General features: G+C 35.0%; 3 protein-coding genes across 4 annotated transcripts; 1 reads left to right on the plus strand and 2 right to left on the minus strand.

Moving 5' to 3' along the window:
* The first annotated feature begins 29396 nt into the window (after positions 1-29396).
* Positions 29397-109090, plus strand: LOC115442700 (MOXD1 homolog 1). The gene is made up of 13 exons (XM_030167834.2): positions 29397-29585; positions 68108-68577; positions 99111-99260; positions 100070-100228; positions 101026-101338; positions 101587-101688; positions 102081-102244; positions 102836-102952; positions 103479-103625; positions 104061-104215; positions 105346-105458; positions 105875-106041; positions 106702-109090. Exons 2-13 carry the CDS (start codon positions 68143-68145, stop codon positions 106888-106890), a joined length of 2211 nt encoding a protein of 736 aa, XP_030023694.1. The 5' UTR covers positions 29397-29585; positions 68108-68142; the 3' UTR covers positions 106891-109090.
* Positions 108725-116054, minus strand: LOC115442701 (DNA topoisomerase 1). 2 transcript variants are annotated; one of them, XM_037437119.1, is made up of 4 exons: positions 115914-116054; positions 114964-115094; positions 109596-110066; positions 108725-109553 (listed from the first exon to the last, which is right to left on the minus strand). In XM_037437119.1, exons 1-4 carry the CDS (start codon positions 115914-115916, stop codon positions 109349-109351), a joined length of 810 nt encoding a protein of 269 aa, XP_037293016.1. In that variant the 5' UTR covers positions 115917-116054; the 3' UTR covers positions 108725-109348. The 2 variants fall into 2 exon arrangements, with proteins under 2 accessions (XP_037293016.1, XP_037293015.1); XM_037437118.1 differs by having other exon boundaries at positions 108725-110066.
* Positions 116055-122796: 6742 nt separating this feature from the next.
* On the minus strand, positions 122797-125411 carry LOC115452919 (acetylcholinesterase). The gene is made up of 3 exons (XM_037437117.1): positions 125393-125411; positions 124958-125064; positions 122797-124263 (listed from the first exon to the last, which is right to left on the minus strand). The coding sequence occupies exon 3, from the start codon at positions 124012-124014 to the stop codon at positions 122932-122934; it is 1083 nt and encodes a 360-aa protein (XP_037293014.1). The 5' UTR covers positions 124015-124263; positions 124958-125064; positions 125393-125411; the 3' UTR covers positions 122797-122931.
* Between the last annotated feature and the right edge of the window lie 18768 nt (positions 125412-144179).

Raw genomic sequence — 144179 nt, forward strand, 5'->3', positions numbered from 1 at the left:
TAGCTAACACCCCACCAAACCATCACTGAAGTCGGATAATGTCCACGTTGCACTCTGTCGACTAATTGGGAAGCTTCCTTAGAGCTTTGAGCATAAATACGGTCATTTTGTTTGTTAAAATGTTGCTCAATTGTAAAAATTTTCTCATCCGTAAACAAAATTTTTCTGTGACCTCCCTTTGCGTACCGCTTCAGTAGTTGTTTCGATTTTACCACCCTATTCTTCTTTAAATTATCAGTTAAGAAATGGCCAGTGCGTCTCTTATAGGCTGCAAGTCCTAAGTCATCTTTTAAAATACGCGACATGGTTCTAGGTGCTATCTTCATTTCCCGAGATAAAATCTTTTGCTTTCGGACAGGATTTCTTCGAATTCTTTCCCTTACTGCTTTGACCACCTTTTTCGTACGAACACTACGTGGACGGCCAGATCTTTTTCTGTCACAAACAGAGGAGGTCTCATTGTACCTATTAATAGCCCGGTACACAAACATTTTACTAATACCAAGTGTATGGAGAGTTTTAAAAATTGCATTTGGCTCCATACCTACTTTGTGTAATGCTATCACAGCGATTCGGTTCTCTTTATCACCCCACACCATTTTAATATCGCAAAATATTTTACAATGTATTGGCGCCAAAATGAGAAAACACAATGAACAATCGTATAAAAATGACAGATTCGAAATTCAAATGTAATATTTTTTTATAATTAAGTGTAACAGTATTTATGGCCAGACTAAGTATAATAAAACTGCAATCGTAAAACAAAAACAAATATACACATACATATATTTGATTACTTCAAATCAAATAAACCGCGAAACTCCAGGCGTTTCTTAATGAGACCCCGATTCAATTCTACGAGATGTAGTTCAAATGTATGCTACGCGACGTGTGCTACGTGACGTAGCAAGTCTGAAGCAGGAGATTACTACGTGTAGACTCTACCGTAGAGCATAATTTGTCAACCTACAACCAACAAGGTTTCTGTAGTTTACAACATTTGAAATGTATAGAATTATCAGCCATGAAGATTGTTTAATGAAAATTTTATTTATATTTGTCTATATTTAATTATAATTTTCAATTATTTTTAATATGCCCAATAAGTAAAATAATGCTATGTGATCGTTAAAGTTGGTAATATGTAGCTTCGATAAAGAATAGCCGTATAAATATGTTGTCTACTCGAAAACATTATCACAACAAACAACAAAGTAACATGAGCTAGGAGATGACATTCAACAAAAATATATCGTCGGGGATAGTACAATACTGCGTTACTAGTATTGGTAAATAACTCGAAAAATAACAACTTTTTTCAGGCAAGAGTTAAAACATGGTCTGCCCATTACTTCTATATTATGTACTTTATGAATTAAACCGGCTGGAATGCATGAAGTTTGATAGTGGAGGAAGCGAGAGCAGTATGCCAGAATCATGCAATGTAGCAATCTATAGTATCTGTCTACCCGTATGAGATAGAGGCGTGATACTATGTATGTATGAATCAATCTCAATTAGGCTTTTTATTTACCAGTGCTAGTTACGCAGTTTAATGCTAACACTATCCCCGAAGATATCGTTTCTAAGATCAATCAATATTTAAAGTCTACACTATAGGTTTTTTTATATACATAACGTATATTTATATATACGTATATTTTTATATACGTAACATCGATCTTTACTCTTCATAAAATAAATAGACATACCGTGACGATACATTTTGGTATTAGAACGTCAAATTAATTGGCACAAACCAGAATCCTTCACAATTCGCGGTTACACAACATCGAAATGAGGGTATAAGAAAATAAATTACGAATAAGAACGTATTGTAATTTCTATGGCAATAAATATAAAAGATATCTTGGCTTGATGAATCTTGAAATATATTATACTGCGAAATGGAAATGATGTCTGTACCACGAGCGTCTCATGCTGGGGCCACACTAGTGTCTTGTTTCATTATTTATTGCACCAATAATGAAGAATAATTTAGAATTTTATAATGATTTACAGTGTTACTTATAAAAACTTCGCAAAGCTATGATTAATTAAAACACAATTTTCTCAATCAGCTGTAAGTCAAAACGCGCCATCTTACCTCTTAATAAGGTTTAAATTAGAAACCGGTGATGTTTTTGACATCTATTTAAGCAATTCTTAACTGACTCTTAACGCTTAAACAACTTTATAAGTAAGACTAAATAATATGTTAAAGTATTATTAATGATTTCTTACGTATACGTGAATTGTATACGAAATAAAATTATTTTTCGGATTTATCGCGGTGTTTTAAATGTTGATTTTCTCTTAAGCTTTGATCACGTGAGGGATTGAGGTGTAGGTGGTCCGAAAAATCAACTTAACAATATCTAAACGTTTTAAGCCATATTATAAAAAGAATTGACGGCTGAATTGACGGTATCTCTACGCCTATTTATTGCGATGTTAAGCGATAACATTAACATAAGTGTGGCCCCGGCATCAGAAGTAATCTCGGTAAGTACGGACGGGATTTTTAGCCGCTGTCACTATGAGACGCCATTATCCTTTAATAATGTACATGTTTGATAATTGAGTATTTTCCAAAATATATCTTCGGAACGAAATAGTTTTTACGTTTCTTTTTTCTCATTTACCATTTTTATTTGTCATAATTATATCGATCTAGCACATGATATATAGAATGATTTTTTTAAACAAACAAAAAGGGACGGAAAATATTGCATAGATTTACTTTGAAAATACGGAATTGTCTTTTTTGTCTTGTAAAACGTGTCTTAAACTAACTCTAAAAAGGTGTAAATATTTTTTTTGTAATCCAATGTTAATTGGTCATATTGTACATGACATACACAACACAGAAGGACATCAAACATTATATGCCACCTTTAAGTCTGTATCAAAAACTCAATAAGATGTTAAAATAGTATTTATAGTGGCTCACGTAAGTATCGCGTTCCGGGATCAACCTGTGTATATCCGATTTCAACAGGCCGGCATAATTGTACCGACTGCCCAGGGTAATATCGCTCGTTAGTCGACATTCTATTGGACCCCACTCCATTTATTTATTTTATTAGCACTTCATATACAAATGTATACAGGACTTAATGCCATAGGTATTCTCTACCAGCCAACCTTAGGGTGGTGCCGAGATAATTATTTACCATCAGCTGCAAGTATAAGAAAAAAAAACAAAAATGCCTAAAAAATCTCCAAAACATTTACATAAATACAACGCGATAAGTACAAATGAACACAAACAACTAATACTTAATAAAACTTGCAAAACAAAACTTGTATTATTATTAACAAATACGAGGCCCTGCATCGGGAAAATATAGTCCAAGGAACTCTTATTTCCCTTCCTATTTCGAAATCAGGAGTTCACGGGAAGTTAACGAAACTTTTAACGCTATAAATGTTGAAGTTTGTGTGTTTGTTATTAAATCAGTAAACACTTAGAGGAAAGGAGAGGAAAATGCTGCGTGTAAAGGCTTTGGTGGCAGTTACCACATCGGAAACTTAGGGTTGTTTAACTCAGTTACGAGTGGTAAGATTCATGATATATTATGACTGGGTACGCTATAGACGTATACATAGGATTGATTTTTCATACACACTTACTTTTATCCCCGGAGCGGGTAGACAGAGGCCCAACTGGTGCACCCACTTTTCAATAAATGTATTCCGTCCCATGATGTGATAAGAGACGAGCCTAGCACCATATAAAGCACAGAGTAGAGACTTCGGGCTGATACTGCGTAGAAAAACTCAAAGTCCCTTTGCCCAACTCGGGGATCGAACCCAAGACGTCAGCACTGAAGTCGTACCGTACAACTACACCCTCAAGTCTGGTTTTTCAATCCTCAGGTAAAAAATATTCATATGAAACTTAATAACAAAAATAAATTTCATTTACTTAAAAATGTCAACTCTTAATACAAAATCATATTTAAGATAACCTCTATATAATTGTTAGTTATATTTACATAGGTCTCTTACTAATGGGTCTCCTCATAAATTCCATTACTTAATGCAGTCATATTTCAGATAACCTCTATATAGTTCTTACTTATATTTGCATAAGTCTTTCTAAAGGTTTCAATAAAAACGCAACAATTAACTTGAAACTACTAAATTGAGTATTCATTGACCAGATTTAAAACACGACGTCGCCAACCGCACTTAGTTAGTTCAATTAACAGTTTTATCGATGCAAATTCTGTAAAAGGAGCGTTTAGTGTAAAGGTTTATTTAAAACCACCTTTTAATTTAATGCCTTCAGAGAATTAGAATAAGGTTAAAAGTCAAGTGTTTAATTTACAGTTAAATAAACGATCCCAATCTCAATCTTTAATCCGATTCCGAGAATGAACTAATCAAAATATATTACGTATTTGATCGCGTTTTTTATATTATAATTTTCTCGCAACGTTTCGAAGACTTTGCAGCCTTCGTGGTCACGGGGCGGACTTATTTTAAACAAGTCATACAGAATTGTGTTTTGATTGGTCAGTTTTTGAGATAGATCGAAAAAGCGATTGGGATCGTTTATTGAAAATGCCGGTCAAGCGTTAATTTTGTTATCTTATAATAGGTGTTGCTCGTGGCTACGCCCACTTAAAACCTTTCCTACAAAATTCCTAAATCAGTCGTGGTCCGTGGCGCCAGCTGTGCAACTCTAGCGCCATCTATTTAAGACTGATTAAATGAATTATTCCATTATTTCCTACGGAAGCCAATTATCCGGAAGATAAATAGTCTATGCGTTAAGCCAGGATATGGTCTATATGTGTGCCAAACTCAAACATCTTGCTATAGCTGGTTATGGGCAGTCGTATCTCTTACTATCAGACGAGCAACATGATCGATTCGTCTTCCAATAAACAAAATTCTATCAAAATTATATTGTTTTTGCTTTAATAAAATCAACAACTAAAACAATCAAATGCAACCATAACCACTTAATTAGAAACGACAATGATCCGATAGTGTGATGGTACAGCAAAATGAAAACCTCTAAATACACACACTGAGCAAACCGCGGACACCGCAAATGGCGCCCAACCAAACGCAATTACATAATGCGCAAAAGTTTAGAATAGACAGCTTTTGCTGCGTCTTCACCCGCTAAAAAAACGGCATAACCCTACCGCTTAGCACTATAGCACTCAGCAATAATGTAGCTTCTTATAAGTAAAAGAATTTACAAAATCGGTTCATTAGTTCCAAAGATTAGGCCCTACAAATAAACAAATTCACCGACTTTCCTCTTTATAATATTAGTATACATTTCTAACTTTAGATATGTTTTATTTGTAAAAAAAAATCAAATACGCAGATGTTCTTACCACTCTAAGTAACATTCGAAATCAGCACCTGAACGTATTTCGACAGAACAATAGATAAAAGACCTAAAAATATATATTTCGTCATGAAGATACGTAATACAAATATGAATACCTCATTGTTTAGGGACGCTATTCCAAATATCAAATTCGTATCGCTACCTTCGCCGCAGGCGTGAATCTATATTCTATAGAGGAACTACGATTGTGTATCTCACTATTAATACAGACGTAGAAAAGAATATCTTATCGCTTAATGTAAAGATCAATAAAGCCAACTACGTATTATTCAAACTCCCAGCCCGATAATTATATAAATTAATTATAATTATCTGTCGGATATTTGAATAATTAAATCTTAAATCATTATGAACATTTCGCTTTTAAAATAAGAACCAAAAAATATTGTCTTTTTATGTTTAAGCGAATGTTAGGGATTAAATAAAACTATTTTATGGATTTTATCTTCGAACGTGGGGAAAAAATTATAATATAAAAAAAGGGATAAAGTCCCTAAAATAGTTTTATTTTAAAACCATAACTCATTCTGAACATCATGCCATTAAGTACAGTCTTTTGATTATTGCAGCTACATTGCGTGCATTCTATTTTCATTCACTACATAGATGTTCGGTATAACCTTCCAGGTATATGCTGATTCAATACAAGCACTTGGAATGTGTAGAATAACTAGTATACATACATAACTATGCCGTAGTATAATTTCCGTGGTCACGGACCGTCGGAAACGCCAATCACGCCTCAGAATAACATGCTTGCACATTGTTCTGGGATGTTCAGGATGTTCGTCTATGTGATAAGCTTCTGAATTAATATGTTGGTTTCTTTTTCTGTAATAATAAATATAATAGACAGAGAGAGTACTCGCAAGGTGTATAAACCCCAACTAGAGTAATGTATCTTAAAGGGGCCTCTAAGTGTTGGATCCATGTCCCCACGCAAGGCTTCCAAAAGGACCGGCCTTTATGCCGTGATTTCCCGCAGGAAAGATACAATATAATAATATCAGCCCTGTATTATATACTTGCCCACTGCTGAGCACTGGCCTCCTCTACTACTGAGAGGGATTAGGCCTTAGTCCACCACACTGGCCTAGTGCGGATTGGTAGACTTCACACATCTTCGAAATTCCTATAGAATATTCTTTTTTTTTATTTATAAATATAAACCTGCGGACATTCGTATTCGTCTTGGCAGTCCATTCCACACCCAACTAGGCTATCGACGCTTTTTTTTCTATATTTAGTGTTTATCTTTAAAACAGTTTACTCTTGACTACATCGACTAGAGACTTTCAAATTTATACACTAAAATACAATTCCAAAAACAACGAACTAAAACATTAATTATAGGCTATCAAATACAAATTTCCCTATAGGTATAGGTATAGGTATCAATAAAACAAAATCACATAGCACCCAAGTATACATTTAAGACGATTTACTAACAACTCTGGCTCCTTGCATTTCAGATTTATATACCAACCCAAACTTAAGGTCCCCTTATGTAATACGAATAAATACACAATAAATGATTAATGAATGCCTCGGTGGCGTAGTTGTATTGCATGCCCGGTACAATAGCGCTCTGAGGTCCTGGGTTCGAATCCCGGGTCGGGCAAAGTGATCAGCCCGGAGTCTGGAATTTGTGCCCGATATGGCGATAGGCTCGCCCCCTATCACATCATGGGACGGAACATACTTGGCGAAAAGTGGGTGCCCTAGTTGCGCCTCTGCATACCCCTTCGGGGATAAATGCGTGATGTTATGTAAATGATTAAAAGATGCAAAGGAAAAACTTACATATTAAAAAAACATTAAAATAAAATATTTTTCGGTTTATATCGCGGTTTATATATTTTAATTTTCTCCTGACGATTCTAAGACTATTTTTTTTTACAAAAATACATAAGCTCGTAATGTAACGAAATCAATTAATTATAGAAAAACATGCTGAAAGAACGCTGCAACTAACAACGTCTTTACGATACGTATCGAAAGCTACGAAACATTGGCTCACAGAAAACCTAACCCAAAACAAATATTATTTTCAGAGAACAAACATTTTGCTAAGACGACGGGATCCTTCGTCCTTTTTTATTACCGTCTACCACAATATGCCAATATTATGGTATAAATTAACAGCATTGCCACGGGATTCGGATTTTTATATATCAATGTACAACGAGACGAGTGAGGCCTTGCTTGATCGCCCTACTACCCATTAATAGCAACAACAGCAAATTTTTTGTGCATTCCTCACCCTGAGACATTAGATGTTAAGTCTCTTAATGCTCAGTAATTACACTGACAATAATTATAATAAACAAGCAGGAATATTTTTATTTATATTTATCATACTTTATTGTATACGTACATCAAAAAAATATATATTCACATAGAAATAAGGTACAATTGTCGGCTTTACCACTCGAGGAAATTTCTTACAGACAACCATAGCATAAAGACAGGAAAAGTATAAACAAGAGCAACTGAGGTTTACACTGTACGAGGCAGATACACTAACACAATAGATACATATATAAGAATGTAAAGTAATATTGTCATGATTAAATAATATAACCAAAACAAATAAATTATATATAAATCCATGGAAATATTGAAGCTTCTTATAAGACTTTTCAGAATCCAATCATTATAGAGATTAACTCAAAATACTTCACCCCTTTATATAACCCTTAATCTCATAATTTTATTATTAACTAGTTGACCCGACAGACGTTGTCCTGTCTTAACTATGAATTTGCAGCGCGCATTCTGTCAATCGCTGACAATTATTTCAAACAATTCACAGTTACATAAAATTAATATTTTCGTTAAGTTTTCTTAAATTTTCTAATTTTCCGCGCAATTATTTGATTTTTTTCTTTCATAAGAACCGTCCCCTGACAAAAACAAACACAACAAAAAAAAAATAGTGAAATCGATCCAGCCGTTCACGCGTGATGGCGTGACCAAGGGAAATAGGGATTCATTTTTATATATATAAAATATAGATGGTATATCAGTTGCAGGCACTATAGTAAGGCATACAATAGGATATTGTTACCATAATCGACTATTTCCATATATACAATGAACCAAACCATTTCAATCGTCTCGTTTGCGCAGTGGTAGAGTTTATTGTGGGATCGATAAGTTCAAACACCAGGTTAAGCATTCTGGATTTCCAGTTCCAAAACCTTGTAGTTTATTTGACGACTGTCCTACCTGATAATTGTATGGAAAGAAGACGAAATGATGGTACAAAAAAGTAATTCTGTTTACTGACATTTCGATTCGATTCGATTCGATATTTGTATGGAAGAAAAATGAAATGAGGATGTCGAAAAAACAATTCTGCTTATCCCTTTAGACATGAGAGTGTAAACAAAAAACACGTATTTTAAGCACATTACTTATATAAAGCGATCACAGCTCTGTTCTCCCCGAATTATATAGAATTTAGGTCATATTTCACTAACAACCCAATTAGGGCAATTTCAAATTGCTTTCATTAATTTAGGATTTCCAGTGAAACACTCATTAATAGATATAAAGGCGTAGGTTTATAAATATTAATACTTCTTTGAATGCCCTTTATTTGACTCCTTTGTACTTTATGTTGTATGTAGATAAAAGCTTTTAGTTTTATCTTAGCGTAGTACCATTACTGTTGATGGGTATTCGTCTTCGTCCTACATCCAAGGTCTTCGGTTTTGTTTTATTTAGCTGACTAACTTTGTATTACGTATGACATAAACATGAGAGTACGTATGAAAGACATTGTGATACGTCAGACACTAGCCAGATTTGGTCATTGTTCAATATCAGTGGAACAAAACACTACACACAACCCATCAACCGTGAACGCTTCAAAAAGGCACACAAATTCCATCAATATGATAATATTTCACATTTCCACGGCGCGCTGTCAACGCCGCCGCCGTCCAACCGAATGTGACCCCTAAGGAAGTGTATTTTGTGCTTGAAATTCCTGAAAAGCTTACCTGATCTCAATTCGAAAGGCATGATCAAGCGTGAAAACCGCCCCTCCCGTGCAGCCGTCACAGCGCCCCACCGCCCCGCGACATTGCACGCCACCTAATGCATTGCACACACTCACACACACTGGGCACAGAATAACAGGACAAACAACACTGGTTCCGTACGGCTGTCACTGTGGTCTCGTCAGCGATTATATCATGACGTGCTGCGATGTTGTTACGTCAAAAAAACGTGTTATTAGGACGGTTTGGGGCGACGCAGCGGCCGCGGCGATGGCGGGGAGCCTTCTGCCGTTAGGATGCGGCGCGCGCCGCTAGCGCCACCCGTCGCCATGGCGACCGTCCGGGCGATTTCTGCTCGGCCTCTCTTTCGTACAAAAACAAAAATAGCAAATTAATTGCGTAATCGTGTGCCGTGAAATTTTTGTTAAGGTTATTAAGTACATCAAAGGGGTCCTGAAGAATGGTCGGCCATGGGGTGAGTTACGGGTTTATTTTTGTTTTTTACGCATTACGTTTTATTTTTGCCAGTCAATTCTAGGCTATACTCCTTGTGGCTGTTAGGTAAGTTTGAACACGAACAATGTGGAATAACAAAAGTTGTGACAGGTACACTGAAAGCTAATTTTCAGTATCTTCCCACACAAATTCTCTAGCGAATTGTCATTCATAAATTCGCCCACGTGATGTGTTGGTGGGTAGCTCGATAATTCGTGCCAAGTGTCTTGCTTGCTCTCTCGTGAGGAGATTAATGAAATTTTAAGTAACGTCCTTATGTGACTGTTTTCACACTTGATGATTTAAGTAGAGAAGTAGAAGCGCAGTAGTATTTACTGCACCATATAGCTGAATGGGGGCCTATTGTTGGTACAATAATTAGAAACAAGTTTTATTTATTTTTTTGTTTTTAGTCATTATTGTTATTCTTTAGTTAAAATTGTTATTATTGATCCCAACAATAAACATCTTTCTTTCTTTCTTTTTGTTTTCTAAGTAATTAGAATGTATTACGAATGGAATGATACTTTTTCTCACACTTTTTATTAATATTATAAGGTAAATGCGGAAGTTTGTGAACATATGTGTTAGAAGTAAACAGAGAAACAGCCGAACGGATTTGAATGAAATATAGATATCGATAAACCATGTCCTGTATTAAGACATAGGCTACTTTTATCCCGGTACTTGCTTCAATGGAGAATAATGGGATATTTATATAGATGGACCTGGTGTGGTGCAGGTGGCTGTATAAATCGCTAAAATGTGTTTTAGACTTTTGTAGCAGGAAAAGCGCGTAACGCGAGCAAAGCCGCGAGCACAAATTAGTTATTGATATTTTTAAACAATTAAATTACTGTTTTCTTCCTACTGTGGCTTGTGAACATTACGCTTGGGCTAAATAAATACCGCATGGCTATTATGGGTCAAATTAGATTCTTTGAATTAAATTTTGTAAAAATTCTTGCACCTAAAGTATATTTACCAATTTTGATTAAGAAATTCTAAGAAAACCATAGTTATACCAATTTCATTATGTTGTGATTTACATATTTCGGTTATATTATTTAGGAGGCACTGGCCTTATAATAAGACACATTGTTAATATGCCACTAATATTCATCATCAGCCATATGAAGTCCACTGCTGAACATAAGTCTCCACTAAAGATTTCCAGACGGACTTATTGACAAGTACAAGTCCGTCTGGAAATATTTAGGGGAGAAAATAGTAGCCTGTATTCAACGTGATCCTGCAACCTTTATAAGTCATCTGTCCACCTTCGAGGAGAACGTCCAACACTGCACTTATCGGTATGTGGTCTCTTCCGAGAATATTTCTTAAACTATTTGTCAGTTCTACGAGCAATTTTCCCTGCCCACTGCCACTGGTAATGACAAATTAGTTTTCCCTGAGACTCGCCGAGCTTCACTGCTTGGTGTCATAAAATGCGTGCCACTGCTGATCCTGGTTTACGGGAGTTGTAGTGGTGGATGTGAGGGCGGGAAAGTCTCTGCCACTTCAGCTTGTTAATCGACTGGGCTATGTCTGTGATTTTTCTTCTACGAATCTCCTTACCTAATATTATCAAGTCTTATTAGAATTTCTAACCTCTTCAACCTTTGTACAGTGACATCTACCGACAAAATCTGGAACTACATTCTACTTTAACTATAAGCTAAATTAACACGTTACGTAACAAAAAGGTTGAATTATTCAATACAGAATCCTTGCGTGAATTCGTACAATTTGCATACAAATAAATTTACGAAATCATATTACGTGCGCTTGCTTTCATCGCAATCAAGTTTATGAAAATGAACGTTTGTGAAAACAAGGGCGTTCGAAAGTTGGTGGCTTTACCCAAGTCGTTTGTTTAAGTTCATAATTACTTTATAACTATAAGATATTAATTAGTATGTTTATAGTTTTCACCTTCGATAATTTTATGCTTTTCTGCGGCGTCTTTGATAATGTAAGACTTTCAACACGAAAATATATTTTTATTTTAATGACACTTTTTGAATATATTATAACACCCATATTTTGATGATTTCAAAGTAAAAAGAGTTATCTGTAAAATAGCTTGCTTCTACGAGAGCGCATAGAGAAAAAAAAGATTTTTTAATATATAAAAATATGACAACTTGACTAATATTTAGTGAAATGATGTATGTTATAGAAGATAATCCTGTAAAGCAAATATAATATAAATAAAATAAAGATAGCATTTTATACGTTGTACTTTTATGCGGCGAAGTGCGTCTCAACGGACATATAACCGTTTGTGTTGAGCAGAAGATACCCGCGCTCCCGCATCAATGCGATCGACGTTACTTGGTCGTACGTCGTGTAACTTGTACAAACATGTAAAGTTAACTTTATTTTCGTAAATTAAAGGTAATCCTTCTCAGTAGTAGAGGAATCCCGTATCCACCAGTCGGAGAGTATATAATATAATTATTTTGTTGATTATTGAAAAAAATAGAAATAAGGCGAATTTAGCCAAAAAGAAATGGTATACTGTAGAGCCTTGGCTAATTAATACGATAATACAATAAAAGGAAATTCATGAAATTGTAAATGATTTTATTTACTTTGCACCCGTCGATTTGTTCTTTGTCACGTTTTTCCTCAAGAATCTAAATATCTTACGCGAAAATATAAAAACCAGACACTGCACGTTATCATTCTTGTTCTATATCATAAACTCCACTAAGCTTTGCCAGTACAATTTTATTACACGGTTGCAGCACGTATATCGCTTCGAAGTATATTTTAAGATATAGAAAGTTATCTTTACCAGTAAAATTATATGCGAATTTGAAATAAAGACGTCGCTTAGCTAAGTTATTCGCAAGTTATCAAAAACTAAAGGTAACGTTATTTAACTACTGCATAATATATTTACAATCATCATTATCAGCCCTGTATTATATACTTACCGTCCCACTGCTGGGCACGGGCCTCCTCTACTACTGAGAGGGATTAGGCCTTAGTCCACGACGCTGGCCTAGTGCGGATTGGTAGACTTCACACACCCTAAAAATTCCTATAGAGAACTTCTCAAGTATGCAGGTTTCCTCACGATGTTTTCCTTCACCGTTAAAGCAAGCGATAATTCACAAAAAAAAACACACAGTTTTCTTTAGAAAAATCAGAGGTTTATACCCTTGGATTTTGATTCTGCGGACATCCGTCTCGAAGGTCCGCTCCACACCCATCTAGGCTATCGACGCTTTTCTTTTACAATACTTAAAATAAATTCAGCATAATATAATCAGGTACATAAGAATACAGCAGTGGACAGGCACAGTCTGTTAGATTGATAGGGAGATAAATAAATAGATAGATGAGAGTTCAGGTGTCAGTATAAAGTCACGATGAACTATAAAACCGAGTGCAGTTTTCCACAGTTTATAGGCTTTTAAAACTCGGGCTGCATCGCAACTAGGTTGAGTCCCGAATTGTGGAAAAATAAAATGAAACTCTCGGCGATGACCATCGGTCATCCGCGATCGAAATCAGTCAGTTTTACGTCTGTCCCAAAATTGTAAATACTTTTTGGTTTCAGTATGTTACGAAGGGAAGTTGGAAGCATAAATCTGGAAGAAATATCACGATTATGTTATGTATGTTTTTTAGTATTTATATAATAGAAGAATAACCTTTATAGTTATTGGGTTTAGCGTTGAAATTTGTATCTACTAAATTCATTCAGAACAAAGATTTTGGTATAATAATGTGAACTGCATGCTTTTTTTATGCATTTTCTTACGTTTTTTCTATGTGTGCGTAGTAAGATAAATGGCTGCAATGGTTTTTAATGAAGTAACAAAATAACCGCTGAGTAATTAATCGAGAAAATGAATATATATCTGAATATAAATATTGTTCTTAAACCATCGTCCTTCGACATAACGTCCAAAACAATTCGTAACATTTTTAAAATCAGTGATGCACCTTCATCCACATTTTGTCTACTTTCCCTTTTGTCTACTAACTACAAAAAATAATATTTTTAAGGTCAACAACTAACACACGCCTAAAATGACTAGTCGAGGAGATGTTCTAGAGATCTGAGAGAACATTCCATAATGGAGCGGATAAAATAATATTATTAAAGGAACAGCACATGTCTACTTAGATAAACTAGTTCGTATTTCTAATTATATCACAAGTTGGTTTTGACGGCCTCGGTGGCGCAGTTATATAACGTGCGCGGTGCGACACTGCTCTGAGATCCTAGGTTCGAATTCCGGGTAAGGCAAAGTGATATTTTGTTTTTTTGCTCCATAACAGTCCGGAATCTGGATTTTGTGCCCGAGGTTATAGGCTCCTTTTTATGACATCATGGGAAGGAACACACTTGGCGAAAAGTGGGTGCCCTGGTTACACCTCTGGATGATAACGGTATTGCGTCTATTTGCTTGGTTTATTTTGATTTTAAATTTTATTATAGTTTATATTTATTACGTAAAAATATAAAAAAATAAACAATGTCTATAGGTTTAGAAAAAAAAATGTAAAACAATATTTTGTACTATTCGATGCAAAAAACGATCGTTTTTACGTCGAACGTTGGTACGCCATACCTATAATAATATTATGTATATTTAGAAGACCATCGAAAATTTTAATGTTAAATTTAAAATGCAGCACAAAAGCTTCAAAAACCGGCAAATCTAGCAATGAAGTAATTGCCCATCATACCATTCCACTATGACCATTACTAACGTCACAGTAGCAACAAATTGTTGCTAAAACTTGCAGCGGAACCGCAGCGTGGCCGGTCAGTTACATTCAGGACAAACGGCTAATGTGCACTCTCAATTTTCGGCACACATACAATTTAGATCTGGTAAACATTTATTAGTAAACTGTCTCTACATAATAGGAGAGATATAGTTAACAAAATGTTTATTTTCTTTTGCTTTGAATGATGACGAGCTTGCCGTTTGCCTGGTGGTAAGGGATACGACCGCCCATAAACAGTAGAAACACAAACACAGCCATGCCAACGTGGTGGACTAAGGCCTCATTCCTCTTAGTAGTAGAGGAGACCCGTGTCCAGCAGTGGGACAGTATAACTGGCTGATATAAGGAAAATCATAGCATAAAGGCCGGTCCATTTGGAAGCCTTGCGTGGGGACATGGATCCAACACGTAGAGGCCCTAGATATGTTACTCCATTTTACGTTGGGGTTTATACACATTGCAAGTACTCTTTCTGTATTTTTGGAGGAAATACATAAGGCGGATATTATTATTATTAATTGACTAGCTGACCCGACAGACGTTGTCCCATCTTAACTATGAATTTGCAACGCGCATCCTGTCAATCGCTGACAGTTATTTCAAACCATTGACAGTTATATAAAATTAATATTTTCGTTAAGTTTTCTTAAATTTTCAAATTTTCCGCGCAATTATTTTTATTTTTTCTATCATAAGAACCTTTTCCTGACAATAACAAACACAACAAAAAAAATAGTGAAATCGGCCCAGCCGTTCACGCGTGATGGCGTGACCAAGGGAAATAGGGATTCATTTTCATATATAGAGATAGATTAAAAAATCAAGTCTCCCAAACAATCATTAAATCACTATTAAACCCTATAATATAGAAACACGTATCGCATCACTCACCTACTGAATACACCGCCTAACCCAACAAAATTACTATTCCGACATGAACATGACACGTTCGCGTTGTACTTCCTGTGAACTTCTTTATTTGATTTAGTTCCGAAAAGGGTACATCGCAAGGGTTGGGCGCAATATTGATTTGACTGTCCGTTTCTATTCACCGTGCGTTTGTATAACTAAACTGGAGGTAAATACAAAATAGATTTATGGAATGTCTAAGACGACTGGTTTAATTTTGATTTATTTAGGTTTTATACTGAAATGTGATGGTTATAAATGGACTTAATTAAATGCGTACTGGAGAAGTCCTCTACAGAAATTTTGAGGCTATGTGAAATCTGCCAATCCGCTCTTGGCCAGTGTGTATATAATATAGGACTGATATTGTGATATGTTATGTACACAAAAGTTTAATAATACTAATTGGCTACTGTTTCTTAGTTTTCCCAGTTAGTTAGTAATGTAACTAACATTTTAACGTATGAGTCTCAATGACTCTTCATTAATCCCAATAAAGAAATACTGAAACGAATTAGGCTTGTTTTAGTGATAATTTTCGTACAGTATCCATTGTACACTTCATGTATTGATAGATATATTTTATCTAAACTGCGGGCGCAGTCCCCTGCAAGATCTAGTGGAGACCGCAATTACTCTTGAATTCTTTAACTAAATGCCTGGCATAAAAAATTATAATGGTAAAAGCAAAGCCGTGTACCCCGCTTGTTCAATTAGAATGCACATTTCTTTTGAATTACTCAGAGCGCCTGTGCTCTAATTCTGAGCAATTATAATTTATGTAAGAAAATTCACCACAAAGTAATATTGCTTTCGGCGTTATAAGAAATTTGTTCTTAACAAAAATTGTATTCACTCTGTAAAATACACTTACTATTGATTCCAGTATATTTACTTCTCGGATTGATTTTAAAAGCTGTTGTATTAGGTAATAAGAAATAATAACGACAGCCAAACAATAATTAATTAATTTAAAACGAAACAAAATTAAGGAGCTTGCACAATGACTTACTTAATTTGTTTAGCTTCAAATACATTTAAAACCTCGTGTTGTCTCTGTCATCCATAAGGGGTTGACAAAGACGGCAATAGGATTAAAATATAAACAGCGTTAATCATATTCCGTGAGTCATTGGACAAGTCAGCCTAATGGCGATATTAATAACCCAATGTCACTTTTGAGGAGGATATTAAGTCAACATTTGTGGTAGTAAGCTATTTATTAAATAATACTTAAGCTGTAAATTGAGCGTTTGTGTTTGACTGTATCATAAACAAAACTCATCTGTCAAAGTGTCATGTTCTGTGACTTAAGATATAGTTTATAGAGATGTTTTTGTTCTATATGGACACGTCAAAGCGGCCCTACTGCACCTGATGGTGAGTGAAGTGCTGTCCAATACAATGACGAATGACGAGATATAACCTCTCGATAGTTGACACAATAGGGGACCGGCCTATGCTTGATTTTCTACATTATTCTATATGTAATGGTTAATAATTCGAAAAAGAAGCACTCCTGCGAAAACTGCATAAATATTGGCTAAAAAATGAGCGAGTAATTCATATTTCAAATATTGTAATGTGCAGAAGTGGGCGTGATGTGGGCATATCGCTTCATCTCTTTCTTTTGCTCGCGTCGTAATTCCCGATGACGTCACATGTGGGTATTTCGTCTCTTTTCTGTTTCTTCTTAATTACCTTTTCCACCGAAATTCAAATACTTATAACTTGTTGATTTTTTACCGAATTTCAATAATTCTTTCTGTGTTATAATTTATATTATGTAAATATTTGATAATAGTAAAGAGTAAAAATTAGTCCGGTACCCTATTACACCGGCCTGTTCGAACATTTTCGTAAACATCCTCCTCGTTGCGTCGTTCTCCTCAGTTCTGAGGGTCGTGACCACCTCTCACCAGCTTCTGCCGTATAATATCATGCCATCGATCCCGACTGTTGGCCATCTGTATTGCGTCGCACAGATAAATCAAGTGTGGTGCGGATCTGATGGGACCTTCGTACTGGGTTGCGTCCACGTGCTCTTTTGCCCTCTACTTTGCCGGTGACCATCAGTTTCTCCAAGTTGTCGCTCTTCTTTCTGGCAATGTCCAAAGTACTCAAGCACTCGTTTGAGGCAGATGGTAGAGAGTCTATTAGTGATTCTGAGTTGCCTAAGTATAGAGACATTAGTTCGTCGAGCCGTCCAGCTTATTCGCAGCATCTTTCTCCAACACCACATCTCAAAAAAATACATTAGAAAACAGTAAACATAAGAAATCATTATTAATTCACAGTTCTCCCTCGTACCCTTACAATGCCCCAGTGTACAATTGCTATTTTAAAATTAACAGTTATAAATGTGAAGATAAAGAACCCAATGTGTTGTTCCGTAAGTCTCCTCGAAATGGACTATAAATTCATTCGTAAATATATTAAATAAAGAATAGTTGTAACGTGCTCTTTTATATGGCAAATTCAAAGGAAAATCCTGACCTATTTAAGTTCTTAATATGTGTTTTGACGATCTCTAAGTTAGAATGCTTTATTATTTAAAACAAAAATACAAACCACGAATTTATCCCCGAAGGAATATGCAGAGGCGCTACCAGGGTACCCATTTTTCGCCAAGTGTGTTCCGTCCCATGATGTGATAGGGGGCGAACTTATCGCCATATCGGGCACAAGTTCCAGACCCCAGGCTGATACTGAACAGAAAAATCAAAATAAATTATTTAAGATGTAAATATCTTTTTAATTAATTATAATTAATTTTAAAACTGTGCGTTTGCTCTATGTGCTCTAAATGAAACAATGATTCTTACAGTTAAATAAAACCTCAAAGAAATACATTAAATAAAGTATACTATGTTTTGAAACTGAGATCTCTCGACCGTCGCGCAGCACAAAGCTGAATTACATTCTTGAGCTAAATTATCCAGGTAGCAAAAATGTCAACCTTTTTTATAATTTTGTAATATGAAATGGAAGGTAATTTAAAAGAAACTAGAAATGTTAATTAAAACTGTTTTTCTGATTTAAATGATTGTATCACGCTATATTTAGGAAGTGCCGAATTTATTATATTCTTAAGTATATGGCACACATAATATGCCGCCTCACATATGAATCGTGCGGGTGACTATTTTGCTGAAGTAAAAAAAAAACAAAAATATGTCCCCGAATGCAACTATGCCTAGGGGTTGTGGTATATACAGTCTATTGAGAATTTCGGCACTGCGTTTAAGGTTTAAATTTGATGTTGCAACAAATACACGTTATGATTCTTGAAGGCTAGCTCTAAGATGTCTGGTATTCGAAATAGTATAGTGGGGAATTAGAAATAGTGGTCTATGCGGCTATACTAGGTGATAATATACGAGAGATATAAATGTGAATTCAATACCAACGAATTAAAAAGGAAAGCTGTGTGTATGAAGTCAATTTGCCTCTCAGACGGCTGAAAAAATGGCACTCATTACCCAATTTCAAAAAACAATCACATTCGTATTCTCGATCTATCACGAAAAAAGACCGAACAGTTTTTTTTACATGCTTACAATCGAGTTATTTTGGTTGGCTCTTTCTCTGAATCGGATTGAAATTTGGGATTAGGATCGTTTATTAAAAACGGCTGTTAATCAATAAATACCACTGCCATTCGAAATCCAAACTGCCAATCGAACTGTGCGTATTTTTAAGGAATTTGGAGTTGTGGAATCTTGATATAAGAAACTACCACAAAAGATAACACTTGAACGTTGTTGAGAAAAACAGTAAATTCGTCACGGCATTATTAGACCTGGAACAATAGCTTTCGGAACTACACTTAACAGGATACCGGGGTTGGGTGTCTCTCGCTTTGTTCAAATTGTTACAATAGTCGCACTTTCCTTTTATACGACCTGCCTTCTTGATATTCATTTATTTTCTATACCATTATTTATTTATTTTGAGTGTCTGTATTCAGGTTTATTTTTGTCCAAAGTGCAGTTCAAATCACTTCTTCAAAAGACTAATGCGAATCGATGATATCTTCGAAATTCTAGTACAAAATTCATTTACGAAAACTTAGAATATATTTAAGTTCATAAAAGGGTCATTTTGAGCATATAATACATAAATAATCATTTGAATCGGACGTGGTAAAGAATGATTGCTATTCAAACGTAAAAATACTAATTGAGTTACCTCCTTCTTTGTAGTCGGCTAAAAACACATATACATTACCGTTCTATAGCTCGTATGTAGACGTATCTGGTAGAAAATATTTTTCCAATATTCAAATTTAAATTCCACCGCTCGTGACACATGTCGTAAGTTTTAACAACGCTTTGACGCCCAACTTTTCAACTATAAAGAAATGCCATATACGAATAGCAACTTCACTTCGCAATTTATAAATGCGTCAAGAAGCGGGCTGGGTTATTTACTATATTGTCAACTTTATATCTCACTAGCTTCCGCCCGCAGCTTCGCCCGCGTGGATTTCGGGTTTCAAAAATGGAGAAGGTGCTCAATTTGTCGGGATGTTTCTTTTAATTTATGGTGGTATGCAGGTGGTCCGATTGTCCGGTCAGGGTCTGATGATGGGATCCTGGTGAAATCGAAGGAACTTTTAACCATTAAGGTTGCACACGAAATGACGGAAGCTTAAAAAATGGAGTAACTTCTCCCGTTTTCCCAACATTTTCCATCACTGATATGCTCCTATTAATTGTAGCGTGATGAAAAGTATACTATAACCAGCTCAGGAGTATGAAAAATAATTGTACCAAGTTAAGTTAAAATCCGTCGAGTAGTTTTTGTTTCTATAACGGTTATACAGACAGACAGACAAAAATTTTACTAATTGCATTTTTGGCATCAGTATCGATCCCTAATCACCCCCAGTTATTTTGGAAATATATTTCATGTACAGAATTGACCTCTCTACAGATTTATTATAAGTATAGATATGCAAAAGTAGCTCAAAAATTGTCCATAACGAAAACATGCATTTTAAAGTAAAACAAAAGAAATAATATCGTGAAGCCAACCAAATAACTAACGATATATTAAATTTTGTCACTGTTCAATTTAGTCGGGTCCGCGATATCACTTTTGTTGAGTTTCAGAACGCGACATTACATTATTATATTCTGTGCTCCAACGCACACTGCTTTGATGTTAGGAATACACCTACATTGCTTAGACAACAGTGAACTTTATACAATAGCAATAAAGCTCAAATTGACTCTACGTATTAGTTAGAAAACGTTTGTATGGGAAATAGAAAAATGCTGTTTTGAGGATTTTCCCGGCAATTATTCGAATTTTTCTCACCTTTTAAACCTTCCCTAGACCTCCACGAATAATTCAAGACCAAGATAAGATAAATCCGTTCCGCCGTTCTCGAGTTTTAGCGAGACTAACGAACAGCAATTCATTTTTATATATATAGACTAGCTTCCGCCCGCAGCTTCGCCCGCGTGGATTTCGGGTTTCAAAAATGGAGAAGGTGCTCAATTTGTCGGGATGTTTTTTTAATTTATGGTGGTATGCAGTTGGTCCGATTGTCCGGTCAGGGTCTGATGATGGGATCCTGGTGAAATAAGAGGAACTTTTAACCATTAAGGTTGCACACGAAATGACGGAAGCTTAAAAAATGGAGTAACTTCTCCCGTTTTCCCAACATTTTCCATCACTGCTATGCTCCTATTAATTGTAGCGTGATGAAAAGTATACTATAACCAGCTCAGGAGTATGAAAAATAATTGTACCAAGTTAAGTTAAAATCCGTCGAGTAGTTTTTGTTTCTATAACGGTTATACAGACAGACACAAAAATTTTACTAATTGTATTTTTGGCATCAGTATCGATCCCTAATCACCCCCAGTTATTTTGGAAATATATTTCATGTACAGAATTGACCTCTCTACAGATTTATTATAAGTATAGATATGCAAAAGTAGCTCAAAAATTGTCCATAACGAAAACATGCATTTTAAAGTAAAACAAAAGAAATAATATCGTGAAGCCAACCAAATAACTAATGATATATTAAATTTTGTGACTGTTCAATTTAGTCGGGTCCGCGATATCACTTTTGTTGAGTTTCAGAACGCGACATTGCATTATTATATTCTGTGCTCCAACGCACACTGCTTTGATGTTAGGAACACACCTACATTGCTTAGACAACAGTGAACTTTATACAATAGCAATAAAGCTCAAATTGACTCTACGTATTAGTTAGAAAACGTTTGTATGGGAAATAGAAAAATGCTGTTTTGAGGATTTTCCCGGCAATTATTCGAATTTTTCTCACCTTTTAAACCTTCCCTAGACCTCCACGAATAATTCAAGACCAAGATAAGATAAATCCGTTCCGCCGTTCTCGAGTTTTAGCGAGACTAACGAACAGCAATTCATTTTTATATATATAGACTAGCTTCCGCCCGCAGCTTCGCCCGCGTGGATTTCGGGTTTCAAAAATGGAGAAGGTGCTCAATTTGTCGGGATGTTTTTTAATTTATGGTGGTATGCAGTTGGTCCGATTGTCCGGTCAGGGTCTGATGATGGGATCCTGGTGAAATAAGAGGAACTTTTAACCATTAAGGTTGCACACGAAATGACGGAAGCTTAAAAATGGAGTAACTTCTCCCGTTTTCCCAACATTTTCCATCACTGCTATGCTCCTATTAATTGTAGCGTGATGAAAAGTATACTATAACCAGCTCAGGAGTATGAAAAATAATTGTACCAAGTTAAGTTAAAATCCGTCGAGTAGTTTTTGTTTCTATAACGGTTATACAGACAGACACAAAAATTTTACTAATTGTATTTTTGGCATCAGTATCGATCCCTAATCACCCCCAGTTATTTTGGAAATATATTTCATGTACAGAATTGACCTCTCTACAGATTTATTATAAGTATAGATATGCAAAAGTAGCTCAAAAATTGTCCATAATGAAAACATGCATTTTAAAGTAAAACAAAAGAAATAATATCGTGAAGCCAACCAAATAACTAATGATATATTAAATTTTGTGACTGTTCAATTTAGTCGGGTCCGCGATATCACTTTTGTTGAGTTTCAGAACGCGACATTGCATTATTATATTCTGTGCTCCAACGCACACTGCTTTGATGTTAGGAACACACCTACATTGCTTAGACAACAGTGAACTTTATACAATAGCAATAAAGCTCAAATTGACTCTACGTATTAGTTAGAAAACGTTTGTATGGGAAATAGAAAAATGCTGTTTTGAGGATTTTCCCGGCAATTATTCGAATTTTTCTCACCTTTTAAACCTTCCCTAGACCTCCACGAATAATTCAAGACCAAGATAAGATAAATCCGTTCAGCCGTTCTCGAGTTTTAGCGAGACTAACGAACAGCAATTCATTTTTATATATATACATAGCATAAGGTTGGAAAGGTCAAGAGCAGAATTAGAGTAATGTTACTTTTATGACTACCACCAGCCATGAAGAGCCGCAATGCCTGAATCGTTAGGCTGTCTAACTTTACATAAAATAAGGACTTCAGAATTGTTGAGCCTTTGGAAACTTCCAACCAGCATGTCCTCGAAAATCAATACGTAGTCCATTGCTCCGGAGGCCTCCGTTAGTTAAGTCCCTCAGGCTTTTTTCTAGTCCCCCTTTGTTACGCCATTGTAAAAATATTTACCTTAAAGCCCATAATATTATGAACATTAAACAGCAAACGCAGTGCCTGGCAGTAACTATTCTACTTTTGAATGTTTTAAGTGACATTGCTATTGTTTACGGACAGGCGCATCGCCTTCAATCATGCCGATGACTTGTACATTGCCTAAAGGTAAAACATTTATAGGGTTTGGTAATATAAAAGTCGTCTAGACAGTTAAATCATGCTGAGCTGTGAAGGGTGAGATAGGTGGCTGTTGCGAAGAATGGAATTTTTAAAAAGGCAGCGAAAAATTTAATGTAAATTTTTATATTAAATACCTTGTTTGCCTTACCGTTAGAATTTATACCCGCGATGGCGATAGGCTCGCTAGCTATCACGAAAGCAATAGGAAGTAGTTGCAGGATATATAAAAGTCATAGGGGCAGTATAAGCAATTATGGAAAAACACATTTTATATTACTTAATGGCAATATTTCAATACATCTTTAAACACATGCGAATTGCCTCAAGTTCTGAAATATTCAAAATTTGGTAGTCGTAATTGTAAATATTGCTTACGGAAGTAAATTTCTGCAAGTTTAATAATCTCACTTAAAACATAATGATATTGATACACTTTGTTAGTACATTGCAATAAATCAAACATGAAACTCCAGTAAAACAATAAAATATAGCATCTACAATTGAATTATGTAGTTGAAGTGGGATCATAAATTGTTTTAACTTGCGCGCTTGACGCTTTGAACAGTCTTTCATTGTTGTGTTTGAGTGCATAGCCAGGAAGTGGGAAAAAGTAGACGTGGGTTGTCTATGGCTTTGTTCTTTTGTGGTTAACAAATATTTTTTTAAGTATTTAGATACTTTATTACATTCAAAATAATTGAAAAATTGGAATGCATTGGTGTTTTACATATAAATTAATTAAACAAATAGAAAGATAGGGTGAGAATTTGAAAACAATATTCAACTTCCCCAAACAAAACCAACTAATACATAATGATACTACGGAAAAACGCTAAATGGTATTTTGAAACCTTCACGTATGTATTTTTATTAAATACAAAAACACATACATCACGCATTTATCCCCGAAGAGTTAGGCAGATGGAACTGGGGCACCTACTTGACGCCATGGGTGCTCTGTGATCCGTCGCATGATGTTATGGGAGGCAGAGCTATCTATGTTTTTCGTTTTTGCTCTTTCGTGGGCATTTTGTGTACCATTTGTGCTTACTTACTATATTATAATATATATAATGTAGTTCAGTGTAATATGGATCTGCCTAAATAATACAATTATAATCAGAAAAATATGTACATGGAATATTAGTTAAGCCTAAAAGAATGTTACCTATTTATGGAGACAATAAATCTTCATTCTAATGACGAAAAAATATCGGCAAATCGTCTAATCAAATCGTACACAGTAAAGTAAACCAAACATTGTCCTTTGCTTAAACAGATAATTTAATCTATAATATAAGGGACATGACTTCACAGATTGAAAAATATAATATAAAAGTATTATATAAAAAATATATTACCTATTACATGTATTGTATAAACGTAATCTAAATAACCGTCTCACCAACCCAATTTACAATAGAAAACAAAATGATGGCGCTGTTAAATTAAGATTAAACTGGATAAGAAATTTCATTAGGTAGCTGCACGGGTATCAGTATCCATTTCTATCTCGCCGTATACAAAACGCAAATACCTCTTTTCATACAATCCTGTTATCCCGTCTGTCACAACACATCCTTATCAGAATACATTTTCGGCTCGTGAATAGTTTACGCGAGCTTAGAGCACTTTACAAATGTTGGTACCGACTCGGTTTGCCAATCTACAGTTTAATTCAAATCTTACGAAGTCGCTGTATCGCATTAGAACTGTTTAATATTAAATTGAACCAGCCTTTGATGGCCATTCAGTTGTAAATTTAAAGCTTGTGATGATACATTTGCTCTTTTGATTTCGATTTATCTTATGGGTCTGACACTTACTTTGTATTTTAATTAATTTAATGTTGGTTAAGTATTAACTACTGATTGGAGGTAATCTCAGTTTTATGTGTGTTAGTAATTTTATTTATTTTGTATCTTTCAGAATCTACGCCTCATTGCGAATTGCTTTAAGCATTTAACATTTGATTTCCCTAAGGTCTTAGTAGTAATAACATTCTAAATACTTACTAGAATGATGCCAACAACAATAGTAGCTATCGTATTATCTGTTATTGTTTGATGCGAACTTACATGTTAATTTGTTGATAACATAAATTGCACCCACATGCAATTTGCACTTGGATAACGTTAGGTGTAATTTGCGGTGCCGATTGCTCAATAGTTGTATCATATACAAATAATTTATCCGATACTCTCAACAGGCCGCACCCGAGGCGTTTAGTCATTAGTCATGAGGTAATCTTAGCGTTCCCCATCCAATATTATCTAGGTTATGAACTTTCATCCGATAAGTTCCCAGGCAGTAAACAGCAGGTTAGTTATGTTTCATTGATGAGCAGAACGAAAAAATTGCGATTATGCAAGTAGGTACCCACTTACTAGGCATACCATTAGTACTTTACGGCATATAGTTTTTTTATTAATGGAATATTTATATTGTTTTTTTTTATTCGTTTGAATAACGAGACGACCTTGCCGTTTGCCTGATGGTAAGCGATACGACTGCCCATAAACAGTTGAAACACCATCCAACACCTTGAATTACAAAGTATTGTTTTTTTATTCCACTTCGCTCGCCATCCTGAGACATGAGACGTTAAGTTTATTATGTCCAGTAGTTACATTGGCTACAATTTCCTTCAAACCGGAACAGTGGCTTCACACTGTTGCTTGACGGCAGAAATAGACATTGCGGTGGTACCTATCCAGGCGGACTCTCACATACGATTATTATTGGTTTCTACCTTCTTTATAAACTATCATGAGCTCTATATAAAACTTAATTGTTTTCTATAATAATATCAAACAGATGTCTAAAATTAAGATTTAAGTATTTCCATTAAATGATGGTGCCTACTATTTTTTCCACGAGAATAAATTTACATCGTCAATATCTGATTCCTAACGCGCACCCGGCACGATCATACATCAAGTCACAAAACATCCCGAACACAATTATGCCGAATCTCTGAGGAATTCCCGCCTGACCTCCCCCGTTCACAAAGGTATTTAGTGAATGGAGGGTGCCAAGACAAGATGGCGGATCAGGTAAAAATATCGCCCGATAATGTAGATCCTTTAAAAAAATATCATTGCTTTGTGAAATTACAAAATGGTTATGCGTATGGGATTCATTCTAGGAAATATTTGGCAATTTTTAAGTTTGGCTATTATTTAAAATCGAATGTATTTTTTTTTCATTCGATATTTGTGATAATGCTGCATACGAAATCTCGCTTTTATGCCTACTGTAAAGCTTAATTGTTTGCGTCATTGTAAAGTACACCAACATGCTCTGATATTGTTCCCACACATGCCGGACTATTTTAATTTACATAATTTACGACTACAAAGCGGTTGATTCGGCTAACCTTGACAAGTTCATTTACTTATATCACTGGCTAAATGACAGCCGTAATGAGATAATCTGCCTATTTGTTGCTGAAAATAATTAGAGAAATAAAAAATTACCTACCTATTTTATTAAAAATAGGTAACAGGACAGAATAAAACAAATGTTACATTGGAGATTAATTAAAAATAAATATTCACTTGAAGTACTATTTTATTACTTGTGCATCCTTATGCCGTGATGTTAAACAAACACTCCACGTTCTAGTTTTTTGGAAGAAAAATTAATTACAAACAAACCTTTTATTTCATTCACTTATACACTAATTAATTAAGAATTTATAATAACATCAAAACGCTTAGGCAATCTTGTCAGTTCGTTAAATCAACATGAAACGGCTTAAAAAAAATAAACATCCCTAAACCCATTGTGGAAGTAATAATTGCGTTTCAAATAGACAATCCCAAAGGTTTTTTTTTTCAGTGACTGGTTCGAGTGGGTGCAGAAATTCTTTGTTTACATTCTGTAGAAAAAAAGGCCGTTTCTCATTGAGGCTTGTGCGGTTTCAAGTGGGATTGTCTGAGTTGATTCGTCGTTTAGCAAATTGCATTGGACACTTCACTAAATATATATTTGTATTTTAACTGGCTGGGATTCTTGTGAAGTTATAGTCTAAAAGTTAGACAAAATGCTAAGTTCATTGTGTTTTTAGCTAAGTGAATTATTCGATCTAGTAACGTACAATTTTTTTTTAAGTGATAATGCAACGACACCCATATTTGTCTCCGAATAGCAAGGTGAAATGACAGTTACCTATAATTGTCCATAGATTAAAGACCTAAATAAATCCTGCAATAAGGTTGCTTATGCCTATGAGCGTCCGTATTCTACATAATATTCCGTAATATCACGGTATCTCTAATATCAAGTGATGTGATTGCTAAGGTAAGTATAAAAAAACAATAACAAACTGTATAAAATTGTCTTAAATTATTACACTCTCAATACAATAATAGACTGTATAAAAATTGTCTTAAATTTTTGTACTGTCAATACAATAATAAAATGTATAAAAATTGTCTTGAATAATTGCAGAGTCAATACGAAACGTTTTTTGATACCTTGCCTTAATACAGTGTTTTATTAGAAAAATTCCGAAATAATAAAGTATCATTAGTTTATACTAAACATGCACAAAATTTTAACTAATCCACTCTCAAAGTGCTCCTTTGTAGATTAGAATCCAATGTTCCTTCACAGCTGAGCTTCGTTCAACCCCACTTGTTTGACTACACGTGCTACTGGTTTTTTTATAGAGCAGTCACTCTTTAATGAACCGTATGCTCGGAAACGGCCGCCGGTGCGCCCTGCAGGATATCCTGTTTAAAAAATAAAAGAGCTACCCTAACACCTTTGGTATGAAACAAATTTATTTATTTTGATAGGTGTTCCTTCGGAATAGAGTTCACTTTTCTTTGTAGATTGCGGAACGTTTACTGCAGGCTCCCAATATAATTATATCTGATCAACCGCTTCCAAAAGCAACATAAGCATGCGTTTTAGTGCAACCCCTAGTTCGGCTTCAACGATATATCTGATTGTTGGGTAGATTTCGCTTAGGAGGGGACAATTTGTGCAATATGAATGCCAGAATTACAGAGGGTTATTCAGACGTAATGACGAAAACAAGGTTGCTTACTTATAAATACTATAAGTAGGTACCTACTTAGTTGCGGAACTTTGGCTTTATCGAAGGGGAAAAGAATGTAGAACGTATAAACCTTGTATAAACAAAGGAACTATACAGTACGCCTATATAATACTAATATATCTATATGCTACGATATAGGCCATGCGTTTTTAAAATTGTAAATTTAGGTATCTGACTTCCGAGCCTACTAATAATACCTACATTACGTTCTTATCATTTTAATGGCAAAGTGAGAGGGGCTCATTACACACCCCTGACTGTTCTTAGGTTCTTTAATGATTATAACCATAAAGTTCATAATGTGATACTATTATGATAACATATGACTCCCTGGTAAAAATTAATATCTAATGATTTTTTTTTTTAATCTATAAGGCAAGCAATTTTATTTATTTATAAGGCAAGTAATGAATATTCAGCGGAAGTTCGCTGAGAAGTGACTTTTCATCTAAAAAGTATTTGGTATATTATTACCGTCATAAAAAAATTAAGGACTAATATCACTTTAAACATAACTGTTTATTCACTTTAATTGTTTAAACCAACCCAATTATAAATCAATCACTCACTTTTGAATCAATATGATTGGTAATAAATTATCCGTACCCCGATGATTAATCAGTCTGTGATTCATTCTAAAAGTCGACCACACAGATTGTTTAAATGACCTATTACACGAAAATCAATTAAATAATAAATTATTAACTAAATTAATCCATTTTACTCCTTGCAAAATTTATAAAAGGCAATAATATCTATAAACCATACCGTAGGTATCTTATCCATAAATTTCTTTCGGTTTCGTGTCTCGCCTGGTACGTCGTGTCATCTCTGTTTATCTCATGATGAAACGTATTTGTCCATTTCTTTCTATTTTTATAGAAGCGCGTTCCCCGTTCATTTTTCTTCGGCTCAATCAGTCAGTTTGCACCGGCAGTTGAAGCAGGAAGTGTACTGCGCATGTGCCGTCCGACAGATTGTCAAACGAGCGAACGTAAATAAACAAGTGAATATTTTGTGCCAAATAAAGTATTTTATTTCTACGTATTTTGTATACTTTTTATTGGGATTGTGACTGATATTTTCGGGTGATATAGTGCAACGAATTTGCGAGTAAGTAACCTTATAAATTATTCTTTTGCATGTCTTTTTGTCCGGCCGCGATTGATTCGATTTAATCCCGACTCCACCGGGAATACCTACTTGTATAGAATTCTTCAAATATATTTACTTACATGTTGTTTAAATCTCACTCTTATAATAATAGGTGATAATGCATTTTCTTTTGCATCAAGATGTCATGTAAGTTATAGTTTACCTTCAACGTATTTATTTAAAAAAAAACCAGTAAACTGCTTTTGCAGTTTTAAACTGCAAAAAAGATTCGGTTTTGTATCTATAACACTTTAAATCAGAACAATGTAGTGATTATGTTGTGGATTTAAATTGCTTACCGTTTAAATGCACGTGGATTAAATTGTACTGTAAGCTCTACACTAAGAAAGGTCATGGTGAGGCAAAGTGGATAGAATGTTTGTTTACATTGGAATTACTAATGAGAAACCTATTTATCATATTTTATTCATTATATAATATGTTTTATATTGGAATATTTAAGTTGCAAGTGATGTCAGGAACATTATTCCATACAGCTTGTTTCGATTATTTTTAATCGTCGAATGTCATTTAAAAATTCCTACGTTTTTCTCATAGTCCAATAATTTTTCCTTATAATTCTTCACACCCCTTCAAAATGAATAGGTCGCTATGTATAAATTTCTTTAATTTCTTATGAGAAGATAATCACGCGGAAATAGTAAACGGATTGGTAGTAAACTTATAGATACCTAGTTTTTGCGTATGTACTAAAGTAGTCGCGTATTCTCTATGTTTTTTTGAATTTTTTTATTACATATCCACAAGTGTATAAAAAAGAAAAGCAGTGAAGGAAACGCAGACAATATAAGTAATATAATAGGGCAGCTATATTTGACTCGTTATACATAATTACGCGTACATTCTTGTATGTATGTATATAGTTATACATATTGTACAAAAAGTATGTCCCTATGGTATTTTAATTTTTATGTAATGAAATACGACTATTATATTTAAATACACTTGCCAATTTTATAATATTGTAAACATAAATAATTAAGTATTAAATTGCCATAATGTTGGCATAGTTAAATGTATTGCATATAAAATCAATAGTTCCATACTGGGGTCGCAGAAATTATTTTACGAATGTAGATTCCAATTCTAGACAGGCTCTAAAATATATTTATTTATTTTACACTTTATATAAATAATGTATATAAAGGCAGACTTAATTCCAAACATTCTTTACCAGTCAACTTTTGGTTGATGCAGAGATTTCATTTTATTTTTACAATTTTAGGAAAGCTTACAGAATAATTATAAAAAACGAATATAGGTAGAGATAAAAAGAATATAGGTTGATGTAAAAAAAATTAGTCACATAAGGCAAAAAGAGTCCTGCTGTAAGTACCAATTTTCTAAAATTATCGCCTGTCTTCATGGACCAGGACAAAGAACCTTGAGTTCAGTTGGCTAGCAATGGAGAGAGTAGAAATGGTAAGATCAACAAGCCAACAGTCTGATAAAATTGAGACTGAAAGTAATAAAAACTGTTCCAAAATGTCAAAATGGAGTTGGCTAGAAATAGTTTTCACACTATTAATTACCACTGTTCCAGTAAGTAACTATTTAACTACAAAGAAATTGTGTATTTGGATGGATGGAATCATTTTATTAATTCAAAACTTAAATTTTTGGCATGAGATTCACCAATAAACCGTAACAATTCAGAAATCTGGATGATCTATCATTGATTAAAATCTTTAGCATATTGTTTAGCTTTTTAAGTAAATTTTTATCTCTTCTACCAATCAAGCAAGAAACCAAATGATCAAACCTTTGCATGATCAGTTTCTAGCATTTGAAATGAGATTTACCGGCAATAATCACTGAATTGTGTATAGTACATTTTTAAGTTTACTATCATGTCTAAACTATGAAAAGGGATGTTTTTTTAATTTCCGACTTTAAAATCTAGACAAGACTAAGTAAATTTCTATTTATTCTTTCTGGGCTCATTACTAAAATCATATAATATATGTTCATTCAACTCGTGCCAAAAATAGTTTCAGCTGATCAGCTTGCCGCCTATTAACATTGTGTGGGCAGGTATTAGGTATGGTTAATGGTTGCCAGTTGCCAGTTGCCAGTGTTTAGTTTTATGTTTATAGTTAATAGTCTGGAGGTAACAAAGGGTTTCCAGTTTTATTTTAGCTGGAAACAGATTTGGCAAATTCAACTCTATTGGTAATATTTAATGGTGTTTTTCGCTAATCAATATGGTTTGGCTACCATGGATCTAAATTGGTTATTTTTTGAACTATAAAATCTTGATAATTAATGTGGTTTTACAGAAAATTCAGATTTATTTCTGTATAATTTTAGTGACCATAAATTTGGCATAATAAAAAAAATAATTAAATATAAAAAACATTAAAATAAACTTAATGTAACTTATTCTTTTGGTCTATATTGTAATGTAGGTTAATACTCTATAGATTACCTCATGAAGCTATTTAATCTAAATTGAGGTAAATATACTCTAACCAACCTGTGACCTGATTTCTTGAAGAAAAGCTTTCTTATCCTGTCATTAATCTTGTGAAACTATTTCTTTAGCTTAAATGTACTTTTTCTTACAAAATGTAGCTATTTTCAGTCTATTTGATAGTTTCAATGGCCATTGACAATTATGAGATGTTTTATAATGATAAAATAATGCCAAGAAATCCTAAAATTGCATGACTGGTTTAGAAAGCCAATAATTAAAAACATATATATTTATATCAGAAAATAGTCTTTATGTGCTTTAATTAGTATGGTATTATAAAAAAAAAACAGTAATCGTTAAAATTTCTAACACTTACCTATAATCATTATGTATTGTTTTTTTAAGAATCATATTATTTATTTGAATTTAGATACAATCCCATAACCCGACTTCAAAGTCCAGACAAATTGTTTATCTTCGCCGGAACACATCCTCATTTCTCGTCGACGATCCAATAAGACAACGTAGTCCGTCACGGTTGAGCCGTCCGACCTTTCCAAAGGTGTATAATTAAAGGTTTGCCAGAACAAAACTGTTAAACCAGGTAAACACACTTCAGATACTCGTCGCGCCATCCAGATAAGCTAAACAGAGACTTCCTGTAACGTAGGTCGACCATGATGGTCGAGTTTGAGTCACAGAATAGGAATATTCATATACAGTCTTATAAACTTGTTTTAGCGTTAAGAGGTGGTTAAGAATTGCTTAAATAGCTGTCAAAAACAACGGTTTCCTAGTTTAAACCGTATTAAGAGGCAATATAGCGCGTTTGGACTTAGAGCTGATCGAGTAAATTTGTGTTCTAAGCATAGCTTTGCGAATTTTTTATATGTAAGACTGATTAATGTTCAGTGGTTTGAGTTTAAAGCATTTGTACAGGCCGGCATAATTTTGTTGACTGGCGAGGAATAAGCTTTCGTTAGTCAATACCATCGCCACTACATTTACCAAGCGGCAGAGAGGTGTCGTTCTCATATAAAAAAAAAAATGTTTTTAAAATAAATATTCTATAATTCACTTGAAATTTGCAATGTTTACTTTGAGTAGTCTCTTTGGATTAGTCATTAGAGTGAAATCACGCGCCTAGTTCGTATTGTGCTAGCGCATAGATTGCGGCCCAATAAGTTCTACGTTCAATTCACGGGTTGGGATACATTTGGGTTTTTCTAACACGGTATGGATCGCCTTGATATAAAATAGATGGCCGTTCAAAAGTAAACCAAATCGTTTTTGTAATACAGGTGAAAATATTTATTCCCAATTAAAATTGAAGTAGGATACTTGAAAAAGTCATTCGAGTTATTTATCTGTTAAAACATGGTTCTTAAGGTATCAAAGGCATGGATGATCTCGTCTTCTCTTATTCGTTTTTGCAACCTATTTACCAGTGCTCCAGCATTACATCGCCGTTTATTAAACCACTCGTCAGTACTTCACAAAACACGCTCCATGTTTTTCATGTCTGTTTTACTCCTATTTATTCTCTGAAGTAATAATTCCCCGGAAATACGAGTAATCTTCCAGAGCTCCGACGGTTCTGTTTCCTTACTTAATTAGATGTGAAGATAACAACCTTACACATAACTAAATTATAATCAAAGATTAAGTATTTCAAGGTAATTTGCTGCTTTATTGGTTTTCGTAATTCGTTCTTTACTTAAAATTGGGCATTTTGGATAAATTACTATCAACTGCACATACTAATACAGTTAGGCACTAACTTAATTACTATGTCCCAAAAAGTTACATTAAAAAGTAATCCAAACTTTTTACTACCTGACTCATAATTAAGATTATCCTATTTAAAATTTAAATGATGCCCGCCGTAGCATAGTGGCGTTGACTCCGCGAGTCCGCATGCCTCGGCCTCGACCCCCGCGAGACTATAACGCTGTATTTTTAGTACCTAAATACGTACGCATGACTCACACGGTTAAATAGATGGGAAATAGGCACTTACGTGTACTTTATTATCAAGGGAAAAACGTACCGGCCTCTGCTAATTCCGTGATCCGTAAATTAGGCCGCATTCCATTGAACTTTATTGAGTGTGACGAGTCTTTGAGTATATGAGACGATCTTTATAGAGATGAACGAATAGAGTATAAGGAATGATTACTGGCGGTATATTATACAGTTTAGTCCAGACTTCAGTCCAAAAAGGGTCTGTTTTTTGTGACCTGGCGAGCATTTACGTTCCTAAAGCGATACGGACGTTCCACTGCTCGTATTTCGACTAAATACAGATAAAAATCAACACTTCCACCCGCGTTATGGTTCGGAGGTGCGAAATGTCGTGGTATTTTTGACCTGAGTTACTTTTTATACTCGTTCAGTATGATAATAAAATATGAAGTCGCGTTTATGCCCAAAGTTGACGAAAACTGGAGATAAGTACTCGTTTCGTGTAATGTTGCGGCAAATGTTTTTTTTTTTGTAAAGTATTTGTGTCGTGTTTGGGTCAAGCATTTCTAGAATACTAGCTTTTGCTCGCGGCTGTGCCCGCCTGAAATTTGCCCGGGATAAAAGTCCCGCTAATTTTTTTCCGGGATAAGGTAGCCTATGTTATTCCAGACAATATTTTTCTTTGCCATACATCCAGATCAGTTCAGCCGTTCTGGGGTGGAGTACAATCCAAACTATCGCGTTTATAATAGTATAGTTCGATTTATAATGGTGTGACTTGGTTTGAGATTTCTTAATAATCATTCAATAATTGTTCATTTGTATATTTCTACCAACTTCATTATATTCCTGGGAAGTGAACAATACAAAATTCTGCCAGGAAAGAATAAGAAAGCCCGATATATTGTATATGTTTCTATATTTTATCGAGTAGTGCCCTCGTTACCACAAAGTGAAAATTCCGCTGTTTTCGCTCGCTTCGACGACTCGCGGGGTATTAATCGGTGTATATTGTAAATGCAGCAAGAAACTGCACCGCGCCGGCAAAATTTTCGCTACATTGTAAAAAGCGACGTCTTTTGTCGGTCTAATAGACAGCATTACACTTACCACCAAGCGTATTGTAGCCAGTTTCCTGTGCCATGATCATAAAAAAATTACATTCAACAATTCTAGAGGAATGTCCATTTACAAATTATAACCAAGTTTTATTACCAAACTAATTAGACCGTTTAGTCAAAACTACGAGACAATTGTGCATCCGGTTCCGAGGACCAAAAGTTAAGTTGACGAAATGAACGTTGTTCCATGATAATTGAACGCATAAGCTCATGCCTTTACCCCTGAAGAGGTAAGCAGAGAGGCAGGTAGTTCACAACTCCAAGGTTCAGCTTTGGCAACATTCTTGTTTTGTTATTGACTGATCGAGTCTATCGCTATATCGAGCACAAATCAAGCAACGAAAGGTATTCTTTTTTAAAATAGATATTTGTACAAAGTCGTATTCGCTCTGTTAATCTAAATAGAACCTGCTAAATCAAAGAATCAATCTAATAAGTTTCTCTCAGTAACCCGGAAAACCTGTACGATTTGTATCAACATGTTACAAGTAAATAGAGAATGATGTCATCGCGGCCGCCAAGTGCATTGTCGTTTTAGCAAATATCTCGTTCGCAGAATGTGATGCACGTGTAAAATATTTAATGAATTAAGTAGAGTTGTCTCTGATCGCGCGTTTCCGTTGCACAAAACCGTTGAACTAAAACAAAACAATATAATGACCTTTGATGCAACTGATGCGTTGCTTAGAATAGTTTTTGTTCTATTCTAATTGTTAATGCGTTTTATGTTAGTTGAATATAGTGACAAACTTTAGGTAAAATATATTAAAAAAAGAAATGCTTATTTAAATAAAGCAAACGGTACATAATCATAACGTAAACTTTTGCGTTAACGTAGACTTATAAATTGTTAATATTCAAACATTAAAATTAAATAAATTCAAAAACGGAATTCTTATTATAATTGGAAATTTAAATTTCCTTTCTTTTACATAATCCTTGAATAGTAAAAAATGTTCTAAAAAGTATTTACCTGCATCACTCGGCATTCTGGGCCATGTTGTTTTTAAAACAACACCGAGGCAAAGGAACTTTAACATACGTCCTTATTTATATCTTGTTATAATAAAATGGTTTCCATGCTCGCCCAAACCATGTAAATACGTAAGAGATCAAACAGCGCGTTTCCCATACTGTGTTTGGTAACGTTCCGTGGGAGTGCTTGAGGTGCTAATGATAACAAGGATGATGTTACGGTGTTCGAGTTTTGTGAATGAACCAGTATTGCTATACCAAAAAAAATATGAATGAACCAGCATATTTATATTAAAGAATTTAATATAGGTTACGACGGTTACATAAATTTAACGAAAATTTGTCAGTTTTATCCTAGATTTAGTATCGTTCTTAATGCCAGATGGGGTGTTAATTACAGTGTTATTTTAATTTGCGACAAAAGCGCAAAATTATAGCAATAAGTTCTAGCTAGTGGTAGTTATCATAGTGTAGAAATTAAAAAGATAAATAAGCGTTTTTAATGATAATAAATAAATCAAAAGAAATTTTATATGCGATCAGTTTGGTAAGTTAATTAGTCGAAGCAAAAAAATATATTTTTTAGTTTAAGTGCTAAAATATTAATTGTTTGAAATTTATTTGTTCTCATGTCTTAATAGTTTCTGAGTTTCGAATCTGTGTAATCGTCGGATATAAAATGAAAATAAATTATGAGGCATATCGATTAATATAAAATTTTAAATAGTACTTACTGCTGGTCTTAGTAATGTGTAAAAACAGTTATAGAACAGAATCTAAGTTTCTTTTTTTATGAATAAAAACTGGGTTCTACCTTAAGTTGTTGCACATATTACGTTTTCACTTTTTATAGAGATGACTTTTACGTACATCGCATGCGTGGAAAGCAACGGAAATGCTCCAACGTTTATGCTTTCTGCAGTCTCGTTCAACGTTTATTAACCCACTTGAAGCCGTCTTATAGTTAGAGTGTTAGAATTACTGTCATGTAGAGAAATAAGTATTGGTTCTTATTTGATAACGTATGAATTCGGGACGTATATTTAGCTGTTTGAAATTCCTAAATATATGTGTTACATATTGTCAAAGACATTTGAATTTCGAAGTATTTTCTATTTTGCTGAAATATACCTCTTTTGAAGCCTGTGCGCCTAGTACTTTATCATCTGAAGTACTAGGTATCCAGCACTTGCGAGCTACTCTGATATTCCATGACCACGTTAACTGGTGAAACAACAACTGCAATCAAACTTTTTACAACATACAATAATCGTAAAAACCCTTTGCAGTAACCTTTGTTACTTCCACACATTAACTGCCACGTTACAATGTTGCGTGGCCCGTGAGGTGGAATTGCAATGGCGACCTCTATTTTCGTCCTAAATTGAGAGCTCAGCAAAAAATCTCACCACTAATGCTCGGGATGAAGGTTCTGATGCCTTCTGTAACAACGTTCATTAGACACTGATGTACGATATAGTCCAGTAAGTATATATCTTTGTTAAGGATTTGATTAGAATATACTATTTAACTAGCTTTTGCTCGCAGCTTCGCCTACGTGAAGGAGTTTTTGAAATAAAAGTCCCGCTATATTTATAACCTTTCCAGGGTCTTAAACTATCTCCATTCCATATTTCTTAAAAATCCTTTCAGAAGAATTTGAGAAATTCTATAACATACCGACAGACAGAAAAGGGGACTTAGTTTTATAATATGTATAGACTGTGTAATTTCATATTTACTCTTATTGTTATTGCAAATTATGATATTTTTCTTAGAAGTAGCACTCTTCAGCGTAGTGTACCTATGTCTTTTCCTAAGTTCGTTTTGTTTGCATATAATAGATGTCTATCTAGACAGAAGTATTGACTAAACTTAAGCTCGCCTTATTTATTTTCGTTCTGTTTTCAATAATTATGGGTCTAATATAATCATACCATCAATGCTTGTAGAGAAAATACCTCATTTTCGCCATACCAGATTCCGGCAACACCTTTCACGCAAACCCTCTTACATTTCACCGACAAAGATATTTACTCCCATGCTAATGAAACTTGCCAAAGCTGATTTGAATTCTTTAGTGTATTAAGCTTGAGTTAATTCTACGTAGAAATTCAGTGGCTCCTAAATAACGCGAGTTTTGTATAACGCCTTTGCTAATGGTTTCAAATACATGACTTACATTGTGAGAACATAAATTAAGGAGTAATGAACATTACTGTTGATGAGAGCGGACTCAAAGAAGCACGTAGGGGACGCGTTCCCACGTCAATAGGTTTTTTTGATGACTATATTACGAAGGCATTGCTGTTGTGCCAACTTTTTATACAGAAATTAACATTGCAAAAAACGTAATAAAGAAATTTGTGACTGAATCGAATGATATTAATTGGTAAGTCATGTCAATTTCGAAACCCCAATATTCCGTTCGGCATGATAAAAGTTTATTTTTTATACTGTGATTGCTAAAAAAATTGCGTTGTAGGTTGATTGTCGCCGGTTTTGATCTTCTGAATATTTTTTTTATATGCAATGAATGGTGGGATTAAATAACGTACTGATAATAATTTGGTTAACAGTTGCTAAGATTACTTCATGCTATTTCATTTCAGTGGTAGAATTTGTACTGAGCCAATTATTTTTTATTGACAGAACTACCTTATAAGACAGAGCTATTTAAAAGGAAAAATACTTTGTAGATAGACACATGTTGTGTGTGTGTTGTGTTTGTGTGTTTTTACCCCCTACAATTTCCTTATTTATTGTCAAACCAAACTTATAAAGTACATTTCAAAAAGATTAAAAATGCCCCCTATCCCGATCCCTGGATACGTCTACGTCATTAAATGAGTCACATGTTTATTTCATAACATCTGACGTCTGGAGACGTGTCGTGACCGGTTTGTTCGTGTCGCGAACTTGACTGATGCTCCCCATTTGTTAGTCGGATGTGCTCTAATAAAACTGTATGGATTGTAGTAATTTGTTTAATTACACGTTGACATATGATTGCGCCAGAGGAAGTAATGTGTATGAAATTGTGTTCATCGTTCTATTTGGTTGATTGTCGTGTGATGTTCGTTGCGAATGGTTTGAATTTTTTCGCGTTGACTCGGATATGGTTTTAGGTTATTTCTATTACAAATTGTTGTTATCCCTTATTTGTACCTAAATTTATAATTTGATCATTGTATTTATTTGTCTTTTCAATTAAATTTGGTTAAACAAATTATTCCCTATCATTCAATTTTAGTATCAACATTATCGACATTTCCGAATATGCTTTTAAAATTTTGATGACATTTATCGGGTTTACCGAAAACAAAACAAACGTTCGTCTCGTTAATAAACTTTGAACCAATTACCTCACGTAGTCTTAATCTTTCTACAAAGGAAGTGGATGATTAACAGGTTTCTTTATCTTTATGAGTGGTCAGCCCTGATACATGCCGCGTCATTGTAAGTGGCACTAATTTGATGCTGTTTACAAAGTTTGTGTCTGGTGTTTGTCGTTCAATTGGGTGAGATTTGGCCTGGGTTTAAGAGTTAATTTAAGTTGCTGGCAGGACAAAGTTCAAGATTGTACCTTTTGAACTAAATTCATGATACATGATTCACTGTATGCGAATTGTAAAATACTTTCTCGCGAGTTACCATTGTTGTTTTCAGAATGGTATCCATTTATATTGAACCTAAAGTAATTTTGCTAATTTAAACATAATTATAGTATAATAAATACGTAGGAGTCTAGCATTGAATTGAAATATACGGCCTAATGTCGACGAACATCTTGTGCATGATGCAGATTATTGTACAAAATCTTTTGGACTTTATAGTTACTTTTTCAAATCACAAAAATATAGGATTGCTGCTATATCCGTAAGTAATAATTTTATATTAAAAGGTTTAATGCAATACATTTTCAGTATTCATTTATAGCAAGACGCCTGTCAATAAAGATAAAAATATCATAAATGAAGATAATTTTATTATCATGTTTAAATCCCATTGACAGGGATTTGGAACATTAAAGTAAATGTAATATACATATATAAAAAGGTAATATAATGGTGGTTACTGATAACATTAAGGATATTGCTCTTCAGAGGTCTTGGACCTTAGGATAGGAATGCAGAGGACCCTAAAATAATAAAATTACACATAATTTTGGTTTAGAAACGCGATGAGATATTGTTAATGGGATTTTGAACCTATGTTTTCGTTTTGCATTTAAGTGAAGATTAAACATAGTCTTTGGGTCTCAATGTAACCTTTATTATGAGGTTTATTTTATATATTTTTTTTCAAGATTATTGCAAAAACGGACTCTACAGACATAAAATTTAAAGAGCTTATAGTGTCTTGAAATTAAATTTGAAAATAGTTTAATTTTAATGTCTAACATTCGCGTAAACATAAGAAATCATTGTGAATTCTTGACTTGAATGCAAAGAATAACGGCTGTTGGTTGTGTGCATAATATTACCAATCTATATATATAAAATATATTTTTAACATAATCATACTATTATTTTATTCCATGACACACCGTTAACGCCTAGAACATCCGCAATAATGAAAACAACATTAATAAATTAATCGAACTTGTCAGTTTTTGCACGATAAATATACCGTTCGTACAGCCCACTTCCTACGATAATTTCAAGATCAACCGCTTTTATGAACGCGAATAAGAGAGAAAAAAAATGTGGAGAACACCCCGTACTTAATGACCCCTTGCTTCGACGGATTTCCTCTACATATGTTTTGAGGAAACAGAAAGGCCGCTTTTTATACTTAGCTACCGTTTTTTACTTAGCCTTGCGTGCGGATGATCATCGAAATGGTAATGCAAAGACTCGAGAGGCACGCAATTTCCATAATTATATACTTAAAAATTATGCAAATTCGTGTTAGTTGCCTTTTACTCAGCGTGTGCAGAGTTGGATTTTGCAATTTGAAGCGGTAAATTGGTTTGGGCACGTGGAAATAAGTAGTGCGGTGAAATGTGGATCTAAGGAGTCAAGTTTTGTTTTTCTTTACTGAACAATCGTTAAAAAATTCGAACGAATAGAATATTGCCCAAAGTCGTCGGTAGTGGCAATTGGTAAACTAGTTTTGAAGAAATGGCTGATTGAAGATTCCAAATTTATTTAATAAAATATACAGTTAAGCTAACAGCACTAAATAAAAAAACATTCACATGCATCGAGTTAAAATTAGAAAGATGTTCAGAAAACAGAAATAATTATATAGTGACCTTGATCTTGTATAATCTGTTATTTTTACTCAGCTGTCTTCAATTATGTGATGAATTTGGGCATTGTAGACAAAGTTTTGTGAATGACACCCATGAAGATAAGTTTAGGAAAACATTTAGAAATTTTTGAAACTTTGCAGACATTCTTTGATATTGAACCATAAAAAAGCGTTGTGATCCAGCTGAAAATAACTGAAGTAAAACCACAAATAAAACTTACTTTTTTTTGAGGGTAGAATGGTTTATTGCAAAGTCGAATAAATTGCGAATGAAATACAATTAAATTTACACCAGTAAATAAAATTTACCGATTTGGTGGTAGGTCTCTCATATGTGAGAGTCCGTCTGGGTAGGTATCACCGCAATGTCAATTTCTACCGCGGTGTGTAATCTCTGTTGTGTTCCGGTTTGAAGGACATTGTAGCCAGTATAATTACTGGAGATAATAAGACTAAACATTCCATGACTCAGGATGGCGAGCGCAGTGGAATACCAAACAATACTTTGTAATTCAAGATGTTGAATGGTGTTTCTACTGTTTATGAGCTTTATATCGCTAACCATCTGGCGAACGGCAAGCTCGACTCGTCATTAAAAGCAATAAAAGAATATGTTAAATCAGACGTAACATTACTGTATCACATACTAGTCAACTATCAATCTTCAAACTAGATATTAATGCTATCAAACCCGCTGTAATAAACATAATCCCACACAATTAAGTAAAATCAATTCCGATCCTCGCATCAAACATCCCAATTTGAGCAGCGTGTTTTTTATCCAAATAATTACCTACCGCTGATGCTTCGCTTCTGGCGGGTTAACCGTCCGGTCAAATAACTTATGATGATGAATGATTACTGAGATTTCGTTTAATGACGCACTCCGACGGCTTCCAACTGACAAGATAAAAAGATCGCTACGAGTGTCTGAGGTTTTGGAGATGTGTTTAAAAATCAAAACAGTAATAATTTGGGTTCAGGATACATCATGCGATGTTTGGATAAACTAAACTGGAAAAAATATTTATTTATTATATATTACGATGATCTTGAAGTTTGTAGGTCCCTTAGTTTTATTTCGATAGGAGTTGCAAAGAACAATCTATGTTCATTTTGAACAGGTTTATCAATTCCTAGTATTTTTATTTACTTGTATTGTAATGTCGTCTTTGCAATAATTTATATGCAAAGAGCGAATCTATAAAATTCTTTAAAAGAAATACTGATCGGTTGTTTAGAAAATTCAGACACAATAAAGTTGAAGGTACGGAACCCTAAGCCTGTTCGAAAGTAGATATTACGCGGGTTTTTTCCTACTTACACTGGTACAGGCGTAATGTAATGTGTAATTTTCTATTGATGTAATGATGGATCGTTCTATTACCTGAGTTAGAGCGTTGGCTATGATTTTGGTAGTATTCGTATGAATTATGGATGTGAAGTTGTTTTCTGAAATGTTTCATGTTTACTCTGACGAGGGACTCTATTTGTGACAAGTTTGAGATTAGTCTTGTATTTGGCAAATACATATTTATGCCGTTATGTTGGCAATATATAAACTGTTTCATTAATAAGGTCTAGAATATGTAGATTATTAAAATACTAAACGTTAGCTAACAAAAATCTTTTACACATATTTCATACTAACATATGCAACTGATTATTTAAAGATAATCTTGATGAAACTTTTGCAAAGAATAAAAATAAGCTTGAAATATCTAACGCATAACAAACTTTACAACTAAAACGACTGACAGCTGTACTCATCAGCAAACTGAAGTGAACAAAGTTAAAACTACTTTGAGAAGTTGGGCACTTAGCGTGTGCGGTGCGTTTAAGTTGTTAATGAAATCAAATAATTTAATATGAAACTTATAGTTTTACGCTTATTGTAGATTATTTACTAATGACGGCATTAGGACACTGAGAATAAACATGGAAATCCCATGGATCGCTACACTTGACCACTCCGCTGCAGAATGTATAGATCTTTAGGAACGTGAACAGAGGACCAGTACGAAAGAACCATTGAAATAGAGAAAAGCAACAAAGGCACACCAGTTTTAGCTGAATGCAAACCCACTACGGCAAGACATGCTATTTCAAATTCAAATGTGTCGAGATCCCCATCATGCGGTCCGCGTCTGCAGGCTCCAGATCTCGCGAGATACGTTTTGCATCTCGACCTGCCATGTAATCCGAATCTCTTATGCATATCTGATTGTAGCTTCGCATCCTTGAGTGTTTTGGGAAAATAAAACGGAATTGATTATTTCGTGGATCTGCAAACATCGGTGGAGTGTTGAAGTAATGATTTTCTTTACTTTTGTGTTATGGCTTTAAATTTCATGATAAGTTCAGGTAATGATGAAAATTAAACAATTTACAGTTAGAATTAAGTATGCCATAGAAATAATAGGACGATTTAAATTCCGAAATGCAAATCTTCTCTCACGAAGCCGAGGACTGTGATGAGTCTTTTATTTGTGTGATGGTTACTGCCCAAACTGTTTGGAACAATTGTACACCCAGATTTTGTGGTTATAGTTGTTTCAAATATGCAATCATTTATCGTATCAGTGCTAAAGTCGCTGTCGTTTACAAAGATCAAAAGAATAGTTTGTATGTTATTAAATTACTTCTAAAAATCTGTTTTAGTTATCTGTGGCATGTTGGTTGTCACGTTTCAAACAATAAAGATCAACAACTTTGATCATCTATCACGACCTTTATTTATACGACCAATCAAACCAGTTATAAAGTTTGTGCGTTTTGGCCGTCCTCGCAATGTATTTAATCAAAATTCGCTACGTCGTACACAAAGTCAGACAATAACGTCCAGGCAGGGATTTCAAGAGTCCCAAAATAAATTAAAACCAATTTAATATACGCTCGTTGTTGTCAAATGAATTTAAAACATGAACCCAAGCGGTTAAACCCTGTTTTCGGTTGACCGCCTACTTTGACCGTTGCAACATATTGTAAGGAAAACGATCCATTCATTGTTTCTCTTGGTACGCCTTTTAGTGTGTCATGCATGGCAATATGGCACTTGGAACGTGAACAGTAAAGCTCTGTTTGCAATAATGTTTTGTGCAGCGTTTAAGGTGTTGTAAAATTGTAGTTCGTACGGGAACGGACGTTAAAAAAAGGGTCACGACGGGAACGCACCTGTCAGTAGTGTTGCCAGTTTTTGATCGGAGCGAATGAATGGCGGCCGGGTACAATGGCTTGTTTAAATTTTGAATTTGGAAAACGCTTTTTTGAAAGAGCGATTCTTGTTATCGTCCATTCAATTCTTTTCGCTTTTGCTGATTTTGACACATCAATTTTGCGATCTCAGCTGTATTATTTTAGTTAATATTGAGTCTAAAATAATTGAGAATTAAAAGTAGTTTGAAACGGAACGTGTTTTAAGCTATCAATAGCGTCTAGTGGCATCACATCTGTTATGACAACTTGTTTAAGGTTGTAATAGTGACGATAAACATTCTTTGCGGAACTTAATTGCATTTTTTGAATAAAAATTTAAGTCGGCTTCTTACAAGCAGATTCCAGAATGGAACAAAAGTTGACACGGTTGTAAATTTTAATCTCGGAACATTGGTGGCATTCTTATGACTACTTTATGTTGATTGATTGTAATTTTTTTTAGTTTATAGTTATATTAAAGTATTTACTTATTTAAAAAAAAAAATAAAGTCAAAACAAATATGGCCAATGACAGACACGTGTGACGTCACTAGGCATGTAGATCCGTTTTCGCACGAAATTTTAAACTGTCAATTTGAAACAGAAATGTTTGGCTATAAATAATAGTACATTATGAGTATTTAATTATTTTAGTATACTCATGATTAACATGATATTGTACATGACATTAATTCAAATGAAAGCAAAAATAAAACTATGTATTATAAGCGAAATAAATAATAATAATAAATAATATCAGCCCTGTATTATATACTTGCCCACTGCTGAGCACGGACCTCCTCTACTACTGAGAGGGATTAGGCCTTAGTCCACCACGCTGGCCTAGTGCGGATTGGTAGACTTCACACACCTTCGAAATTCCTATAGAGAACTTCTCAGATGTGCAGGTTTCCTCACGATGTTTTCCTTCACCGTTAAAGCGAACGATAAATTCACAAAGCATACACACATGATTTTTTAGAAAAGTCAGAGGTGTGTGCCCTTGGGATTTGAACCTGCGGACATTCGTCTCGACAGTCCGTTCCACACCCAACTAGGCTATCGCCGCTTAAGCGAAATAAAACTTCTAGTAATTTTTCTTTAATATTTTGTTAATTTTATTAACTGTTAACAGTACTCACCACTCAGTACCGAAAGAAACTAGATACCTTAAACTTGCAATTTTTCTGAACTTCCGAAAAACATGAGATTCTGAAATCGAATCTTATTTTCGAGAGATCATTTTCGTCCCACCTGGCCTTTTGCCCTTGCTCCTTTCAAAATGTATTAAATTTGACATGTTTAACTGCGCCAAGATTTTTTATACTTTCCCGAAGCGTGTCACACGATACCTTCGTATTTAATACAGAGATAATGTTTGCGTCGATTTATGTTCCAACATAAATCATTCACATTCAATCTATTAAAATATAGAAATGTTCACATACAATCTCTCATAGCAAATAAAACGGTGTTTCATATCAAATCGCGATAGAATGAATTGCTTTACGGCTATTAAGCTAATAGACCCCCCGTAATAGCCGTGTCATTCGTACTAAACATAAAGTTACATCACTATCTGATAGAAGAACGCTTCGCTCGCCCACTACACAACCCAAATACATTAGCTTTTATTGAATAATAATAAGAACTATTTTGTCTTAATTATAATTCAAGATAGCAAGAACAATGCGTTTGTTAAACAATATCTTAATTATGCGTTTGAATTTAATTTACGTATCTAAAGCATCAATGGCTTGAGTGACGTATAAATAAAGAATGCCCAAAAGTTATTGTTTTGTTTTTGTTACGACAAAAGGATTGTGTAAATATCTTGCTTTGTTTGTCTTTGTTCAATAATATAATAGTAAACATTGCTTAATATTTTTAGTTGGTTTTTATTATTTAGTAATGCCTTACAAAATTAAATGATAGTAGATTTTAATACTAGGAATAATAATTTAAAAATTTAAATTTATGTTTATAAATTACTGGTAAGTTCAAAATAATTAAAAAAATATATATTTTCTTATAAGTGCTCAGCGGATAAATATTAAAGAGCATAAAGCCATTGGTTGAAGTAGTAACTAATTAGTGCGATTTGCGACTGTCCGCCTTTACCCCTACTTCTATCCCCTACCCAAGTATCACTGTGCAGGCACTAGTGCCAACGGGTCCATATAACCCGATTCCTTAGATTTGCAGACTTCATTTATAATACACTGGCAGGCACGGTTGTTTACTAATTGGAAAGACATTATAGCCTTTAGTGCTAATGGGCATTATGAGATTCAAAATCAACTGTCTCATATTACGTAAGGCAGTGCCCCGCTGGCCTAGTGCGGATTGGTAGACTTCACACACCCTAAAAATTCCTGTAAAGAACTCAGGCATGCAGGTTTCCTCACGATGTTTTCCTTCACCGTTAAAGCGAGCGATAATTCACAAAGAAAATACACATAATTTTAGAAAAGTCAGAGGTGTGCCCTTGGGATTTGAACCTGCGGACATTCGTCTCGGCTGTCCGCTCCACAACCAACTAGGCTATCGCCGCTTTTTACTTTTATAACTATGGGCATTTTAAATTATAAATAATGTAATGTCAAAGTTAAGTCTATGGGCCTTCGCGGCGTCACCAGTTGCGCGGCTTGTTCAGTTCATTATTCCGTTATAAAAATATAAATAAGTTTAGAAGCAAATAATGGAGTCTTTAGTAAAGAAGATAAATGGATGAAAGTTTCCATTACTCAATATATAAGAGAATTTAACTGTCAAGTAACAAGTTAGTTAATGAAGACTTCAAACTTTTAATAGTTACTCGGAATTCTAATATAATGCCTAATATAAATTTAGAACATCTGATATTCCAGCACAGAAAGGAGATTTAAAATGTTTATGAAATAATTATTAATTATTATTCATATATTTTTCTTTCAATCTGTAACACTCGATCTGCTGTTTCAATGTTTATTTTCGTTCAAACATAAAGATTACGGAGTTTAACATCGGTAATGATTCAGTATTGTATTGTGTTTTTTATTTAGGCAATATTATTATTTTTTATATTCCTAGTATGTTTATAATATTGTCCAACTTCTGAGTGAATGCTCCTCGTCACATAAATGTATAAAGTAGACTTTAATCTATGCTCCCAAAGAGTAATAAAATTATCTACATACCTATCTATATTAGTTGTTTAATAAAATTTCAAATAAAATTGAAGCTCGTGATACATACCCATAATGTTTTAAATCATTATTTTCCGTGATATTACGTTTTAGCTTACAATGCTTTTACACGTCCTCTTTGTAAATGTGGCGGGATGTCAGAAAAAGCGCTGTTAGCGGAAAATTGAGTAGACCACAGCGTCCGGACGGTAGCTTTTAAGCTAAGATAAATTGAATACTACAAAGTTTGCACCGTTCCTAATGTGCTGCTGTCATTTATTTGTGTTATACTTACATATTCTAAAACAAAACGCACGACTGCTTCTGTTTATGAATGCGATCAACTCAAAAATTTAGATATGGTTTGAGATCCTAGGAAGAAGGCTACTTCTATCCTAGGAAAATATGTAGGTAATTGAAATTTAATCACAGAAATACACTTTCACGGGCGAAGCCGCGAACAAAAAGTAATTTTGTTTTATGACTTAACTATTCCTTAATGATTCGATATAATTGGAATTGCTGGATATAAACGTACTAATATAAATGATCCCAAGCCGAGGCAGAACATAGCTCTCACTATCGTTATGCCACGCAATTAGAGGCAATTCAGACGTGCATCGCCAGTTATATTTGGTGGCCCTTCTACGATGGAACACGTTAAATGCCAATGTTCTTCATTGACATTTGATGACGCATTTCATTGGAAAAGGAGTTTTCGTCTACGTACTTAGAGTTCTTATTCCCGTTAACGATCTCATAAAAAATTTGTCCGTTCTGTTTATTTTGGCGAAACATGAAAATGCTGTCTTCTGTTTTCTATTCTTACCAATTTGAACTTTCACGATTACAGTACATTTATTTAATAGCCAAGAATTACGCGCGAGTTTCTCATACGAGATGATTGTGAACTGTTCGCAAGATTTCTATGAATGTGATATCATTTTCCACTTCTCACGTGTTGATTAATCGTTTCTTCCGCTTTATTGGAGATGTCACACGGTTTCAACATGAAATCAAGTTTTCACCGCACAAGTGACGTCATTTTACTCTTAATGTGTTATTATTTAAAGTTATGCAAATTTAATTACGATTTGAATGGACTGTGGTGTTAATGTAGAAAACTGTTGTATTGGCGTGTTCCGGCGTTGTAGCTTGTGTGTACTTTTTGTTGGTGTTTGTATTAGTTATGTTTTGAGTTCTTGATATTTTATTCAACCACATTAAAATACTGCAACTTTTACTGAAGCAGATCTAAGACATTTATTGCTATCGAGTTACCTTCAGTCCCTTTTCTTTTTGTACATCGATGTGACTATTCTCATATGTTAGAAAGCATTGTGCCCGCATAATGTAACTGACCATCGAAAGAATTATGCCATCCTATATTGGCTGGCAGATTCGGCACGCGGCGTGCCGAAACGAAACATTTCTTATGACTGGTTTTTCATCTTGCATACTGTACATACATCATTCTCCAGGGAGAAAAAAAATATGTGGAAGGCCGCCGCTAGTGAAAGCGGCTAAACTGATATATTAAACCAGGATCATTGCTTTCTTAGCAGTATTATAAAAATGGTAACTCAAAAAAGACTACGTAAGCCTCATTTTTTTTTGCTAGTTACAACAAAAGTCAGAGGCGTGATATTTTTAGCATAGTGTTTAATGGGAATAGTATTGTTATAAATATTGACAATATAATATATAACCAAAGTAATTAAATCAACATACAAAACTATTTCTCTAAAAATAGCTACTGCCATTTTTGCTTTAAATTATTATATTTTAAATCCTGTTTCCAAATTGTTTTTATTCAAAACTAATTTGCAAATCTTAAAACTAAAATTAAATTATGACCCACCGGTGTGGGACGGATGACCGGAGATATTTGCATTAGATAAAAAAGAAGATTTAAAAACTTGCAATATCAAGACTGGCTGACTCAAGAACCAGTCAACGCATCATAATAAAACGGAACTGTTATCTGATAATAAAAATACCAGCTATTACAACATCTACTTAAGTCTGTATGTAGATCGAAGTTTATGATTTGCTTCCTACAGTAAAATGTTACAACGTAGAGTTGTTAACTGTGGCAAAAGATTTACATGTTATGATGCTAGATTTATCAATCGAAATTTACAGATATGGATTCGCTTTAAAGTCTCTTGACGGCGTGTAATAATTCGTTGTCTGCAGTTGAGTTATGGACATAAGAGAACACCGTTTCGTTTATGTCTGAGCTTTAATGCTTTCTTGGCACCTAATGGTATGCCTGCACAAGTATTCTTGCTTTTTGGTTCATGTCTGGTGCATATATTTTCCTAACTAGACAAGTAGATCAAATGTTTCGTGCAGACAATTCTTTATTTCTATTAAAACTGTAACCTTAATGTCCAATATGTATACGGAATACCAACATACATAATCCTTTTTTTTCTATTTATTTAAGGGGGTTTTTTCACAATTGAAATGTCACCCCCATTATAGCTTACAAAATTAAATGTAAAAAACAGAATTAAAAAAAATAACAGATACAATTATAGGTAACAACTAATGTTAGCGCAGCTTTAGACATTTGTTATATAATTGATATAACTTTTTCGCCTCATCCGAATTTGGAGAGGCCGAAATACAATTGTAAAAGCCTAATTTAAAAGTGATGTCCCCAAACGCTTCCCGCCTCTGGCTCTCAATGCGTTTACACTCGCAAAGTATGTGGTGTGCATCCTCTATGACACCGCATACAACACAATTTGGTGAAATAGATTTGCGCATCATAAATCCAAAATTATTCAACGGAACATGGCCAGATCGGAGTCTCAGAGCCGTAACAACATCTTGTCTGTTTGTTCCACTCTCATTAAACCAAAGTGAACGTGGAAGAGAGGGTTGAATTAGACATAATCCTTAGTTTTGTTAATGCTATAAATGGATTTATTTTGATTGACGTTTTCGTTTGCATGATTAAAATCAAAAACACCACTTATATCCACAACAGTTGGATACAACGTTTGCAAAAAAAGTCAATACTTAAACACTGTAAGCCGCATAAAAACTTGTTCCGCCCGCAGATGTATTGCCAATTATTCCACTGAATGTTTTATCTAACGCGTCTGTTAATGCAAATATAAATTCAAAAGACTCGTTCAAACCTCTCCATGTAAATAAAAGCGAGCTTAAAAACATTGACTGAAAACACTCGAGAGAGCTAAATGGGAAGTAGTTTGGACGGGAATTTTAGATTAACCAAATAAGTACAATCACGATTAAGCCTGTACCGTTTGAATGGATTTTAGGCGAACTGAATATCGTTTCTGTATAAATTATCCTTTCGGTTTTAGCACTTGAAATCATCAATCATTGTAAAATTAATCATCCTGTTCCTTTGGTGAGGCTTCGTTTGCTAATGTGATTAAAGGTTAAACTGTAAATGTTTAAGCTCGACACCACACATCTATTCTCATATACAAAGAAACGAAATCGAATTGTTACTTATTCCAAATGTCTTTTTTAACTCAACGGGGCAGTTGTTTTCAGTTCGATGCACACTTGTCTCTGTTCAATCGTATGAATTGAAAAGGGATCAAAGAATCTGGAAATCGTTGAATCTCACCTGTCCATTAACCCTCGGAATAATTTCTGTAATGCGATAAACGATTTACGATAGCGTAGCAAGCCGAATCGGAAACAAGGCCGTGATGCTTCTGGCGTGTTCTGAATAGTGTTAATTATGGAATCATTGCGGCCGTTTGGCCACGGAGCGTCTGCGGTCATCAACGGTGCCGTGAAGACGAGGGGATTAGGCAGCATGCGCCCGCGCAGCTGCACGCACGGCTGCAATCGATCAGTTTTTATCGAGAGCAAAATTTGTCACTGGTTGAAAAAACTGCGTGGGTTGGTAATTGAAGGTTTGTGTTAATATCCGTCTTGGTTGTCGGTAAAATTAATGAATATGGATTGATAGTTTTAATACGAATTAATTTATGGGTAAATGTTATTGTAGTAAAAACTGCTGGGCTATGTGGGTTTATTGACATATTAGATAACATCTCAATAGATCTAACGTACTAAGCAGTTTTTATATATTTGTTTTACGCCATGGACTTACAAATGTATTGGAATAAAAAATAAACTGAACCATGACAGCGAGTAGTTTGAAAAATGAAATGAAAAGCGTGTAGTATGAACATGCTCTTTGAAATCAAAGTCTGAAACAACATCCTCTCTATGTAAATTGGCGTCTAGTCATGTTATAACGACTACGTTCATTTTTACGTATTTTTAGCTGTAATTTCATATAGGAATATTAAATATTGAAGCTTAGGAGATAGTTATTTTAAGATTCTCACTAATCGGAAGTTAGTAATAAATCTGAGAAACTATTTTACTTGTATCAAATTGTATTTATAGCCGAAATATGAAATCTTCAGCGTGCAGTCAATGGTGGTATTATTTCTTGAGGGAAGCAGTTATAAAATAAACGAAGACAATATAGAAAGTTGTATTTCCGTTTTTAACATTCCACATATTGGGTTTATACTTCCTTTATATGCGTTAACACTATGCTTTTAGCATCTTTTATACACTAACCACCAGAACAAACTATACTTTTAGATGGTAAATGGAGTCTTAGGTTTTCGTTACTCGTTTGCACCGGATTCGCTGTTATTTGGCATTTTCGAGTATGGAATTTCTTTCATTTGACGAGGACTTAGATGTATTATATTGACTATAATGTAATTTAATTTGAACTTTTACGTGAAAATTTAAGAATGATTAGGAGTTAAAGAGAAATGTCGCTACGTTTAGAGTAAAATATAATATTATGTATAACGATCTGAAAATTAGAAAACTTGTAATTTAGATAAAAGCAACCATGCTAACCCGATCGGACAATAATAAATATCTTCCCAAAAACGTAGTGAAGATCTCACCCAAGATCCGAGTTCCTGTTATCGGTAGAAAGCAAGATAAAGTATTGTATTGACGTTTTTGTCTGTGCCGGTTCGCTCATGCTCGGTGGCCGGTGGAATGTTCACGGTCCGTGGCTTCTTTCGAAACACTCTGGCCGTGCTTGTGCGAATGTTTTTTGTGTGGATATGCCTTAATGGATTTCAATCCGCAGCGAATCGCCGTTCCGATCCGGGGTTCTGCGATATGTTTTTGCCATGTTGCTTTCGTATTGTCATAGTTCATTTGAGTTCAAATGTTCTGTTTTTTAATGATGAGAGTGCGGCGTGTGACGCGTGAAAGTGAGAAATGCTTCTGATTCAAAGTTGAGTCATGGACATCGATGTAAGTTTTTCGAAGATCGTCATTCAAAGTGAGTTTTTATCTGAAGCATGTTCGAAATGGAATAACATCGCCTTTTTAAATTAAGCCAGTTAAATGCTTCTTTTTATGAGCTATGCAATAGATTCAAATTAGATTTTGGTTTGTTTTTATTTTGGCTGGCGTCTCAATGTGAATACGGTTGGCAGAAACTGCGCTACAAAACAAAATAACTTAATCGAGATCACGTGACGTTTTAACCTAAATATAAATTAGGCGAAACTTTATAGAGCCCGTCAATACAATAGCTGTGACTAATCACGTTTCGTGGATCAGGAGAATTCGCAATCCCAAGAAGCGGTGGCTGGTATGCCAGGTCGTGATGGCACAGGTGCAGGGACGTTGCTCTCGCCGCTCGTGCTCGCTTCGGCCGCGATCGGTTGCCTCCGTGACTTTTAAATTAGGAACGAACTTTGATTGGCCGTGATTACGCTCTTAAAGTTCACTAAGTTAACACTTGTGTACCTGTTAATTCTGAGGAATGTTTAGAGAATAAGGCATTTTATTATGTGTTACAGTGGGAACATATTTGCGTCACATGCCACAGTCCGGTCGTATTACGGCTTTGGCGAAGAGAGCGAGTTGCATGGAAAGCAAAAGTTTGCGTATTTAATTCTCACGGGGACAGTCATGTGATGAGTAATATACGAAGTCGCACAAGTAAGCATAAAATAGAATACCTCGTTTTAATACGTTCGAGAAATTGCATGAAACTCACAAACTTCAAATTATTTCCGTTTAATAACCTAGAAATGCAATTTAAAAACTGTCAGTGTCGGATTAAACGATTTTTTCAGTCGCGTTTAATAAGCCACAAAATTGATTGACGTGATTCAAATTGGATTCCTGTCAGACATACGCGAACATTAACATATTTATATTAAATCGATATTATAGTAATCGATGTCGGTAGTTGTAGAATCGATTTTCTAATTCAATACATCTAAATTCTAACTGATCTTAAAGGAATGGTGAGTCATAGTGAAGGGCTTTAACATTTCTGTTCAGGTATGTGGGTTACTTATTTAACATAGTACAGCAATCTCTGTTCCAGAAGAATTATGAAACTATATTTAATGTTAATTTTACAACTTCCTTAAACACGTTCGTGTTGCCTACATCAAAATGCATCGTCAACTATAAGAGCTCTATTCTTAGATAAAGCGACGCTAACGAAGTCGAATTTTTCCAAAGGAAGCTACTAATTTTGAGGGGCCAATAATAACCAACTACTAACGGTATGCGGACAAATGTGTAGTCTAATTTAGATTTTACGCTCAACGGGTAACTAGTGTCTTACGTTTTCAACAAATCTGTCAACTCTTCTAACAAATTTATTTTATGGTTATAATAGAAGTCTGTTTTGTTTAAATGGTTTGTTAGAATTCAGTTAGGAATTTGTTGCCTGCTCTATATTTAATCTTATTAAGGTATTGTTAGATTCAGATATTAAAGACTGCTTCTTCGACCTATTTGGAGTTTCTCGTAGCTGTATAACCCCTTCACTGGTTATGCTTTCATCTACATTATGTTTTCCAATATCACTTATGTAAACATGATTACAATTCTTGAGCTTTACTTCCTGCTCGCCATATCCCACTGTCTCTAGCTCACTAATCTATCCACATCGACTATCTTATCTCTCATCACAGTACTAATACACTTAAGAACTGATTATAGCTTATTTCAAAAACTTACTAATAACTGATGTAGCTAGGCTTCACCTATTTATCATGTTGCAAAAATCTGCAACAGTTACTTCGAGTGGCTGATAAAGTGTTACAATAGAGTAATTTGAACGTTACCAATCTAGCACAAATAACACGGCGCGTTATAAGATAAGTAGTGTAATTACGATACATTCTGAATGTAGGAGAATAAGTTTTGTGGTAAACACGTTTTAATGCACTTTCACAAATGAATTCACATTGTCATCTTGCAGAGGCTGTTTATTTTGCCATTAGTGTGCGTTTAAGACACCATTTATTCGATCGTATTGTTCATTTTTTGTCGTCAGATTTCATAAAATTAAACCGGTGCTGGATTTTATTTTTCTGCACTGGTTTGTAGCGGAACTGATTTAGATAGCATATTCAAAAATTGTATTATTTAGGGTTTGTTTTTTACCTTTAAATGTGATTTGAATTTCGTGCTACTTTTTTGCATAAAGACTTTTTGTAAGACTATCCTAGATTGGAATAACTCTTGCATTCTATGTCGTCTATATTAAGATATCAGCTTTATGTGTATAGCCGTAACGCATAGATTGTATTTTTATTGCTACTAACTTTTCTTTATCTAATTGTGTATCCCGTAAGTGGCTACCAACCTTCAGCATTGCTGAGTTATCTACTATAAATGGCATTGTTTTAATTCTTTCTCACATACAATACATTTATCGTTCTCGTGTATAATTATACTTATTGTGTTACAAGTTAAGTTAATAAGTTCTACGTTTGCGACGTCAGCAGCAGGTGTTGGGGCTTGAGAAACATCTTTACGATTTGAATCAAGTTTATAATTACATTTAGATATAGACGGCTTGTATTTCATGGTACCAACTTGGTTTAATTTATTTTAATGTGGTATAATATCACCAGAATCTTTGATTAAGAAGTATTCGTTACATACATCACATTAATTGAATGTGTGTTATAATTGTTATTTTATTCATTAGTCTGGCGACGATGGTCTTCCGGGATGTGACCAATGGCCTCAATGGACTCAAGTTCGATTCCAAGGCACGCACCACTGACATTTCGAAATAACGTATTCCTTCCAATATACTCACTTTTCGTTATAACTTTAAAATAAAACTTCGTAAAGAAACTTTCGCATTCAAGAGTTCACAGTAAGAATTTCTGAGGCATGTGAAATGTTTCTAGCTAGCTGCATTAGGTTGTAGTGAACGACTAGCTATCTTTTAACTGTAGAGAAGCCTCTTACTAAGTAAGGCAATTAAATATGCGAATAATATTACTCACACATTAGAGCAACTTAAATTGAATGTCTTGAAGCCTTTCTTCTTCTATCATTGTGTTGCCTTTATTTCTTCAGCGTTCTTGTGCAGTTTTAAAATTGAATTAATCGTTTAAAAGTATATATTAAAAATTCGCAAACAATTTGCACATACAACCCACTTTCTAGTCTTTGCGTGCGACCGCTTTTTGTGAACATTTTGTTCACAAATTCGAAATATTAATAACCGTTTAGATAGCATGTCAGAAAAGCATGTAATGCAGTGCTTCGAAACTTTGAACATATTGACGAAATAGTTTTGGTTGGTGTCTTCGTTCTTGTTGAAGTACTTAGCGGTGAAAATGTGCTGTGTGTGGACGAACGTTAGGTTTATGCTTATAAATTTTGCTGTAAACATGGATTCAATCTATAGTAGCTAGCTTTTGCTTGCGGCTCCGTCTGCGTCGAAAAATTTTTTTCGGGATAAAAAGGAGTTTTATATTAATGAAAAAAAAGAGCAAAATTGATTAAGTAGTTCCTGGGATTAACGCGTTCAAACAAACTTCAGCTTTTGTATATTAGTATAGAAATACATATAATATAATAACAAACACCATTGGGCCAATAGAACATTTGATATGATTCAGAAGTACCCTAGATGCGAATTTTGGATTAAACGTTATATCATTGATGTCCACGACGTGAAATTCTAAATGAACATTATAAGAAACTACAAAAACTTCTGTTTTTATTTTATTTTGTATGTTTTGTTCACACATTCGACAGTATACCCATAACGTGAGTTAATAAAACACACAAAAACTCACACTGTCTCGTCAAATGGAAGTTTACGATTATACCCGTTCAAAATCCACAATCGATTACGCCTATTATAGAAATCCGCAGGTCGAATTAAAAATTATCGTCGTTCATAAAATTCGTGAGAATATTTTTTCAAAAGCAACGTGGTGCATTGTGTGAAACGTATTGGTAGTGATGTTCCCAGTTAACACAACATTGTTAGGGTTATCGATTGTTATGAGGGCTTTAGATGTGATAGCAAATGTTACATTGAAATTAAACTAATTTTCGGATTCTATCGCGGTGCTGGTATTTTATTTTCTCCCGACGTTTCGAAGACTTTGCAGGCATGGGGATATCGTTACACGTTTATTTGTTACTTTTACGTGGTTCCTGCTTTTTTTAAATGTTTCATTCATAGTTTTTAATCGTGCTGGCTGTTAGCACGCATATTGAGCTTATGCAATTCAGTGAAGCGTAGCCACGTCAGCTATATGTTCTTTTACGCGGGTCCCTATATTTAAAAGAACATATAGCTGACGTGAAACACCGACGCTCGACGAAGTCTGCAGTCGCTGAACACTCTGAGGGAGGCGCCAATCATTATCTGCGACTAGACAAGCCACAAATCCTCGCCAAAGAACACCGATTCCTGCCTAGGATGATTCGCGAGGCTATTGAAATTAAAAACATCCTAATTTCAATAGGGAAGATGGTTGAAGCTTGCACAAGCCTGGGATCCAGTTCTACATTTAATTAAATCGGAACCCAAAAGACCGGCTGCCAGACTTCAAGACACTGTGAGCTCATTCTGCGTAGATCGGACCACCAACAGCTAAAATTTTAAAAAAAATTAAAAAGTTGTATAATTGTAAAATGTAGGTAGATATTGTAACTTTGACTTTACGGATGAACAACACCTCAGTCCCCCCCGTGACCATGAAGGCTGCAAAGTCTTCGAAACGTCGGGAGAAAATAAAATACCAGCACCGCGATAGAATCCGAAAATTAGTTTAATTTCAATGTCTAACATTCGCGTAAACATAAGAAATCATTAAGCAAATGTTACAGTCTATAAAAGGGTGAACCGACTGTGCGGCGCCATTTTTATTGCTAAATCTGCTATATTGAAGGACATTCCATTGGTAATAGTTATAGAATTGATTTAGTAGAAGTATATTTTGCCAATCTAATTGTAAACCATTGCTCGGGTTGTTCTCATGGTGTAATACCACTACTTGATGCCTCTATCTATATATTTCAATATTCGTCCTGTAAACAAAAGTAACACCTAAAAAGTTATATGGCGATAAATTAGTAAATAGCGCCACAAAGGACAATGAACAAAGTCAAACTAATGCCAAGGTAATATGCAAATATACAGTTCTGTGAATCAAACATAAGACTAGATGATCCGAGAACAATATTCCCATCACTAATTTACATTCGTTCTCACGCTTTACGCGCAGCTCGAAATTAGTTTTTGCCCTATTCACTAGATATTGGCGCGATAAAGGCAGTTTGTCTCCGAGTCCTTTTCCCACAGGATCCTTTGTGAAAGTTATAACAAATACCTTTCATGAAGAAATCCTAAGTCTGCGCGTGACATGTTTAGTCCGATGGGCGTCGATACGGTCGCGGAACGTCTTCAATCAGGTTTTATGAGCCGTTTTTTGTTTCAATATACTATGAGAACAAATGTTTCTGATTTTTGTTGTTCTTCGTATTTAAGTCAATGTATTGGATTTTAAGGCGGTTATGACAGTGTTTGCGGCTGTGTGTGTGCAAATTGGCAATCCATAGTCTCTGCTTACCCCTATGGGCTAGAGGCGTGATACTATGTATAATGGTGTTTCGTAAAGCAGTTGATATTGTTGAAGAGCAAAGCACAATATATTTTAGAATATTGTCGACCAATATTAGGTTAAAACAAAGATTGTCTGATTACGAAGAAAAATAAGCCGGTACCATCATTAATATATTTGGAATATTGTGGACTGATCGACCAATATTAGGTTAAAATATAGCTTGTCTGATTACGAACAAAAATAAGCCTGTACCATTATTAATATATTTGGAATATTGTGGATTGATCGACCAATATTAGGTTAAAACAAAGCTTGTCTGATTACGAAGAAAAATAAGCCGGTACCTTAATTAACATTACCCAAGAAAGGAGACGAATAATTAATACAAACCGCCATACGTATCGATACAAAATCTACTGTAAAACCATAAACAATGATTATCGAGTATCGGTAATCTGTGTTTTTTTACCGAAATGATGTTTTGATAAGTCTCAGCCATTTGTTTTCTTTTAGTTCGTAAATACCTCCTGGTCTTTTATCTGGGCCGAGCGTTTTGTTTTCGCCCTTCATTATTCTTTAGATTTATGCTTGTGGGTCGGAAAAATATTTTGATTTAAATCAGCTCTTTGTAAATTAACTAAATATTGAAGTTAGGACGTGTTTAAACACGGCTATTAAACCTTATAGTTTTTTTTAACTAAACTATAGATTAATTCAACTACAATCTCAACATTAAAATTAAACTATTTTTCGGATTTCATTGCGGTTTTAATATTTTAGTTTTGTTCCCGACATTTCGACGTATGAACAACACCTCGGGCCCCCCCGTGACCATGAAGGCTGCAAAGTTTCGAAATGTGGGGAGAAAACTAAAATATAAAACCGCGATAAAATCCGAAAAATAGTTTAATTTTAATGTCCAACATTCGCGTAAATATAAGAAATCATTATACAATCTCAACGTAAATGTATTTCATTATGTTATTTTTCATCCAACGATACTATTCAAGTTTCCACGCTCGCAAATCGTAGCGCATGGTTATGACTTATGACGTAATGCTCATTCTTGTCAACCGATGTGGAGATAATAACAGCAATTATTCGAGCAAAGCCTGTGAACTTGAATTTTAATTAGCCATTGAAACACGCAAACCCGTTACACAGGTAGCAATTATGTAACAAAAAACATATTAATTCAACGCAATACAAAATCAAGAAGCGGATAAAAGTCACTAACGATGTTCCTGGTCCAGAAGAAATTAGATTGTGTGAGTATATTAATTGTAATTCTATTTAAATTGGCCATGTCCGTTTTACTGTAATTTTGGCGGTACTTGTTTTGCTCGAGTTGCAAATGGACTTTAATTTAATAATCAACAAAATTGTTTTCCTCTTCGTATATTAATTTTAATTTACACTCGATACGGTTAGGATTTTTTATTAAAAGGAAATATAAAAAAAATATTTAAAATGAAACCATTCATTAGGTACAAAAGTGTAGCGATGCGTCTTAAAATATAGTAAATTTTACTAACAAGATTTACATTGTTTAGGAACAGCTTTCCAATATATCTTTCTTCAGCAGTATGCCATAAATCTGCTAATTTGATATGTACACAGTCCTTTTCGTCCCTTCTCAGCAACAAGTTGCGTCTAGAAAGTATTGTTAGCCGTGATCTATTATTCTGATCCTCTAGTAATAGCGGATTTATTGCTCTTTAGACTATCGGTAACACAATAAAGCCTATGTGACTTAGTTCTTTGATTTCGCTGGTAAAATTGTAAATAATAATTTTAATGCATTCAATACCTCGTATGAAATTTTTTTCTTTACTAGGAGATTATGTATGAAGTGAGTTAGAATCTGTATCCTTAACAAATGCTTATGCCTAAAGTAAAATTTGTTCCAGTTACAGGATCTATGTTTTATAATGTCATGTCCTCTTCGTGTTTATTTTTTTTTTCTATGTATTGTAAAAGTCTGTAACATTCAGTGGAATTACTAGTACTTAATAAGTAATTTTCATCAATAAATCTATAATTATTATTAATATTGTGCGCAATATAAGACAAATTAATTGGTATCCTGAATATAATTACAGTTATTACACAAACCATTTGATTGCATCTTGCCTTAATTAGTATACGTCCTTTGATTGGGTTGTTGTTTCTGCAATATTTGACTCTCATAGTGCGATATGACAATTTGTTTGAATTAGATCATTAATACGTACATAACTGTATTGCTATTTATAATTCTAACCCATATTACTTATTTCATACCCATTTGATAAAATGAAATTTCCCGACGCCACAGCAACAATAAAGCCAAAATACTCAAATTTCAGAGCGTAAACGTAAAAAATAATACAGAATAAAAGAATTTGCGGGGCGGCTTCATGAAACATGCACGCCAAAGCTCCTCTCAACGTAATAAGACATTTTTATATTGGATAGAACAATACAACGTATTCTGACCACGTATGCCATTAAAGCACGCGTCCCTAGTTACGGAATAAGCAAAACATCACCGGCATCAATCTTACTAACCGTACTGTTGCATAGTAACTGCAAGCGTTACGGATGGATGGCTACATAAATTATGATTGCAAAGTAAAAAAAATGTTCGAGATTCGAGGGTTTTTGCTTACCATTCATTTATATTGTTAATGATTTAAATTATATTTAGAGTCTGTAGTAGGCTAATAACTTTTATTTTTGATCTGAAAGGGCTAGTGGTAGGGTATAATATATCCGACCGGATAGTAACCACCGTATTCAAGGTGTTAAAATCCGCCATAGTAGCCCACGTAAATGTGTGGCATTCGGAGATCAGCCTGTGTATATCCGGTTCCAATAGGCCGACATAATTGTGTTGTCTGTCGAGGGGTAATCATCTTTCGTCAGTCAACATTTTATTGGACCCCGCTCCACATACCATCAGGTGCAGTGGGCATTTTGCCGTGCATATTAGAAAAATACTAAGTAATTATTTGGCAGGAACTGCAACGACTGCTCACTGCAGTATCTTTTTTAAAGCTATAAATCTAATTTATAACGTTTTTAAAGTTCATAACCAATTCTATAAACCTCATTAGAAAAACTAGTAACCACACATAAGAATACTTAACCAGTTCCTTGGCAAAAAGTAGTTGTGGCTGATTTACAAGCGTTCATAGACTGTGACCACAATTAAGCAGCTTCTAACGCGGTCAGCGCTTTGATGAATAACGTGATGGTAAAAAGCTGGAGTCTTCGTGCATCGCCGAGCGCGGCAGCCGTTGCTCCTGATCATTACCAAGCATTCGAGGAATAGTTAAAGTTCAAACTGAAAAACAGAAACATGGTCTGTTAGTGTCTGTATTGCAATCCATTATGTCAATATATGATTGACGCCTTAGTACTCAACTGGTTTTTGCTTTTGCTTCTAACTTTTTTTAAGATAAACATAAGTAACGCCTAAAAAGTTATATGGCGATAAATTAGTAAATAGCGTCACAAAGGACAATGAACAAAGTCAAACTAATGCCAAGGTAATATGCATCTTCTCCTAGAATCTAAGTTCTATTATGAATAAAAAGTAGCTTCTTTGATCCATGGTTTGCGTGTTAAATCCATCGAATGGTTTCTGCGTTTCCCTCTAAATAACAAATTTCTTGATAACTAATTTCAATTAAATTCATGGGAAGTAGAATTTACGAGTTACATTTCTGTAACAGTATTTATCCGGTTCCTCTCAGCTAAGATTAAGATCTGCCTAGGATTGGGAGAATAGGGACTTATTATTTAGTCGACGTTTTCACCCACTTGATAACACAGCAGTTACATGACTAATTTTATAGAAAAAGTTTGTCAAGAATACGTTTCAAATGATTTGTGAGATTTTGCTTCTAACTTGCAAATTTGTCTATTGAAAATTCTTTTCCAGATTTAAATCTAAATAATATTTTACCCACATTACACTGCAAAAGTGTAGCTTACTATTATTGAAAAAGATTTTATCAATTCAGTAGATCCAAAGGTTACAAGTAAACTTAAAATCATTATTACATTAGTGTAGTTTGGCAAAGTTGTTAATATTTACATTATACGAGGAATAGTTGTTACTCTGATAGGTCAATTTAGCCCGTCTAATCTGTCAACCCACGGCGTCTGGAATATTGATTAACCCTTTGGGAACGCTCGGATACTTGATGTGCAATTTGTCTACAGTGACCCATTTTAACATAATTATTATGATGATCAATCACGGAGGTTCTGACGCTCAACTATATTCTTGACGTTATTAATATTATTTGTATTAAGTTTTGGTTAAGGAATTATATTCGAATTAATTGTATATTTACCATTTTCATCTAGTACTAAATCTATTTTCGTGATTCAAATCGTTGAATGTTTATTCATTGGCAATAGAAGAAAAAATTGTTAATCAAAAATGTTAGTCCTTATATTATACCTAATACTTCATCCTACTATGCCAGCTTTTGAAGCATTAACTCGAAAGGAAACTGATTCATTAAATCATTTTTGAACACATCACAGTTTTCACCCAGACATAACATAAAAATAACCGCTCTAAATTTTAAACCGTTCATAAAATATTTCCTTTCGCAACTCAAATTCCCAAATTCATGGAAGATCTCATGGTAATAATTTTAATGTCAATGTATGCGTCCGATATTACCCTTCTCACGTTTAATGAATATGCAAATTGGGAGCCAATCAGCAGTACAATTACCTATTTATCGACGATACCGTATAGTAGCGATGGAAATTAGAATTAGCTGGGAATTGGTTTTATATTGCCCTTTTCGGTGTTTTAGAGATTAGTGATTAAGTATTGTTAATTAGCTGTCTATGACTAATAAAGGGCCTGTTTATGGGTTATTCTGCTCAGTATCAGTCAGGAGTCTGGAATTTGTGCCCGATATGGCGATAGGCTCGCCCCCTATCACATCATGGGACGGAACACACTTGGCGAAAAGTGGGTGCCATGGTTGCGCCTCTGCATACCGCTTCGGGGATAAAATGCGTGATGTTGTGTGCGTTGTGTGTTTATGGGTTAATTGTATTTATTATATCGTCCTGTTATCTAATTCAAAGATTTTATGGTGGCTTTAAAATGATTTGTATTTGAACAATTCTTGATGACATTTTTATTTCTCTTGTCTCTGTTGGTCTTATTTTTACCTCTAATATCTATTTATCAATTAGACTACCTGGTTTTCTTATATTTTTAACTGACTGAAAAAATCTCGATTCTACGGTCTTGTATTTTTTCTTTATTACAAAATTTATGACGATGCTGACATCTCAAGGCTGTTAGGCTTCAAATATTTTACGCAGCGCCATTATAATGTATTCGTCACCTATAAAGTCTCGACCGGTTTAATTAACCATGCCATTGACCTCTGGTTAAATCGAGAGATATTTTGTAAATTTATGCACGCGATTTCGGTCAACGATTTAAAATCAGCTGTCGATTGTATTGTGAAACTTACTACTAACATCTGCTTTGAAAATGCATATAACTAGGTTATGAAATAAAATGACTAATCTGTAGTATATAAATATAATCGAAAATTAAGAAGTGCTAACCGAGATACCGAGGAATGAAGCCGTTTTAAACATCCGTATTCCTAGCATCCAGTAAGACGCTAATCACAAGAAACATTAAAATGCCAAACCAGAACTTTTATTGCTTTATTAGAAAAGGATATTACCTTGTACGTCATATGGGCTGTCGCCTAGACGCAACTCAGACTGGAACGTGTAATAAAATCTAGATTTTCCATATCCTCTCGTAATGGCATCGCATCTTTTTGTACATGTCCATTCACAACGGAAGCTGTGGGTGTTTTCTTATCGCCGCAAACGGGTGTAAAAGCAATGAACATGCAATGAAAGTTGAATGCGTTTGAATGTTCATTAATCACGTTTCCATTCATTGGATGCTTCTTGGCATTGGCATTTCTATTGATGAGCCTTCTAAGCATATGTAGATGCAATTTAATTAATTGCGCATTGATTACTACTAAATATGTAGGGATAAACGTAGATTTGGGCTTGAATATAAAAATATCTGTCATACATATTATCATTACAATAAGTTCTTCAGTTAATCATTGTAACTTTGACTTTAACCGCGACAATTTCAACTAATACGAAATAGTTCTACTCATGCTAAATTTAACAACTTGTCAACCTTCAAAAACAGCAAACAAAGCTGGTACCAACTAATAGCGAAAAACAAAGCGTGATTCGCGTATTTGTCGTAAAATTTAACTCGAGCGTCTGCCAGCACCAACAATGAGGTTCGTCGCTCTCCACTCGCTCGTTAGTCGCTTCCACTTTTACATTATATAAAAAGTTTTTTTCCCACACCCCGATGAACGCAAAGTTCTCAGGATTATCTGAACGCTCGGCACTATTCGCCTCTACTCGGCTCTCTTTGTTTCCTATAACCACCGATTTTAGTGCATTCTCCTGTTAACCGTACAAGGTTACGTGGCCTTGCGAGGCTTTTTACCGACACTTTGGTGGGTTGCTTCTGTTTTTTAAACTATGACGTAATTTTGATACGGATCTAGTTATTTTGATATGCTGCTTTTAGATTTTGTGTGCTCAGATATTGCTGCTTTTGGTGTTTTGTTAAAAGGCAGTAAGATTTTATCGGTCATAATATATTCATCGACTCATATCCTTTAAAAGATGGGACTCTTTGTTTCGCTCAATGCTATCGATATATTTCCGAAAAGGATTTAAAATCCGTCTAATAGCCATGAGAACGCAACTGCACATCGTTCAAATGAATCGGTATGCATATCGATAAAAATCGTATCGATTTTAGTAGATCGAGGCTTTCCGTCGAAGCGTTCTTTCATTTTGAACGTAACGAGAGCCGAACGGTCCAACTTCCTCCCAATAAGTGGATAATGACGTCTTGTTTCTTAGCACGACCGCAATTGCCATAGTTTTTGTAGTTGATCGCCTTTCCGTCGTGATTATTGAATGAAAAAAAATTAGGCGAATCACCGAAGCCAATGATGTCTTGAATAATTTTTGCTGGAGTGTATAAAGTGTACTATGCATTTGTCATAAGATTATTTGTTAGAACTTAGAAGTATGCATATCACTTTAAAATACACCTATTTTCAAAAATCATTTTCTAATTTCAGATAATTACAATCAGGATTTTACAACTCGCCTTCAAAGTATTATTATAAGAAAAAGTGACGCCGAACATATAGGAAAACTATAATCATTAAGCTGTAACTAAAAACATATTCTATACATAGTGTGGTTTCGGACTACAATCGATAATTGTAACATCGATAATTCAAAACTGCGGTGGCAGCGAAGCTCTTCGCACGGCTTCCGAACGGCTCGGCCAGTACCATTTCAAAACAATCGGATTCGACAATTCTAGGCTCCATTCAAGGAGGAACTCCAAACCAAAGCCACTTAATGTCGTCGCTTTCATTAAGACCAGAACTGAAGTTAGCAACTGGCCATTCACAATAGGTTTTGTTAATTTTGTAGCCATGAGTTTGTCTAGCAATTTTATAATCCTGCTTGGTTCAATCTTGAGTCTTTAATCATTTTTTTCAATTTATTGCGTAGCCTTGTAAACGAGCAATAGGTCACTTAATAAGTGCTCTGCATCACTTATAAAAAATCACGGTATTGGAAGAATAATTGTTGCGCCGCCAGCCTTAAGGGGAATGAATATGGTAATCCTTAATCCATGATTTTCTGAAGTCTATTACCAATAGTAAGGAATCTCGGCACCATACGAATAGCAGCTACTTGACACTTACGATCGATATTTTTTTGGGAGATAGATATGCCTAGGACGAGCCGTATCTTTCATTTTGTACACAAAACTAAAATGGGTCTGCTGCATGCTTCTACCAAGATTTAATAGCTGGCAAATAACTTGCACTCTACGACGTGGTGGGGGATTCTTTTTATACGTAACATTTACTTACAAAAAAGTCCACCACCACGCGGTAGTCTTCTCAAGTTATTTACCAGTTAGTATACCAAACTTGCCATGACATTTGTGCTATAAAACATATTTCTACGTCACATTACATTTTGCCATAGGTCCAAATAATGTGCCCCCGTAAGTTGTCCACGTAAACTTACATGATTTATTCAAAGATTTGCTCGTAAATTCAGTGTTATCCGACTCGCCCCGGGGAGCAGATGGCGGCGTCGTCTTTTTTGCACCGAATTAAATTCTCACGTTTATTTTCCGTGTTGCTTGTTCATATTTTTGTTGGGCTAGGTGTTGCTCGCGGCTTCGTCCGTGTGTAGCCTTTACCGCTACAAAAGTCTCAAAAACAATACGTTGCTTGCGCCATCTATGAAAAAATCTGATAAAAAAAATCACTCTAAATTCCCTAAAACCATACGACGCTAGCGCCATCTATTGAAAAAATCAGATTAAAATGCAATAAAATCCTCATGGAAGCAAATTACCGAGATAAAAAGTAGCCTATGTGTTAATTCAGGATATGGTCTAATCGGGAGCCAAATTTCAACCAAATCAGAAAAGGTGTTTCCGTGTTTAGTTCTAACGAACATACAATTATCGACAAATCTGCACAAACTTTCGCATGTATATTATTTAGATTAGATCTATTGGTGTTATAAGTTTGAGATCACTGATTACCATGGCTACATGTCACATCTAATAAACCGATGCGATTTTAGATCACAAAACATTTCTTACAGCATTGAACGTAACCCTGTTATATTTCGTAGCTTTTTGTATAATAATAAGTGTTAGAGTGGCTCAACAACCTATACAAATCTGTATCTTTATATATTCCTATAAAAATATATTTTTTTTAATTATAAGTACAGGTATAAAAGAAACGATATCTTAAATCTAAATCTATTATTTTGAGTGCCCAATCGAGTCAGCTGTAACTGCTTTTGTTTATATAGAACGGATATAAACCGATTAAAAATTAGTTCCACTACCCATAAAGAAGAGACAAGTGCAGTGTCTGAAATGTGGAAGTCGCAAACAAATTTCTAGGTGTTTGTTAATAACACCTAATTGGGCAATTTTGTGAATAGCCCCGTCTTTATGAGACTATTGACTCATACGGATGATGGCGCCAAACTGTGACTAGTATGTTAATCAGACGACCGCCGCTACCACAAACTCTCGACAATTACCGGCCGGCAACCAAACGAGTTTGGGACCGCACTCGTGTGACGCGAGTTTTTGTCGCCCGTGGTAGCGGCCACGCCGGAAATGTTACCTGTTTATCGACTGCATCCTTGTGCTACAACATTTTTTGTACACCTTTTATTATTTTAACAATGTAGATGTAATTAAAGCTTTCGAGTCGAAAGATTTGTGGCTTGTACGTCACTAACCTTGTTTAACGGCTACTAAATTAGTTTTAAACGACTAAATAAGTGTTTTATTTTGTTACAGATCTTTCATAAGTAATGAGCGAGCAATAAAACGAAATGCATTTACAAATAGCTTTAATGTTAAGCATCTTTTTACTCTGCGATGCGAAACTGCCAAGATTTAAGCAACATACTATATCAAATGGGTTAACGAATCCCAAACAAAACACGCAAGCGATGCGACTACTGCAAGTAGAGGCGAAGAACGAGAAAACTAGTGCAATCGTCGGTGAATACAAAACGAGACATCGGAGAGATGTGTTCGATTCGAAGTCTTATGAATCGAGTTTGACGTGGGCTCACTCGGAGAGATTAGACGACAACGGCGATGTTTTATTACGCTGGGTGAATTCGGATTCGAGTATAACGTTCAGGTTGGAAGCGAGAACTCGTGGTTACGTCGCGCTGGGCTTCAACTCTGCGAGAAACGTGAGAGGAGCTGATTTGGTCGTCGCCTGGGTAGACGACAGGAATGGCAACGCGCAAATTTTGGTGAGTTTTAAAAATCAAACATCTGTCGCTTCGTTCGCACGGTGTTGTGTATCCGAATTTAAAACTGCATAAATATGTATTCGGATATTTTTAGATATTTATTACCGTTTTATAACTCTCATTAATTAGATTGTTTATCTCTTCCGTGTATTATATTTAATATAAATTACAGTTCCTTCACCTTTTTTTTGATAGATTTCTCACGATTTAATATTAATTTAATTTTTAAGGAAACGAACGAATTATCTTTAGCAGTAGTTAGAGTGTCATTGTTAGGTAAGTTAATTAGTGATTTCGCATTCATTATGCAAATGCGATGGCCGGATACACGTTCAAATGCCCTGTTTATTCTATTTAATAGATTTGCTGTCGTATTTTCTTTTAACAATGGGACGAGTTAATGTCCTCATGAAGTTCTGATAATTATCACATTTCTATGTTAGAGCGAGCAATTATAATTCTAAAGAACAAGCGGAAAAATCTAAGGAACGTTTTAGTTTTAATATTAATGTTAGCTACTGAATATTGAACCTTGAAACAGTTTAATATGATTTTTTTTTATTAAAGAATATACAGTTTATTATCCCTTGTGTGGAATATTAATGCAAAAAAAATAATGTGTACAATGAAATCTATTTGTTTATACCGTTTATCTGTTTTGAGTCATTGACATCGGTATTTTTGAGTGACTCATGCATACTATTCGCGATTGCTATTCGTAATGCAAAGAAATCTTTAGTACGCACTTTTTTTACTACGTATTATTATTGCTTTTGAGTTTCGCATAATGTGGTCAGTTATACTCTAGCTTGTAGGTACCTACATTATTGAGCTGCGATAGCCTAGTTGGGAATGGACTGCCGAGAAGAATGTCCGCAGGTTCAAAACCCAAGGGCAAGCACCTCTGATTTTCTAAAGTTATTGCATTATTTGTGACTTATCGCTTGCTTTAACGTTGAAGGTAAACATCGTGATAAAACCTGCATACTCGAGAAGTTCTCACTAAACATATTGAGGGTATGTGAACTCTGCCAATCCGTACTAGGCTCGCGTGGTGGACTAAGGCATAATCCCTCTTATTAGTAGAGGAGGCCCGAGCCCAGCGGTCCGGCAATATATACATGATAATATAGATATGATCAGCCATACAGCGTAGCGTGTACGTAAATATTTCTGTCTACATCCAAAACGCCAGGCCGACAAAAAGCAAGCTACTGTTGAAGTATGCAACATCTCACGTTGTTAATGTCTTACCAGAATTAAAAAAGTTATCACTATACATGCTGTCCCTACGTTTAATCGTCGAAATTTCAGTCCTACTTGCTTCTTAGAGCATAAAATAGCTTCAAGCGATAAAGATATTTTTTAGTTTTTATCGTCATAACAAAATAATTTTGACAACCCTAGTTCTCCGGTTATTTTTAATTACACGGCAGTGACATTATATATAGAAGGTACAGTGCAGCCCGAAAATAATAATCAAGGAGAGACGCGTCGGTCACCACAATGTACCGGCACGTGTTACCGCATAGAGAGTACAATGATTGTAGGGATCATTGATAGAAAAAAGCGAAAAAAAAGCGGCGATAGCCTAATTGGGTGTGAAACGGACTGCCGAGACGAATGTCCGCAGGTTCAAATCCCAAGGGCACACACCTCTGACTTTTCTAAAAAAATCATGTGTGTATTCTTTGTGAATTTATCGTTCGCTTTAACGGTGAAGGAAAACATCGTGAGGAAACCTGCACATCTGAGAAGTTCTCTATAGGAATTTCGAAGGTGTGTGAAGTCTACCAATCCGCACTAAGCCAGCGTGGTGGACTAAGGCCTAATCCCTGTCAGTAGTAGAGGAGGCCCGTGCTCAGCAGTGGGCAAGTATATAATACAGGGCTGATATTATATTATAGGGAGGGCCTGTTTCACAACTGAGTAAATACTACTCTTTACAAATGTATAAGCCAACCAAATACAGAAGTCACTCTAATCTCGTTCCCAAATAAATGATAATGAAATTAGTATTATCTATATTAGCTGTTTAATCCATTGATTGTCTGTCAGCTACCAGGTGGTCGCTGGTAGCCCTTAGAAAGAGACTTTAATAGGCATGAAATAAAGTACGTTTTTGTTAATTCTGTTTTTACAGTCTGATTATACATTATTACGATAACTGTCAAATATAATACTTAGAACTTGTGAAAGCGGCCTTAATTGTCATTTCACTTCCGCGGTAATTATAAAATCTGTAACTCTATCGTCCATTATCTTACGGTGGATGACATCTACGCAAGTCATTTTCCGCTCCAAACGCAAACCGCAGGGTTGGCAAGAGCGTATTTTTTTCTATAGAAACAATAGTTTTGCGAGTTTTCGACGGGCGTGTCGTCGACCGAGAGTCGAACCGTGACGGTCAACACGCTGTTACGAATAATACAAATTGTGTGGTAATGTATTTAAGATGGAACGTTTTTGTGGTACAGGATGGTTGTTGTGGATAAAAATTATGATAGACATGGTGTTGCTCGTGGCACGCATGCGTTAAAGACATGCTACAAAAATCCCTAAATCACTGTAGAGATCGCTAGCGCCATCTATTTAAGTGATTAGAATATAAAATTTATTTATTTCTTATGAAAGTAAATTACCGTGACAAAAAGCCTATGTGTTAATCCAGGACCTGGTCTACCTGTGTGCCAAATTTCATCCAAATCCGTTAGTCTGTTTCTGTGTTTACTTGTAACAAACATTTAAACATTATCGCATTTTTTTACATTTAAGTTACTAGTAGGTAGGAAGTGAGATTAGTGGACCTTTCAACAGCGTAACTTTTTCCAAATTACAGTAATATTTAACGATACAAATAGTTCAGTTAAAACAGAATCTCGACAAACGAGATATGATGTCCCTCATTATGTCCAGTAGTTACACTGGCTACAATTCTAAATTTAAACTTCTGTACAGTTTCAATTTTACCCCCATTTACTAGATTCCCTGTATTATTAAAAAACGTTTGAATAATTAAATTTCTATCCCTAAAGGAACGCTCCATACGAAATAAGTTTAGTTAGGATTAAGTGAAAACATCTGAGGATCTCGCTAAGTCGACTTGACCTGATAGTTAGTAAGTCAAAGCCGCACTTGCCCCAGAAATAACGGGCCTAAAGTGTTCAGAGTCGATGCGAGAAATTAAACCTTTAGCTATGTGAATACTTTATATCGTTACAGAATCATAATGTACCTTATTATAGGGTAGTTGAATACATTTTTAAAAACATTTATTAAAAGTAAATGCCATACAAAATCTAAGGACAAATAAATCCATGAGGTCCCTGAAGGGGTAGACAGAGGTGTAACTGGTACACCCACTTTCTGCCGTGTGTATTCCGTCACATGTGATAGGGGGCGAGCCTATCGCCATATCGGGCACAAATTCCAGACTCCGGCCTCATATGGAATAGGAATATATCACTTCCCAACTCGGGGTCGAACCCCAGACCACAACACTGCAGTCACGTAATACAAACTACGCCACTGACGCAATAAATACATAATATTCTTTTGTATAATTGGTAATGATTGTGCAATGAATTACTCAAAGAAGTATTTGTAAGATATCCAAATAAAAACAATCGATTAATACTACTAGAGGTTTCATTAAAGGTCGAAACAATGTCAGTGGGGTTTTATAAATAGTTTTGCCTCAGAGATAACATGAAATTCGGTGAAATGAAGGGAATGATAAATGTTCCGTTCATAGTTTTGTTATTATCGAATTAAAAGAATAGCCAATATATATTTTTTTATTTATCTAAAATATATGACGGCGATAGCCTAGTTGGTTGTGAAACGGACTGCCGAGACGAATGTCCGCAGGTTCAAATCCCAAGGGCACACACCTCTGACTTTTCTAAAATTATGTGTGTATTCTTTGTGAATCATTGCTTGCTTTAACGGTGAAGGAAAACATCGTGAGGAAACCTGCATACCTGAAAAATTCTCTATAGGAATTTCGAGGGTGTGTGAAGTCTACCAATCCGCGCTAGGCCAGCGTGGGGGACTAAGGCCTAATCCCTCTCAGTAGTAGAGGAGGCCCGTGCCCAACAGTGGGACAGTATAATATACAGGGCTGATATTACTATTATTATTAAAATATATGAAACCGTTTGAAGTTTTGCAATTCTGAATTCGTTCAGCTACTTTTGAGGCTGACTGTACATATCGACCGTTCACGAAGCGCGACTCATGAGGATGTGTCACCAAGATGGGGTTTTCCTCCTCGATGACCTAATAATGACGTTTTAGTATGATATTGAACTAATCACGACCTCATACAATTTATTAAGAATGGGTTCAATTACTGTCAGGAAGTAACAAAGGTTACGGAGGATAGTGGAGTCCCTTGGTGGCGTAGTTGTAACAATACAACTGGTGCGTTGAGGGTTCGAATCTTGAGTCGAGCAAGTGATTTTGGGTTTTTCTGCCCAGCATTAGCTCGGAGTCTGGAATTTGTGACCGATATGGCGATAGGCTCGTCCCCTATCACATCATGGGACAGAATACATTCGTGGATGTATTAGATGAAACTCTGCCTACCCTTCCGGGGATAAAAGGCTTATGTGTGTGTGTGGTAGATTTGAGTTTACTGCTAATCTCAAGCAACGCCGCAGTATTTTTTTACAGCAAATAGTAAAAATAATAATATCAGCCCTGTATCATAATATACTGTCCCACTGTTGGGCACGGGCCTCCTCTACTACTGAGAGGGAATAAGCTTTAGTCCACCACGCTGGCCTAGTGCGGGTTGGTAAACTTCACACACCCTCGAAAATTCCTAATACAGAATTTCTCAGGTATGCAGGTTTCCTCATGATGTTTTCCTTCACCGTTAAAGCAAGCGATAATTCACAAAGAACAGCAAAGGTGTACAAAAAATAAAAAATGACAATTTTATTCTTTCCTACATTTCAAAGGACTTACTGGAACGTTCAATCTTTGGCTGATTGAATTAGAGTTCATTGCAGTGCTGACAATGTTGCGCGTCCTACAGCCGGCCTCCGCATACAAATGCATTCTTAGCTGAATTAATGCCAGATGTCGGGGCGTTTATGTCGCCATCCCTTAGTTATGTTGGTAGGGGTTTACTGGGATAACTTTCTTTAGAAACATTTGTTTTCTTACTGGTAGGATATATTTCGCACTCTTAATAAAATAATGGCCATTTCAAAATTGTTAATTTGTGGCAGTCGTCGAAAAAATTTCTTTGCTAGCTTTTTTTTAAGTTGCTATAAAAAGGAGCTTGTTAAAGATAGGTAAAAAATGAAATTATAGCATGAAAAAAAGGGAAAAATTAAAAGGTCGCAAACAGAAATTGGTTGTTTGACGATTCCCACAAATTGGCAAATTTGGAATGGGTCATTATTTTATTAAGGGTGCCATTTTATATCCGCCCAGATTGCGACCGACAAGGTGTCAAAACCCACCATAGTTGTCAATTTTAGTGTCGCGTTCGAGGATCAGCATGTTTATCCGACCAACAGGCCGGCATAATTGTGGCGATTGCCGAGGGGTATTCATCTCTCGTCAGTCGACATTCTATTGGACACCACTTACCATCAGGCGCGGTCGGGTCACTTTGCTGTGCACGTTTAAAAAGAAGCCTAAGACTTGTCCGAAAAACCAAATATCGCTCTAATCAAGTTGCAATAAATTTTGTTTTTGAACGAAGTTCCTCTGTAAGCGTGGCGAAGAATGAAATTTTCCAAAAGGAAACCCGACACAACCTACAAATAGTTCTAATCATTTTTATATTTCACGCAAATGACGAAAGAGAAGCCGGTTATATGGACACTTGGCCATTGCTGCTCCTGTATTTAATCTTTAAGTCTTAATAAAGTGAGGCATTACTATTTAAAAGTAAACTTGAGTTTTCTATAGCTAAAATGTGAACCGAATAAGGCGTTTGCGTGGCCGCAGTCGTACTTTGAAATGGTAATGAACTCTGCCTACACTTTTGACATTTGAGATTTTAAATATCGGTTTCTAAAAATAGATTTCCTTTCATGGTTATAATTGCAGGTGCAACTCTATTTCCTTCTTTCTTCAGGCTCGCTCTATTATGTCATGGATCGGTGATAATGCGGAAAGTGGTAGCCCAGGTTGCACCTCTGCTTACCTCTTAGAATAAGGGCCTGATGATTCTTTTTTTAAATTCTTATGGGATGAAAATATATTATTTTGTGAAATACCCTCTTAGTGTCTCCGATTTGAAACAATGGTTATCCGGTTATTTTTGCCGGTACAATTAAATTTTATTACCACAAAGTAATAAAGATTTAACGGCTCTAACGAGATACGATCGGCCCAAATTGTGTAATCAGGGGCCCGATTGTGGATGCTATCCAATCAAGGCAGGTTTTCGTTCCAAATAAAATACTTTTATCAGTAATAGATCGGTTCACATCTGCAGATGTTGCGGTGAGTAAACATGGAATTAAAATAGTTAGTTTTTTTATCATGTTTTAGGTTTAATGAGGTGTTATTTTAATGTTATGTCTTTACCAGAAAACAAAAGACGACATTGTCGTTGTGTTTCTCAAATTTACAACGTTTACTTTAAAAAGATAAAGTAAAAATGGCGCCCGAAAATATGTTTTTTTTTCATGGTCAGGCCGTCAAAATGTAGGTGAGTTTCTATTTAATTAAATACAACTGAAATTTATTACTTTGACTAAGTATATTGAAACCGTCGCCTATTGTAGCGGTCGCGTCACAATGATACTGGCTACTACCCTTTATAATGCACCAGTTTTTATCACATTTGTATACCTTTTTACATCTCCATTTTTTGCACTTACATTATATGTATTATCTATAATATATATAAGTACGAATCAAGAGCAAGACACTAGTCCCACGCTAATTTATGCGTCCTTGGAAATTACTCTGAATATATTAATATTAAACTTATTGACATTAAGTTTGTAATGTCGAGTTCATAATGTTTTTATAACTAAAATCTATTATCGATTTCTCGTGTAGGTATGAATCGACCTTAATATAATATAGGGCATTGGAAATTTGCGCTTTGAAATCATTTCTTTCTCAGATACCTGAAGTTTCCAGATAACCCCTTTTTTGTGAAATGAGAATCCGTAACGTCACAATAGTCCGTCCGTCGAGTATTTTACACCTGATATGTTCGAATAGAAATGGAGGGTTAACTGAGAAATATTTTCTTTTATGGCTGTTCTATTTAATTTATCTTCTTGTGATTATATCTGAATCTATAATATGAAGATTAATGTAGACAAACTGATTATAAATGATATTATTTAAAACAATGCTTCTTAAAAAAAATATTATTAAATATGGAGCTTGTTTTAATCAAAATGATGGAGGAAATTTGAAAGTACTCCTGAACTACTAGATAGTAAAAACGCCTGCTGATTCGCAATGGGCCAGTGTAGTGGATTAATACCTAAACCTTCTCAGCAGTAGAGGAGACCTGTACCCAGCAGTGGTGGTATATACAGGGATGATATTATTTTATACAGGGCTGATATTATTTTTACATATTAAAAAGTCTGCATCTTCATTCTTGCTTAGGGCATAACGCCGTGTTTATTCTCTTTTGAATAAATATACATATAATATTTTTCCACATATTTTGTATATACATAATTTAACACTTCCTACATCCAGGACGCCTTATAAACTTGGAGAAAACAGAGTAATTTATATGGATGGCACTTTGTTCCTTATGCTTATTAACATAAGATTGTAACCGTTAAAAACACATAAAACTCTAGATGGCAGAAGACGCAGTACGTTTCCCACGTTTTATACGGAAGTAGTACGCCCTTACGTCATTGCAGTTGTTGATCCTTGTGCGCAATTTGTATTCGGCTTGCCTGTACGGTATGAAGATGTGAATATATTTAATATCTGGCTGGATTTGTTAAGTGAATTGTATTTTGATCCTTGGTGTTAAATAATTAATTAAATATTAATAAAATTATACAATTACTTATTGTTTTATGTATCAAAATCATATGTATGGTGTATGTTTTGTTGGTTGTCCAAAAAAAAAAAATATTTGAAGTATCAAATAAATTTCTTGATACATTATTTGAATCAAACGACGAGATTAAATTAACCGTCCGATTGTTTATGAGTTTCAAAACTGCCTGTAAACAAGAAAGACCGTCGGATTTTTCATTCCAAGCACTGCGCTCGTCACCTTAAGACATAAAATGTTTAAAGTACCCTGAGTTTTTTATTCTCAAAGGAATCGACAAAATAGTTTTTAATTTAAGTTCAATATGTCGACAAATTGTTTCGCGAGGCGTGGAGGGGGGAGGTTCCAGTATTTGATACGAAATTCGTCCCCCCCAAGTGTCCTGGGTTCAATATCCAAATCTGAACACGACAGTGCTTAATACTAGGCAATAAGGTCGATTAATATCGAAGCCGATTAGCTTAATACACGACAGCACTTAGCAACCTGATGATGATCATCTATCTCGCTGCTTTTGATCGTGATCGTTAAACAATGTCTTTAAGCTGTCTTAGTGTTTCCATATAAATTAAGTTTTAGATTTAAAGCCAATCTGGAGTTAAATGTGGTCCATTGAAATTCAAAAGAATTTACTATCACCCACGTTACGCATTGTTTGGACTTTTGATATAAAAAAGCTATCGTTTTTTGGAAATAGAAACAACTTTTCTTTTTATATACGCCTTGCGTCTAGATTTTGGATACAGTGGCTTTATTCCCCATCATAAGGGCCCCAAGTGAATTAAGAAAAGCATTTTAATTAACGTATTTTTTTTTTTGGAAAAAAATACGTTTTTATAAGTTTTGGTAATAGACCTGGCTTTATTCGCGACCATAGCGTTGAAGTCTTATTTGTTTTTTTTTTTTATTGCTTCGTATGACGAGACGAGCTTGCCGTTCGCCTGATGGTAAGCCATACGACCGCCCATAAACAGTAGAAACACCATCCAACACCTTAAATTACAAAGTATTGTTTGGTATTCTACTACGCTCGCCATCCTGAGACAGTCTCAGTATGAACTAAAGTTTATCTGAAAACTGATGTCCTTTATAAGTCTAACAAAAGGTTTATTATTATAATTACTGAGATAAATGCTTTGATGGAAAATTTTGCTAAACAAAGGTTATAGTTGTGGTTGATAAGGAGTGAATTCTCATTGTCATTGCGATAAGGTTGTTATTCGCTAAGATGTTTAGGAATAATGTTTTGGAAAATAGAACTCTTTATTCTATAAAGAATGTTGTTTTTTTTTCAATTCTTGAATGGATTACTAACTAAAATTTACATTAAATCTATACTTATTATATAAAGCTGAAGAGTTTGTTTGTTTGTTTGAACGCGCTAATCTCAGGAACTACCGGCCCAAACCGAAAAATTCTTTTTACGTTGGATAGCCCTTTGTTCGTGGAGTGCTATAGGCTATATATCATCACGCTATACCCAATAGGAGCGGGGCAGTAATGGCTAATCTCAGGAACTACCGGTCCAAACTGAAAAATCTTTTGCGTTGGATAGCTCTTTGTTCGTGGAGTGCTATAGGCTATATATCATCACGCTATACCCAATAGGAGCGGAGCAGTAATGGCTAATCTCAGGAACTACCGGTTTGAACTGAAAAAATCTTTTTGTGTTGGATAGCCCTTTGTTCCTGGAGTGCTATAGGCTATACATCATCACGCTATGACCAATAGGAGCGGAGCAGTTATGAAACATGTTGCAAAAACGGGGAAAAATTATTAGTTTTGAGAGCTTCCGTTGCGTGCGCTGCGTAAACGGTTAAAGTTATGCAACAATGATGTATGACGGGATTGTTCCTCTTAAAAGTTCTAAAAATATATTATAAAACAAAGTCCCCCGCTACATCTGTCTGCCTGAACGTGTTAAACTCAAAAACTATCCAACGTACTAAGATGAAATTTGGTATGGAGACAGTTTGAGACCCTGGGAACAACATAGGCTCCCGGGAAACTACTACTTTTATAGCGAAAAACTTTAGCCTGAAAAACTTTATAACGCGGGCGGAGCCGCGGGCAAAAGCTAGTTATTTAATAATTCCTGAGAGGGTTGTGGACTGCATAGGAAATGAAAGTTTGTTATTTTATAAGTAAACAAATCAGAAAGGACTGCTGAGAGAAATGTCCGCAGCGTCAAAACCCAAGGACACGCACCACTGACTTTTCTAAAGCAATCGCTTGCTTTAACGGTGAAGGAAAACATCGTGAGGAAACCTGCATACCTGGGAAGTTCTCTGGAGGAATTTTAAGGGTGTGTGAAGTCTACCAATCCGCATTATCCCTCTCAGTAGTAGAGGAGGCCCGTGCCTAGCAGTGAGACAGTATTTAATACGTGGCTTGTATTATAATTATTATTAATAAATTAACTGGTATTGTTATGTGCAAGTGATTTTCATCATAATTAGTTCAAAACTAAAAGGTAAGTTGACCTTTAGTAAAACAAAACAATTACCATCTATCCGTTATTGTGTGCACAATTGTTCTTATTTGGTATAGCTCTATGAATTATTCTTTGTGCTGTAACGTTCGCATTGTTTCGGTCTTAAGAGTCACTTGAAAGAGGTTTTATGTCTTTTTTTTTATATTTCTATTCGTTTTGTAGTTTTTAGTGACCAGTTACAAATCCGGGTTCCAAGTTACGATGTCATTTACGTTACACATTTTAAATAGTTAATATAATGTTAAAATTTTTGTGAGATATGCTTTTAAGTTTATACTGTTATGAAAATTACAATATTTTTTTACGACACCTAAATAAATGAGTTGTTTTATTGTTGGTATACTATAATATAATAATAATAAATTTGTTTATTGTAAAAAACTACAGTAATATATTTAAACTCTAACAATCTGAGTTAGGGTATAAAATATTACATTTTTCATAAAATATGGGAGTGTCTAAAGCCAAACTAGGAAGAACCCGTAATTTGGTCTGCAGTGCTGATCTGGAGTTATAATTATCTAATAGCGTCTAATAAATGTATACAAGGTTGTGTGTGTGTGTGCGTGCGTGCGTGCATGCGTGCGTGCGCGTGTGTGGGTGTGTAAAAGTGTTTATGTGAAATATTGTATAACAATATAATTACATGGTTTCCGAATCGTACGCGTGTATTCAAACTACATTCTCGCTTTCTGGCGCAAACGAAATTGAGTCTAATTGACACCATATCACAAATAGCCGGTCAATAAACACGAAATCAATGTATGAGTGTCATGCACATAACAGTATACATCCGAACCCATACAATCCCACCCCACCAATAACCAAAGCTTAACCGCTCCCGTGTAGGATCCCGCTTTGTTAACTATCTGTACGCTCGAGTACTAATGGCTCAAGTTTAATTTATTTGCTTATTGGCTTTACTGGCGAAGTTTGTAATTTTTTTTATAGTTATACGCGTACAGCAAAGTGAATCCAACTGGACCTGATGGTAAGTGAAGTGGGGTCTAATTGACTGAAGAGTAAGATTACCCCTTGCCAGTCGACACAATTTTGCCGGCCTGTTGGATTCGGATATATATAGGCTGATCCCGGAGCGCGACACACGTGGCCCTCTATAGTGGGTTTTAATACTTTGTTATACGGGCATATATAAAATATATCCCATCACCAGCAAAGTATATTTTATACATTACTGATAGTGTTCGCGTAATAGCAATTGTTAGTAGTCTTTCGATGAGTCGATTTAAGATCGAAGAATAGTCAATGTCGGCATAATTCTGGCGACAGTTTAAGGCAACTTTTCCTATTGTCGACATTGTTTTCGGATTACATTTTACTCTTTCACAACGCTTGTCAGCCTTCCCCAGAACCAGCGATCGAACACTTAACAGTTTTACGGCCAAAGTACTGCTCTAAATCAATATCTATGACGCGCTGTAATAGCGAAAATTAGAACTGCGTTTTTTTTGTTGTAGAAAAAGTTCTTTATTACTACCGCCCAACCTTCGTGGAAGAAGAATCCTAGCAAAAATCAAACCAGTTAAATGCAATGTTAAGTACAATAACTACACTTTAAACACACAATTCTTTGAAAAATGGCGATACGAATAAATTACTTTTAATATTTAAAGATACACGCGGTTAATGGCACACCTCCACGTAATAAAACTCATTGGAATTTATTTAGTAACGTACTTTTTTGCGTGACATTAAACCCGCTCACGTTCTCGCATAACCAGAAATCGACTAAAACATGTAAAATATGTCCCATTTGTACGTGTAATTGTAATGCCATTAAAATTCGTCGCGTTACGCTCGATGAGTCATTGTCGATATTCACTAACCGCCATCGTAGTCTATGGTTATATTACACTAGCTTTTGCCCGCGGCTCCGCCCGCGTTATAAAGTTTTTTAGGCTAAAGTTTTCCGTTATAAAAGTAGTAGTTTCCCGGGAGCCTATGTTCTTCACGGGGTCTCAAACTGTCGCCATACCAAATTTCATCTTAATACGTTGGGTAGTTATGAGTTTATCACGTTAAGGCAGACAGATGCAGTGGGGACTTTGTTATATTATTTAGAACTTTTAAGTGAAACAATCCCGTCATACATCATTGTTGCATAACTTTAACCGTTTACGCAGCGCAGGCAACGGAAGCTCTCAAAACTCATAATTTTCCCCGTTTTTGCAACATGTTTCATTACTGCTCCGCTCCTATTGGTTATAGCATGATGATATATAGCCTATAGCACTCCAGGAACAAAGGGCTATCCAACACAAAAAGAATTTTTCAGTTCAAACCGGTAGTTCCTGAGATTAGCCATTACTGCTCCGCTCCTATTGGTCATAGCGTGATGATATATAGCTTATAGCGGTCCACAAATAAAGGGCTATCCAACACAAAACGAATTTTTCAGTTGAAACCGGTAGTTCCTGAGATTAGCCATTACTGCTCCGCTCCTATTGGTCATAGCGTGATGATATATAACTTTGAGCACTCCACAAACAAAGGACTATTCAACACAAAAATATTTTTTCAGTTCGAATCGGTAGTTCCTGAGATTAGCCATTACTGCTCCGCTCCTATTGAATATAGCGTGATGATATATAGCCTATAGCTCTCCACGAACAAAGGGCTATCCAACGCAAAAAGAATTTTTCAGTTTGGACCGGTAGTTCCTGAGATTAGCCATTACTGCCCCGCTCCTATTGGGTATAGCGTGATGATATATAGCCTATAGCACTCCACGAATAAAGGGCTATCCAACGCAAAAGAATTTTTCAGTTTGGACCGGTAGTTCCTGAGATTAGCCATTACTGCCCCGCTCCTATTGGGTATAGCGTGATGATATATAGCCTATAGCACTCCACGAACAAAGGGCTATCCAACGCAAAAAGAATTTTTCAGTTTGGACCGGTAGTTCCTGAGATTAGCGCGTTCAAACAAACAAACAAACAAACAAACTCTTCAGCTTTATATAATAGTATAGATTCCATTTTTAAAAATGTTACCTATTTTTTAATTATTGACAATTCTGTGATTTTACCATCTTCGTATTTCATTCAGTTTCTTAATTAAACTAATGTCTTGACAACCCTATATCTCAAAAGGCCATTGGCTTCTTAAATACGCGCCGCTAACGTATTAAAATAGGGTTGCCTCATGTAAATAACGCGACACCTTCCACATAACATGGAGTAATTATTATTCAGTGCTACACCTGGTTATGTTTGTTTCGGGAATTCCGTGCGTTATCAATATCGTGCCAGACTGTACATAATGTAAGGCCTGTCGCACGCATCACAGATTACCTGGTCGCGAGCGTAGTACAATCACGTACACATGAGTCACCCGATTTGTTTCACATGCTCCACAGTTAATGCCCATGCGTGGGTTGGTAATTAAATGTTGTTTGCTGCAATCTCTGTTCCTTGTTTACGTTTGGTTATTGTTTTTCGAGTGCGAGTGTTCTGCTTTTTATGAAGGGTTGTCGATATTTGTATTTAAATCGCATTTTTTTTATTAGTCTGCCGATTAGTTGAATCGCCAGGGTTGTCAACAGACTTAATAAAATGAATATTTAATTAGTGTGGCCGTTTTACTTAAACATTTCGTACTAATGAGTGAGAATATTTTATGTAAAATAATAATTGCATTAACACAAGTCTTTAATAAAATGCGATAAAACTGCAGGTCGTAAAATTTAGGTCGAATTTGTACTTAACAGTCCTGAATTATTTTACATTGACTAAAAAGAAAATACTTCCGGGCCGCAGGATTCGAGATGATTGGATTATACGTAACCTATTGTTTTTTTTAACCGCCCATGATATTAACAACTTTGCCACGCTAAAATAGACTCTATTTAATAGTAAATTGGTATTTGTGGTAGGACGGTACCTCATGTAGTAATTTTCGAATTGAAATAGAATAAAATTTCCAATGTCTAAATATAATTAATGCAGAATGGATATTTTCCAGTGCATTTTGGTTTAAAAAAAAGTAATAAGACAATACAAATTTATCTTTATAACGATCATCCCGCCTCATAATAAAATTGGACCTCCACGATCGGTTTAATTTCATTGGAACCCGTTCGGTAGTAATCACGTATCTATTTTAATGGGAGTTCCTTAAAATAGATGAATATTTTCACGTTGTTGTTTTTTCAAAATTTAAAATACGCGGTCGTTATTATTTAAGAAAAAAAAAAACAATAAATCATAGGTTTATGATAAATAGGTTGCATTTAAATTTGAGTATTTTTATTTGCCTTTTTGATGGTCTTGGAATACCTATACGAACATATCAATAGTTGATCTGTATATACATTATGTTGATCAATGTGTCACTCATAAAGTATACTTAAGGTATGGAGAAACCACTTGAGTTCAGAAGCAATTTTTTTTTTTTAGTTGAGTACATAAAAGCTAAGTACTGATTAATTCGTTCACTCAAAATAAAACTAAAATAATTTAATCATCATTACTTCATCATATTATTAATACGATATGAAACTATAATATGCGAACCTTCATAACACCATTACTTTCTGAATAAAAGATGTAATAAACTACAATACATTTGTCTTCGCGAAATTATTTCAGAATTGATTTTGCAGGATTTACGGCTCCATTTTGCAAGGTGCCATTTTTATTCTACCGCCCCCAGGCCCTTGGAACTTGGGCTCGTAAAACGTAGTCTTATTGATGGTGATTGGAAAAGTTCTGTTTGTATGAGCGAGCTGAACTACTCAGCCAAGTCAATAAGGTTCATAATGGTACCTTTTTGTGATTTTGTTTTAGGTGCGAGAAATTATTCTTTGTACGTTTGTAATAGAGCTCGTTTTCGTTAATTAAATTTTGTATAGTAATGTACGATTGTTTTGTCGAGAATCAGCTTATTCAAACGCTTATACGGTTCGGTAAATAACACATCATTCAGTAAATTAGATACTTCATTAATGTTAATGAAATTGTTTAATCCGATTCAAACGTAATCCTATTTAAATGTCTATAAAGTTTGTTAAAGTATACATTATTTATTAGATTTGCTACAATATTAATACCAATTGTATAAACAAATCTTGAGTTTAGAAAGGCATCGCTTACACTTCTAAATTATAGAAAGACAAACTATTTAAAACTCTCTCTTTACTTCTGGAGACTATGTTTCAGTGACAATGGATGGTTGGTTTGGTTGGTATTCGTGTGTCCATATGCAAGGTGTAAAACTCGCCGTAGTGGCCCACGTAAGTGTGACGCGTTCCGGGATCATACTGTGATATTTGGTTTCAAACAGGCCGGCATAATTTTGTCGACTGGTGAGGGGTAATCATTTCGTCATTCGACACTATATCTGATTACTGACATTGTAGCCAGGTAACTACTGGACATAATAAGACTGAACACTTCATGTCTCAAGATGGCGAGCGCAGTGGAATGCCAAACAATACTTAGTAATACAAGGTGTTGGATGGTGTTTCTCCTGTTTAAAGGGCGATCGTATCGCTTACCATCAGGCGAACGGCAAGCTTTCATCATTCAAATCAATAAAAAATAATAATATTTGGTTTATTTTATAATAATAACTTATTATTTTATAATAATGAAACGAGGAATATGAAAAAAAAAAAATGAAAAATCGTTTATTGGAAATCAATAGACTTACAAAGAATTAATGCTACTTAAAATGAACAAACACTATGAGATCCTTAAAACTAGAATTACCAGAGGTACCCAAACTAGGCATAGCCTGTATCTTGGGCTACCCAAAACAGAGTTTGCTTTAGCTGAGTATTAGGGTGAAAGGAAGAAAAATACATGTAGGTAACAGAATGCCAAAACAATATAAGAACTTATTGTGGATACAAATCAAAAAGTAATATTAATAAAAATTAAAAAAAATAATAATAATAATAAAATAATAATTGAAACAAATTATAAACTGAGACTAAATTTAAATTCAGTTCTTAAACAATACTTAGTAATACAAGGTGTTGGATGGTGTTTCTACTGTTTAAAGGGCGGTCGTATCACTTACCATCAGGCAAACGGCAAGCTCTCATCATTCAAATCAATAAAAAATAATAATATTTGGCTTATTTTACTTTACTTTTATTTTAAAAAAATCTACATATTCGGAAACAAAGATATTGATCATTCGCTAACCCTAAACCAGCGCAACGTACTGGCACAAGTATGCGGTGAATTAAAATCGTCTGCCACAAGTCTGTCTGATCACGACTCGAGCTATGTACGGTATGAGGTATCCAAACGACACGCAGGACCGAAATACACGCAGTTCCATGATCTTCAACTGTATATGCCAAGTTACTTGACATTAAGGATGTTTTTATATGAATAGATCTGGGTTCCATGCGCGTGAGTGGTTGAATGGAAGAAAGGTTTGAACATTTCCCGGATTAAAAAGTAGCCAATATGTTAATTCAGCTTCTCTGGGGCTAAATGTCGATATTTAACGGTTTGTGTGTTTGATTGTAATAAACATTTGAAACTGTTCTGTTTATTAATAATAATAATATCAGCCCTGTATTATATTACTTGCGCACTGCTGAGCACGGGCCTTCTCTACTACTGAGAGGGATTAGGCCTTAGTCCACCACGCTGGCCTAGTGCGGATTGGTAGACTACACACATCCTCGAAATTCCTATAGAGAACTTCTCAGGTATGCAGGTTTCCTCACGATGTTTTCCTTCACCGATAAAGCGAACGATAATTCACAAAGAATACACACATAATTTTTTTTTAGAAAAATCAGAAGTGTGTGCCCTTGGGATTTGAACCTGCGGACATTCGTCTCGGCAGTCCGTTCCACACCCAACTAGGCTATCGCTGCTTTGTTTGTTTCTGTTTATTAGTAGTGTAGTAGAATTACGCTCTTTAGTTTCATCTCTGACTCAAATTTATAGAAATGGCAGATCTGTTTTGATTTACAATTTAATTAATAAAAATACATCTGTAGTTATATCTCCGAAGCGGTAAGCAGAGGCGCCACTTTTGCGTCCACAGTGCGTCAAAATTTTCCAATGATTGAATAGAGGCAAGCCTGTCGCCACGCGCAAATTCTTAAACAAATAACTTGTAAGCTATTGTTACTCTTATGTTTCTTAATAAAACGCCTAGGAAGTTCTATAAAATACCAATAAAAATTCAAACGCGAAACGCAGTTTGCAATTCACGCGATTAGTATGCACACATGCCTATATTCAAATATTGTACACAGCATAGAATCAATCTCACGTTCAGTACCAAAGGCGAGTCGTCTCCGTTCGTAAGTATAGTGATCATTTCGACAAATTCATTATCCATGTCACGTTTTCTTCGGACGACTTACTTAAAATTCCTACGCCGATGCAGCATTCTAAATGAATCCAGTAACACTGCGTTGTATATCACATAATATAAGCTTACGTTTTATGAATTGGTAATAGTATTTATAGGGAGATTTCGTTACGCCAGCGTGGTGGACTATGGCCTATTCCCTCTCAGTAGTAGAGGAGGCCCGTGCCCAACAGTGGGATAGTATATAATATAGGGCTGATATTATATTATATGTATTAAAGAGTATGGCGTAGGCAAGGTCCATTTCAAGTCACCAAGTTCTCACCTCTTGGAAATACAAAAACAGTAACAAAATTTGGATTTAAGTATGCAGATTTTTTTTCATTATAGGTAGCAAAGGTTTATGAGTCGATCAGTTTACTGGGTCAACCCCGTTGAAGTTATGGGCCATACCATTATCTGATGTCATAAATACCTAACAAAATATTTTTTTGGATATATTATCTTGCCCCAGGATCCTCATCACGAGTGAGATAAACTATCCTATATTTAATAACGACAAGGAATCTGTACACAAACAATTACCAAACAAATCTATTCAATATTATTAACTAATTCAATTTACAAACTAAACAGTCAATGACATGGCGCGTGGTATTTCACATATCATTTGTAAACAGGACAAACACACTTCAAGAAATCAATATCTGCCCAAAAATCTATGAAAATGAAACGAGATATTGCTGAGCGTCGATATAGTGTCAGTGGTTGTCATTAATAGAAGCAAACACGGAAACACCCACAACCAAAAAGCGCGCGAAAGCAAATACCGAAGTAAGGCATAATCGTTTGTAATACAAAGCGCATGCGTAGGTGTGGCTTCAACGGATTCCCACGATACGCTATTCTGTAATCGTTTACCCAAGATTTGCACATCGCAGTTATTGATCATCGTTTAATGTTATTTTCTAAATATGTATTTGATTTTTTCCTTTGTTAGAACTAGGCTCTTAGCTGTAAATTACAGTCTAGTCTATAAGACTAATGAGCAATACAATTTTAACTTAATTTTCTAGATTAAGTTTACTACAACTAAGAATAATGTCCTAGGCATTTTCTTAGAGTCTGGTAACATAATAAACACTTTGTTCGTGTATGTATTTGAAATGGTAAATAATATGTTATAATTTAGTTCTATTAATCATGTGGGTTGGTTTGGAGACGTTAGTGGGGGGGGACTAGAGCCAAAATCTCACCAAATATCACTACGGAGGGAGAAGGGTTGAAAAAATCACCTCACGTAATTAATGGACGCCCCCTACATTACTTGAAGATAACTGCTTGGTCTAGTGGCGATCTATATGATTTGCTGGTTCTCGGATCAATTCCCAGATCAGGAGAGACTTTGTGGGAATTATAGTAACACGATGCCTGAAGCCTGGACTACAAGAGAGGTAGAAATTACTTTGATAAATAAAGTATAAAAACAAGACAATATCTTTTTAAGGGAAAGAAAAGCAAACGAAGTTAACAGTGAACAGTATTTTAGAAGCTATAGGTAATAGCAAATTAATACAATAGAAGTAATTGAAAATGGAAGTTCTTTCTGTAAATAATATCGATTTTTCATCCCTTGATGTATATTTGCTTAAGAAATCTACACGAACTTTGTACTAGTTCGTGATTTATTTAATAGTATATTTAAAGAAATTTGTAATTTAATAATAAACAACTATACACACGCTACTTAACGCAATTAAACGATTATTGCAATAATCTCTGGGATCTGAGAGAAATACTTTATAAACAGCTGCAAAATGGACGGGAATGTGCCACTCAAATGAATACTTAAACACAACGGGAAAGAAGTTCAAATTTTACTAAAACAAATTAAAAACATTTACCATCGGAATACGAATTAGGTTAATTGTTATGTAAACGACTGTTGGCTGTAATTAAAGTTGGATCAGTACATTATACACCTGCTTATAAAATCATATAACTGCCCTTTTCTTTCTTTCAAGTGTAGTCAATGCAAGATTGGATCAGTGACACACTCGTCATTCAATATGAATTAGGTATAGGGTTTAGATAGCATTAAAATATATCATACATCTTGTTATTTTATTCATGTTTTTGCACTAAGTTTACAAAAGTTGCAGTAAGACTAAAGTGGTATAGAAACAGTTGGAAGACTTCATACTTGTTTGATATGATGCCTTTTACAGACAAAAAATTCGGCAGGAACCTTAATATTTCGTATTTATGATGTTCCTTCCTGACCTATTATGATATTGAGTTATTAGTTTCTACTTTTGGTTATACCGTTGCCATTGCTAGTAGTGTTGAATAACAGAGTCGTTAATGTATTCAAATGTCAAGCAGAATTCTCGTTCACGTGTTACGGATCAGTGTTCACCAGAAATAGCCTTTAATAGTTTAGCCAGTGGTCCAATTTGCACCATAAATTAGAGAAAGGTCGTGGTTGACAATTTCTGCACCTTTGTGTTGTGTGATAAGCTCGTTTCCATGGCATTTATTTTAAATGACATGTTCTTTAAAAGAATGTGTTCTAAGATATTCCGTTGTGGATAGAAGCTTAAATTTATGTTCTTTGCATGGCTGATGACTATGCTTGACTATTTACTATCAGATGGGCAGTGATTTCACCTGTTTTCAAAGGTAAAACATAGTATGGGATGTGTTTAAACATTCTACTAAGCAACTATATCCCTTATAAATGCTGTATGTTTTCTTAATATATTTATCTAGAATGCTACACTAAAGTGTGTTTTGTGTGAAGATTTTCGTAATAAAAACCAATACTAATTAAATGAAACTTTAATTAATGGTAGGCAATTTGTTATAAGATAATAGTACAACAAGATTAATGTTAGTAGGCAAGTAATTTAATTGTAGTTATATATCGCAGTGGATTCTGCTACCTAATAAACGAATGTAATTGTAAATGCTTTAATGTAGTTTCAGACTAATTATTAAAAGACTCAATCGTCATAAAGATTAGATAAAACATTAAACGTTAGTGTTGCTGTTAAATCTGATTTTACAGGAGAAACGAAATGTCTACCAAAATGTTAAGGAACATCGAAGTTAGAAGACATTCAACGTGATTTTTTCGTAAAAAGCTACTGAGGCCTCTAAGGAGGTCATACGCGTTAAATATTTATGGCCACATAATACCAAGTTCATCTATAAATCTTTGAGTATAATCCTGTGGGGAATTTAAATAGGTAATGTTATAAAAATAGCGATACGACAAAACACGTTTAAAATGCTGGTAGCATCTCTGATAACATTACATTCTGTATTTCAAGAACTAAATTTTGAAATGCATACCTTTGAAGAAGCGAAGTCATAAAATATATTTAAGTAGTTAGAGATAAGTTTAAAGGTAAATAACAGCTTGTGTTTAATATACATTAGTTCGTTATAATGGGATGTAACTTTTATCAGATTCTGGTTGATGCTCGTGTATGTACTTTAATAGTATCTACCCTACTACATATAGATACAGATCATTCTCGTCTGCTGATTGCGGATTTCTAAAGATATTGAGCACAATAACTAAATATATCAAAGGCTTGTAAGTCTTTTCCTGCAATTTACTGGTGGTAGGTCTCTCATATGTGAAAGTCTGCCTGGGTAGGTATCACCGCAATGTCTATTTCTGCCGCGAAGCAGCAGTGTGTAGTCACTGTTGTGTTCCGGTTCAAAGGACATTGTAGGCAGTGTAACAACTGGACATAATAAGACTTAACATTTCATGTCTCAAGATGGCGAGCGAAGTGGAATACCAAACAATACTTTGTAATTCAAGGTGTTGGATGGAGTTTCTGATATTTATGGGCGGTCGTATTGCTTACCATCAGGCGAACGGCAAGCTCGTCCCGTCATTCAAAGAAATGAAATAAAAAAAATCTTACTAGAAATCGTAATGTTTTTAATAATAAAAAGTGGCCTACCAATTAATCCACATGACTTATGCAAAGCTCTTTCAAAATCCACTCGATGGCTTCTGCGCAAATTTTGATGAAACATCTAATCAAGTTTTACATTGTATGATTTAAATAAAGCGAAACATTCAAACCCTAATTCTGTTTCAACGTGACATAAAACTGAATTATGTTGGTACACTAACAACTGTGTAGGCAATTACAAAACACGAGTGTGAGTAATGACGCCGGTGCAAGGTGCATGCGGGACACCTGCGATCCTATGTTTATATCCATACACGAGACTTGCATTAATGTCGCTGTATGTCTACAATTGTAGCTTATCCACGACAAGGTGGGAAAAATATCCCAAATATTAGGGAAATTTGTATGTAAAAGCTTTACCCTTAGTCATGTGTTAAGGAGTTTTTATTTACGTTATGTGACACAGCACATGCCTAGCAAAGCCAGGCATGGAGCCATGTGTTAAGTCAAGCCAAAGCCAAAGACAACGCCAAAGCCAAAGCCAAAGCCAAAGCCAAAGCCAAAGCTAAAGCCATGCCATGGAGGTTGAATGCCGTAACTTCCACTCAAGCCAGCCAGCAGTATCAATATTGCCTATGGTCCGCCGTTGATTGTTCGTGACGGGTATAAAAACCTAAGGCATTAATTTCAATGGACATTCAATTATGTGCACTAGTATAAGGCGAAACGCTGGCCGTCTAATAAAATATAATAATTAAATCATTTGCATTTATATTCCACCCTTCTGTATTAATTAATTAGGAAATTCGTTTTTTAAACTCATAAGAGACTTTAAAGTTCGATTTGCCCGGACATTTTGAATTCTTTCGTAGTTTGTAAAGGAAAAATCCGAAGAAATCCTTAAAGCTTGGTAACCCTACTATTGAATAGAAGGATATGTGATAAAGAGTATCTATTTCTGGACGGAATCCTGCGATTGTAGTGTTTATATTGGTGTAATTTGTGATTCTAGTTTTTATTAGAACAATGCCGTATTGTCTGGGCAGTAAAGGCGTCTATGCAAATGTTCCAGTGTTGCTCACAATTACTTATGTGATATTGATCGCATTGCGTGTTCCAATGAAATCTGGTATTATAAACCTAATTAATAAAACTCTTAACACTGAAAAAAAAACACGGCGTGAACCAATTACTTGTATCAAGTAACCGTGTGCTAAATAAAGAGTTTTGAAGATTCATTCTTGGAACCAGTTAAATCCAACAGTTCCTGGCATGAAAAAATAGCAGTCAGTACTACAGATTCGGATCAATAGTTTAAAAAATTACCCCCTAAATTCAAACCTAAACCTTTGGGTCAATTACGTATCAAATAGCGGAACCTCGCCCCCCTATGTGAGACACTATTGTCACCCATTTTCGATAATTATAAGTACTAATTTGAATCATTAGTGAAAAAAAAACCTATAAGTACTAGATTCTACACGTAATTATTTTGGAAAGATGATTCAAAAGCTATAAGGATGATGATGTTGATAACATTAATCCAAAGTACAATATTACGTCACGTATTAGATCATCGAGGCAATACACTGCACATCCCGTCTCGATATCACTATATCTTAGTATCCGCTGCAACAGCTTCTGTTTATAATCCATTTGCAAAGCTAATACTGCTATAATAAATGGTTCGTGCAAGCCGCGAAACAATTTTTTTTTTCACTTTGTATACATGGTATATAGGCGGACTTAATGCCATGGGCATTCTCTCCCAGTCAAACTTATATTCTTAGTATTAAAATTATGAAAAATATAACGGCACAGTTTTGAAAATTATTATATGCAAATGATTAATTTCTGCGGCTTTGGCCAATGATACTACCGTTTCATAAATAGTAAATTCTAACTCGTTGCCTGTACTCACGTCTTTTAAGCACAGTTGTTACATTGATTGAAGTGGCATATTATATAGCATATATTTTTTGTCAATAGTTCTTCTCATCAATTCCATCTCGGATTCAGAAATAATAATAATGAGATGTAACTACGAGAGAGGAAACAGTATTGACTTGCCACATCCATACCTAGTGTTTGGGAAAGAGATCTATTTTTTTACTTTTTGGATTTTGACCTAAAGACATACAATACTGCTATAAAAAATCATTTCGGACCGATATCCAGAGCGGACAGTCTACTATTTTCTACTATATTCTACTAATAGTATAAACCTGATCTGAGACGATTTTTTCTAGTGAGGTACAATTTCTTCGTAACCAGATAATGCACAAATATACAAAGAAATTTCCTCATAAAGAGAACTTGTCGTATCTATACTATCACATAAGGCGCTGAGCAGATCTACAAAGATCATTATCGTATACAGACATACAGATGCAGTTATTGCGCAAACGGCCCCACCAAAATCACATTCCACATCAGGTAGTAACCACTCACCGTCACCGTTAATAGTAACCTCTATTACAATAGCCTAGAGCAACATTTCCCTCGCGAGATTGATTCACAATGCGGGATTTGCGAATTTTGACGTGAACGGCGCGTTCACCCATTGTGTCCGCGATTCTCATGCGCTCGACATCAAATTCTCAAAACTTATTCTTTTGTGCGAACGTAGAAAGAATTTTAATGCTTCCGTTTGAACTTGAACAGAATCCCACAATGGCAATAGCACTTTGTTGCGTAACGTCGGCATATTTGATAGTCTTGCGATTATTTTCTTGTCTCATTCGTGTTTCCGAGCATGTATCTCACATAACTTGAGCTAGACAGTCATCGTCTTAAATCCGTCAATTAGATATTCCGAATGAATAATTGTCGTACTGGTTTTAATTCAGACATTGTTGGCGCCACATAAAACTGATTAGCGTTTAACAAATACTTGTTATCAGGGATCAGCATTGCAATGAACTTTGACTTTAACCGATAAATATTCAAACTATAAGCATACATAACGATGACTAGATATTACTCTGTCATGCAGAAGATTCAAAATATGAGTCAACATTTCCCGAAACTTTACTCATGCTTGAGGTAAATACGTGAACACAACTTCGTGATGTGACGAAACATATCAACTCACTATTATACAGGGAATGTTACCACTTTCTTGATCGCAAAATTAATTATTGTCAAATTTCTAAACGTCATATCGAGCGGAAACAACGCTGTTAAACTTGTCGGGTGAGTTTATACCTGCACAATTAAACATAGTATGATAATGCTGTGTTTTTACCGGACCGTGGGAACGCGCCACCATATTGCGACTCAAATCGGCGAATAAATCCATGCAAAAGCCTGTTTCGCGAGTTACCTGTCTATAATATAATAGATGTGTACGCGTCGGCTACCTATACGACTGCTATTTTAGGGCTGTAACCATGCAACCTCGTTTTGAAATGTGTTTAATCTTAGCTATCGTTCGAATTTGTATCTTGATTATGTTGAATTAGATCTCGATTTAATAATTGAATCAATTCCAAATCATTTGTATGAAATTTTGCTGTGTAGCCGTTGTACAGGTGGACACCTGGACAGTTTAGCATTCCAGGGAGCAAAAGCAATATCTCCTCGAAGCCTCCGGCAATTCCGGAGGCGTGAGCGTGCATTTAAACCAGTGCACTCATTAAGTTTCCCATCAGATCTTTGATCGCAGCCGTGATGGCGTCATTCGGAGCTGCCAAAACATGTTTCGACCACGGAAAGAAAACAAAAGTGTCGATGCACTTTTGAATGGAAAAATATGCGCAAAGGTCAATAATACCTGAGTTATCTATATATATAAAAATCAATTGCTGTTCGTTAGTCTCGCTAAAACTCGAGAACGACTGAACCGATTTGGCTAATTTTGGTTTTGAATTATTTGTGGAAGTCCAGGGATGGATTAAACGGTGACGAACATAAATAATAAATAACGGAAAATACTAAAAATGACAATATAAGTTTTCAATACAAAATGTTCCTACCTGTCAAACATTTCATGTCTTTTCTCTTTTTAGAAATAAAGAACTGTAACATATATATAGATGTATTCAGAAATAAGTCTGTTTCATAGTTGTAATATGAGGTCCGATTTCTTTGGTTTATTTTGTTCAAATACAAAACATTTCAGAAATAAATAAAGTGTAAAAGTGTCAGTGGGTTCTTAAAAATAGAAAATAAATAAATAAATTTCAAGACTATTATTAAAATCTATCATCAATTTGTCAGTGCGTAAGAACTTTATTTATTGTTATTGTCACAAAATGCCACGGAGAAGATGACTTAGATCGTCGAAGTTAATCAAATGTGCGACAAGCTACCGCACGCGTAAACCGTACTCTCGACTAGCGAGAGACAGATAATGATAACATACGTATTGTATGGCAAAATTGTTTTTCACAATAAATAATAATAATAAATGTATGTAGGTGATACGAAGTTCACCGGGCCATCTAGTATAACATAAAAAACCGGTATAGTGCAAATCGGAAATTACGTAGTATAAAAAGGTTTTTGCAACTAATTTGCATCATTTTTATACGTAAGTCGGTTCCTTTAATACCTAACCTCAAGACGATACTAATGGCTGGCTTAGAAGTTTAACTTGGATGTAGTTTGTTTAAAAACAGAGAAGATAGTTTTTATCCGCTGTAATACTCTTTGAAGATAACCGATACTTCACTTTATCAAATAAGTTGCTTTATTTACGAAGCCAATTATATTTTGTATTCGTTCGGCAACTCGTTCCTTATAATCGTAAAAACTCAAGCCTTAAGACTATTCTTAAGCTGCTTGATGGATATATAGCTCGTAATGTCTAATGTTAGGTTTATTTTGTGACACGTATTTGTAAAATGTAGAACATGTCGTTTTAAGGCTGATTTTTTCACCAGATTTAATTTGTTCGTAGTAAGAAGTGAAATAGAAACAAATTAATAATGACCGTTGTATGTATAAAGTTGTCAATTTGTCCCACTTTTATATTCAGTCAGGTTATATATAACATTTGATCGATAATTTTAATCCGATTATCGAAAAAACGTTTTCGAAACGTCGGGAGAAAATTATAAAAAACCACGATTGTTTTTATTCTTTTTATTGTTTTAAATGTCGAGACGAACTTGCCATTCGCCTGATAGTAAACGACACGACCGCCCATAAACAGTAGAAACACCATCCAACACATTGAATTACAAAGTATTGTTTGGTATTCCACTGCGCTCGCCATCCTGAGACATGAGATGTTAAGTCTCATTATGTCCAGTAGTTACACTCAACATTACAAAATCCAAAAAAATGTTGTATTTCAATGTCTAACATTTGCGTAAACATAAAAAATCATGAAATAAAGAAAATTGTTATGATCGATAGAGATATTCCGAATTTCTGATTAGAATTTATTCATTGGTAACCAAGATCACACGCTTGTCAACTTTGAAGCATTAAAACTTCTAACGTTGCAGTCCCTAGTTTTTCGAACAAATCTTGAAAACGCTTTGCCTTGAACCGTCTTAATTGAATCAACTCAAAACATTTTAGTTATTATTTGCCGTAATAATAAAAACTTTGCCATCTTACTGTTCGACATTTAACCTTTGAAGACTCCCAGCTTATGTGGAACGGCATTATCAGCATATTTAATAATTTACTTAAATTTATGTGCATACTCTTGATAAAGAAATCTTTAATTAAGAGTTATAAGTCATTCGTATTTATGTCGTGATTAACTGGAATTGAAAGGCGAATATCTCTCGTGACATATTACGCTGCGCTGATTCAGACAAAATTGCGATAGTTATTAGAGATTTTACAATAATTCTTTGTTGCGAGTTCAAATTGTATAGGCTATTACGTCTTCATAATTATTACTTACTTATATGTACATATTATGTACATTAAAAATTACATCTCACTATGCAATAATTTATCCGCTATGTATTACGTTATTAATAAACACACATTCACACTTTGTTTCCTCGAAGGGGTAGGCAGAAGCGCAACTATGCATCTACTTTTCCGCCGTGTGTATTCCGTCCCATTGTGTGATAGGGGGCCAGCCTATCGCCATATCGGGCACAAATAACTCCAAGCTGATACAGAATAGAAAAACCCAGTCACTTTGTCCAACCAATGCGACGTTATTAAGATATTATTAAAATAAAATAAATGACCCATCAAGTACTTTATTTATCCTTACTTATTCATCGTGACAGAGTTTGAAATTAAAATAGAAGTTTAATTAAAAGGTTTGTCTAGCAATGTCTAGTCAGAGTCTTTGTAAATTATTATTTTAAGTTATTTGCATTCTTGTATCTTTGAAATTGTTGAAATGTTTTAGTTTGAAAATGTAAGTCTGATATTTTTTGTAGCATCATCTCGATTTATATGGTAATTTATGAAACTTATTACACTTTTTTTTTTAATTTGATTATTGTATGCTTTAGTCAATTGTAATGAATATCATTGTAGTTGGTTTTTGGATTTTGTAGTTGGTTTCATTCATTTATTTTAATTAAATAATGAACAGTCACGTTTGCAATGTTTGTTTTTCAAGAAATCCCAACAAAGGCACTATAATTCGAATTGATAAAGCAATAAACAATAACCGTTTACCATTTTGACGGATTTGTAAATTAAACATTTTTATCTAATACCTTCCGATAACTGGCTGTTAGGTCCTATATGATGCAATTATATAGGTATGTATACCTATAAAGCTGAAGAGTTTGTTTGAAATTGCTAAAATCAGGAACTTCTAAACCGCTTTTGATATACTCGTATTTAAGTAATATTTAACTAATAGGAAACTACATTACTATTGAATGCGGCAAGCAAATTGTATCCCGGCAAAATATTTATCCAGAAAAACCTTTTTCACACGAGCGAAGCCGCAAGCATAGTTTTAGTATATCATTGGCATCAAATGGTCAATAGCAGGCAAATTCCACATCGTTTAGTGACATTTGGCATCCCCAAGCCAGGTGCGGGCGCAGAAGGCGCGGCACGTGCGTTCCACATCTGCCGTTAAGTAAAAACATAAAATTATCTATACAACACACCTCGAAACATCTGTTGTATATTGCCATCATCTGCCATACGCGTTACGTATTACAAAAATTGACAAAGAAAAATAAAAAAAATATCGGGTCGTAACCCGGAATCCTTTAAGTATCTATTATATTTCTTCATTTGTTACGTGCATCTGTCTATGCTATTTTCAATAAAAGGTCCCAACGCTTTGTTTATCTATGTCAAAAAGGACCAATCAGAACAAAGTTTTTTGACATGTTTTCAAATGAGTTCTTTTGATTGGTTCATTCTTGGAATCGGATTGAAGATTGAGATTGGGATCATTTATTTAAAACTGCTGTAAGATGAAAATATCGTTCGTTCGTTCAGGATTGTTTGCAAGCACATTAGATTTCTACTGTGATTAAGATTTAATAAATTTGTAATTTGTTTGGTCGGAATATAAAGGTTATAGGCAAAACTTATAACCCAAATAATTGCATTGCCTCTTGCGTTGGAAGAATTTTTATAATGGCATGGTTACGTAATTTTTCTAAGGTTTCCTTTTCCGCGAATTTGGGGGTTACTGACCAAATTGAGTTTCACGTCCGCAAGAAACCAAAGAAATGTGAATGCGGCTTTACATCCTCAGTTCTATTTCAGAGCATGTGCCCAAATTTTTTGCAAGTGCTTCCTCTGGCAAATCGTGTTGACGCTTTTTTAGTGTCGTCTTTTTTTTAGTGTCGTCTTTTTTTTGGTAGGTCTCACGTATGCGAGCGATCGTCTGGGTAGGTACCGCCGCGTTGTCCATTTCCGGTAAACTCATAAATTCAAAGCAGGATAAAAAATCAGCAATGGTATTCAGGTAGTGTTGATTGCATTCGCTTCGAACTACGCCATTCAAGTTCAGTTATGGTTTGATACCGATGTGCATACAGATAGACTCATCAAAGGTAATCCGGATTACGAAATGACCCATCACGATACCGTCTATCAAAGGTTTAGTGTTGGTAAATTGCGATGCAGTGCAACGCGTTATTTTTTTGACTAATTGAGTATTTTATACTATACATCATTTCATCCTCGAAACGCGCCCCAATTTTTTAACGGGGAGGGGGTGGCTGATGTAAGCGCTTTTCCCGATGCTGTCCATCGTAGTGTGCATGTACTCATGCTGCTCACGCACAGTAAGCGATGAGGAAAAGTAGTGGGACGCGTCTTTGTTTATGAAATGATTTATAATGTTAAACATCCCCCACGCAAATAATTTATACTTGTAATATGCATTAGCAAAAGCTTTATTACACTGCAAAATGTGGATAATTTAGTTGAACTAGTTTGTACTAACTCAGAAAGATAATAGATCTCCCCTTTAAAAACTCGTTTTCTACTCGTCGGTAATATAAACATTTGGCATGATAGAAGAGTTATATCTTGTTGAATTTACTGACGTCTTAGGAATGATAATAATAATATCAGACCTGTATTATATACTTGCCCACTGCTGAGCACGGGCCTCCTCTACTACTGAGAGGGTTTAGGCCTTAGTCCACCACGCTGGCCTAGTGCGGATTGGTAGACTTCTCACCCCTTCGAAATTCTTAGGAATGAGGATTATCGCTAAATGTTTAGATTCAACTTATTCTATTAATCTGCATCACAAAGCATCTGTAATTTGTACTTCACCTCAACTACAAATCGCAATTCGTACTTTATAGTATTGCGCCTCAACTACAACTTTCAATCTGTACTTTATTTATAATCCCTTCTTTCTCAGGATTGTCACGGACCTGATTACCAAGACCTGCCGGTTGCAGACGACGTGCAGAACTACGAGCTGATCTCTGGTTATCAAAATGATACTCACACTACAATTGAGTTCAGAAGGCAGCTGGACACGTGTGATAAACAAGACTTTGTTATTGGCGTGAGTTTTTTTTTATTGATTTAATGAATTATAATGTACTACTGTTTGTTATTCCCAATGAATGAAATAAATAATTGTAAACTCTTAGCTAAACAAAAATGTTTCAGGATTAAGTATCTTTCTAATTGAATTTAAAAATTGCGCATGTGTTTAATCTTAAAGGGTATTTTATTATATGTGTATTTATTTATTGTATCAACAGAGCTAAGTAATAAAAAAAAATGTGAATACTATTACAGTCATATGAACGCAACGCAAAAATAAAGACGGTAGATGTAACCTTAATTAAAGGTGCAAATGGTAAGCTGAAGATTATTTATATATGATGTATGAGATTGAATAATCGTCCAAAGTAAATACGTCACGTTGCTTAGAGGTTTGAGAGTATCATAATAGAGAATCTCTACCTATATTTAGAATTTCATATATAATCAAATTAACTTACCTAAAAAATCCAAAAAGAACACGAATATAGAGGTGTAACACGATCGATTGTCCATTGGATGCTGGTCAATAGAGGACGTTACCTTGTATGCATGGTTTTAAACCCTATTTAGACCCAAAATTATGCAGTAAAAGGTTTATTTAAACATAAGTGAGATTTGTATAAAAATCGACCTTACCAACTTCTCAATTAATATTGGAGACTATTGTGTTACACTCTGTATATATGTTTATACCTCAGTTACCAACTTCTTAATTAAATTGGAGCCTCTCTCCTGTTACACCTTGTAAATATTATATCTCAGATATCCGCAATATTACTACTATGTATATACAATGATGAAGGCAATAATATGTATTTACAGGAGGACACAACACAAATCCTGTGGGCTCTAGGTCCCGATGGGTCGGATGGTGATCTTCCTAAGCAGGTGAAGAGTAGTAACAGACCGCTGCGGTTGTTACTGCCTGTTTCAAAACCTGACTCCATACCTTTGAGGCATTGGGATGTACGATTTAATAATGTAAGTATTTATTTATTTATTAGGTTTTCCAGCAGACTTAACACTACGATTACAATAATTTAAATATTATAACTTATAGCTATATAAGTTATAATATTAGCCTACAAGGTGGACGGACGACCTGGCTAAGGTCGCAGGAAGTCGCTGGATGCAGGCCGCTTCCAACAGGTCGACGTGGAGATCCTTGGGGGAGGCCTATGTTCAGCAGTGGACTTCCTGTGGCTGAGAGATGATGATGATGATGATGATAGCTTTATAATGTAAGCCCAAGTTAGGAAAACTCAACATGCACATAATTTAAACTAAAAGTGACCCAAGCGCAGCAAATATAGTATTATTTTCAGTATTTCATCATAATATATGATAGGATGGATTTTATTTGGCTTTTCTTTTAAAATCCTTTTTCAATTGTTTGTGAGCGCACAAATATTAGGTCCAACATCAAGAGACTGCGTCTTCGGTCTCTAAAATTATATCAACTGTCTCTACGTTTAATCATTTATTATTAAACTTCCATCGACTAATAAATATGTAATAAATTTAAACCTTATCAATAACATAGTTTACAACAGCTTTTTAAAGTTACATGTAAACGATAATTCATTATAACAGCATTATTACAGATAGAGCTATAAATAAGTTAACACAGTGAACCGTGAAGTATTAAATAAGTTCTTAATTCTAACCTCAAGATGGCAACATTTTTAAAAATCTTTTCAGTTTCACAAGATAGCTAGTTGCATTATTTCGCTCCATATTACCTAAAGCACAATTTAAACAACTACTGTCAATTCCAGCTCACAATCCCCCACGACATGGCAACACTGTTCTGGTGTAAGGTCTTCAAGGCCCCCGACCTGGCTAAAAAGCATCATATAGTAGGTTATCAACCTATCATAGACAGCAGACCCATCAGAGATGGGAAACCTGTTGTGGAGAAGGACAGCTTGTCGCCGGTCCATCATATGGTGCTGTACGAATGTGCTGAGGACGAGGACAAGCATCTGTGGAATAACTGGGCGGATACTGAGGGATACTACGGCCCCACCAGGCCGAGTGGTTGGGCGACATGTGCGAGGCCTATTGCCGCGTGGGCTATAGGTTCAAAAGGTAATTTTAAATTTTCTTGTATTTATTTCTTACCTTTCTGTACGTGGATTTGTTGCTTGAATTCGGTTTTATGAAATCAAGTATTTATTTTGTTTTAGAATAGGATGAGTCTAATAAAAAATGCCCACATTCGTTTTTCTTTAATATCAATATGTACAGACACTGACCTGTTACAATTTTGTAATACGTGTTTACATTTCTTTATGTTAAATGATACAAAATAATAAGTGTGAAAATATAAATTCCAGGTGAATTCCTGCCGGAGAATGTGGGCATACCGCTGGGTGAGAAAGGCGGCGTCTCGTACTACATGCTGGAGATTCATTACGACAACCAAGCGTTACACGAGGGTGAGTATATTAGCTGATGTTTAGGGAATTTTATGTAAATTGGCCTCCTAGATATTTTTTTAAGGAATAGGCGGTGTAGCTAATGTGAGCTAATTGAGGGATAAAAATTTGCATCATACATATGCAGGGTTATTTTTAAGGGCACAGCAAATTGACGTATTATTGGACGAACCATAGATGTTTCCCTTCAACAGCATTTGTAATTATGCCAGCCTGTTGAAACCGGATATACACAGGGTGATCCTAAATCACGACACACTTACGTGGATATACACAGGGTGATCTCGGAACGACACACTTACGTGAGCCATTATGGCGGGTTTTATCACCGGCGCCCGTTCCATGGCTCGCTAAGCTAATAAATCAATACTCAACCCTTCATATGTTTCCAGTGCTGGACAGCTCCGGCATCCGCGTGCACTACACGCCGGCCCTGCGCGCGCACGACGCGGCGCTGCTCGGCGCCGGCGTCGGCGTCTCCGCGCTGCACGTCATACCGCCCAAGCAGCGCCGCTACAGGACCGTCGGCATCTGCAGCCCCGAGTGTACTAATAACGTGAGTATATACATCCACACTCAGTGCTGGACAGCTCCGACATCCGCGTGCACTACACGCACATTACTACACTAATAGGGGATAAGCCTATAGGCATTTCGGGCACAAATTCCTAACTCTGGGCTGATACTGAGTAGAAAAATATAAAGTCACTTTTCCCGACCCGGAGATCGAACCCTCAGCAGTGCAGTCGAGCCGCAATACAACTACGCCACTGAGGTAATCAGTTGATTTCAATTTTATATTATTAATGTAAAAGTAACTAAACCTGTCTGTTACGCCTTCACGGTCGAACCGTTGAACCAATTACGATAAAATTTAGTATGGAGATAGTTTAAGACACTGAGAAGTACACAGGCTACTTAATATTCTGGGAAAATAATATATATTGGGCCTTTTAACCAGGAAAAAACTTTTTCACGCCAGGTGAGCCAATGTACATTAATACACTTGAATCTCATAATGTATAAGTTAGTTTGCTCAAAACCTAATAATTATAGCAAATCACGTTTTTTTTTATAAAGTATTCTCCATTGAATGTAAAAGAGTTGAAAATGTGGCCAGCTGTCTACATATTGTGTTTGTTTACAGACTATGCCGGAAGAAGGTATCAACATTGTGTCAGTTTTACTTCACGCTCACGGCACGGCCAGAAAGATTTCATTGAAACACGTCAGAGGCACCCAAGAATTACCGAGAATTTCGCAGGTGAGTAACACACATCTAGTATTAATAGAATTTAAGTTCATAATTATCGCCATCTAGCGGGTAATGAGTGCAACTCTTTCTGGTGTGTCAAGGTTGTGTCGTAGTTTTGGTATCTAACACTATTACCTCTCTTGAAAAACAGATGGCGCAGTATCGGAATTGCCATTTTTATGGTTGATGGGCACGGCTAGAAATAATTCTTTCTTAACAGAATATGTGATCCTGTGGTTATCCCTCGCCAGTCGACACAATTATTAAAAACTCTATATATCTATACTAATATTATAAAGAGAAAAAGATTGTGTTTTAGGAGGTTTGTAAGGGCTAATCTCTGGACGTACTAAAGCAATTTTGAAAACTCTCTCACTAATAGGAAGCTAAACTACTCCTGAGTAAGCGGGACTTTTATCTCGGGATATTTTTTTTATCGTGCCGCGGGCAAATGCTAGTAGAAAATACAGGCTGGTCCCGGAATGCTAGACGTCCAGCTGCGATGGCCTTAGTGAAATTAAATTAAATTTTCCAGGAGAACTCATACGACGCGCGCTACCAACAGTCGCGCATCGTGCCCGGCGGCAGGAAGTTCCTGAGGGGCGACACGCTCATCACCGAGTGTACGTACGACAGTACATCGCGAGACAAACCTATACTTGGAGGATATTCTGCACAACAGGTTCGTATTGTAACAGTAGCAGTCTGTACTAGGGAACTGTGATAGAGGTTTCCATTGTAGAGTATTTTTGACTGCCTCGGTGGAGTAGGTGTAATTGTACATGGTATTATTACGACTACTGCGCTGAGGTCTTGGGTTCGAATCCCGGGTCGGGCCAAAATAATTGTAACTGGGTTTCTCAATAAAAATTACTGTCACAGCTCGGTGTCACGAACAGAGAGTGCACTTGTGTATTGCGCTCAAACTTGAACTCTATAATATCTCCTGCGTACTTGTCTGACCTCCGTTAAGATAGGCCGCCGTGGCCGAAATTCGGGTAGGAAGGAATCAATCAATTAATTTGACTTCTCCATTTTAACAATTACGATGCAATACGTAATACGATATTTTACGAAATTAAATTCTATTTTAATAACAATATAACCCATTTTCCAGGAAATGTGCCTCAGCTTCATACTGTACTACCCGCGCACGGAGCTGGCCGGCTGCTACTCCATGACGCCCGTCAAGGAGTTCTTCGAGACCTTCGGCGTGAAGGAGTTCTCCAAATTGAGTTTCATGCAAGTGGAGAATATATTTTTATCATCAGGGTAAGTTTTGATTTAGCTTTTTTGGAAGCTATGCTAGTAATTGCTCGATATAATGAAACGTACTTCAAAAACGTTGCGAAGGAGTTTGATCCTCAATATCGGGTCGGGCAAAGTGATACTTGGATTTTTCTGCTTACTAACAGGCCGGAGTCGAGTAGTCTAGTTCGTTGTGGAATGGACTGCCGAGACGAATGTCCGCAGGTTCAAATCCCAAGGGCACACACCTTTGACTTTTCTAAAAAAATATGTGTGTATTCTTTGTGAATTATCGCTTGCTTTAACGGTGAAGGAAAACATCGAGAGGAAACCTGCATACCTGAGAAATTCTCTATAGGAATTTTCGAGGGTGTGTGAAGTCTACCAATCCGCACTAGGCCCTCGTGGTGAACTAAGGCTAATCCCTCTCAGTACTAGAGGAGGCCCGTGCCCAACAGTGGGACGGTATATAATACAGAGCTGTTATTATGGTGATAGGCTCGCCTGCAGTCACATCATAGCGCGGAATACATTTCTCCAAAAGTAGGCACTTTAGTTGCACCTCCAACTCAACTCGACCTTCTCCTTTGGAGATAAAGACGATATATGTACGGAATTTTTTTAGAGAACTTTCATGATTTATTTGTTCACTGTTAAATCTAGATATACTGGGTCATTTTGACATTGCGTTACTAAATGAAACCACATACTCGTCTTCAACTTTGCAGAAATTGTGCCAAAAATCATCCATCAATAACGAATATTTTCATGAAAAATCCTGGTTTTAGTTTTCTGTATTTTTCATCATTTTGTAGTTTAATGCGAATATGATGTGTGGTTGTGTGTATTTCTGACTGAAAGTATGATGTTGCCGCTGCAATGAATTCTATTAGACTAGTAGAGGCTATAGGGGGCGTAAAATTAAAATCTATTTTTGTCAATATTTATTTTGTTCGAAACTTACACTTTTTTATTTAACATCGAAGGCTCAAGTAGCATATTGTAAAGTGTTATTTCTAAGCAGATAAGTATGTGGGAAACCACATACTTAATGAAATTAAGCAACGCGATATCAAAATGACCCTGTATATAATAAGAAACATGGGTGACTCATTTGAAAAGTGTAATAATACTTAATACTTTGTTGTTTGCAGAAATTTCGAAAACTTACCGCCTCAACCAGATTTCACAATGAAAAACGAAAGAGACAGAAGGTACATCGAAGATGGCGCTGTGCAGGGCGACGATCAGGGCGTTAGCTTACTGAGTGAGTTCAAGATTTATACTTGCATAACTGTTTTACCATTTGCCATAGAATATTATACCGACCTGGCTGACTGGTTGTATATTCTTATGTTTACGCGAATGTTAGTCATTAAAATTAAACTACTTTTCGGATTCTATTGTGTTTTTTTATATCAGTCCCCTCCGTGACCAAGGCTGCAGTCTTCGAAACGTCGGGAGAAAACTAAAATATAAAAACCGCGATAGAATCCGAAAAATAGTTTAATTTTAATGGATTATTCGTCGACTCCGAAGCAAGACGAATCATTGTTGCTAATTTGTCATATAATATAATGTAAATATGGTCTTATTTCCGACCCAAAAATATTAATATCATAGAAGGCAGGGCTGGTCGTTTTTTTCGAATAACATAAAAAATGATTCTTTTTTTTTTTACAGAGGATCTGATAATTTGGGAGCCATTGGAGTTCCGCAACAAGTCGTTCATGGCGCATCTGAACGAGATGCCGTGGGCGGAGCATTTGTTGACGGAACAGATCGAGAAATCACTGTACAAGGGCATGCACATGACCTTCTGCAAGAAACGAGACGATAGTTGGGGCGTGGTGAGTTCATTTTGTATATCAGCATGATATAAGGGAGGGACTGTTTTCTGATGGTAATTGATCACATTGCTTAAACACGTGGTGGTATCTATACATATTATAAAACAAAGTCCCCTTTTCTGTCTGTCTGTATGTTATCGATTTTCTCAAAATCTAATTAACGGATTTTTATGGTATGGAGATAGTTTAAGACCTTGGGAAGGCTTCTTCTACCAAATAGATTTTAATGAAATTTGGTATGGAGATAGTTTAAGACCTTAGGAAGGCTATAGGCTACTTCATATCCCAGGAAAATGTATAGCGGGACTTTCATCCCGGAAAACTCCATCACGCGGGCGAAGCCGCTACCATAAGCTAGTTGTTATTCAAAATACGAAAGGTGCAGTAAAGCTAGGTATATACCAAGAAAAGTATGTGTTTGTTTCACAATGCTGAGTACAAATCAAGCGAACGAATGCGAAAGACTGTGTGGACGATTTATTTAAATTGAGAGTACATGCGGTCTCTATCGTCTAATGACTCTCACACGTTTGCTCGCACTGATTCGCACCCGCTTGCTTTAAAACCGGCATACCAGTTGTTTTCCCCAATCTCACATAAACTGCAACAGAATTCCAATAAATCTATAAACGTTATTTCTAAAATTGATATCTCTTTCAGCCGATACAAATACAAAACTATCCAAACTTCACCGAAGTGATGGACAACGACACATCAGAGAAATCGTGCCACTACAAAAGCGTTAACTTACCCTCATCTGTAACGAAGTCGACTACAGGTCTCGGCTCAACGAAAACCATCAGTTCCCTCCTTCTGGCTGCATGCGCAATAATCATGATCGCACGGTAATGATAAAATTTAAAAAAAAAGTTAAACCGGAACCAATGATTTTCTGTTGTTTTTATATTTTTCGTTTTATATACTTTGTTTTTTTTTTTTTGGAAAAACGGTCTGGATGTCTGAATGATATAGTATTATTTTGCCAAATTGTCATCACTTCGCAACTGTTTGTTGCGTTGCAAATGCTACTATGGTGTTATGCCAAAGTCGTTTAACGATTTCGTATGCGTTTTTAAATGAATTTTGTGCAAATACCGCGTCACAATAGCGATTCTTATGAATTTTCGGACAAAGCTGTTCTCTATGTAAGTTTAAATCTTCAATTATTATAAGTTTATGTAAATATTACATTATTTCTGTATAATTAAGTTATACCTGTTATTTTTATTTATGAACAATTTAATACATGTGTTGTGACGTCATCGTGCATATTGGTAACACTGCCATCTAGTGACGCTTGCAGTAACTAGTAACAAAACTTCATTTAGAAACGCAGTACTAGTAGTTAGCCGTGTAGATTTTTTCCCAATAAGCGAGTGAATGGTTTTGTGATTTATGTACTTATGAGTATTTGCTCATGGTTGCGATTACGGCAAGAAACTACCAAACTGTTGGTATATACCTGGTTTTTTACAATTGGATAGAATTCCGTCAGGACTGATTTTTATATTCCATTTTTCATTCTAATTTCCATGTTACATAACGGTGTGATGTTTAAATGTAACCTCGTTGTAATAGGAATGCAATACAATATGAATAAGTATTTGTTAGTTGTTGGGCGGTGTTTGTGTGTAAATAATTTAGGATAATCCCAATAGAGGGCGTTGTACGGTATTTATTGGTTTTAAACGTCAATTTAGCGACATCTAGTGACAAACTCTTTAACTACTTCTTTCAACAAAAATCGTCCAACAACTAAACCAGAGTTTCAATGCAAGACGTTTCCTCTCTATATTATTTTATATTTTCGTGGACTTTATGTATTGTCGGTTTGTAGTTGTCAACTATTTTGGTATATTGCGGATATAGTTTTTTTTTCACCCATTTGTCAGCTTTAAAAAAACATTTTCATTCTGATACAATAAATAAAAATGTTTATAAATCGAATTGAAATATACATAATTTTGAGGAAAATGAACCCAATCCGCATTGTTTTAGGGACAACTAACCAATACATTTCTTCAAGTATATTATGAAAGAATGCATGCTCATTTAATCTGAAATCGAACAAAAATAAATTATTTAAGTTCTAATGCCCTTAGTCCGAAAACTTATACAATACGGTGCCTTGTGCCTGCCTTCTAATTTGATACGTACTTTACATGCGTTTTTATAGTAGAACGTTCACTTAGGGCTGTGCATAGTTAGCAATAATTTAGCAGATGTATCTATAACTAAAATAATGTAAAAATGAAAACTTCTTTTGCTCTTAAAATAATGTATCACCTTTTTTATGCGGGAACGGCAGTGACCCAACTGCACCTGATGATAAGTGGGGTCCAATAGTATGTCGACTGACAAGAGATGATTACCCCTCGACAGTCGACACAATCATGCCGGCCTGTTCGAACCGTATATACAGGTTGATCCCCGAACGTGACACTTACGTGGGTTACTATGGCGGGTTTCAACTCCTAGTGTACGGTGGTCGCTATCCTGGCGGATGTAAAATATATCCTACCACCATCACTGTTGTCGCAAAGATGACAATTAAAACATATATTTTTATACTGCAATGATTGTTCAAGATTTATTTTCGAATTTGTATATAGCATCATTTTTATAATTGACAGTGTAGACGAAAATAATTTCTAATATCAAGATACCGTGGGTAGTTCTTGTCAATTTTGTACAGATATGTATGTCAATAAAATAAAATTGATATTTAATCGTAACAGGTAGTGATTATAAGAACCAAGAAGCAATAAAATAAATAGTAATTAAATATTTTTCCTTGTGAGTAAACAATTATTGATTATTCACCATATAATTATTTTAATAGATTAAAACACGAATAATTATCGGTTATAGAAACATGTGCTAAACTTATTCCATGAAAATTGTCGAGTCATTGTGTAGAGTGATCAATGGAATTTTGCTATTATTTTTAATTTATAATCTATTTCCTGAGGGTTTAGCTGTAAGAATACGCTTAGTAATTAAGTTTTATTTATTTAAAAAGTCAATATAATGTGTTTTATTAATTTCACAATGTGTTTTACTTAACCTAATAATTTTATAATAATAAGTCTCAAAACGCGTTATTTCATCACAGCCTATGTTTAGACCAAATGCGACACAAATAAAAACAATATAAGCTATCCAGTTAGTTTGTGATTCTTAAAATTTGCACCAAGATTCCAATACACTGTTGTATTTTTCTCTATTTCGCATATTTAAATAATATATATAGTTAAATCTGCGAAATGAGATATTGAAATCTAGATATTTTTATAATTTATTGACTTCAAGGCCTTCTAAAATAGCGAAACTTTTTCTCAGCGCTCGTATCTTCTTTCAACTTCAATCCATCAATAGGTGCTGGTTCTGGCTCTATTGGGCTGGGTAGAAGTGGCGCTACTTCCACTACTTTCTTTTCTGGCTCTGATTTGGAATTGGATGAATCAGATTTGGAAGTAGTTGAATCAGATTTGGAAGTAGTTGAATCAGATTTGGAAGTAGATGAATCGGATTTGGAAGTAGTTGAATCAGATTTGGAAGTGGATGAATCATTATTAGAATTTGTTGAATCGGAATTGGGTACAGCAGGTTTCTCTTTAGAACTCTCTTCTTTTTTATCGTTATTAACTGTAGCTACTGGTTTCGGTTCAGAATCAGGTTTACTTTCCACATTTTTATCGTTATTAGTAGATGCTACAACGGGCTTTACGTTCGAATCAGGTTCTCCAAATCTATTGGCATTAGTATCAGAATTGGATATAGGCACGGAATTGGAATTCACAGCTCCAGAATTAGCATTATTTGTGGTTGGAATGGGATCGTTAAATGAACTGGGTCTCTGAGGGTAGGTTTGAGGATTTTGTCTATGGGCTTCGTATGCTTGCCAGTTGATGAACCAGAAGGGCTGCTTGTCCACCGGTAGTTTGCTGAGCCTGTCTATAAAGGCTAAGTCGCCGTGCGCTTCGACGGGCAGTCTAGGAGTGGTGCCATCGACTTCACCGAATCTGGAAATCATATGGTAATATTAGATAATATTATATTGTAGAATCATACATAGAATTAATATAAAACTACCCGGCTTTTGAGTTTTGATTTGTGGAATTGTTCATGATTTTTTTATTTTACTGTTCTGGAAATAATATGGTAATTATATTATGATTATATAGTATTATAGAATCATACCCTCGCCAATCATTATTGCGTCAAAAATGTAATATAAAAGTACCCAGATTTTGAGCTTTGATTTGAACTTGATCATGATTTTTTTCTTTACTGTCGATGCGGCGTGTCATATGGAGTCATTTTGTAATATGTGTGTGATTCGTGGAAGTTTATAATTTGTAGAATTGTCAAGCGTTAATATTTTTTACACACAAGCATCCTTTGGTCAAAAACATATTAAAATACATATCTAACTCTACATTAATTTAAAACTTGTTTTAATTTATTGGGTGAGTCATATATCGGTGCGCCACACTTCGTGGACAAACAAGATGTCATTGTATTTAAATGAACATGCATAATGTAAATACAGTACATACGAGTATATGGGCATCAGAAGCCAGATTTATCACTATAATTCAAAGCCTAGGTCAATGAACTCTTGTAAATGTAAACAAACTCATCGTCAAAATCGTATTAAGGAAAGCGCCGTTCTCTTTCAACGCTCCTATACACAGCTACGAATCATATTATACACTACTAGCTTTTGCTCGCGGCTTTGTCCACGTGAAGGTGTTTTCCGTGATATTTTTTTCCGACTTGATATGTATAGTGGCTTGAGGCGGCTCTAGCTCATGTGCCGCCCGTGTGCAATCAATTCCTGCGCGCCCCCCAGGGGACGATGTAATCTTAAATAAATTTGATACTAAATATTAAATTAAAAGTTATTGTGCAAAGTAAAGAAGCCGCTCGCCGGCCTTAGCACGGGCGCAGGTTGTTTGAGAAAGCTAGTGTCGCGAGCAACGCGTGTCTCTTTGAAGGTGTGTGTAGCGCCCCCTAACACACTGCGCCCGTGTGCAGCGCACCCTGCACAATAGGTAAAGCCGCTGATAGTGGTGCAGGTAGAAGTTTTCCGAAAGGTAGCCCGGCTCATATAGGTCCTTGCATAAATGCGGTCTGCAAATTGTTTTAATAATAGACGTTACATAAATTACGAAAGAGAAGCCGGCAGGAATCCGGTTATATGGACCCTTCGCTACTAAATGACGATATTTGGTTACTAACACTAACACCTAAGGGTCTTATTTTCTATGACAATGTAAGTCGTAACGTGGCTGTGTTACGCTATCGTAAAATTACAATAGAATGATAGTCTGTATACCAATTTTACGCCCTAAACGCGAAACGATGCGTTACGTGTTTATTCCACAATAAATACCGTATGACACAGAGAATAAGGCTTCATATTGCTTACTGTAGTGCTGTAAACCATCTTGGAACCATCAGCTTGCGTCAAAGACTTCAATCAGTACAATAGTAGCAGACTAGGTAAGTTACCGGTAACCATGACATTCCGACATTGCTCATCAATTAGTCCTTGACCACGAGGGAGTTCCCCGCAAAGAAAAGGTCTGTTGATTGTCAAGGCTGACATAACAATAGTGACTCATATTGACTGTCCTACTATAATCATAAATACGTAAGCTTGTGAGGATGCATGTATTGATGAATAATATATAAGTGGCCAAGGGTCCATAGAAGCCGATTCCTAGCGGCTTTCCTTTATATAGAGTATGTACAATCTCATTATCATTAAAACGATTTACAGAATGCATTTATGCATATTAGTACGATCAGCAACAAAAGTCGATGAACAGATACTAATTTACAAAACACCTGAACATTGAAACGGACCATAAATCACTTACCAAAGAAGAGTACAGATTAAGGTTATCATTTCAATATGGATACCCAAGGAAAGGATTGGCTGAAAAAAATATGAAAAAGAAACTGACGTGTACGTTGAATCCTTCGAAGAGAATCTTCTGCCAGAATAATTTTGAATTTACATATTTGTTCTTTAAACCGGCCAGTGCTCTATAAAATAGGATGTTTAAAATGTAACTAACCTATTCCTATTAATCTATATCTATCTATCTATACTTATAATAAATCTGTAGAGAGGTCAATTCTGTACATGAAATATATTTCCAAAATAACTATCAGGGGGTGATTAGGGATCGATACCGATGCCAAAGATGCAATTAGTAAAATTTTTGTCTGTCTGTCTTTCTGTCTGTCTGTCTGTCTGTCTGTCTGTATAACCGTTATAGAAACAAAAACTACTCGACGGATTTTAACGAAACTTGGTACAATTATTTGTCATACTCCTGTGCTGGTTATAGTATACTTTTCATCACGCTACAATTAATAGGAGCAGAGCAGTGAAGGGAAATGTTGGGAAAACGGGAGAAGTTACTCCATTTTTAAGCTTCCGTCGCGTGTGCAACCTTAATGGTTAAAGCTACGCAGAAATCATGTATGACGGAAATGTTCTCCTTAAAATTATGTAAAAAAATCCCACGACAGCATATGTCTATCTTTTATGGTTGACTCACAATAACACGTGTAACTCCCGATAGCTTAGCAATTCGAAGCTTTCTCATTATATTTGTCTACTCTTACGTTTATAACACTCTCAGTCATCCCTAATTAAAAAGTTAACATTATTAAATATTCCATAAAAAGAATCATAGAAATCGGTATAGAAACACCAAAGTTATACATGAAATACGCTAATAATAAGCCATCACGCGTGAATACTGAATCATGCTATAAGCTTCCTTCGATTTCACCAGGATCCCATCATCAGACCCTGACAGGACAATCGGACCACCTGCATACCACCATACTTAAAAAAACATCCCGACAAATTGAGCACCTCCTCCATTTTTGAAGTCCGAAACCCACGCGGGCGAAGCTGCGAACGGAAGGTAGTGTTATAATATTACTTACTAAAGTATTAAGATGTTTTGTCCATACTTAAAAATGTATAATTCTGGTTATTAACTTCAATATATACTATTATATAAATCTGAAGAGTTTGTTTGTTTGAATGCGCTAAACTCAGAAACTGCTTAACCGATTTTGAAAATATTTCACTAATAGGAAGCTACATTACACTTAAGCGCTATACGCTACTTTCTATCCCGGGTAAATATAAAGCAAGACTTTAGTCCTTTTTTTTTTTTTTTTTTACGTATGTAAATCGTCAGTTGACTATCTCCCGCCTTGGGATGGGCGGGAGGGCGTTTTTTGTCAGACTTTTACCGACTAAGAACCTACGGTGTTACCATCCTTTGCCTATGTGCCTAGGTCCAAGATCCGGTGGCATTGAGACCTAGGCAGGCACCGGCCCTAAAGGGCCCCGCAAATTATACTGACACTGCTCTTCGAGGCGCGCGTGGAACACTACGCGCCGAACACACGGGCCGTTAGGGTGTTTCGGGCGACGGGCTACCCAATGCTCGTCACCCGACGGTCCGCGCCTACGGAGGCCGACGATCCTCAGCAGACGTTCGACGCCCGCGTCTTGTGCGTCTGCCGTGGCGGATGGGACGTTGGGCGCTTTGGCGCCGTGTCCGCTCCGCCACCTCCTTTGCGAGCATCACGTCCTCGCAGAAGGAGGTGACTGCGTCCACTCTCTCTCGCCCCGGAGCATGGCTTCTACCAGGCCCCGACGCGAGAGGTCTCCGCCACCGATGGCCGTTGTGAGAACACGGCGGTGCTCAGCCCAAGCTGGGCACACCTCCACCGTATGCTCCACCGTGTCCTCCGGCCGAAGACTTTAGTCCTTAAAAAACTTTTTCACGCAGGCGGAGTAGCGAGCCAAAGCTAGTATGTTATAAAATAACAATTTAATTGATATTCTGGGCTTTTGGAAAAAAAGCTTGTATATAAAACAAAGAATTTGCTAATTTTAGCCACATTTGTATTTATTACAGATCATAAAAAATTGCTAGTAATGTTTAGCAGTGAATGTCTTGACGGCGTTCAGCTACTTTTGTAGTTCAATTATGTCAAGTTGTTTTGTATTTAAATTAATCAGTAACTTATGGTAAATGATAATGATTAGGAAATATTGGAAACAAATTATGTTCAACGACTTCGGTTGCTGACTGTACCTATATGTTGCGTCGGGTTCCTTTTCGGAAAATTTCACCTTTCACCACTGTAATATATTAATATTTTTATCTCTTTAATTTTTAACTAGCGACCCACCCCGGCTTCGCACGGGTGCAATGCTGACTATTTAATTAATGTTATTATTATACATATAAACCTTCCTCTTGAATCACTCTATCTATTAAAAAAAACGCATCAAAATCCGTTGCGTAGTTTTAAAGATTTAAGCACACATAGGGACAGAGAAAGCGACTTTGTTTTATATTATGTAGTGATATAGTTTAATATTGAAACGAATAAGCTATTCGCCTAATAAAAAAACATCACACCTGCTTATAAACAACTAGCTTTTATGCATGTGTGTTTGTTCCTCTTTTACGAAAAAACTACTGAACGAATTTGGATGAAACTTTACAGTAATATTGGTTATACATCAGAATAACACATAGGCTACAATTTATAGAGATTTTGTGCAATTTTGGTCACAATATAACGTTAAATAGCAAGTAAGTCGGAAAAAAAATATCCCGGAAAACTCCTTCACGCAAGCGAAGCCGCGAGCGAAAGCTAGTTATATTATAAGTGCGAAAGTAATTCTGTCTGTCTGTTACGCTTTCATGACGAAACTAAACGGATTTTGATAAAAATTGCTACAGAAAAAGCACAAAATGTAAGTAAGGACAGCCTTTTTATATTTTTCATTAACATATTTTTACGCAGCCATAGCCGCAATCAAAAGCTAATATAAGTATACCTATAATATATTAAACAAACCTGTCGCCAAGCGAATCGGTGATGTTCGGAGTTTCAGGGTAACCGATCGGTTTGGTCCCCGCGAAGAAAGGTCGTTGACCTAGCACCAATGTTGCTGACATCAGCAGGATGAACATTGACAATGATATATCCTGCAAAGAAAATGAAATACATATAAAGTCATATATATAAAGTAACGTAAGTACCTATAAAGTCGGGTTGATATATTAAAATGTAATTTATTTTATCTAATAAATTGAAAGTATTTTTATTCAGCTAAATATTGAATACTTGTAAGTAAAATAAAAGCAAAATCTAAAATCTTCTTTAGATTTGTGTTTTCTTATGAACAATGGTTTTTCTTTAGTAAAATAAACTTCAAAGACTTTTTTAGGTATAGATAAAAATAATATTCTGATTAAAGGTAACATGTACAAGTATTTTAAAATTGTTCGGCTATTTTCGTGGCTGACTAGATGTTATAACACAGCTCTACCAGTTATGATGCTATTATGATGTTATATAATATACTTATTATTACTAAAAATAATAAAAAAAAAAAATAGTGTCTGTTAAAAAATTCTCTAATAAATTAATGATATTATTCAGCAACTAATAAGTTATAAAATTAAAAATACTATATAATAAATTATTTTATAGTAATACAAATGCCAAGGCCAATGCGACTACAACTTCCAATGATTTCTAACCTAATGTTAACTTACATAATTTTATACACTTAACATTCTAGTAATTACTTAACACATCTTAATGATTGATGTATTGTTTCTATAAGGTTTTTGTAACATAACAATAAAAAATATACATTAAAAATGTCATCTTAATGTCGTTAGCTATAATATTCCATTAGATTAATAATTAATTCAATCGGATAATTATCAACCATGTTTACTGTTAATACATATAAAATGGTTTACACTATTTATGTATAATTATTATAATTCTCTTACCATTCTGAGTGTCTCAGTCCGTCTGTCACAATGGTAAAGTTGCAACTGCTTACATCCTCCGTCCGCTAGCAAAAAATACTTAAGACAAACGAGGAAAACCCGCCTCAGACGCGACACACCGGTTTTTGTATTTAGGATTGCGAAGTACGGTATTTTGTTTTGTTGATAGTCCGAATAACTGTAAGGAAAGCAAAATGATCCGAGCGAGGACACATCTAGAAGCAATTATTACCTCTTTTCAATTTGTTTACCTTATGATATGAAATATATTCTTGTAAAATGTTATACATTATTTAGATTTCGTCAGTATCAACTCTACCACTAGTGCGGAAAAGAGTTTACCAGACAAAAATGGGTAAGAAACTCTGGTGTTGCTCTTTAAAAATCAGTTTAAAGTATAAACTACAGTACATGATCTAAACAACAATAAAAAATACAATTCGTTTTTTTATTGTTGTTTAGAGCAGTTCATTTATTTAAGCCGTGATTTTTGAAGTTCAATTGTATTGTTTAACATTTCAAGATCAGCTTCTTGATTTAAGCGACGGTATTGAAAAGCAAGTAAATAAATAAATTTACGTGTGATGGAATTGAAGAATAATATTATCCATGGAGGCCAATGGCGACGATACGTTATCCCCATTGCTTTCCAAGGCCCAAATTTATTTAGACCTCTTCTCTGTATTTATGTTTGCCATAATATTCATTATTTAAATGGTACTTTTGATTACTACAAAAATTCTCTTAAACGCAGGCATCATCGTGGGCAAAGCAAGTCAGATATAATTAAAATTGAGGTCAGCGTCACTAATAATATCAACCTTAATGTAAGTTATTTATAGCACTTCATAAAAAACACTCAAAATAAAGCCATGGCGTTACCAATATAAAGATGTCAAACAACTGGCAGCTTTATAATAAAAATGATTGATTCGCTGCAAGGTTGTATCATACTAGCTTTTTCTTACGACTCCAGCTGCGTCGAATATTTCTTTTTTAAAAACATACTTACATGATTTGGTATAAAAAACTTATTAATGTAGTATTTAGTCTATTTGCACATCGAAATATACTCAGTGATTTATAATTAATTTAGTTCAAACTTAAAAATGTCGGCAAAACATTCATATTATTAAAATAAATAAATAATATGAGTAAGATAATAGTTGATCTCATACATGGACAGGAATGGACTGAGCAGTACATGGAATCAACTATAGAAAGAGATGAAGAGATCATGCGGCCAAAACCGTTAGGTCTCTACCGCACACACCTCTATCGGTCGATTTCAATAAACCATCTTAATCTTCCATCCGATACCAAGATAGATCAATTAAAATATAATATAATACAACTAAAATAAGTCATTTGTAAGCATGTCAAAAAACTTTGATTAGTAAAATTTCGTGATTGACTAAAGAAAGCAATTTGGATCTTTTACTTTTTTAAAATCATGTGTATACATCATGTACCTTTGTGAATTATCGCATGCTTTAACGGTGAAGGAAAACTAAGAAGTTCTCTAGAGGAATTTTGAAGGTGTGTCAAGTCTACCATCCCGCACTAGGCCAGCGTGGTGGACTAAGGTCTAATCCCTCTCAGTAGTAGAGGAGGTCCGTGCCCCGCAGCGGGACAATATATTATAATATTATTATTATTATCGGTGAGTGGTAAGTCTATAGGCCCCATGATCTCTCTCTCACACATATCTCCCTGTATCCAACAGCTATAATAGTTACATTCAATATAGTCTACGTGTTGAACTTATGTACTTGGCACAGTAAACTTGCTTGTTAAAATATCGGCCATGCGCTGTTAATAAATCACTTCACTTGTTAGTAATTTAATTTGAACAAGATTAAGATCATAATACTGGAAGGGTAGGGCGGTAAAACCTACGCTGATCAATGATAACATTTTTGCAGGTCATTTAATAAACAAGTAGTTAGTTGTGGAAAGTTTTATGAATTTAAATTGCATCTATTTTTAGATATGCATGAGTAAAATCTTCCACAAATGTTTGGATTATACTTGGCTAAATTATAGTGAAATAATATATAAGTAATATAATTTTTTTGTTCTATGTTTTATTGGTTGTGCAATAAAGAGTTATATTATTATTATTTTTTGTAGAATTACTGAATAGCCGCTCATACGCCGGATTGCAGGATGCCGATGAGCCAAAGCTAAATCTGCAGCAACATAAAGTAAAATATTGTTTGTAGCGGGATTGAAATAGGAATCTTAATCGTGGTCCATCTGTAAAAAAAATCTGACAACGCGAAAGTTGTTGAGGATGACTGGATTTTGAAAGGTCATGTATATAAGTTTTGATAAATGAAGTGTCTATAGGGAGTTGTGGAAATTTAGGAATCACGCCCGTGGTTGCCAAAATTATTGGAACTATTACTGTTTTTTGAAGATGACTTATTCGTTTTTAATAATCAAGTGAATACGTTTTTATACAACATATTGTCATCTACTGTCATATTATGTAACTTCAAACGTCTTATTTACGTAGTTGTTATTTACTTTTTCTTAACATAAAAACCTTTGATTTAATATCAACAAATGAAATAACTCAGGTACGTGAGAGAGATGTATTTATAGTCTAATCTCGTGTATTTTCTCTTCCCTTGAAAGCAATAATCCCATTTTCTCGGAGGGAAAACTACTTGAAATAAGTTGTTTTTTTTTCCATCTAATGTGTAGGTTGAATATAATGTAGGTAAAGGTTATTAAAGCAATTAGTCTTTATACTGAAGGCAATAAATACTATTGTTGCGTTAATTGTTATTCTGTGCAGGTGAGTATGTTCTACAATAGGTTTTCCTTTATGCTTTTATATGGTTTCTAGAATTAATATACATATGTCGAAAGATGTCGAGAAACGAAGATTTTATCCAGATTAAACGATATTTCACCACATTTAATGGCAAAGGGAGTTCGCAATGTTTTATATAGTATATATATTGTATCAACTTAATGTAACAGCTATTTTTGGAACGGTTAGACAAAGGCGCGATTAGTGCACCAAAATTTTGTGTAAGTCCGTAGTTTATGTAAAGTGTAGACTGTTTTTTGGGTTCTGTGTGCATTCGATGGTAATGTTCAAGATTTACTATAAACTAAAACTTTATTATAGAAAACATAATAGGTATTCCATTTTACTTAATGTAATTGTTAAAACTCAAATATTTCTCTTTGAATTGTTTTTCAAAGTAGAAAATTGTTATTGCATTATATTTCCTGCAATTGTGAGCGAGCGTTTTATTTAATGTGGAGAATATCCACACACGTTTTAAAATTTTAAACCTCCACTAATAAGCTGTACTTACTACATTTCAGATGATTACACCAAAAAAATCTTTATTCACTAATAAATACAGTCTATATTTAAATGATTGCGTATCCAAGCGGAAAAATTACGCATTAATTATCATGATAAATTGACACTCGGTCTCTGTGGACATCGCAAAACTTTTCCTCATTTTTTCCATTTGAACAAACTCTAGTCAGATAAAAAGTGAACATTCCGTGCGTTCGAGTTATCTGATTCTATGAAAAAAGCAAAAGTTTAAATGAATCACATCGCACCTTCAGAGTGGAGACTCATAATTGTCAAAGGTAGTCGTGACTTCCAATACCTTAGCTTGGGTAGCATTAGCATCGGAAATATCACGAATATGTTTTGTTTTATTAACCGTCTTCAAAGAACAGAATACTCAATTCTTCGAGTTGTTTCTTACCTCGGCACGTTGTCATTTATTGATTTGATTTGGGAAGTTCTTTTGTTTGAAAAAACATGTATAGATTGGTTATATAGATGTGGTTTCAAAATCAGTACAGTAGTTTAGTTTTTATACTAAAGTAACTGGAATAATTATGTCGTCCAAGTAAATGAAATTGCGAATTTTGCTTTTATAACAATTTTTGAGTTGTCTTTGATTATACTTTATTTTTAGTTGGAGCAAAATTTATTTATATTTTTATATATAAACCAATTCTATCTTTTCAAATAATAAGTTTGTTAGGAACTATCAATAACAACTAATACTTGTTGAAAGTAAATAGGTTAGGTAGGATAGTATATTAATTTATAATTAATAAATCAGGTTGTCTGGAAGAAATCGCGGAATGCGACAAGACCGCCAATTGTAATATACAATAAAGTGTAATAAATAAATGAAAGAGTAATGATAAGTATATGTAGTCGGTAAGTGCAATAGAACGCTTTGTTTTCATACTTGTATGAATGAAATTTGATATAATTTCATCGTAACCACAAATAATAATAATAAACGTTTATTATCAAAATATATCAAAATAAAAAGAAAGTTTTCTAAATTCGTATAACGTCTTGGCGAGTAAGCATAGAACAAAATGGAATTGACTTCAAGATCTCCCAGTAGGTTATACATAAGTTAAATTGCGTTAGAAGCCATTTATTGTTGGCTTGCTCCCAAGAGTGGGCGGAAAATACACAATTTTATTAGAAGGCACTGAAATTTCGCAATATTGCATCATTTCTGAGATCCTTATTACCAACATAACAGGTGCTATTTTATAATTATAGTTTATACAAGAAAATTTTCAGTATTTCTCCCGACTTTTATTAGTCTTTTTAAAACACAGGTTCCTAAAGTTATTTTCTCAAAGACCCCTTTCAAAATTTTGCTGGTTCCTGTGGACTTTTTTTTCCTCCTCCTTGTGTCGATGTCTTCAATGCTGAGGGTCGTGACCCCCTACAGGATTACTTTATTCCGGACTATACTGCGCCAATGGTGCCGGTTTTTTTTAGGTTTTGCAGAAAAGTGCATTACAACTACCGCCCAGACATCGCGAGGGCCGTCTGGACAAAAGTTATGTTGCCACCATGCCTCTCAATCCCCATCAATAATATCTGCCTACATTGATAGGTGAAGTCAAGTCAACATTTATTACTTTACCATCATAAAACATCACACCAGATATATTTTCGTAGACCTCGCTTACGAATTGTAGATCCCCATTTTTTGGTTACGCCCACGTAGACCCCTATAAAGTCCCCTGGTGGTCCACCTGGACCACTTTAGGAATCAATGCTTTAAAACCTATCAATGCTGCTATTCATCTTTTCATGGAAGAGCCCAAGATACTAATGGGGAACGATAATAAACATCTATTATGAAGTAGCCAAATACTCGTTTATCTACCCGCTTTAAGTAACAAAACTATACCTAAAATTCTCGGAACGAACAAAATAACATTTAAAATATATATTTCTAAGAGACATGAAAACAGGAACATTTCCAAAGCGCTCGCAGTTTATCGTATTTGGCCGACGTTCGACCACAAAGTTTTGTGAATAATGGTCTTTTGGCACGAAAATAACGTATAAAATTAAATAGGTTATAATAAGTGGTTACCACTTGGAAGTGATTTAAAATATTGTCAAATATGTTTGCAGGAGTATTTTGTTTTTTTAAGTAACGCATTCGTAACGCTCTTATAACACAAAATTTAAAAAGATAAATTTTGGACATACAATACGTGAACAGTTTGAATAATCATTTCGTAGTGGGACGGAAATAGTTTAGTAAATTCGACACATAAGTACACAATTTTCTTTCAAATATGGATGAAAAATATCTTATAATAAAAAACATTTCTACAAACTATTATATTTCTAAACATTTATTAATAATTTCATCCCGGCAGCCTAGAATACTGCAAAAGCTGCCTACGCATATTACCGCAATCATATTCTGCATCAAGTTGAAGTTATGACTTAGTATATTGTGCGTATATAAAAATTGGATTTAAATGTGTTTAAGGAAAAGTTAACATTATAATACAAACATTTCCTTAAAAACTATGTTTACATAAATATAAATCGATTGTGGTTTTCACGTAAACTTACATGTTTATTGCTGATTTTGATAGGTTAATTTAATGCGGCGACAATGTCAAAGGTCATAATCAACATTTACAAATCACCAAGTTATCGAATTGCGTACCAATCATAATAAATTGGAATTAAAATTGGAGTTTATTTTTTAAAACCATAACGTTAAGCAATACAGTCACCTACAAAGGTAGCGGAACAAACTCAAAACTTGAAAACGCTTCTACGCATTAATTAAAATCGAAATATTCTATATTCTTTATCTAAAAAAACGAAACGGTTTTAAGTTTATTTTAGCGACGAAAAACTATTGTTGATAATAAGACATAAGTTACAGTTAATTTAATATTATTAATTTTTTCAACTACTTATGTGAATGACTACATTTGATTAACATTAAAGGAACTTGCAAATGTTATGAGCTGTTAGCGGCAATCATTGTGCGTCCACGCAATGTATAATTTTCATTTGGGTCAGAACCTAATAATTACTGTAAGTAATTTCGCGAGTGTTACTAAATGTGTAAAGTTAGTAAGTTTAATAGTTGTTTGTGATATGTGGACCGAACGAGAGAACGAGAAAGGGAGGCTGCGCGCACCATTAAGTTGATATCATTTACTAGCTTTTGCTCGCTGCTTCGCTCGCGTGATGTTTTCCAGGATAAAAGTCCCGCTTTATATTTTCCCGGGATAAAAAGTAGCCTATAACCTTCCCAAGGTCAACTTGATAATCCTACGGTACATCATATCCCAGAGTCTTAAACTATCTCCATACAAAACTAAAAAATCCGTTCAGTAGATCTTGGGAAAATCTATACCTAACATACAGACAGACAGAAAAGGGGACTTTGTTGCATAATATGTATAGATACTTAGGTAGCCTTTACCAGGAATATTGTATTTTTTAATATCACAGAGAATTATGCACCATAAATGGGTGAATAGAAGAGCGTTTATTGATTTTGCGAAATTATCACCATCAATAAAACAGCACTCGTTACTTTATTTCATTTATTGCCAGAATTATAAATAAATATATCTTTGGACGTCAGCGGTAATATCAACATCACATCAGTAAATAATTCTTTGAATAGACTATATAAAAATAACAAGTTCTTTTTCAATGCTAAAGTTATGATAGTAAAACTAAAATCAAATATAAATAGAGTAAGCTATGTAACATTCGTGTGGGCAGCATTTGTTCCGAACCGTTGTCTTCGGCTGTTTCTTTGCAACATTTCGTTCCTATCTCAACAACTTTTGGGTAAAAGTCTGTCCAGAATTCAAATGCCTTGTAATTCACCGTTTCTGGCGTGCTCATAGTGAAATTCTGCCTATTGATTATCAAATACCCGGGCCTTTCCGTTTCAAACGCGTCCCATTCAATAATTACACCGGAATTTGTGGGATTCGAATACCAAGCGAAATTCGACCACATTTTCATCACTATTTCTGAGATGCTTTTATCTCTATAATCCCATTTACTAAAGTCCTCTGGCAAAGCTGAGTACGGCAAGCCAAATGTAAAAATTAAATCGAAGTTGTGAGGTACCCCTATCCAGTCTGGAATTCCCTCATTGGCGATGTCAGAAAAAGGTTTTAAATCGAACCGGTAGAGATATACAGGAGCGTGTTTACTGATATGCTTTGCTAACTGGTACGTAGTGGCTCCGTGGACTTTATCAGTGTAGAAATCGAGGAACAGCTTCCTTAATACCGTTTCGTTTGTTGTTGGTGGGATTGGTTTGTAGAAGAATGCCACTGCGTCTTGTATGTGATGTTGGTTCGTAAAACAAGAACTATTATCAACAGTGATGTCCGCAAGGATGATTTCTTCACGCATAACATCAAACTCTCTTTGACTGACTCCTGAGTCTCCGCTGCCATCTTTCTCTAAGAGTAACGCATCTTCCATATTAGTATAACCAGTTAACACTGGCACGGGAGTAAAAATATCATCCTTGAACATTTTGCTTGGAAGATCTGGTATGACTGGTCCAGATACATTGCTAAAACCTGTGTCTATGATAGGTTTCCATTCAGCCAGCGGCTCGCCTATGTCGAGAAGAGCTTGATAGTTAACCCTTCGAAGACAATCAAGTAGTTGATCAGTCGGAGTCCTGAAACAGCTAAACGCATTTGCAACTTTATCGACTGTTATTATTTCTTTTCTTGCAATATTGACTGTCTCTGGAGATAATACGTTTCCACTCATCGCGATGGCCTTTTGGAATAAGCCAGCGGAGTATGCGGAGAGCAGATGTAACCCCACGCTAACCGCTCCAGCATCATGACCAAATATACATACATTGTCAGGGTCTCCTCCAAAACTAGCTATATTATTCTTGACCCAGTTTAACGATGCTATTTGGTCGAGTAATCCGTAGTTTCCCGGTGCTGCGTTGTCTAATGTTGAAAAGAATCCAAATATATTAAGCCGGTAGGCAACGGACACGAAGATTACCTGAAATGTACATAAGATTTGAAACTTAATTTACTAAGTATTCGCAAAATATAACATTAAAAAAGTAGGTTGATACTTTAAATCTAAATGAACATACAAATACTCGCTTTGTTTTACATAAAAGTTATATTACTCAAAGTTTTTAAGTTCGCTTCAGTTTCACCTAAAACTACAAAAGACGGACTAACTTTAAATAAGTTGTATAATTTTTCGTTGGTTTCTCTTACACCTTCGTGTCGTTCCAAAGTAGGTATTTGATAATTATGACTATCATGCCCGACAAAATAAAACACAAAGTAATTACTGATGGTTTAAATATTGAAATATGACGTAATTTATTTAGTTTCTTAAACCTGTGAATTACTTAAAATATAAATTATTACTTCTATCACAATATTTATAAGTATATGAAATTAACGTCTCTGCTGGGAATGATAATGAAAATAAAACTAGTGCTCGGATTTTATCGAGATTTCTAATATTAAAACAATTGTATAATTGTAAAATGTAGGTATATTGCGACTTTAATTTCACGGACGACCAACACAGTCCGACACGTGGCCATGAATGGCTTGGTCTTCAAATCGTCGAGAGAAAATTATAATATAAGAAATCGCGATAAAATCCGCTATTACTAACATTCGCATAAACATTAGAAATCATTATGAAGATAATAATGTTTATATCTAAATACCTTTTGTTTTAGGACAAGTTGAAATGGATTGATGTTGTTCGGGCTGCCGCGCACGAAATCCCCACCGTGAAACCACACTAGTGTGGGATACCCTTCCACCCTCAAATCTGCAAAGAGAAATATTTACACAGTTACTTATTGTTTAAGTAATTTAATATAGCTTTGGTCGAGTAAGTCCTACCGAATAAGATAAAACCATTAAAATTTAACTTCGGACGTCTCGAAGACTTTGAAACTTCGGAAAAGTAAAATATTAAAACCGCAATAAAATCCGAAAAAGTGTTTAATTTTAATGTCTAACATTCGCGTAAACATAAGAAATGATTAGGATAAAATCGTAGTCACAAGATAAAACAAAAAGAAAGATTTTTAGTGAAAATATTCCTTATTAATGAATGATTTTGGCATAATGTCAGCAAACGTGGAGACGAGTACCTATGTGGTTTCATTCAGTAAAGCAATGTCAAAATGACCCTGTATATCTGTTTCTTTATATAGCCGATAAGTAAAGATTGTTAATATTTAAGATGAGTGTTTGTTCATAGTTATAAAGTTAATAGTGCATATTACTAACAGGGCCCTTATTCTGTATGATAGCGTAAACGCGTAACGCGGCCGTGTCATGTTATCTTCGAGAAATGTGAGTGGTATGGTATTCTGTAAGCCAAATTTCTATAGTCCTAAACATGACGCGTTGTGTTACCAGCCCCGGATCTTCAATTTTTTTAAGGCGGGGCAAAATCTGAATAATGCCGCCCCTAACCACCTATATTTCACTAAACACTGTAGCCGCTGTCGTCCAAGATCTGTTGATCGGAGAGGGGTGGGCATAATAATAGTCTCCGCGACCGTAATTAGCGGCTTTTGAACACTATCTCGTCTTACTGGGGCCGCGGACGGGATATTAATCATAGTATTACGTTTTGTGAACCGTAGGAACTGCGTGGATACAGGCATTCCGCCTGCACTGTGTTCGACGCGTAGGTCGGGATTAGGTAGTAAAGCAGAGTTTGAGCAAAGGGTGGGTCAACACAGAAGCAGCTAACTCGAAACACTCATAAAGTGCCAAATAATAAAAGGGTATTAATTGATACAATTTACGTATATAGTAGAGTTAAGCACTTACAACAATTAATCGAACAACAATTATGTAAGATTGTTAATGATAATGTTATAAACACTCGAACGAAATGTAATATATATAGATAGTAAGAACTAAATTAGAATAACCACTGCGTGGGCTGTCGTGTGTCAATATCAATATCAATATCAAAAAAAAAAAAAAAAAAAAATTAAGATAAGATAATTAGAATAAGAATGTATATTGATCAATAATATCACGTGATTTTCACTATAATTATGAGCACCACTGCTATAATTGATTAACTGTGTAAAACAAACAGCAAAGGGTGGACAATCCGCCCTTTGCTTTTATATATATACCATACAAAAGTATTTATTTTCTTCCACCCAAAGCGATGTAAGAATGGGGGCGAGGGGACTACGTATCAAATAGCGGACCCCTCTCGCCCCCATCCCACCTTCCCGATTCACACACAAGTACCAATCGATAAATAAATAAAACCCGAGTCGAATCATTGGAAAAAAAAAAAAAAAAAAAAACACCTATATTTTCACTTTTGTCATCATCATCATCATCATTTCGCGCCCCGCGGGAAATAATTTATGTGTGTTATATACTGGATGTCTCAGTAGTCAAAGTTGCGTTAATGATGAGATGTGTATTCGTCTGCCAAGTTTGAATTTCCCGCCCTCTAAATTTGCCGCCCGGGGCACGGGCCCTGGCTTGCCCCCCCCTAGATCCGGGGCTGTGTGTTACGTGCTTGTTACGCACTGTTAAAATAACGTGCAGGATAGAGAATAAGGCCCCAGATTAATTATAAAATCATTACTACGATTATAAACGTTTAAAACTCTTCATAAGTATTGCAAAAAAATGTTTTTGATAATTTCATTCCACTAATATAGGCTAGGAAACAAAATAAGCTTCTATATGAGATTATAAAGTGAAATATATTTCTTATATAATATCCTAATACGACGCAGTGGTGGTCTCTTTCGAGTTCGTATAAAGCGCATCTATTGACACTGAGTAATCGTTGCAATACTTCAATTGGGAATGCATTTATCTCTAGTACATCGATTAGTTTGTAAATAAGATTCAATATCTCTGTTTTAACAATGAATTTCAAGGTTGAACTGTTAGATGACCTTGGATATTTACAATGACACTCTGCATACCTACGGCGTGAGCGGCGATAGCCTATTTGGTTATGGAATGGACTGCCGAGACGAATGTCGGTAGGTTCAAAATCCACGGGCACACAATCTGATTTTTTTTTAAATTATATACTGTCTGTTCTTTGGAAATTATCGCTTACTTTAATGGTGAAGAAGAATATCTGAGAAGTTCCCTTTAGGAATTTTGAGGGTGTGTGAATTCTACCAAACCGCACTAGATCAGCGTGGTGGACTAAGGCCTAATCCCTCTCAGTAGTATAGTAGGCCCGTGTCCAGCAGTGGGATAGTATGTAATACAGAGCTGATATTATTTATACCTACGGCTTTTGATTGAGAATACGCGATGTATCGCAGGGACATACCAGGAAACGGCCTAGAAGATAGATAGTCTAATTAACATACCATTATCAATGCATTACAACATCCAAAGGCAAATAATAAGGATCGCATTAATTGACGCAACTTAGCTTCACTCTGAAATGCGATAGCTGAGATGCTTTCAAATAGAATCAGTATCTTAAGGTCGTCGCTATTTTATAAACAGATATCGGTATCTCAAATGATATCTTAAATCACGGTGTATTACGACTTTTGATAGATGTTTTTTTATTAAAACGCCGACTCAGCTGAGAATAAGCTGAAATCACAGCCTAAGTTGTTTATTAATAGTTCCTTTATATTGAGATACTACTCAAAGTTGAGATTAAGTTATTAATACGTCCCTAGGAAATCATATCGACAATTGAAAGGCTAATTGACATAACCGATATTATTTTGCGACACTAAGTTCCATACATATTTAAAATCAGCACTTTTTTAACCTAGTTACAATTTTCAGCACTTTTCTTTTGTGTTCTTTTTTAATCAAATTATTTTTTTTTTAAAAAAAATATATCGCTTAAGCCTTTCAACCGTTGACATCGATTTCTTTAGTGGTAATGGAAATTTTAGTAATATAAGTTCGCGTTATGACTTTATTCACCCCATAGAAACATTCTTCGATTACTCCCTATTTAACCATTCCGCTATTATCAACACGAACGATGAATTCAATTGTCCATACCAGAAACAAAACACATTTATAATATCAGTCTAGTTCATTTGTATGGTACTGTCCAAACAAACAGCGAACGATTCATTACATGAGTCGTGCCAATTCTTACCGAGTCTCCTATTCGGGTCAAGAATTAGATTAAGACTAGGTCAGAAGGGGTTCATAAATAGTGGGCGAACTATTGGCACGGAATTCTTGCATTAATGATGCCGACTTACCTGCTTATTGCTGTTTGGACAAACATTGGTACAAATGTTTGAAGTTATGTCCATTATGAGGGAAAGTAATTAACTCGTCAAATAAGGATTGTATGGTGTTAAGGCATGTATTTAAGCAACAGGAGGTGTGGTAAGTGTGAGCCGATTGAGAGTTAACAATTTGTATAATACATATTATACATGGTCATTATGGCATTGCGTTACTAAATGAAACCACATACTTGCCTTTTTGATAATACTTTTATTCTTATCTTTATTTAAGGAGCTTGGTTCTTATTTCATGGCTATATCGCTCCGTTCATACGCTTTTACCGGTGCCTACTCACTTTTAATGCTACCAAAATATTTTTTTAATAAAGCCCCCACCGATATAGGAACCGACAAAAAACTATTTATACTGACCACATTAAAACTCAAAATAAGAGGTCGACTCCGCACTTGATAGTATTTTAGAATAAGTTACTCGAACCGTGGATTTAAAATAAAGAAAAAGTTTGGAATAAGATAAATATCAATAAAAAATAGTTTTAATTTTACACACCCTTATATCACTGCGACCCCAACAGAATCCGTTGCGGCAGCAACGTCACATTGTCAATAAAAATTACACTTACGCACACGCCATAACCCACTAAACTACAAAATTAAAAAAGAAAAGTAAAACCGGCATTTTTGATTAAAATATTCGTGATTTATGCATGATTTTAGACACAACGTTAGCAGAGGTAAAGATGAGTATGAGGTTTCATTAGAAACGCAATGTCAAATTAAATTATATAGACAAAGCGACGATATCTACCAATGATCTTACGCGTACAAGTTATCTACTCACAAGCGATGTTTTTTTTTATGGCTTTGAATGACGAGACGAACTTGCCGTTCGCCTGATGATAAGCGATACGACCGCCCATAATCAGCAGAAACAACAACCAACAACTTGAATTACAAAGTATTGTTTGGTATTCCACTGCGCTCGCCATCCTGAGACATGAGATGTTAAGTCTAATTATGTTCAGTAGTTACACTGGCTAGAATATCCTTCTCACCGGAGCGCAACAGTGACTACACACTGCTGCTTGGCGGCAGAAATAGACATTGCAGTGCTACCAAGCGGACTCTCACATTTGAGAGACCTACCACATGTAAAGATATCACCTAAGGCTGTTTTTAAGACCCATAAATGCTTACAAATATGCAAAATCATGAAGACGTTACGTCAATGGATTTCCCTTAAGTAAAAATCGATCAGGAAAATCGTTTTACGGCCAAGTGCACTCAAATATCTGTGACTAAGCTTCGTTGTTAAGGCAGTGCGCAGACGCAGACTCATTGTGTAAGACGTGTGACACAAAAACCTGCAAATATTTTGCTTCCATACTATGTAAACATCTACGTTAACTCATTAACGGTTAATAGTTGATCATCTTCAACAAAATTACAAAGTAATCAATTATTTTTAAGTAGCACATCGCGTTTCCGTAGTGCCTTACACCAGAACCGTGGAAGGTAGCAATCAGCATACGCCCATAATGCGTACTTTAGACGTGTTCGCGTGAAACTTATGAGTTATAATTTTTATGACGCATTCTCTGCTATGATTTATCTTCATATTTGGTTTGTCATGGGTTTATAACTCAGGAAAATTGACTATTTTTTCATGTAATCTTAAGTTTGACATGACACAAAAGCAATAAGAAAAAACTACATAAATGGATTACACTTTTTTCAATATTGCTATTACATGATATTATTTTGAGGAAAATATCTGACCGTTCGTAGGTGTACCAATCTCTGTTTGGAGTCGAAAACAATCTAGTTGGTTACGGATTCCTTTCTCGTCTTGAATTATGGAGGTGGTTGTGTAAAATCACCAGCAACTTAGTTGGCTCCAATGTGAACCAGCTTAATAAGAGTCCGTAACTAATTTCAGCTTGAGATAAACGGGTGACTTGGAAAATAAACATACATTTTGTTAGCTATAGCTAGTTAATGGTACTATTAAATTAATTGCCAAAATTAAGCAAGTACATACATACCACTTCCCCTTTTATTAGAAGGAAACATCCAACGTGATGGAAATTAATTAACAGTTAGCGGAAATCGGTCGAATTCCAAGAGAAAGTATGCAGCAATTAAATTATCTGTGACTTTTTGAAGGATTTGGGTGTTTGTAAGTTCGGAAATGTTGGATAACCGCTGCCTGCCGAAAACCTTTTATGACTTATTTTCGGCAGGCAGCGGTTATTATTTCAACATCTTCCAATATATTGGAAGATGTGGAAATAAAACTATTTTTCTGTCAGACATGGTTTACCCATGTGCCAATTTTCATCCAAATCCATACAAACATGCAAACATTTGCTCAAACTTACGCATTAATAATAAGATATCTAAAAAAATGCAAACGCTTTGTTACATTTAGAGTAAAATTATCAAAGGCATCTTCATCTTATTCAGAGCGAATATATAAATCAAGCACGCTATGATTTATTCATAGCCTTTCGATTTTATTCCCGTACGATTTTCATCTTTACGAATAACATTTTTATAGACATCGTAAACGACTTGTTTCCACAACAAATTGGATACGAAAACGTAAAATTTTAAGGTTAGTTCGTTCCTTTTTTAGAAGCAAGGAACGGACGTATAATTAGAAGATTTTCTATAGGTAGAGAATAAAGCGACTTTTCCACAATCGTAGCATCACCTAGGCCCCTTAACTTTTTTTTTAATAGTCGGAAGTTTCAGGCTTTAGACAGACTATTAACAGTTGCTATTTTAATTGCTTTTAGAACTTGTTCAATAAAAATCGAATATTAAGAAATGGAGACGATGTGGTGAACGAGAGATTTTTTTTCGTGGGATACTGGAATGGGATATTGGATTTCGAACCAGTAGGAGTTTCTGAGATAAACGCGTACAAAGCCAACAAACCCTACAGTTGTTTTTATATAATAGTATAGAAATGCTATTTTAGATTTATTTTGTCAAACTCACAGCACTATGCTCTGAAGAAAATGAATCCACAAATTAATTAATAATGTTTTAGATCATAAAATTACACATTTCAGTCAAACTCAAACTCAAAACATTTTAATAATAATATTGTAGATGTTCACGATTTACAAATATCAAATTACAATAAACAAAAATCAAACTTCTATAAACTTGAAGTTAATTGCTTCTTAACAACACTTGATCAAGTGGCAATTTATGTTAATATTTCTTGAGCCAAAGTTGATATAATAATTCAAGTTAAATTTTTTGATATTTTTAAACGTCGTTCGTTCAGCTTTGAGCAAAGTTTTATAACAGAATTTGAAATGTGCGTTAAAGAAGGAGCAATTTAAGTTTCATTTAAGAGTTTGATATATAATAAACAAGGTTTTTAATTAAAGTTACAAAACTGCTTAAAAACAACGTCTTGTAATAGGATAGTTTCATATTTTTCAGTATACAAAGTAACAATTGTTACCTTATTACAGTCTTCTACGTTCTACCTACGTGATGAAATACGTGGAAATGCTATAAAAAGATAAAAGAAAATATACGGATTACTTGGATATTGTCACCAAATATATTTTATGTGTAATCCACAACAAATTCATAGGAAATCTTATATTTTCCCACACCTGTCGTGGGTTAGGAAATACTAGTTGTACCTACGATTCTTTTTATGGAATTTGTTTTTCTTAAGACGTCAAAACATATCTAAAAGTTGTTGTTGGGAAACACTTTGGATCTATATAATAAACCAGCGTTTCTTTGTGGTTCCAAGTTTGTACGAACCGTCGAAGCGCGTGTCCAACTCACACTTATCCAGTTGTATTATATATATGGTTAATATTTATCTATTAGCGTTTGCTTCCCGGCTTCGTTAACTTTAAAGTCCTTTTCTAGAATAAAAGTCCCACCCACCAAGTGCACCTTAAGAGAATTACACGAAATGTTATCCAGGAATTATTTCATTTCTGTTTATGCGACTTCTCAACAACTGTAAAAACAAGATGGCATAATTATTGTAATAAGTAGAAATGGTTTAGTTTGATTTAAAAAAAAAACTATCTAAAGATTTTTTTTTATCCAAACACGGTAAAGCGAGTATAGTTGCTCTGCGCCTGGTAATAAAAATAGAGCAAGCGAAACAATGTCGACGTACAAGAGGCATTGCCTTTTAAATCCCGACTCTACGCGGGCTGTTTTAAGTATCTAATTCAAGGGAACCACTGTAATGATTTTACTATCATGTCAACGTTTAATGTCATTAATTAAAACATATATTATAATATATCTTGGCAACTTTAGACCGCACAAAATTGTAGAAAAATCACGGACGCGACTATTAGACTTGTATAACCCTAGTCAAAACATATTTTTTGTATTTTATGCCTATTAGCTTTTTCCTAGATATAATGTAGCCTATAGCCCTGAGGAGTATCTAATATGGCTTCCTATTATTGAAAGAATTTACAAAACCAGTTCAGTAGTTCAAAAGATTAACCCCTGCTAACCTACTAAAAACTCACAAACTATTCCTCCTTATAAAACTTCCTTATAAAAACTATCCCCAACTTATAATATTTGCATAGATTATTACGGCAAAGTAACTTCACTGAACCCGGTGTTCAGTGAAATGAAGTGCAAGGAAAATGCCGACAAGAGTTGATGTATTCCTTGATGGTGGGCACAATTATGCCGGCCTGAATGATTGCTTCTTCACGTTCTGTATAGGGCCTGACAGGAGCAGACATAAGTTTACTGTGTATTTTTTTAACTTCAAAAAGGAAATTTTGTCTGTGGACTTTATTGATTATGCATGCCACATGTCGATCTACATTGTCGACTTTACGTCAATGTAATTTTATGACATCTGAACTAGGTGTTAGTAAGTCTTTTACGTCCCATGTTGCTTGTCATTAAATTTTCTTCAGACTCCTTTTTACTTTGTAGAAGTCTTTTTTTATTGCTTTGAATGACGAGTTTATCATTCGCCTGATGGTAAGCGATACGACCGCCCATAAAGAGTAGAATCACCAACACTTTGAATTATAAAGTACTGTTTGGTATTGATCATCATGGTCATCCTGATTCCTGAGACATGAGATGTTGTCTTATTATATCTAGTCAGTAATTGGTGAAGATTTTATGAATCATGTTTTTTTCCAATCCTTTTCAATGTTTTTAAACTTCAAATACATTGGTATTGAAAAAAATCCACACGTGGCATATTTTGCTTAATATAATGCTGCTAATCCCATTATAACTTACATAGATAAAAAAAAACATTGTAAACATAAATAGAAACACGACATCCCTTTGCTACGAAGCATCATAACCTATAAAAACCATAATTCTAAAGTGTAAACATAACCTTTGCTACAAAGCACCATTACTCATAAAAACCATAATTCTAAAGAATATTGTTAAGTAAGTTATAAAACTTTTACTCTGACTGCAAACGTCCGCGAACTGAAAGTCATCTGAGCAAGAGCGATAAACAGCTACTAAGGGAAAACATTGCTCAGAATAAACTTGTTAAGAAGTCCGCTACACCGTTTCATATTATCATCATGCTGGGTACGTGTCAGAATAAAATATTGTTTGCATTTCCAGGCCTTCTAGACTATTCCGTCATCGTCTCATTTCTAATAATATAAAAGCAAAAGTTTGTGAATATATTTAGATGTTTGTTAGAAGTGAATGCAAAAATCACTGTAGGTACGGATAAAATTTTGCAAACAGGTAGACCGTGTCCTTGATTAATCCTAGGCTACTTTTTATCCAAATAAGTAATTTTTTAACAGATATTTTAAATGGATGCAGTGCCGGATTTATATTTTTTATGAGTGTAGGGTACTTTATTTTCACCGCCCCATGTAGGTAGGTGTATGTATGTAGGTTTTTAAATACCTTAATAATTTTCCATTTGTTTGTATTATGGAAAGCACTAAAGTTAAAGAAACGAATGATTAATTAAATCGAGTGAGCGTCCTCTGAAATCTACCGCCCATAGGCCATTAAGAAATTTGTTATAAGATATAAGATAAAAATTGTCACCTTTGCGGTGAACGTTTCTTCAAGCTGATTTTAAATTTTGATAACTTGTGAGGGAAAAGACTTTATTTGTAAGTAAGGTTTGATTTCTTTGTGAATTTATCGTTCGCTTTAACGGTGAAGGAAAACATCGTGAGGAAACCTGCACATCTGAGAAGTTCTCTATAGGAATTTCGAAGGTGTGTGAATTCTACCAATCCGCACTAGGCCAGCGTGGTGGACTAAGGCCTAATCGCTCTCAGTAGTAGAGGAGGCCCGTGCTCAGCAGTGGGCAAGTATATAATACAGGGTTGATATTATTATTATATAAGGTTTGATATTCTGATAAATAAGTCTTTTATACACTCCATTTAGAGATTATCCTTTCACTTTACATTTCTTCATAATTTGAATAAAAATATTTAAACAACTTTGGAAAGAAAAATAATTTTAAAATGCAAAGAGTTGAAGCAATAAATACTTTTTACCGCCCTTAGTTTTCAATAGAAAGAAGATTTTCAGAATAAAAATTGTATATTTGAACGACCAAGAGTATTGAAAAATGATTCCATTCACACAGTGTGAGGGCATGTTATCGGGGCAATTCGTCAAACAGATTACTAGCATATGAAATGTTGCAGAGTATGGAAAACGTTCTTTATTGCTTTTGCATTAAGATTTAAATTCGTTTATTGAGAACGTAAGCAATTCCTTATCTATACTAATGTATAAAGCTGAACAGTTTATTTGCTTGAACGCGCTTATCTGGGGAATTATTAAACCGATTTCAATATTTTTTCACTAAAAGGAAGCTACATTGAGTATTGTAGGTTACTATTTATAATAGAGAATCTTTTTTCTTTCTACAAGCTACACAGTTAATAAACGTACAATAAAACTTACTCTCAGGGAAAATAATTGAATTTAATAATCTGGAGGCGCTGGTGTTGTACAGACTATAGATGGCGACATGGATCAGTACAGTGATCAGAGGCGGCGTTTGTGGGAGGCGAACCAGGCAACTCGGTCTGGGGCCTCGTACTTACAGGAGCTACACACGGTGCTTTGGAAAGCTTTATACGATCTTACCGACGAAACTATTAAAGACGGGGAACTTTTTTTGCTCCGCCTGGAACCTCCCATTTTATTTTTTATTTATTTTCTCTATTCATACAATATTTGCTAGTGGCACCCAAACTAAGCTACGCTTGTATCTTGGGCCATAATAAAAGTTACATTATAAGTATTTAGCCGCAAGCAGAAAACAATGCAATTTATAGTACTTTACTATGAGCTAAATAATAATAATAATTAAATTGTAGAAATTAGGTGCACAAGCAAATCAAAGGATAGGTACACTGGAACAAGTTTAAATCGTTTTCTTTTTGCTTTCGTCTGGAGCCTTGCATTATCTAGGGCCGCCATTGACAGTTATTTGACGACTTTTGAAGTGGGAAAGGCTTTAAACGCAAGCGAATCCACAAGGCACTTAGATTTTGTAAAAATCCTTTCCATACTTACTAAGCTTCATAAATACGCCATACATTGATCGGTATGAGACCGCGGACGCTCAGTTCGGCCGGCAACTAAGCGGCGCCGGTTTTCCGCAAAACGACATCAACCATTTCTGATTTCTGTTCAGTTGTATTTATCGTTTCTGTTATACAAAATCTCGGAGTGTTTGAAGAGATCATATACCATTTTTGATTTCTATTTTGAAATATTTTATTGTGTAAACATCTCGAAGAATGGGTGGAAGTATCGCATAATATTTTTATGCAATTTATCCACGTTTGCGTATAATGTAAGTACATTAATACTTAGACAAGAAATGTTCAAAATACATAGCAACTTAATTTAATAAATCAACTATTATGTGTTTACCTAACAGCTAGTTTTATCTGATCCGGCAAACGTCGTTCTCCCATATAAATGATTTCTAATGAGTATTATGGCTGTTAAGTAAAAAAAGGAATGTATTGTAAGTGTCTGGGGATGGTATCTATGACAGAAAGAGCAATGGAGCGCTGTAAATGATGACCGTCGATAAAACAAAAACACCAACTATTCATTTTCTCGTGAGTAACTTACGCATGTGCGAGTGAAAGTTCGATGAGGCGGACGTAGCGCCATCTGTTATTCAACAGCATAAATAATTTCGTTCTGTTTGAAAAACGAACGACTGTCAAATTTTTCATATAAATACTAAAACGCGATTAACATATGGGTGGGTGGGGATAGAAGGACGAAAGTTTTAGGTTATAAGTAGGTATTTTCATACCTATTAAATAACATTTTAAAAAATCATAAAAGTCAGTCGAGTCGTTTCGGAGGTGTGCGACCACAAACACCGTGATACGAGATTTTTATATATGTAGATATAACGTACAAATAGGTACTTTGTGATAAAGTTATTAAAATGTAGTCATCAATTTAACTTCGTAAAAATTCGCTAAGTGCTAGTCTCGATTTGACATTTGAGCTTCGATATTTATAGATTTTTACTGTAGAAATTAAACTGCGAGAAGTAAAAGTTAATCACCCCTCAAAATTATTTTAAAGAGTACCTACGCAGTTTTAGCATAGTATAAATTATCTCAAAACATTTTACCACCAGTAGTTTTGGGATGGTCATTGTAAGTTAGATAAAAAAAATGTTTTTTTTTATTACTTTACGAGACGAATACATATCCTCAGTGTTATTATTAAGAACTTCTCAGGTATGCAGGTCCTCACAATGTTTTCCTTCACCGTGAAAGCAAGCGATAATTCACAGAGAATTCACACATAACTTAGAAAAGTGATAGGTGCGTACCCTTGGGATTTGAATCTGAGGACATTCATCTCGGCAATCGGGAGCACTGGGCCCTATAAATTTTATATTATTCGTTTTATGTCATGTAGCAACAAAAAGGAAGGATATTTAACCAGTGCATCGTACCGGTGCTCATACATGGTGCCGAGGCCTGGGTCTCCAAAGATAGCATCAATAGACTGGAAGTGGCCCACAGGGCAGTAGAGAGAAAGCTGGTAGGAGTAACATTGACCGCAAAACAAACAAATGGCTAAGAGAACAAAGCAAAGTCACAGATGTAACAAAACGAGAGGCACACTTAAAATGGAAGTGGGCTGGACATGTCGCTCGGAACGATAGATCGTGGTGTAAACATTTACTTGAATGGAAGCCATGAGTAATAAAGCGCCCCCAAGAAAGACCACAAATGTGCTGGAAAGATGACGTGAAGAAAGTCGCCGGATCGAACTGGATAAAAAGAGCTCAATGCCGCAGTGAATGGAAAATGTTAAAGGAGGTTTACACCGAGAAGACTGAAAAACGCTAACGAAGAAGAAGTCATGTAGATTAAGATTCAAAGTCCTATGTTGCTACTAATTACAGTAGTCGCTTATTATGTGTCGTTGTTAGCATTTGATGCGGCCAGTATTTATCTGTAACTGGACCCATACATGACTTAATGTCTTGGTCTGATTTCTGCGCTCCTCCAGGATCTGGGCACTGAGCCTGAGCACCGCTGGTGTCATCGTAATTATGGTACTGCTAACCATCGACCGCAGGTTTCCGTCACCATGTAGTTGTATAGACATAGTGATTAAATGTAAATTTAATTAATATTAAATACAATTAACTGCTATAATATTAGTACGCCCCAATGATAAAATAGCGCTCTACTACTGAAGCATATTTGAGAACTGTATTTACCTATGTTTAACAAATAAATGATTATGAAATAAACAATAAATATATATTTTATTTTCACATGAAAGTTTTTCCAGCGTAAAAGTCTCTCTTAATATTTTTCTGGAATAAAATAGAGTCTATATTTTAAGAAAGATCTCTAGAAATTCATTTGTGAAAATTATATTCAATTCTATGCAGTCGTTTTAGCGTGACGCGTGTACAAACATACATACAAGCAAACATTATTAAGACTGGTATTGGCGTCTATTGCTCTAATAATAAGCCGTCATATTGGATTTTCTTCAATATATAATGTAGAGACACCGGTTTGTTACAATTTTAGTGTGTAATGATAATCGTTTGCTTTTTGTTTATCAGAAGCATTTCCCTATGACAAGAATTTAATAAACGATAAAAGGTAAAGGAACGGTGGAATATTAAATACTAGGAGGAATATAGGTGCGGAGGTCCTATTGGAATTTAAGGGTCCGTCGCGACATTGGGCAATGAGGTTTCATAGATATAGCGTTATACCAAGTACATATTTGACCTTGGAAATTCCCTTTTAACTTACAGTAAGTGGATTTAATGCAGCTTTATAAAAGAGGAAAATGAGTCCCTTAGTTGCATCTCTGCCCAAATCTTGGATAAAGGCGTAAAGCGTGTTTTTTTTATACAAATCTCTGCGCATTTTGTACTGTAGAGTTTAAGATCTATGGAATCATCTTAGAAAAAGCTACATAGTCTATTTGGTCTAGGATTCGAATCCAGAATATCCAACTTTACAGCCCCTGTACCACTATACGGTGAAGGTTATTACTAAATACAGTTGAATATTTAAATAACCCGGAGTAAGTAACATATTTGCTGCAAGTCAAGTGTGTCTTCACACGCTGTCATCATTCATATTTTATTCTGAGTTTCATATTAGCTAGGAAATATTAAAACGGTATAGTGAACTTGTAAGGGTTATGAAATGTTATTACGTAGCCAAAATGTAGCTTTAGTTTTGAAAATTAGCACGAATTTTTCAACAACATATCTTTTTTTTTATTTAACAAATGGCATAACACAACACAATCATTATAAAGAATACTTAAGCACTAAATTACATTAACACTAGATTGTATTTGTATATCTATTTGTTATTTGAGACTTTTACGATTAACATAGTTTATAAAAAGTGAGTATATGCGATTAAAGTTTTTAATACATTATTTAGTCTATGTTACATATCTATCAAACATCAAATACCATGCAGTGGTGCTTAAGTTGGTTTCTCATCTTACAAACTTTCGCATTATAGAAGTTGTGGTTGAAATTTTAACGTCGAATTTAATATATTATTTATAACACAAACAAATTTTTCTGCACTCCTTCTTTATATGAACTTTAATTATATGAAAACTCACACTCCTTCGCGCGCGCAACATGCTTAACAAAGGTACTTATTAAATTCCTTCTTAAGTTATTAATATAGTATTACTTATAAACTTATTTTAGCGTTAAGAGGTGATTAAGAATTGCTTAAATAGCAATCAAAAAGATCACCGGTTTCCTAGTTTAAACCTTATTAAGAAGCAAGATGGCGGGTTTTGACTTACAGTTGATCGAGTAAATTTGTGTTTTAACTAAGCATAGCTTTGCGAAATTTTATAAGTAAGACTGTTATAGATTACTCATGCAATACATTTCATAATTAAACCTTTCGCTGAATAAATTTGCATTTTTTATAGTCTTGACGAGTTCGAATGTGTGTTATTAACGCTCGACTAACCCACTAAGCAGAAACATAAAAGTTCATTTTTGTGCTTAAGTATGTATATAATTGCTTCAGTTTCTCTTGCATGCAGAAATTTATGACCAGTTTATCTAGACACGCTGAATGCTGGCGTTTGATTGTTATTTTATGCTTGCTACGTCTCAACCTTTAGTGGTCGTAGGAGGCATTTCGAAGCAAACTCGACGAGTATGTACGGCATTTCTGAAAATGATTGTGTTTGTATTATAAATTGTAATTGTTTGCATGTCGTGCTGATTGCGCAGTTCGATTAACTACTTTTATAAGCTTTGAATGTACCGGTTTTTGTGCATGGCTTGTTAATGTTGACTAAATATTTGTAAGAAATCGCCGATATAATATACTGTTATTTAGAGATATATTGCGAATTGGTTAGCATAACCTCGATCCTAACATACAGAAAAAAAGAAAAAGGTTTATTATCTTATCTAGTGCATGTAATACATAATACAAGTGGGTAAGAGAGACTTAAACATACGACTTTACTCTTTATTCTAACAGGATAAGAGAAAGCCTTCCTTTTTTCCTTCCACATTTCCACACCTTTAATCCTTTATTTTTGTAACAAAAACTAAACAACAATATCCTCGCTTTATGCTTTATAAAAGAACCGCTTGTTTCTTGTGCATAAGGTTTAGAAGACATACCTTTTTATTTAGTCATATGTTTATTATGAAGTTAAAGACTAAGGCCTAATCACTCTCAGTAGTAGCGGAGGCCCATGCCCAGCAGTGGGACAGTATAGAATACAAAACTGATAATATTATTATTATATCACTAGATAGACCCACTAGATAGCCCTAACTTGAGAATCGAACTAAAAACTCACGTTTCGAAACCCAAAAACACTGCCACTGAAAAAGTTGCTATTCATTATTACTTCAAGTATTGTGATACCCAAACTTGTTAACTTATTTAATAACAGCTTTTGACCTAAAAATGTTTCCATTTTGTTATTTCACGCCTCCCGTGATTCCCGGATATATTTTGTTGAAGGGTCTGTGAAATCTTGTCATTTATCCCTACAGTGCGGTGGGTGTCGGGCGGGATTATTGGGGCTTTGTCAACCCTAAGGTTCAACGGGTCTGTCAAGTATAACTTCACTTGAAATGTTACGTTTATAGATTGTACGTGAAAAGGCTGGTTTATTTATTATGGTATTTTACTAATGTTATAAATGCGAAATATTGGATTTTTGTTAGAAGCAAACGTAAAATTGTTGAAAGTATTAAGATCAAATAAAAAGATAGACCAATCGAAATGATTTAGGATTTTATTAATTAAAGTAATACTTAGTGAAGTAAAATTCTTTCACGAAGTTGAAGCCGTAAACAGTCTTTAGTATCTAATTCCGTTCTTCCATTCTACTCCTGTTCAATAACCTACGTCATATTAGATATAGCTGTCTAGATAAGACATGTCAAATTGTCTTTAGCTAGCTTTTGTTCGCAGCTTCGCCCGCGTAAGGAGTATTCTGGGATATATTTTCCCGAGATAGAAATAGCCTATAACCTTCTTAAGATCTTACACTATCTCTATACCAAATTTAATAAAAACCCGTACAGTAGATTTTGAGAAAATCGATAACATACAGACAGACAGAAAAAAAGGACTTTGTTTTATGTTTAGAAGATCTATGTTTGACAGATTTCGTGAAACTCGAGCGTTTGATATTCTCGGTCTAATTTATGAACATACTTCACAAAGGGCTGGAAATTTAACTTTTAACTAACCTTACGTGCTAAGCTGTTCTAAAAATAAATATTGCCCTTTACATTGTAATACTCAAACGCCAGAAAGGGCTAGAAACTAGTCCCATTATCGATAAATGTTCTTGATTATTATTAATCAATGTTTTATGTTATCACCATTTCGTAAATTCTTTATGTGAAGTAATATAAGGAAGATAAAACATAGGGCGTGTTTTAAAGATTCTGCGTAGGTCTCTCATCGTAAAAATTTAAAAGCTGACTAAATAAGGAAGTCGTTCTAACCTATGCGACCAAATAAATGGTAATATGAGTATTATCAAGATAGGTTTTTTACCTAACATAAACATCGAATAAAAATTACTTGAAACCTCTGAAACAGGCCCTTCATATATGTTACATTAATGGACCAAAATTATTACCGAACTTAAAAAAAATATTATTAACATACGAAGTTACTTACTTATGTGCAATTTTTTCTTCACGCTATACTTATCGGAAAAGATTGTGATGCTAAAACCCAGATGTACAGAAACTTTAAAATAAAATTTGCCTTTGGTTGGATATATTTTATTTTCAAATTACACCTTTATCTTTCGATAGGAAAAAATGCTTTATTAGTGTCTAATAAAGCATTTTTTCCTATCGAAATCGACTAGTAACTAATTACTTATAATACTACATTGAAAGATCAAACAAATCATACTTTATATATAGCCAACAAAGATATATCTAATGCGGCCATCGCTTACCACAACACCTACATAACTGGATTAATTATGTGTAATTAAATACAAAATACTAATTATATCGTCTCTTGCACGTGACACGCTTGTCAAGTTATATTTATACACGCATACCGCACGCTGCATGACTTGAGCGGACTTTTAAAATATATTTTTTGGTACAATAATGACCTAAGGTTAAAGCCTTTTCAACGAGGGCAATTAGATGTTAAGTTCACTATACAATGTTATAAAATTATTTTACGTATTTATTTGAAAATGTTTGTTTGAGTATTTTTTTATTATTTAACAAAAGGCATAACATAGAACACAATCTTTATAAAGAATACTTAAGCAGTAAATTACATTAAGACTAGATTGTCTTCCTTAAACTTATGCTCTAATTGAAATTATACTACGGAAACGACTCTACAAAAAACAATTAACAATATAAACATCTGCTTATACTTAATATTGTTAATCTCATAATGTAGGTAGGCAATAAGGATTTCCTATTCTATATCTGCCGATATACGATCGCATCGTCCCATTTTGGCGCCAAACTGTTGAAAGCATACTGAATTTTATGAGAATGTTTCTGATTGACGAGGAACCGTCACTATAATGCCACATTCTCGTCACAAATCCACTTAAAAAAACGTTTAAACTTTTTGTGATCTCTATTATTTCATAATAGGAGCTTCTACAAAATTCTTGTTGATATTAATTTTGACAAACAATTCCCGCCATCTTTTTTTTGACACAAAACACGGCTAGATCGTGTTTCTAAAACATCTAATGAATTTAACAAACTTCGTAGTTTTAAATTGCCAAAAAATATTTATGTACATAAAACTTTGTAGTATAAAATATCCGAGAAAGCCTTTAATTAAGTAATTTGATTTGGCGCTATTTATACTTCGTAATCTAAAGGTTAAAGTTGCTTAAACCTTAAATATATCCCCAAATCGATCTCTTTTACTTAGCCACGACGCTTCTGCGTGTAAAGGACTTTGATAAATATCCCCCATTAGTTGCAGTGTTGCCAGCGATGACGTAAGAGAATCGCCCAATTCCTCGTGTGAAATCTACCATGGTACGAACGTGACGGGGGTTATGGGAGGCAATAAAAACAGAGGATGACAAATTTTATACAGTAAGGTTATGTTAGATGTATGTACACTTTTTTAAGCAATTCATCTGTTACAATAACATTATTATATTGCGTCTACAGAAGCATTGCAAACGAAACAGAAATTTTCACCTTTAATTTTATAGTAATATTTTACTTTCATAGTATTCGGTCTAATTATTATTACGGTAAGTATTAGTTGGTATCTATGTATATCTACACCGTACGTATAAATAGTTATATAACAATAATAATTATCTATTGAGGTACGCATTGTGAAGAGATTCCTCACTGAATCCCTAAGCATCGTTGGTTTGGCTCATGTCTCGCCATCGGAGGGTGATAATTTTTTAAAAATATTTTTAAGGTGTACTTTTCAAATTAAGAGAATAATTCTCTATTATTTTTGCTTTTAGGGTAACACTGAAACAGGCCGATGTAACTTATCACTCCAAACCATTCGGAATGGCTATTTGCCTAATCTGCATCGATATACAAATCAGTTTCTGGTTATCTCAAGGGACAGGTAATAATAGATTAGATAGAGGAAGATACGATGATGATTTAACCCACAATGATAAATAGAAGTTG

The sequence above is a fragment of the Manduca sexta genome, chromosome 10 (assembly GCF_014839805.1).
Source record: "Manduca sexta isolate Smith_Timp_Sample1 chromosome 10, JHU_Msex_v1.0, whole genome shotgun sequence".
Classification (NCBI taxonomy): domain Eukaryota; kingdom Metazoa; phylum Arthropoda; class Insecta; order Lepidoptera; family Sphingidae; genus Manduca; species Manduca sexta.

Excerpts from the sequence above, each read along its gene's own strand:
- LOC115452919 (XM_037437117.1), bottom strand. The coding sequence starts at position 124,014 with ATGAGTGGAAACGTATTATCTCCAGAGACAGTCAATATTGCAAGAAAA.
- LOC115442700 (XM_030167834.2), top strand. The coding sequence starts at position 68,143 with ATGCATTTACAAATAGCTTTAATGTTAAGCATCTTTTTACTCTGCGAT. Across the intron at positions 99,261-100,069 it reads AACAAGACTTTGTTATTGGC|GAGGACACAACACAAATCCT; the intron begins GTGAGTTTTTTT and ends ATGTATTTACAG. Across the intron at positions 105,459-105,874 it reads TCAGGGCGTTAGCTTACTGA|AGGATCTGATAATTTGGGAG; the intron begins GTGAGTTCAAGA and ends TTTTTTTTACAG.
- LOC115442701 (XM_037437118.1), bottom strand. Across the intron at positions 110,067-114,963 it reads ACCGATTCGCTTGGCGACAG|ATTCGGTGAAGTCGATGGCA; the intron begins GTTTGTTTAATA and ends TATGATTTCCAG.